The sequence below is a fragment of the Rhineura floridana genome, chromosome 11, assembly GCF_030035675.1.
Source record: "Rhineura floridana isolate rRhiFlo1 chromosome 11, rRhiFlo1.hap2, whole genome shotgun sequence".
Classification (NCBI taxonomy): domain Eukaryota; kingdom Metazoa; phylum Chordata; class Lepidosauria; order Squamata; family Rhineuridae; genus Rhineura; species Rhineura floridana.
Window position 1 is genome coordinate 49,316,279 of NC_084490.1, and position 124,418 is coordinate 49,440,696.

Genomic DNA, 124,418 nt, shown 5'->3' on the forward strand with positions numbered 1-124,418 from the left:
AATGGAGCTTAACTCTGAGTGGACATGTATTGGATTGCAGCCTTAGTCTACAAACTGCACATTATCAATTGTGAAGGATGTTGAAAAACAAAGTGGGCAATTCTGTGATAGGGATGGAGGAGAAATTCAATTCAGTTCACATTTATAGCAGAATTTATCAGTTTGTACATTCCGAAACAATATAAGCAAAGCACACATATCTGAATTTTGCAATGCACTTCTCCAACCAACCAATGTTTACAAAAATGCATATCTTAGATGAAAGTGTGCATAAAAATGAATATATTCATGAACAAAATACTTATTATGTTAGGAGAAATGGCCTACAAAAATGTTTAAGTTTGTCAAAACTGCATAAGAAAATGAGTTTATTCAGAGAAATTCACACTAAAACTGAAAACTTTTTATGAACTTTTTTTTTTAAAAAAATGCAAATTGCTGCTGATATGTGAAGAACCAAATTAAAGATTGGAAAAATGAGAAACTGAGAGAATCGAAATTGACAGGTCTTTCTATCCCTACTCCCGGAAAATAGATGGCACAATCATGGGCAGAGAGGAGGAGAGCTTTAAAATGACCTGTTATCTGGTCTGCAAAGCAATATACTGAGCTTGAGGATGCCACGTAAAATGTTTTCTCATGCAGTTGTCAGACCAGTGATAGAATATGATTTGTTGTTCACCAAAGCAATGGGTTGCATTAAACTATGTCATTGTGCGAGCAGGAAAACTTTTGCTCATGCAACAGAACTTCCTTCTCTTCCCCTCACATCCCCCACACCTTGCCCCCAAATCTTATCTGGGGATTCTCCCAACTCTCCAGAACAGATTTGGGGGTGGTGTGGGGTAAGGGAGAGAGGGAGCAAATGTTACATTGCACGAGCGGACTTAGTTGGATTCAAGCCAATACTATGGCACCGCCTTGACCCGTCTGCTCTGCCCAAGTGCTTTGCCAGATGGAAATAAACAGCCCAAATGCAGAAAACAAATAAGGATGTCTATGAATGCTTTAAAGTAAGCCAAGACTGGCAATTTGCAAAACACGTTTTGTGTGTTTTGTTTTTAAAACAGGGCTATTCTGTCAGAACTGGAGAGAATGGAAGAAGCAGAGAGAGGTATGAGTCTGAATTATTATCCTCCATCCCACTCTCTTGTTGAATGTTTCCAGTGAAAAAGTATTTCAGAGAGGCTTGGCCACTTTTTTTTCAGAAGTCCATTGCATTCTTGCCATTTTTGAGTTTTTGCATAGCTGCTTTAGCTAAATAGAAAGCTGCCTTATACTGCTTCAGACCCAGGGGTGGTAGGAGCTCTCCAGAGTTTCAGGCAGCGATCTCGCTCAGCCTTGCCTGGACTTACCAGGAATTGAACCTGGGACCTTTTGCGTGCAAAGCAGATGCACTACCACTGAGCTATAGTGCTTCCCCTTTACAGCTAACTGGCCTGAGTGGGAAAGCACTTTCAGACCTCTGCCAGCAGCAGCAGTCCATCTACCATTTCCCTGTAAGGCAGTAATGTAAAAAGTGTTTTAGACAGCACCTATATAATTTTATCAATGTTTTGCCATGCGACTGGGACCACTTTTTCACATTGTTTGGATATATTATTCTTTACATCGTTACATGAACACAACTGAACAAGTAACAGGCAAAGATGACCAACGTACCACGAAACCTCAGAAGCAGCTCTGGAATTCTGATGTTGGGCCTATGATAAACGAGCGCTCGGTTCTACACATATCTAATTCAAGTCTACTCACATGAGCACTGTAACAGCAGAGTGTCAAGTCCCACCGTGAACTGAATATGTAGGAGGGATGGGTGGCCCTCCCGGTGTTGATGGACTCCAGTCCCTATGAACCCTGACCATTGGCCATGCTGGCTGGGGATAATATCTGGAGTCCAACAACATCCGGAGGGCCATAGGTTCCCCATCCCTAATGTACAGCTTCCAGGAAGTTGATGGAGTACAAGGGAAAGAGGTGGGCGACCCAGCCCAACAACCTTCCCTTACCATGAAGCTCACTGGGTAGCCTTCCTATTGGCCTAACTTTCATCACAGAATTGTTTTGAGGATAATAGGTTGCACACCTATGCACACTTAACTGGGAGTAAGTCTCATTGAACACAGTGGGACTTACTTCCAAATAACTATCCATTGGATTTTGCTGCAGATGCTGCACTGTAGCCTGCTGACGTTGGCCTTTGGGCCCTATTGGTCTATCCCAAGCGCAATCTCTTTTAGCGGTAGTGGCTGGTGTGATGGGGCAGAGCCAGAGAGAGCCACTCTCCCATCACCAGCATTGTTGCAGCTTACCTGAAGGGTACCTGAGGTGGGACAGAGTGGTGGCAAGGTTGGGGCTGCGCAGATGCACAGGTGAAGCCCATACAGTGCTCTTGCTGGGGCATCCACACAACCCTGCCTTCACCGCTGCCTTGCCTGCCGCAGTGCCATCTACCTCTTGGTCCCTAAGCCATCCTGTCAAAATGGAATTCGTAGGGCCTTCCGAACAAGAAAGAAAATCTGCTACGTTTGCCTACCAGTGATGTCATATGATTGCCATTGCACCCAATAGATTATCACTGTGCATCTTTCTTTCCAGAAAAGAATAAAGTTCTGAGGATCAAGACTGTGGTCGAAGAGATGGTTGATGGGAAAGTGGTATCATCCAAAACTGACGAGAGAGAACAGAAGATATAGCCAGCTGTGGAATGACATGCATTTTATATTCTTCATGTTAATGGCAAAATTAACCTAATTTCCAATATTGCCTTTCTAAATCTATAGATTTAATGAGGGAATTCAATTATAAAGGAAACCATCATGCTATTCATAAAAGATGGACTATTTCTTTCTTCTAGTTTAAAAAGTCTGTATTCATTATGTTAAAAGGCCGCATTTGTATTTGCTTACCAGTTTGTTGTATAATTGCAGAAAGAGGACCCATTGAGTTAAAGCACTCTGGGTTGTATCCCACACTGTCCTTGTGCAAGAGAAACAGACTTCCTTCCATTCTTGCAACAGGTGTTCATCTTCCCCTCCTGTCCCCTGCAGTCCTCCGTAGGCTCTCATAATCTGCTCAGTTAAGACCCTCTGGAGCAGATTTTTGGCAAGTGCAAGGGGGCTGCAGGTGGCAGAAGAGGACAATGAAGTCCCATTGTGCAAGTGGACATCCACTCATGCAACAGTGGATTCTACTCCCTGAGATATGGTGTCTTTATCCTAAACACAGCTATGTGTGTAACTGAATAATTTCCTTAAGCTAGGAATGGGGAACCTGTGTCCCTCCAGATGTTGTTGGACTTCATCTTCCATCATGCTTGACCATTGGCCATGCTGGCCGAGACTGATGGGAGCTGAAGTCCAACAACAACTGGAGGGACACAGGTTCCCCATCCCTGCCCAAGGCAAATCAATTAATTGTATCCAGGCTTACTCATACTTAGACTGGACCCACTGAAATCAATGGAGCTTAACTTAATTATGGCTAACTTCAAACCCATTGTTTTCAATGGGCTACTCTAACTATGAGTAAGTCTGGATTCAACCTAATATCATTGATTGAATCTCAAAAAATACAGAAAAAAATAAATAAACCACCAACCCCAGATTCCAAAATCCCCAGACATAAATAAAGGCAGCTTCTTGCATGCCATTTGGGGCTTTCCCACCCATCTGTGTGACATTCCTCCAGCCTGCAGACAGATGCACATGCAAACAGGGCAAACTATTTTAAAACCTGGTTCTGCAAAACATGTCAGCAGAATGGTATTAACATGATACAGAGCGCACCACATTGAAAAGTGATTTTAAATTTAGCACGTAATCCCTTTTGCTTCTTTTCCTGTTAATTCCATAATTATGCAAACAGAATGCTTGGTGCAATATATGATCTGGAATCCTGCATTAAAGGAAGAAAAAAACTTTCTGGGTCACGATGTTTGTATTTCAGTTAAAATCAGTAAAACAGGAAAAAAATCATAAATTAACTGTATTTGCACATTCTGATTCTGATTGACTTGGGGGAAGGAAAGAGGGGATGGATGAGGAACTGGGGCCAATGGATATGTAGGAGTCAAACTCTTTGGGGGCAGAGGGAAATAACAAACTGCAAAAAGGTGCAGAAATCTTGAAACAAAAGAAACCCTGGGCATAATCATGAGGCCTAGAAACTTGCTTTATCTTTCAGTGTTGATTGTACAGACTTTTTTCTCCCCGTTAACCTCCAAGTAACACTTGCAGCATGCAAGAGTCTATAATGTTAGCTAGCCTTGAGGCTACGTGCTACTTGCGGTTGCCCTGACCCTTACCTTAAGTCCTCTGGCATGCACAGAAAAGTCTAGAAGGGGAAGGGGGAACCTCTCACTTCATGCTGGACTTTGGAAGCAGCAAGAAGCTTTCTGGCTACTTTCAAGTGCCTCCAAAGCACAGAGAAAAGTGAACGACTCCTTCCCCTGAGCTCCAGAGGGCTCAGAAGAGGTTCATTATCTCACTTGGTGAGCTTTGGCGGTGGGCAGAGGTCTACAAGGCTTGTACATTTTTTTTCCATTTTACTTCATACATGCACCAGCCTTTGTTTGTTACTTAGAGAGGAGTAACCAGCCATCCTTCTTTGCTCACCAATACATGCCAAACTGCCCTTAAGCACCACTTAGCAGTGTTGCAAAGGCACCGTTCAGGCCTCAAGAGCCCTATGAGAGTAGTACTTCATGGGCAGATAGTGGGCCAGTTCAAGCTAGCCTTGCCCTGACTTTGCATCTCTTCCTGGCTCTGGCTCCACACTATCCATACGTTGGAGGAAGGTTTGAAGGGGTGAAGCCTGCCAACCTTGTGTACAATGTCCCTGTGAGCAGGAGTGAGCTGGGAATTAGAGTCCACAGGACAAGCAAATAGTCAGGACCAAAAGAGCAAGTTAGGAAGGATGGACAAACCAGGAGGCAGGATCAAGGAGGATACCAGGACTGAAGAACAACCAAAGATTCAGGGAGTCCTTGTTGCTCAAGCAAGGTTCAGCTGGAATAAGGAGTCGTTTATATTCCTTCCTGCCCAGAAGGACCGTTGCATGCACATACCTGCCATCATCCAAGATGACGGGTGATGGCAGATGTCTGCCTGCAGCACGCTGACATGGCAATGCAGGAGGTTGTGTGGCTGGGCCTATTTAAGCCCACGCTAGCTGCATGGAGGAGGTGTGACATGGGAGGGTGGCACCAGCTCTGCACCACTGTCAGATCACAGGGCACAATTTGCAATCACGCCCCACGCCACGATGCTGGTGCAGATCACGGAGCGGGACCTCCACCATCCCAGCCACAGCCACAGGGCCCCCTCTTAGTCACAGGGGCCCTTGGCCAGTCCTCGACCTGACTGCCCACTGGCACTGGGCCTGCTGGGTGGGCAGAATCCATCCACGGCAGGAAGGGTCTTCAATGAGAAGGCTGCCACTTCCTGTTCCGTAGTTCACCATAGGGGTCAATCACACAGAGATCAGCTACTTCTGATAAATTGGGAGCATGTATTTTGTTCCTTTCTTGCAGACACCTTCATTGGCCTTCAATTTGGTTCCAAGTCCAATTCAAAATCCTGGTTTGACCTTTAAGTAGCACTGTGTTTAAAAAATTTTACATCCCCCCTTCTCCATCAGTTAATGAGAAAAAAATGCATTCAAAAGTTATCAAAAGGGAGACAAAAAACCCAGTGATATTCACGTGGGTGGGATGCGTATTGCACTTAGCTGATTTCCAAGGTAGCCAAGGGGTATTTATTAGTTTCTTTTCTTTAATTCCACAAATCACCTCTCCAGTGGTCTGCACTCTACGTCCTTCCTGGGTGCCCACACTTCCTGAAAAACCCATCGTGCCTTCAGCTGGAGTTTTCTTTAAGTTGCAAAGGTAGGGATGCTGCCTACCATGTGTCTGGTTGCTGTTGGTTGCTATTTCCAATCAAACGTTTGTTAGTGGATAGAGAAAAGCTTGGAAGATTCAGGACAGACAAAGGAAAGTACTTCTTTACACAGCGTATAGTTGAACTGTGGAATTTGTTCCCACAGGAGGCAGTGACGGCCATCAACTCAGATGGCTTTAAAATAAGATTAGACAAAAGGTTATCAATGGCTACTAGCCATGATGGCTATGCTCTGCCCCTACGGTCAGAGGCAGTATGCTTCTGAATACTAATTGCTTGAAACCACAGGAGGGGAGAATGCTGTTGTGCTTAGGTCCTGCTTGAGGGCTTCCCATGGGCATCTGGTTGACCACTGTGAGAATGCCAGACAACATAGGCCATTGGCCTGATCCAGCAGGGTTCTTTGTATGTCCTTTTAAACGTTTTTTTAATTTTTGTAGTATATTCTTCTTGCTGTTAAAGAAATCCGTGCTGGAGCAATGCTTAATAAGAAGAAAAATGTGCACACCACGCATTACCGCATAATGGTAAAGTAAGCTCAATTTAAAGAGAAATTCTTTAAAAGAAATTCTAAAATGGGAAAGGGCTATAACTCAGTGGTAGAGCATCTGCTTGGCATGCAGAAGGTCCCAGGTTCCCGGGCAGATCCAGTTCCTCACTCCTGACCTAGATTCTGCAACACCCTGCCAAAGGAGGCCCGCCTCACCCCCTCTCTGATGACCTTTGACCAAAGGCATTTGGCTTACCAACCTGTTCATATTAATCTTCCCTATTCGTTAACTGCATTGTTTTATCTGCTGTCCCTTATCATAAGAACATCAGAAGAGCCTGCTGGATCAGGCCAATGCCCCATTTAGCCTAGCATCCTGTTTTCACAGTAGCCAACCAGTGAATGCTTGAAAGCAGGACTTTAACACAACACTCACTTGTGATTCTCGGCAGCTGGCATTCAGAGGAAGGCTGCCTCTGACAGTGGAGGCAGAACATAGCCATCATGGCTAGTGGCCATCGATAGCTTTATTCTCCATCAGTTTGTCTAATCTTTTTTTATTATTGTTTATTATTTATTTTATTGTTGGTTCTAATGTGTTGATTTTAAGCTACCTTGAATATTTTCTTTCCATGAAAAGACAGGATAAAAACACTGCTAAAAAAGCAAACAGATCAACTGACAGAATTTTAATAGCTGCTAACCACACCACATTTGCTGGAATGTGATGCCCATTTTGCCCTGTCCAGACTGCACCCAGGGCTGGTGCCCCTATCACCCTGTGCTAACAATGCTGTTGCTGACTTATGTCCTCCCATCTCATTTTTATCTTTCTGATAAAAGAAGCAATTCTTCACCTGTCAGTTAACATATCCCCTGCAGCAAACATGCAGGCCTGCAACATAGGAAGCAGTTGTTTTGGTTTTCCAGGAAAGCAAACACACAATACAAAGTTGCCCTTTTGAAAGAAAAATAAAACTACCCTTCCAGCTTTGATAAACTCGATCCATGGCAAAGAAGCCAGAAGAAACACTCCTCAGTTTCGCAGCCATGGGTCACTATCAAATTCTATGAAAAAAGAGAATCATCTCATATTCTTCAGTTTCTTGACCCAATACCATTCATAGGGAATCTCTGTCAAAAACAACCACACCCATAACCCTCAGGGCTTGGATCCATTATAAAGTGATAAAATCCAGATGACATTTCCAACAAGAGCATCAAAACCCACGCACACATTTTAAATTTTTATCTATTTGCTGAACGTAACGCCTAGATTGAGCTCCAGGTAGGGATTGGTGAATCTGTCAGTTTTGGTCTCTTCGTTTCTTATTTTTCTAATCCTAATTCAGCTCTCCACATTTCTGCAGCAATTCTCAAGTTATATTAAAAATTCTCATTCTCATGAAAAGTCATCAGAATTTTAGTGCAAATTTTCTCCAAATAAACACTTTTGTATGCAATTTTCCCTATTATACATGTTTTTCCAAAGCAGTTTTTCCCTAATAATGCATTTTTGCATGTTATATATGCATTTTCTTTTTGCACATTTGAACCTAGTATGTGCATTTTTGTATGCATTCCTTGGCTGGAGAACTGCAGTGCAACATCTGGAGAAATGTGAATTTCGAAGGACGGCTGTGCTTCAGTTTGTGCATTATTTCAGAAAGTGTGAATTTACTGTGTTCAACATTAAATGTGAAAATAGAATTTCTCCCCATCCCAAGTTCCAGGTGCTACAGTACAATACAGGTCACTCTTATTTCCACTTTAAAAGATAGATAGACCAAACTGGATGGGACATTAAATGTCTGGATGTGTTTAAGATATATCAAGTTTCTTTCCTCCAAGTAATGGCTGTAGGGGGTGATTCAGATTGGGATCACAGCAAGCAGAGAAGGGTGTTAATCTTTCCTCCCATTGCAGTCCCAATGGAAATCTCCTCCAACACTCCCACTGATATTAGATAGCAGCTTGGAAGGGATTTTCAGTGGGACTGTTACGGAGGAGTTAAATCCCCTCCGTAACTCATGCTATGGTGCCATTCCTGATTCCTCCATGGCTATTATTTAGAGGATGGAAACTATGTTTATTTATGTATTAATGTTTACATCCCATCCTTCCTCTCAAAGGAGCCCAGGGCACCAAGTATTCCTGTGATAAAAAAAAAAGTAAATAAACACATTTTAAAAGCATTTAAAAACTGTTGGAAACATCTCAAAACAATAAAACATCTAAAACAAATTTAAGAACAGATGTAACCAAATCATGTGTCTGGATAGGCCCACCAACATATAAAAGTTTTCAGCAGGCATCTAAAAGATTACAGTGATGGTGCCTGTCTAAAATCAATTGGCAGGGAGTTCAAAAGTACCAGTACTGCCACACTAAAAGAATTACTCCTTACAAATGTGTAACGGTCATTGCGTGGCACTTGTAGAAGTGCAAGTTCCACAGACTGAAGCGATCGAACTAGACACATTAAATGCATTTGTGTCTAATTTAGGCTTCAGTAGGGAGGCCATGTGTCCTACTCCATAGAGAACATTCCTCTTGTAGGACTGTTTGTTCCAAGCCTGATTTAAAAATAAAGGAGACCTGCATGGCCCTTGAAGTTCCTCATCAACAGCCAGGACGTGGACAGCAGACTGAGTAGGCGCACAGGTCACTTGAGCAGTCTTCCCTATTGTGGTGAGAAGTATGTCTGTTTCAGCAGTGGGGAACCTTATCTCATCTGGGCAGCATTCAGTGGTTGGGGTCAGAGGCAAAAGCAGGTCAAGCAACAAGTGTAAATGTTACCTTTGTAGAGTAGGCTAGTTTACTCACACACCCCTCTCTATCCTCTATCCAGGCACGTAAGAGGCATTATGAGAGTTCAAGTCCCAGCTAGGGGGAAATGCTTAAGGATGTTATGAGAGGTGTAGCCTGGGGGAAGGGGCTGTTACTGAAGAGAGGGTGTGATGTGAAGAGAGTCCCAAAGGCTAGACAGAGAAGGTGAGAGGGCCTCATTTGGCCCCCACTCCTGGTCTATATGAATTATACTAATTATTCCTAAGTTTATATCTATACCTATAAATGAGCATATGAACATTTTTATGCGTATTGGTGTCCTCTTTTGTCTCCTCTTTTTTGTTTGCATATGTGGCCACCCTAGTCCTCATACCCAGAGTACAAGTGACAGAACGCTGAGCACTCGCTCTTACACCTTCAGACAATAAAGCCTAGGACAGTTTTGAGGCAACGGAGGATACCTATGTGGCAAAAAACACAGGGATCCAAAGCGTTACTAAGGGACGCATAACGACCTAGGCCTAGCTAGTGGGGATTTTGACTCCCCTTCACATCAACAAATAAACCTTTATGCTATATTAGAAAATGGCAAAGTTTCCAGTTTGCCATTTGGCAAGGGGGAATTTTTGAGGAATATAGATCAAAGCCTCCTTTGGACCCTAGCCATGGGGTTCCTTTGTTACATGTGGTCTTTTATCCACACCCAAATGGCCCCTCTGCATCCATAATACAACACAACCGCTGTACTTGTTGCACTTGAAAAGGGTATGTGAAAACCCACTTAAACAATCCCATTTACACACGGAAAGGAGGAGGGGAAAACAAAGGGAGAGTGCGTTGTCAGAACCAGCAAGTTATATGCTTTGGAGTGTTGGTTGGTGTCTTTAGTGTAAGCTCAGAATTTCATTCACATAATTCAATCATCATATTTATAATGTATATATTTAGTGATGTATGGACAATGCAAGCCAAACAAATTTAGATTTTTAAATATTTTAAGATGCTTTAATTGTGTTTAAATGTTGTTATTTTATTTTTAATAGTATTGTTTTAACATTTTGCTGTTTGCCTCCCTGGGTTCCTTTTGGAGGAAGGGCGAGATAGAATTATTGTTGTTGTTGTTAATGATCCAAAGCCATTAGGAGAATTGTGACTGAGAGCAAGGAGTATGTATATTTTTTCAGGTATGCAGAAGGAATTAATATAAATAATTTTATAAACTGGAGGGAGTTTTAATAAAGTAGGAGATATTTCCAGCCCCAGCTTCATCAGATGGATTGTTTCAAAGCTTATCTCCACTCCACCCAATCCACCACTGTTAGCAGAACAAACACCTGGAAGGCACTGAGTTCCCCCTCCAATAGACAATTTGGGTTTGCACACATCATCCAGCTTGGTCACGAGATAATTAAATGGGCCAAAAGATGAAAGCATGTTGCCTAAGGAGGTGTGGACTTCAGCAATCAAACACTCCCTATGTTTCATATATAAAGCCAAAACCTACATTAAGGCTATTCTGTTTTGCTCCATCAGGATTGCAGGTTCTCCAGAGCAAGGTCCTTTTCATATGCCATGGCTTTCTCAATCCGAGCATCCACAGGACCTCACCAGTTCTCTTCCAGGAGTGGGTATGGGGGAGGTTCTGTTAGGCTACCTAGTAGAGTAGCAAATTTTGCAGGAGGATTTGGTGGTGGGTCTCTGATTAACTTTAGTAGCAGTAGTGCTAGTGGATATGTTGGTGGACTTGGCAGTGGATTTGGCAGAAGCCTTGGTGGTGGGTTTGGTGGAGGGTTAGAAGTGGGCTATGTTGGAGGTTCAGGTGCAGGTTTAGGAGGTGGCTTTGGGGCTGGAGAAGGAGAAGGAAGTCTTTTAGCAGGCACTGAAAAGGAAACCATGCAGAATCTGAATGATCGTCTGGCTGCCTACCTGGACAAGGTGCGTTCACTAGAAGAAACCAATACTGAGCTGGAACGCAAGATCCATGAGTGGTATAAGAAAAATGGCCCAGAAGCTGGTGGCCCAGCGGCTGGCAGAGATTACAGTAAATACTACCCTATAATTGAAGATCTCAGGAACAAGGTGAGTGAATTCTTCCCAATGATGCCCAGAGAAAATATCACAAATTCCACTTGAAAGCTGGATGAGCTTGATAATAAATGATATTTTACAATACTGTAACTTAAAATAGTTACTCACTGTGTATGTTTGATTAGTTATGTACATAAGACCTCTTCAGCAGCCATAAACAAACTTCACAATGCTGCAACTTAAAATGATCACTCACTGTGTGTGTTTGAATACAGGTGTGTACATAAGACCTCTTCAGTAGCTATGAACAAACCTCCTCTTAATAGAAGGAAATTAGATTAGCTCTACCTCCACTGTTGGAGGCAGTATGAGTCTGAATGCCTGTTGCTGGGAATCACAAGTGGGGAGCGTACTATTGCACTCAGGTCCTGCTTTTCAGCTTCCCCTCGGCATAGGTAAGAACAGGATGCTGGACTAGATGGGCCGTTGGCCTGATGTAGCAGGCTTTTTTTATGTCTCATCCTGTTGGTCTGAAGGAAAGTCAGATAGGATGGAAAGTGCTGGACTTGAATCTGGGAGGACTGAATTGAGAGTACACCTGACCTAGTTAAGCCATTTTGGCCTTTGTTACAAAAAAAGGAAGGAGTTACGACAACTATATTTCAGCTAAAATGTAAGCATTGCAATGGTACTGGAACAAATATGACATTGCTTTGCAAGGCAAATTGTAGATGTGGGGCTCCCAATTGAGATTGGGATGGAGGGGCAAAGGGTTAGCCTCCTATCCTCATACTAGGGTTCCAATCTAGATCGGGGTCCTGTGCTAGCCATTGTGTGTGTGTAAACCTGCATACAAGGGTAGAACTACGCAGTTAAAATCACATGTGCTTTGTCACTACTCCTGCTTCAGAGTAGGATCAAACAAACAAAAGTGTATTTATCTCTGAGTAAACATGCATAAAGTCAGGCCATAACTTTGCTTTGCATTTCTAGAAAGGGCATGCTTGGAGTTTTTTTTTTCCTGCACACTTTGACAATATATTTGATGATAAAAACCAGCATGCATATGCTGGCATGACTTTGATTAATTCAATTAAACAGTTTTTCAACAACCCCATATGAGGATCAAGTCAAAATTAAAATCTGCTCTTTAGCCCCAAAACTGGTGTATTTACCAGTACACAGTTAGTATAGGTGAAGGACTATGGCAGGGGTGGCTACTCCGTGGCTCTCCAGATGCTGCTGGACTACAGCTCCCATCATCCCTGACCATGAGCTGTGTTGGCTGAGACTGATGGGAGCTGTAGTTCAGCAGCATCTGGAGAGCCACGGAGTGGCCACCCCTGGACTATGGTATAAGAGAGAGATGCAACCCAGCCTATATCTGATGCTCTAACACAGTGATCCCCCAACTGTGGTCCATGGACCACCAGTGGTCTGCAAGCTTCATTCAGGCGGTCTGCTTTGTGTCTGTGGATTTGTGGTTGAAGATAGAAGATAGCACATCCATCACACTGAATATTCATACTGATTTTTAATTGTATTTTTATTGCTTTTTGATATTTTATTACAAATGCTGTAACAGGCAGAAAAATCTTTAAGTGGTATGCCAGTCTTTCAGTTCTCTCTCAGCAATTTTCAAGTGGTCCAATTTTCAAGTGGTCCATGGAAGGGGGAAAAGGTTTGGGAACAACTGTTCTAACACACTATTATATCAGTATTGCCAATTGCCATTTACTTCTAGAGGGGCATCATTTCAAGTAAGAAGTGAGATTCAAAGTTACGATCTCCAGGATACTAAAAGCTGCTGAGTATGATTTCTGCAGGAGGGTGAGCGATCTTGGTTTTATTTGTATGTATGTATTTTAGAACTACTAGCGAAGCATTAACACTAATGAACAAACAATGTTCAGGGCAGAGCTTTATTCTCTAGAAATGTTCTCCTTGTTTCCCAGATCATCGATGCAACTATTGAAAATGCCCAGTTAGTTCTTCAAATTGACAATGCAAAGCTGGCAGCTGATGATTTCAGGTTGAAGTAAGTAGAACTGTTTGGTGGTGACTGGTAGCCCCCAGACACATTCATAGCTTCATCCCAATCTCTTTAAACATTACTGTTTAATTAATGGTAATGTGCTGGTTCTTCCACAGCAATCATCACTGAATATCTTCTCTCCATACTATGAGATTGTACATGCCACAAAATTGGAAATCAGCTTTGTAGTCTAAAAATAAATGTATTTTGCGGTATTTAAGTAGGATAGGCGCAAGCAGATCAATCAATCTCAATACTGTATCAGCAATTTCACTACATACCACAGAGTATGTTACTGCCTCACGGCCTCCAACATGACCCTCATTCCAAGGAGAGAGAAAAATGGAACACGCTGTGGGATATAGCCAATGGTGGCTTTGCCATAGCAGGAAACACTTCCACGCATGCAAGTCTGGACACCCAGTTTTCACCAACCACTCCTGCAGCCCTCCATGTCCCCATGTTCCCCAGGAAAGCTGTTCCTGAGAGCTCGGTGTCTTTCAGGAACAGGATAGAATATGGGTTAAAGGTAGGAAGGGTAGATGAGGCAAAATGAGGTGCCCCTCCTTGCACAAGTGGATGTACTTTCTGCTAGTCAAAGCCACCACTGGACACAACCCGAGAATCCACCACAGAAAAGTCCAGACAAGAAACTGAGGGGGGAAAGGCCTACATGAGATAACAGATGAGTGGTGGCATTGACAAGAAGCAAAGAATCTCTGAAAAGTTAAGATGGAAGGATCTGTCAATTTCAATTGTCTGTTTCTCATTTTTTCAATCTTAAATTCAGTTCACATTTCTGCAGCAATCTGTGATCTTTTTTAAAATGGATTTTTTTCAGCATTTTAGTGCAAATTTCTCCTAACACATTTTTGTATGCAGTTTTGACTAATATACACATTTTTGCAAGCAATTCTCCTAATTTCTCTCACATGTCAAATTTATTAAATTTGCACTTTCCAAAACAACATGAGAACGGAAACACAGCCATCCTTCAAAATTCACACTTATCTGAATTTCGTGATGCAGTTCTTCAACCAATGTTTACAAAAATGCATAGATCAAGAGAAAATGTGTATAACAATGAATATATTAGTGAAAATAACATACAAAATGAATTATATTAGAAGGAATTGCTTGAAAAAATTGGTACATTAGTAAAAAAAAGTGTTTATTATGAGAAATGCGCACTAAAATGTGAAGAATTTTGATGAGGATTTTTTTTTTTAAAAAAAGCAATTTGCTGAAGAAGCCTGGAAATTAAGATTAGAAAAATGAGAAACTGGAAGAACCAAAATGGACTGATCCTTCCATTCCTACCTAGAGTAAGTGTCATTGAATTCAACAGAACTTTCTTCTGAGAAGACATGTACAGGATTGAGCTCTGAAGATATTTAAAGCTGAAGATGACAAGATTTAGCTATAGTAGTAAAAAAAAAAAAAGAATCAGAGTCAAAGGCAATCCCCAAGTTACAAAGAATGAGAAATAGATATAGGCCCCAAAGAAAGAGAGAGAGAAGATAAAGGGACAGAAACAGAACTTGGAGCACAACTCAACAGGGTGCTTTCAGATAAATTCTATTTCAAAAATGTAAAGATGTTCATGAAGAGAGAGCCATGAGACTCACAGAGATGTTAGCTGCAGAAAATGCTAAATCAGGAGCAGAGAGATAAATGTACAGTAGGGCCCCGCTTTACAGCGCTTCGCTTTACAGTGTTCCGCTAATACAGCAGTTGTCAATTGCAGAAAGGCCCCACTCCTACCATGCTTGTACCACTTTTACGGAGTTTTTTGGCCGTCAGGCACCATTTTGGTCAATGTTAGTCAATGCATTCTGCTTTACAGCGGTTTTCACTTTACAGCGGGCGTCCGTAACGTAACCCACTGTATGAGTGGGGCCCTACTGTATGTAGTTCATATATGAGCATTAATTGAACAGGTTAACTCCTACAAGTACTTGGGGATTTGGTTCCATGAATCACTGAGCTGGAGACCCCAAGCCAAATATATCAGAACCAAAGCAGAGAAAAATCTAGGTGCATTAACCCAATTCTATTTCACCAAGGGTGGGAAATTTGTCCCAGCTGCAGTCTGTGTTGTAAGATCCAAAAATGCTATACGGGCCCCCAATTTGGACCCCTTATTTTAAGGGAATGCTTGAAGGAACTCTCCATTACTTTTTGAGATCCATCTTTGGTGTTCCAAGATGTGTCTCTGGAGCTACTCTCATGCTGGAGGCTGGCCTTAATTCCATAAACTGCCTTGCATGGACTCATACTATCCAATATTGGCTACGCTGTTGTTCCATGCTTCCTCAAGACTCATTTATGAGACAGGTCTTGAGTGACCCTATTAATTCCTCTTGGTCCAAATTGGTGTTGAAAAAAATCGCCTTGGTAGGCCTCTCCTCTGTTGACCTGCTTTCTACGGAACTCCATAGGGCCAAGGCAATGGTCAAACAGCGGCTAGCTGATATTGATAACCAAGAGCTTCTTGCAGCAGCCTCCGGCCTCTGCTCCCCTCGTGCACTGGGTTTAATAGGTCCCCCTCGTAAAGAGGGGATGTGATACTTAAGATGGCTAACTGTCCCTAAGTATAGAAGGGCCTTTACTTTGGCTCGCTTTGACGCTTTACCTTCTAAACTTTTAGAGGGCAGATATGACAAAATCCCAAGGAACAACAGATACTGCCCCCGTGAAAAGTCTGAGGTAGAGACGGTACTACACGTCCTATTTGACTGTAGATTCTATGACGGGGCCAGAAAAGATCTCTTGTACCCCATTTTGCAATCTCTCCCAGGTCGCTCTCCGGTTGATCTTCTACTAGCCCTCGTTGAGGGCACTGATAAAGCAACCACCATTCTAGTGGCCAAATTTCTGAACCAGGCCATGGAGGTTAGATCTCATATGACTGTGCACTGTCCCTAATTTATGTACTGATTGAAACTGTCTTTTTATATAACCCATTTTAAGGTTCATATTTTATTGTTCTTGTACCAAGTTCTGTCTTGCAATGGTCTGTTGACTAGGCAATAAAGATTGTTGTTGTTGTAGTAGTCCATATATGAGCATGAATGGCTATTCTTTGTAGACATAATGTTTTGTAAGACCAGAAACAGGTCTGGCACCATAGTAGCCACAGCTTCATTCTCCAAATGTTGTTTTACATGATGTAATTTATTTAATAGAAAGATCCTTGTTGTTCAGCAGAGGCAGAGGCCTTCTTAGAAGCTCTGTGTCTGATTTTTTCACAGATTCAAGAATGAAGTGGCTCTTCGCCAAAGTGTCGAGGCTGACATTAATGGCCTCTGCAGAGTCCTGGATGAGCTGACCTTGACCAGGGCTGACTTGGAGATGCAGATCGAAAGTCTGAACGAGGAACTGACATACCTCAAGAAGAACCATGAGGAAGTAGGACAAGTCTTATTTACACTATTCCAGTATTCCCATTTTTCGTGAGAATTTTTGGTGGGGGGTCAGGATCAGGCCTGTTGACTGAATCCTGTTTCTCACCTCTGTTTCAGAGGCACTCTTAGGGCTAAGTGGGTTAGGTTGGTTATCAGATATGTATTGTAGCAAACACAGCTGGTATATGTGGCTGCCACAAGGAATGTGAAATGCTTCTGCATATAAGAAAGCTCCTTCAATCCTAAACTATATATTATTGAAGAATGGGAGTCAAAAAAGTCAGCTCAACCATTTCTTTAAATATAATGCCAGGCTCTTTATTTTGCCTCTTCTTGAACATAAGGAGAGCCCTGCTGGATCAAGCCATAGGCTGATCTAGTCCAGTATCCTGTTCTCACAGTGGCCAACCAGATGCCTATGGAAAGACTGCAAGCAAGACCTGAGTGCAACAGTATTGTACCATTGCCTCCTTGTTCCTCTTTGGTCTTCGTAGGAACTCCAAGGACTCCAAAGCTGTGCCACTGGGCAAGTCAGTGTGGAGATGGATGCTGCTCCAGCAATTGATTTGACCAAACTTCTGAACAACATGAGAGCCCAGTATGAGGCGATTGCTGAACATCGGAAAGAGGCTGAAGCCTGGTTCAATGAAAAGGTGAGTATCTTGGAACAAAATCCCTCGCTCAGATGAAACTGTGTTAAAACTACTGCTTGAAGGTGGGTTGTGTTCTTTCTTTTTTCTTTCCTTTTCCTTTTCCACTCATTTGATATTTTACATTTCAGAGAGGGGAGCTGAAAAGAGAAATCTCTTCAAATACTGAGCAGCTTCAGTCAGGAAAGAGTGAAATCACAGACTTGAGACGTACTCTGCAAAGCCTGGAGATAGAACTGCAGTCGCAACTTGCTATGGTATGGGGACCCACCCACTGGGACCAAGGAATCTTGAACAACTTTGCCTGTGTATCATTTTTACATTTTGCTGACGTGGACTTTAAAATAGAACAATGGGGCAGAGGAAAGAAAGGTGACAAATACGTATGAATTCAGTAAACATGTGACAAGTTGACTCATTGGCAGTGACAGAAGCCTGGTCCAACAGGAAGACATCAGATAAGGTGTTGGCTAAAGGCTGACAGCTTGGGTGGATTAGTGTGATCCACCCAGGCACCAGTCTCAGCGGTGAGCTTAATTCTGTGGTTAAGCAGGGTGACAAGGGGTAGCTACACAAGCTGTCCATGATATTGAGTGGGGAAATTATAATACTGGTCTACCTTACAAGGCTATTGTTAGGATTACAGCAGCAATCCCTCCACTGTCCCTACTTTTGCAACCTGATGTCCTTTTGGTGCATGCTTTGGAGTACAGCTCCCATCAGCCCTTGCTAGCATGGCCATGATGGGAGTTGTAGTCCAACAGCATCTAGGGGTCACCAGGTGAGGGAAGGCTGATTTAGAATAACAATTCCTTGGGTTTGGACATCTATAAGCCACATGGGGGGCATTGTTTGAGCCAGAAGGTGGGCATAAATGAGAAAAATAAAATAAGGGGGAATAGAAAGTGAGGATCTGGGCAAAGTAGGTATAGAGAGGAACAAGACCTCCTCAGCCACAGGCAAAGTGACCACAACTGAGTATTTGTCTGTTTCCTGAGAGAAAATCAGTTTTTAAAGGTCTCCCAATTAATCAGAAGGCTATATGATCAGCCAGTGAAAACCTGGCAGATATTAAAATCAACTGTTAGAAGTCCTGCCATTTTCCAGGCTATGGGGAAGAAATTTGATTTTGTTTTAATTTTAATGTGAACCCACCTAATAAGCAAACCTTTAAAGTTTGTACTTCTCTGAATTTTGCAGTTCAGTTCTCCATTAAAAAAGCATTTATTGAACTGAGCAGAGCACCCATAAGGGGCTGTGTTGAAAGCAGCAGCAGCAGCTAGAGAAGAGAGCGTAAATGTGAAGGAGTTGAGTAATGTATATTTCATCTTATCTGATTACTTGCCCTTCCAGAACTGCTGCAGCAAAAACGCCTCACTTTCTCCCCTATGGGAAGGGGGGAATAAAAAAGGCAATATAATCTCGTTCATCATTCACGCCTACCATCCCCACAAGGAGCTGAGCAATTTATATTTCATTGCTCACCCTTACTAAGTGCTGCAGCTCAAACGCCATGCCATCCCTCCACAGGGGAAGGGAGAGAAGGCAGAAGACCGGCTGCAGCTCAAACGCCTCACTTTCTGAGACGCCAACTTACCGTGGATATTGCACCTATTAGTAACGGCTGGAGAAGAGAGAGGGAACGTGAAGGAATTGAGCAACATCTATTTCATCTAGTTGTTTGCCTTTCCAGAGTGCTGTAGTTTAAACGCCCCACCCTCCCTGAAGTACTGTTTGAATACTGTTTGCACCGATTAGACGCTGAGATGCCAACTCACTTTGGACTCAACATTTACAACAACGTTTGAAGAGAGTTAGTGTTCCGGTGAGCTCACACCTGAACTGAGAAATAAACAGACATATTTTTTCTTTATTTCTTTTTCTTAACATGTTAGCAACATTAACTAAACCTTAATTTTTCTCTTTTCCTGCTTTTTATTGCTCTTGACTTTGTCTTAGTACCCAATATTTTTTTTTGTATGATTACTGTTTTTGCAAGTGAGTGATGGAAATGAGAAAATTTAAAAGAACTTAATAATAATAAGAACATGAGCAGCAGAGATACTATAATATCAGTGTTTATTTATATATCTACTTATGAATTAAGTTGGTACTTAAACCAGATAAGTTTTATATCTTTGGGGGCTAAGTTTGATATATGCAAGCATTACGTGTAATATATTGTAATATATAATTAACTGGTTGTTACTGCATCTATTGTTAATAACCCTACTGGAACAGTATCTTTGAATAACCACTACTTTACTCTACTATAACCCTACTTTTAAAGAAGAAATAACAACAACAGAAAGGAGTAAAGATAGAACTGTGATATCTGAGCTTTCTCTTCTGATCACAATTAAGAAAATGGGAAAGACAACAGCTAAAACCAAGGACTTAAAACAAAGTTTATTAACAAAAGACTTAAAATTAAACCAAGAGGAAATGAACACAAATAAAGAACCTCCACAAGAAACAGAAATAGAAGAGCAAATTACAGAGGAAAACTTGTTAACAACAGAGCAAGGACTTGCAGGGAAAAACTTAGATCTGGTGTTATCTTTAAAATCTTTGCTAATAGAAGAAGAGAAAAACTCAGAAGCAAGAATTAATAAAATTCTGGAGCAAAGGGTTGAAAAATTCTTAGAATTATTACAACAAAGAGACTCTGAATTTAAGAAAAAGTGGGAAGAACGTGATAAAAAAACTAGAAGAACAACTGGATATAATAACAGACAAAATGAAGAACTTGGAACAAAAGCTGGGAAAACAGGATAAAATTATAGGCCTACAGAGAAAACAAGAATCAGAACAAAAAAAGCATTTATTAGTGGGAAATGTGCATAAAATGAATATATTTGTGAAAATAACATACAAAAATGTGATATAAGGAGAAATTGCTTGCAATTAGGCAGAACTGCATACAAAAATGTGTAAATTTAGAAAAATGCGCACTAAAACGCTAATGAATGTTCACGAGGACATGGGGGAATCTTCACCATATGCTCAGAGGCACATGGTACCAAATTCTTTCAATATACACAGAAAGTGCTTTGGACTGTGAAAGACCAACCCAAATTGTGATTGCATTTTTACAAATTTATAGGGCAGCACAATATCTCAGAGAGGAGGTCAGGTCTCCTCCCCTGGTGCATTCATTATAGCTGCTCAATTTCCTTGCTTTTTAAAGTTTGACAGAAATATCTGTTGGCTATGGGTACGTTCTTAAACTACAAGGGTTTTTTGCCTATACAGTTTCATGTATTTTGTAAAGTGCCTCTCTTTTTTTAAATACAGAAAAAATATCTTGAAGACACTCTAGCAGAAACAGAAGCCGGTTACGTTGCCCAGCTGTCCCAAATACAGCTTCAAATTCAAAACCTGGAATCCCAGCTTTTCCAGGTCCGAGCAGACATGGAGAGGCAAAATGGAGAGTACCAGCACCTCCTGGATATCAAGACCCGTCTGGAGATGGAAATTGAGACTTACCGCCGATTACTAGATGGCCAGATTGGGTAGGAGAACCACCTGAATGTTAAAACTGATTGTTAGATTTCTTTCTCATTGCGATGTCAATTCTCTGTTACACTGAAACCTTTCTTTACACCGCCCAATTCTGACACTGTTATGTGGCCTAACATCTAAATTCTCTCTGCAGGTCATTTGGAAGCACTTCTGTGGCAAGTACCAAGTCGGTGGAGTCTACTCATGGTAAGCAACCACTGGGATTGTACTTGTACAAGGGGGAACTCCAGGAATACATTGGCAGTCAGGATTCCACCTAGCCAAGCTATGCCCTTTTCTCTCATTTACTGTCCTTGATTCTCACTTAGGCCCCATCTGCGCTATACATTTAAAGCAGTAGCATACGATTTTAAATAGTGATGGTTTCCCCCAAAGGTATCCTGGGAAGTGTAGTTTGCTAAGCATGCTGAGAGTTATTAGAAGACCCCTATATCCTCCCAGAGCTACAATTCCCAGAGTGGTTTAACCATCCATCTCTCTTCCCAGGGAACTCTGAGAATTGTACCTCTAGCAGAGGAATAGGGGCTCTCCACAATTCTCAGCACCCTTAGCAAACTACAGTCCCCAGGATTCTTTGGGGGAAAACCATGCCTTTTTGAGGTGGTATAATACTGCTTTAAATGTATAGTGCAGATGAGGCCTTAGTGTTCATCATCTCATGACTATATATCATGTACAGGAACTAAAGGTGTGCTAAATATCTCCTCCCTCAACCTCCAAACTAGGATTGTCAGGTTCATGACCTGAGACTGATCCTGTATTGCCAGGCCTGGCCTCCAAGAGATCTTCTGCATCTTTAAAAGTTGTGCAGGGGGAAGGGAGAATTCCACCTTGTGGTTTTTCCCATTACAGAGTTGCAAGAACACCTGCACTTGGCTGACTTTCTCTTCTCCTAATGATACAGGATCAGGATCAGGCCATAGACCTGGCAACCCTACAGTCCACACACACTTTCACAGGACCATTCATCCCCTGTAAAAGTGGAGGAGAATACTTAAGAACTGGATGGGTGACTACAATTTAAAGGGTCTTACCCTTTAAATGCAAGGTAGCTGAGGGTCTTTTCTCCTTTCCTTGACCTTTTTTAAAAGCCTTGCTGCCCCTGGAAATGATGCTATGCTGTATAGTGTTGCTGCTAGGGGCGTGGGGGGAATGTGGTTGCCCCTCCCCCCACAAAAGATCTTAGATTTTTTCCCCCCCATCTCTTGAAGAGTGATTCAAGCTTCAGGGGACATTTTTGCCCCACCCTTTGAAAAGGCCATAAAATACTGGACTGAAGACTTCAACCCAGCACTGATAGCTCCCCATTCATTTCTCCATTTACTTTCTGTCACATGGAAGATTAAGTATCCTACACATATCCAAACTGAAGTCTGGTTTATAAGTGAAATATTTCATGGACCTTCAATTTTATGTTAATTTTATTTAGATCCAAACAGATCCAGGAAGATCAAGACCATCGTCGAAGAGGTAGTGGATGGCAAAGTAGTTTCATCCCAAGTTAAGGAAGTTGAAGAGAAAATATAAGAGCAAAAGTCAGTAATTCATTCTGCAAATTTGGGAAATTATTAGATTTACTTTTATTTCAATCTTTTCTCTCCGTAATGTATGAAATGTTACAGAACTAAAGATACATTTGGAATTCCTCTCTGGTCAAACGATCCAATAAACACTATTTCAGCTTACACAATTGATTATTTTACAACTCAATCCAACGGTGAGGCTCCATCCTACCTTTTAGCAAAGGGGCAAGTGGTCTTATTAAGTTGTGTCCTGGCATGGATAATTCTGTCCTAAGAGGGACATCAGGTATTCCCACAGGCCCTCCCATGCCAAGTAATGCCAGTCCCCATTCTTGGGATCCTGTTCTCCCATAATATCCTGTCTTTGAGTTTGGCCATGCAACAAGCCAGAAGATCAGGCCAGAGGATGCTTTGGGAAACTGAATGTAGAAGGGGCTCACTGGGCGGGGCGGAGCTGATACACTAGGCTCCTGGCAGGTGGAAGCCAGAGTGAGAGGGGTGAGATGACGAGGAGGTCGATGCAGTGCAAACACACCAGCAGAGCCAATCTGTCATTCCTACCAGTGCACTTGCACTGCACCAACTTCCCCACTGCATCTGTGCGCAGTAAATATCATATATTTAAACGTAATAGGAATAAACCAGTGATAGAGGACATGCTTTGCATGCACAAGGTCCCAGGTCAATCCTCAGCATTTCAGGACAGGGCTGGGAAGGTGTCCTACTTCAACCCCTGAGAAGCTGCTGCCTGTCAGTGCTGACGTTACAAGGTGAGGAGGATCGATGGTCAGATCATGTATTAAGCAGTTCCATATCCCTGTGTTCCTTACTAAGAACATAAGAAGAGCCTGCTGGATCAGGCCAGTGGCCCATCTAGTCCAGCATCCTGTTCTCACAGTAGCCAACCAGATGCCTGGGGGAATCCCGCAAGCAAGAGCTGAGCACAAGAGCACCCTCCCCTCCTGCGGCTTCCAGGAACTGGAATTCAGAAGCATGTTGTGGAGGCAGAGCATAGCCATCGTGGCTAGTAGACACTGATAGCCTTATCCTCCATGAATTTATCTAATCCTCTTTTAAAGCCCTCCAAGTTGATGGCCATCACTGCCTCCTCTGGGAGCAAGTTCCATAGTTTAACTATGCACTGCATGAAGAAGTCCTTTCTCTGTCCTGAACCTTCCAGCATTCAGCTTCATTGGATGGCCACGAGTTCTAGCGCTATGAGAGAGACGGACACCGTTTTCTCTACCCACTTTCTCCATGCCGTGCACAATTTTATCAACTTCTATCATATATGGTCTATCATACTTCTGTAAGCAATTTTTCTCAGCTTGCCCACAAAGACATAACGATAGACAGAAGATAATATTGTGATGACTTGTTTCCATTTGAAAAGACAAGAGAAACTAATTCCTGTGACAGAATGTTAGCAACAGAGGGAGAATAGTAATAAATGCAAATGTTTGTAAACATGCAAAAAGAATCTGTACAACAGTGTAACAAGACAGGACTACCTAAAGATTACTAATGCGGTGCCCTCCAGATGTTGCTGGAGTCCCTGCCAGGTATAATGGGAGTCCCTAGGACAGTCAAGGATGATGGGAGCTGTTGTCCTATGGCATCTGGAGGGCACCATGTTGGCTACCCCTGATTACACTTTAGGAGACTGGCCACACAAGGAATGGAAACAAAACTGAAAGGAGGAACTTGTTTGGAGAATAATATATTTTTTTAGAATGAATATAGAAACAAAAGGAACTAAACAAGAAACAAAAACAAATATAAAGACCACAAGTCTATTGGAGTCTGTTTCTAAGTACAGTAAGCAAACAACACATTTCAAGGTAGTTTTTAAGAATGCCAGAGTGCCATCTACCGGCAAACCAGAAAACAATCATGCAAAAACCTTCACTTTTTACTGAATATGTATGTTGCCCTTATTCAGTGGTTGTGGTGCCCAAGTTGGGAGGCCAGTTTCATTCATTCATTTTCTCTGCAAGCAGGTATTTATTAGGACAAAGAATGTGGTGGCCCTTTCTATTTCATTATGATTCAGATCCTGTCACTTCCCACACTGCACTGGTCTTCTGCAGTTTGCAAATCAAGCTAAGCCACACCAGAGCAAAGATGGCGACCTCTGTACTCCTCCCCCACTTCTGCTGCTGCTGGGCTACCCAGAGCTAGGGATGGGGTAGACATCCATTCCAATTCTCATTTAAAGGCAAACCTACCTAATTTGCACTGTCCCAAACTGCACTTGAACCGAAACACAGCCATTGAAATGGGCACTTCTATTAATTTTTGCAGTTCTCCAGCCAAGTAATTTGTACAAAAATGCATATACTAGGGCCAAATGAACAAACAAATGCATATAGTAGTGAGAACAGCACACAAAAATCCATTATATTAGGGGAAATTGCTTTGCAAAAATGAGTATATTAGGCACAACTTCACAGAAAAATGTGTACTTTGGTAGAAATCTACACTAATACCCTGATGAATTTTGATGAGGATTCTATTTAAAAGGCAAACTGATGTGAAGACCTGAACTGAAGGTTGGAAAACTGAACAGCTGAGAGAAAGCAAAATTGGCAGAATTGTCCATCCTTACCCAGGGCAAAGCTATGGTTTGGCTTCGCATTATGTCCAAATCTAGACTCACAGTTTGTCTCCCCCAGACAAACCACACACAGCAAACGAAGGACAACCCTTGGTTACAGCTTATGGTTTGTCTGGAGCGAGACCTTAGTAGCAGGCCAGAGAGCAGGACCTTTGATTCCAGGCTTGATTACATCACATGTCTGTAGGTATTCTGGGCTTTCCTTTGCATATAGGTGATACTGAAAGTCATAGAATTTGATAAGATCACCTAAAAAAGGGATACCGAGAAAATCAGGAGACCCAGAACAGGGGCTTCAACAGAGAGGGGGAAGCTTCTTCCAATTAAAACACTGAAAGGGTGATAAAAGGAGAGAACCAGCTAAGAACAGTGCTGTGATATGGAGGGTCAAGCCAGAAAATGTGATCAGAGTAGGGACGAATGAATCTGCCAATTCCAGTTTCTCATTTTTCCTGTCTTAAGTTCAGTTCACCCCATTTTCATCTCAGTATGCTAACTGTATTTTCTAAGTTTGCATAAAAAATCATATGCATTTTTGTTAGGGATGGAAAGTTTCAGTGTCGGTTCTGTTTCTCATTTTTCTGATCTTAAATTTAGTTCTTCACATTTCTGCAGCAATCTGCGGATTTCCCCCCCAAAAATCCTCTTGAAAATTCTCCAGCTTTTTAGTGAGAATTCCTCCTAATAAACATATTTTGGAGGCAGTTTTGACTATAATCACACATTTTTGCAAGCAATTTTTCATCATATAATGCATGTTTATGTTATTTTCACTCATATATTCATTTTGTCCACTTTCCTCTAACGTGCATTTTTGTAAACATTGGTTGGTGAAGTGCACTGAAAATTCAAAGAAGTGTGAATTTCAAAGGCTGGCTGAGTTTCAGTTCTCAAATTGTTTCGGAAAGTGAGAATTTGATTGATTCAGCTTCATCCATCCCTAATTTTTGTACACACTTTTGCCAAATATGTACATTTTCACAAGCCATATATTTCCCCCCTAATGTAATCCATTTTTATATATTATGCTCACTGATAGATGACTTTCTCCAAATATATGCTTTTTCCTAATGCACACGTGTTTGGATTGGAAAACTGCATTACAAAATTAGGTGGACTCGCATTAAAATGCAAATTATATTAATTTCTTTTCCATCCCTAGATGACAGCTAAAGATCAAGAAGGTCAGGGAGGGATAATAGTAGGGACCTTTGGCAATTAGAAGGTCTCCAGTAATTTCAGTGGAACCCAGAGGGTAGAAATCAGATTGCAGAGGGTCAAGACTAGAATTGGAAGAGAGAAACTTGAGATAAGAGAGTGAACAGCATGCTCTTTGGAGGCAAAAGAGGGGAAGCAAGATCAGCCAGTTGTTAGAGAGTGAGGACGGGTTAGTGAAGGGTTTTTTTTTTTAGAATGTGGGAGAACATGGAGAGAATGGGTGGAGGCCAAGCCTTAGTGCAGCATCAAAGGTAGGTTCCAGAGATTGTTGGAAGGGGTGTGGATCAGGGTGGTGTAGTAATGTTGCTTGGCCAGATAAATAGCAGAGGAGAAGGAAAAGAGCACAAATTGAAAGCAAGCAAAGTTATCTAGGTCTTTTGTCTTCTGCCAGAAACACTTGGCAGCCTGAAAGCACAAGTGGAGAACATGAACTGAGGGATGGGTAAGCCAGGTCTGGGGGTTAATAGGGCAAAACGTTTGGTGGGCCCAATGTGGCAAAGAAGTCAAGCACTGAGGATGGGGAGGAGTTAAAAGTGGAAACTACATAATCAATGTTGTTCTTCCCCAGACAGGCAGTTGGCATTCCATGCTAACTGAGCACACTCAATTCTCATTGGGCTGTTTGGGGTCTCCCTCCCCCAGGTTTTCTATAGATATTGCATACTTCTGCAAGCTTTTGGGTTCCCCCAACGCTCCCTCTTATGTATAGAAGATGCCATTTTGGCTATGTAGGGATTTGGCATTTAGAGAATGGTGTATACAGATGGGCCCCTGCAACAGATTCTATTCCATGCATGCACCATTTTTATTGGACTCTATTCTGAGCACGCACAGTTTTTATTGGACTGCTTGCATTGTTTCCTTCCATTTTGGATTGAGGGATGTGAAGCACCCACTCCTAGCTACATTAAAATCTTTCATTCCTCAGCTGATTTCAATGGGTCTCTCCCACATCCCTGGGGACATTTAAAAATAATTTCTCAGTGTGAAACAAATAGCGACCTATTCACACACTGAGATGGTTCTTTCTCCACTTTTCAACTCTATGTATTTCTGCCGTCTCCCACCTTCTCCAGCCGCTTCATTCCATTACCCCTCCCATGCGAATGTCAGGTTTTTTCCTCTGTCAACATTCCATAATACCATGTTATCACTGGGCTGATTTGGGGGTTATCTCTCTTTTGGAGGTTCTTCTGAGAATTTTTTTTTCTCCTGCAAACTTTGGGCTTATCTGAATCTGCTGCTTAATGTAACTGATGAACAGGTCAATAAGTCTGTCAAAAATCCAATCAGAAGATGAAGTTTCAGTTGACTTTGAAATATATACATACTTGGCAGTGAAGGTGAAGATCCGCTGCAACAGAAACACCTGGTACACAGGCCTTGGCCAAGGAATTTTGCTGCCTGAGGTGAAGAGCAAGATAATGTTCCCTGCATTCCTTATACAGAAGCCACATGGACCAACAGCTGAAATTTTACTTCAACACTGTGGACAGGATAGCATTCTCCATCCTGAAGGCTTGTACATATTGCAGAAATGAATAGTCTGGTAAGACTGGTGGTTGAAAGAATAAAGAAACTTAAGGTTTGTTACTACTGGAAAAGAAAGCCATTCTGAGTACAGGCATACATGTGGCCATTATAGAGCATCAGGTTAGCACTCACACATACTAGCTAGAAGAAAGAAGAAGGAAGTAAAGTCTGAGACAAGCAAACAAAAATGGCTACAAAAGAAGAAACTGGTGAGAAGGGAATAGAGATTACTTGTTACAAGTGTTGGTACTGCACCCAAGGTACTGCATCCACTGCACAGGTTTAAGGGGCACAGGTCAGGCTATGTGGCATACACAACTCTGCCCTCCAATAGAAAGGAAGAACCATGGAGCTCAGGAGAAATGGGTGTGGGGGGTGTAGCCTGAGTGAGAGTCGCCTTGCTCTGCCTAATGGCCTGGCTGGTAGACTTTAATCTGGGAGGAAGGGCAGGATATAAATAAACAAACAAACTGTTAACTACACTTGATCTTCATTTCTTGGTAGCCATCTACTTCACTTCACTTCACTTGGTGGGGACACCCAAAGCAGAGTCCCCAAAGAGAATCTTAAGGCTCGGGTATGCAGGAGGGGACAGTAGTTCAGGTAACCAGCACTCTGAAGATGCCAGTATGGGGATTTTAAACTGGGCCAGGTTACCTGAACTATTGTCTCCTCCTACAAACCCGAACCTTAAGATTCTCTTTGGGGACTCTGCTTTGGGTGTCCCCACCAAGTGAAGTGAAGTAGATGGCTACCAAGGATAGGGCCTTGTTGGTAGTGGCACCTCGGCTATATAACAACCTCCCTAGAGAGGCTTGCCTGGTGCCTTCCTTTTGGGTTTTATAGAACCAGGTGAAGTTCTTTTTATTTGCCCAGGCTTTTAAACTGCATTTTAAATCCAGGCTGTAAACTATTTTGTACTGCCTCTCTACAAGGAAGTGTTGGGGAGGGGCTGTGTTTCAGCAGGGGGGACTATATAATATATACTATATACGATATAGTATTATTTTCCTCATATATACATATATTGTTGTAAACCATCCATGGAATGTTTACTGAAGTCATTTTGATCACTATGTTATGCAGGTGCCCCATAACAAGTTAGTGAACAAACTATGGCTGTTCTACAGTAAATAGTGCTTCCACCCTACCTTGCAAAGGAAGGGTTTGTTCCCAAATGTGTCAGCCTTGGAATAAATCTTATTTCAAGAACTGGAATTTTTGCCTCTGTTATCATTAGTCGGGAAATTCCCCAGAGCCAATCAGCCTCTGTGGGCAGACCATGTTAATAGGTTCCGTCACCCCTGCGGAGGGGAAAAGCCACAAACAGTCTATAGCTCAACACTTCCCCCATACACATATACAGAGGAGTGTAGCAAGACAATTTTCATTGGATGCTGGATTAGATAGGCCACTGGCCTGATCCAGCAGGATCTTCTCATGTTCTTCTATTCACTTGTTTTGTTTTTTTGTTTTTTTTTGTTTTATGCCCTCTATAGATCTTCTACGATCAGATCGTCTGGATGGAAGAGAAATAAAGAAAGTGATACTTCAGAGAAGGGAAACTATTGCAGGCACTATAAACAAGCACAAACTGCAATCTATCTTGTTGGCTACAATACAATGCTTGTTTCAAGCCTAATTTCAGCAGGGAGGGAAGGGGGGAGGAGATCCTTGGACACCAGAGGATGCCTCTGGAGTCACATTGGCACCCCCTAATCAAACTGCTGTATCACACTGATACAGAGAGCTTAGCTTTCACTTCAAAAGCAGAGAGGAAGATGGTGGTGGTACCTTTCCTCCATGCTTCTAGGTGACAGAAGACTTTGGGAGGCTTCTCCCCCCTGACTCTCTCCTTTAAGGGAAAGATTAAGTCCATTGGACTCGATGACTCTGATGATGATGATGCTATAGGAAAAGTCAGAAGGAAACCAAAATGAATATCACTCCCCCTCCTTCAAACGGGATGCCTCCCAAGTCTCCTTGAATCAGAGACCTCCCTTCTTTTTACCCAATTTTAACTGGTCTCCTAATAATTACCTCTCAGCCCAGGACATTTCCTCACCTGAACTCCCGGATCCACTCGCATCCATCCCCTGGTCTTTGGGCCTCTCAAAGATGATGTTTCTTTGTTCTTCCTTTTTGGAGACCAGGGGATGGTTCCTGCATCACCTGCAACATTTCTGAAACATGTTTATTATCCTCTTGAACCTAGGACAGAATATAGAGAAAGTGAGAAACTGGGGCAGTCCTGTCCTCATCCACTGAATCTGAGGCACCTGATACCTCTGGACTTGACATTCATTTGCTGTCATGAGCCTCTTGCGGAGACTCCAGCAAAAAGTCAGACCCTCTGAGGACATCTTAGCAAAAGACCCTTCAAAACCTGGAGGCAGCCTTCTTGTAATCAAGCCAATTCACCTGAAGCATTTAAACTGGTTCTGAGCATCATCCTTTGAAAATAATGCATGTCCCACAGGGTACTAAGTCTTCATGGACAGGAAGAGAATCAGCACAATGAAACTACAGTAGGGTCCCGCTTTTCAGCAACCTGCTTTTCAGTGTTCTGCTAATACGGCGGCGGCAGTGGGGCAGTCAGCTGGAGCGTGGGGAGCTCCAGCCACTGTGCTTCACCTGACAGCGATCAGCTGGAGTGTGCGAGCTCCCCGCATTACAGTTGATTGCGCACTCCAGCTGATCAACTGGAGCGCACGATCAGCTGTAATGTGGGGAGCTCGCACACTCCAGCTGATCACTGTCAGCTGGAGCCCAGTGACTGGAATACAGTAGGGCCCCACTTTCTGGCAGTTTTCGCTTTTTGGCAGGGGCCTGGAACATAACCTGCCGTATGAGTAGGGCCCTACTGTACTAAGAAATCCTACTTACATTTTCAAAGATCCTCTTTCTCCTCTCTCCACCTCTCTCCCGATTGCCTTACTCCCCACAAAGAGTTGAACTTGCCAAAGTTTCCTGGCAAGTCATCCAGCTGGGGGAGTGTCACAATGGAGGTACTTTTTCAGCCTTGCTCAACAATGGGCATTGTTCCCCTTACTATTAGTTTTTATAACTTTCAATGGATTCAGCTGTTTTAATTTGAATTTTAAAAAAATCTAGACCACTCTCCATTCAGTGGATCCTACTGCACTGTCCATTCATAAGAGTGCAATATAAATCCTCTCCTCCTGCAACCATTCACTGCAGATGCTCCAAAAATCTAATACCTATAAACATCACTTTTCATAAGGAAATGCTTGACAGCATCACACGGGAACTATAGATCTCTCTGAACAACAGGTGCTAGAATTAACTGTGCAAGCACACACCTCTGTTCTATAGAAAGGCCCTGGGATAGCCAGCTAACACTGTTTCTGATGGCTCTACCAGCAAATGTTTCTAGGGTTGCCAGGTTCAGTGCCTGAGACTGATCCTGTATCTTTAGGAGAAGAGAAAGTCAGCCAAGTGCAGGTGTTCTTGCAATACTATTAATGGGAAAAAACACAACATGGAATTCTTCCTTCCCCCTGCACAACTTTTAAAGATACAGAAGACCTCTTGGTTGCCAGGCCCAGCCTCCAAGAGGTCTTCTGTACAGTATCTTTAAAAGTTGTGCAGGGGGAAGGGAGAATTTCACCTTGTGGTTTTTCCCATTACAATGTTGCATGAACACCTGCACTTGGCTGACTTTCTCTTCTCCTAAAGATACAGGATCAGTCTCAGGCCCTGAACCTGGCAACCCTAAATGTTTCACACCCTATTTTGGTAGCACATAGGTTCGCATGAGAAAAGTTAAACAAGATGAATTGTTCATAATGATTTGCACAATTGGGTGGAAGTGTAAACTGTTGCCACTAAGGCTCTAGCCAAATTATACTCTTCAAAACTATTTTGAAATGGAACCAGCTTGAAATGATTGAAAGGATATCTTTTTCAACTGTTTTTAACAAACTCGGGAAGAAATGTCCCCCGGACACGCACGCAGACACATTATTCCAGCTCCTGATTACCTGGGCTAAGTAGCTAGCTCATTCACCTCTCTGCTTCTTCTCAGGTCCTGCCCTGGACTAGTCTAGGCTGCTAGGCACACCCAACAGATACATTAATAGCGCTCACCACCTATAGAGGCTGTTTGAGCATTACAGGGGAAGGGGATATTGGTGTTGCCAACAAGAAAGAAAAATCTCACCACAGCCACACCCCAAATCCACCAAAATCTGACCTTGACCCACTACACACCGTGTTTGAAAACATTTTTGCATTATTGTGAAAGTGTTATGAGGAATTGAAGTATTTGTAAAAATTACCAAATCCTGACCATAAAATGCTTGACACCCACTAGATTTCCCACTAGCCACCAGACAGGAAAATTTGTCACCAGAAATGCACTTAAAATGCTAGATTTTAGTAGGAAAATCATTAAATTAGCAACCATGGGCGGAGATGCTCTCTAGTCCATCACAATACTGTCCTTCCCACCTTGCCTTCCTCCAACTGCAAACCCTTAGATTTGCCAACTCCCTCCCCCATCTATCAAGATTTGTGTTCACTTATTCACACTTTTAATTCTTATATTTGCTGTGTTTGGTATCTACCCCCTTTTATCCATGAGACAAAGATACTGTGGATTCTTGAGGAAAACTGTATTGATCACATGCAGTCACATTCTTGGCCAAATCCCTCCTGCTCCTTTTCCCTCTCCTCCTGGCTCCTTCCATCAACTACTGGGCCCTGTTCAAGACAAACTTCTTAAATTCAAATTTATTATTAACAGAATACAACACTGTATTTGTAATCCCTTGGTAACTTTGTCCTGCCCCTCTCTTTGGATGTCTAAATGTATTTCTAAAAGCTCAAGTGAAGTTTTAAGTTACTGCAATGCTAGAACTTTGGGGACTGATGGAAATTTTCATTTGGGGGCAGAATTATCATTTGGGGGTGCAATGCACTCATTTGTCCCCCCATCGCTACACCCCTCCGCATGCACACACCCCCCAATGCTCATTGTGGAAGCAGCCTGTGTCAAATAATCTGTGTCAAGTAATTCCACTTTTGACACCAGTGTTGCACATCACCCCAATCTCCAAGCTGTGAGAGATCTCCAGGAGTCCTGTGCTTGTCCAGGGTTTGGTTTCCTTGGAATCATGGTCAGGGGAGTCTATGGTATCTTTATGAAATATGGTTTTTTACACACATTCACAGCCTGAGCATAAGATGGAGGGGTTCAAAGCATCAGCAGTCCAGTAGATCTTGCTTTTCGATCAGGCTTATAGGAGGCATCCTGAAGCCATCATGCAGGGAGCAGGCCTCTCTGCATGTCTACAGTTCCCAGCCTTTTCTCAGATTCAACTAAAAACATAAGCCTCTCTTTGGCCCCAAAGGGGGGCTATCCTGAAGAGTTTCAATAACAATAGGATCTCCCTGGTCCATTCACCAGTTAATGGGCATTTGACAGACGCATTCACCCACCTGGCCACTCTATTAGATTAACAAAGGAGATTCATCTGACCAGTGGAGCAGGTTTCTCAGCTGCAGAGCCCACCTCCAGGTGCAGGGTTCCAAATCAGAAGCTGGAAGGGGACTCATAGAAACTATCTATCTCAAGCCCCAAACCCATAACAACACATTCAAAGCACGGCCTGGAGAAAGTGGACAGAGAAACATTTTCTCCCTGTCTCTCTCATAACACTAGACCTTGTGGGCATCCAATGAAGCTGAATATTAGAAGATTCAGGAGATACAAAAGAAATTACTTCTTCACATAGCACATAGTTAAACTATGAAATTAATTCCCACAAGAGGCAGTGCTGGCCACCAGCTTGGATGGCTTTAAAAGAGTATTAGACAAATTCATGGAGGGTACAGCTATCAATGGTTACTAGACATGATGGCTATGTTATTCCTTCAGGGCTGAAGGCAGTACACTTCTGAATACCAGTTGCTAGAAAGTGCAGGAGAGGAAAGTGCTCTTGCGCTCATGTCTTGTTTGTGGGCTTCCCATAGTCATCTAGTTGACTACTGTGAGACCAGGACGCTGCAGTAGATGGGCCATTAGCCTGTGCCAGCAGGCTCTTCTTATGTTCTTAAGCAAATTTAGAGCACGTTTCGCCCAAAGAACCTGGGAAGTGTAGTTTGTTAAGGGAGCTGGGAATTGCAGGTCTATGAGGCATAAACTACAATTCCCAGTATTCTTGGGAGGAGGAGGCTTTAAATGTATAGTGTGGATGCAGCCTGTATAATTGCTACCGATACCCAGAGCTTGGAAAAGTTACTTTTTTGAACTACAACTCCCATCAGCCCCAGCCAGCATGGCCACTGGATTGGGCTGATGGGAGTTGTAGTTCAAAAAAAGTAACTTTTGCAAGCTCTGCCAATACCTATTAAAAATCAGCTGGCATCTACACTGCTAACATTCAGGTGCCAGGTTAAAACTTGGCTGTTCACATTAGTGTCACTGCTTACTTGACACTGTGTTATATATTGCTGTTTATTGTCTTTTATGGTGACCAGCCTTGAATGTTGGGTGGCGTATAGAGAAACTAACTAAATAAAAATATATAACAAATATATAACCAAGACCACCAATACAGAAATGCAGAAAACATTAGAGCCTTTTCCAGATGTTATCATGTTCTGTGAATGAATACTGGGGAGGGCAAGGGCATAACCGCAGCTGGGTTTTATCCCAGCCTGTCCACATGCTCGAAGAGAACTACACAGACCTAGAGCTGTGGACACAAAAGGTTTTCTTCACGTGTCATAATGAAAGCACTTCAAATGGGGGAGGAACCACCTGCCGAATTGCTGCTCCCCCATCATGAATGCTCATAGAAGTCAGTAACTTCTGAAAGGTTTAAAGATAAATCAGAACCAATCAAACATGTAACAGTTGGTTGACCTGTTTTATCCAATATGTAATATTTAGCAAGGCAAAACTGGGTCACAAGACTCATTCACCACCATTTGGACACACACAGGACCAAATAATTAGTTCAGAACTAATACAATCATCCTGTTCTTAAGAATCTTGTATTTAGATAAACTCCGTGGCGCAGAGTGGTAAGCGGCAGTAACGCAGCCGAAGCTCTGCTCATGGCCGGAGTTCGATCCCAACGGAAGGAGGAAGTTGAATCTCCAGTAAAAGGGGTCGAGGTCCACTCAGCCTTCCATCCATCCGTGGTTGGTAAAATGAGTACCTGGCATACGCTGGGGGGTAAAGAAAGGCCGGGGAAGGAACTGGCAATCCCACCCCATATATACGGTCTGCCTAGTAAACGTCGCAAGATGTCACCCTAAGAGTCAGAAACAACTCGCACTGTAAGTGCGGGGACACCTTTACCTTTACTTTTACCACAAATAAACAATTTTTAAAATCTTCTGGGAAACACAAAAACACTAAAACAGCTGATATAATAAGCAATGGAATATTTCTCATATATATAAAAAATGACAACATATGAGCAAAATCTGGAAAGAATTCATAGAATGCCCTTCTAATATCAGTTATAGGAATTGTTCCAACAATTCTGAAGCTAAACGTAGAAAGAACAAGTGGAGACCTGCAACAAACTATTGAAGTTCATCTCCAGCACTCTATCCCGAACAAGAGTGCTGTATAGCACTATGGCTAGCATGACAGTGCTCCTGAATGGCTCCATTCTTAATACTGTAGTAATTCTATAGCACTAGTGCAACAACAGCCCTATCCAAGACTCATGACAGCCCTGAACAAGACTGCTGTAGCACTAGCCACTCAACAGCAGGCCACTTTCTTCCTAGAGCTTGGAAGTAATTCGTTACAAGTAAATAATTACTTCTTATACATTACTTTTTTGAGGAATGAGTGGGTAATTCCTTTACATTTTGATCGTAATAGAATGAGGAGTAATTTTATTACTGTTAAGGAGTAATTGTAATGTTTTCAGCATTATGTTTGGTCATTACATGGGGAGGAAAGCAGGGGAAGTCTTCTGCTCCTCTGATTTGTGGATGAAAATCATGTGCTTCAAACTGGGCTTCTGTGCAGCGTCGCTCTTCCCTCATCTGTGGGAGGGTAGGAGGCAACAAGGGAGGAGGTGGAGAATGAGACAGGGTAGAGTGGAGAAAACAATTGTTTAAAAAAATGGATGGTGGTGGTGAAGAAGAATGTGGAGGGGAGGGCAAGAACATGGATAAAAGAGAGGGAGGCAGCAGCAGAATGGAGATAAAGAATTGTGGAGATGAAAGATGACAGTGTGTGTGTGTGTGAATACTGTGTCTGCACTTGGCACACAAAATGGCCTCCACCACCCTCTCTGGCTACTGTGCTACATTTGCAGTATTTTAACTTTTTTGCTTCTCAGGGGAAAGTGTTTGCTTGGGTGAGTGTCCCTTGGTTGGAGGCAGGGCAGGGTCTGGGAGGTGGTTAAGTGAGAGAGATTATGCTTGCTGGCTGAGGGGGGGGGGTTGTACTTGCTTTGACGTGCAAAGATCTGAGTAGTGGCCTCTGCCTCCCTCCCCAACTCCCTTACTAGCGGAGAGACTACCATTGCTATCTTATGGATAAAAAGAATTATTCTATCTCTGTATGTGTGTGTTTATTTTTAATGTTGTTTTAGGCTACCTAGATGTGCAGCAGCCAAGGCCAGCACCTTGTAGGTGTTTTTTCCAAAAAAGTAACTGAAATGTAATTGTAATGATTACTTTTGAGAAAAAGTAAAGTAATCAGTTACTTTCAGAGCAATTGTAATTGTAACGGTAATTACTACTTTTTGGGCCATGTAATTGTAACTGCAATTTATTACTTTTTAAAAGTAATATTCTAAGCTCTGTTTCTTCTCTTCACCCTGATGGACACTAGGGGTGTGCAGTGAGCAACCACAAGATTTGCTTTGTATTTGTACCAATCTGTTTTGAATCTGCTCTCCGTCATTCCATTTCTATTAGTTATTCAGTCCAAATGTGATCTCTTTGGAAGCAGCCTGATCTCTTTCAGATCTGCTGTGTGTCATTCCTATACGATTCGTTATTTGGGTCTAAATCTGATCTGTAAAATCTTAAGCTCTGTTTTGCTCCCATTAACAGGGAATCTAAAAAACAGCTATAGTTTTTTTCCTTATTGCATAATTGGATGAAATTTACAGGCAGAGGAGCCCCTCGAGAGTGGATTAAGCCTGACATTTTTCAGGCAGATTTGTTCAGGCATTTTCATGCAGGGAACCTTTGAACGTTATTTTTAAAAATAAAATAAAAAGTGTCACAAGAGCACACTGAACTGTTCTAGGGGTGAGAAAACAGAAGTCACGTCCTCTTCTAATATGTTGTGGGACAATCAGTTTGAAATCTGGGGATATGAGGAAGGTGCCACTGGATAAAAAACCTTCCAAACTTCAGACAAATTGGTCTAAGGGCATCATGCTAGGTGATTTTACTTTCAGTATAAAAAACTGGAGGTCACAGGGTTTTTCCTCTTAACATCCCTTTCCAGGAGATGCACCCAGTAAAGAAAAAAAGAGAGAGCATTATGATTTTTAATTGTTATGAAAAAGAATGATTGGGAAAGAAGCAGGTCACCCCAATAGCTTTGTATGATTATGACATCATACAGAATGGACCTTGTGGTAGGATGGTATCTGCAGGAGGCCCTCTACTGCAGAATGCAATGATCCATTGGGTACAGAAGGGATGAGACAGTCTTTCAGATATCCTGGTCCCAATCAGTGGTAGGATACTTGTTTATTCTGTTTATTCCTCCCCCCAATCACTGTGATTGGAACGCACTAGGAAAACAATTCACTGTTTAGACCCACCCATCAAAACAAAATACCTCTCTTCTCCTCCTCCTCCCCTTCACTGCTCCCACCCTGCTCCCCTCAGGAACTGTGGGCGCTTCCCCAGTTAGCTTGAGGTTTCATTTCTCAGAACAGAAAAGGGGAGAAAGGATTGTACATTTAACTTTTGGGAAAAGCCAAGGCAACAGAACTACTTGGGAGACTGGGGACTCCCTGATGTGCCTCAACATGCCTTGTTAATGGTGCGATCCAACTTGGGAAGATGAGAGTCTGCTCTGAATCACCCCGAGTTGCTTTGTCATTCAGGGTACACACAGAGGTGATGCACACCCCTAATGGATGCCCTGCAAACTGATGGCTTTCATCTGTGTTCAGCCCTCTGTCCTCAGACTGCCGAAGTGACATGTCAGCATAAGGATCGTAAGGTTCAGGTGCCAATCTCTGTATGACTAATTGAGAATTGACCTGGTTTTTGGAGGTATTTCTCAGCAAACATATAGATTCCCCTGGATATACTGATACTCGTATTCTTTTACTGTCCTACTGGTCAGCACAGGCCCATCCATTTTACCACATGAGGGTATGGCGCATGTCCATCTTGCCTATTAAACACAATACAAGAGGCTGACCAGTTCTCCAGTCTTGCCATATAACCAGAAAATTCTTAAGCAACAATAGATAATCCTTACAGAAAGAAGCATAGGCTATTGTATCTCCACCTAAGGAAGCATAGGGACTAGTGAGAAAAAGAGGAAACAACAAGAATGATAATTTAAGCCAGAACACATTAAAGATCAGCCCTGGAACTTCAAAACAGGCCTCATTTTATAAAAATGTGATGTAATCATAATTAACACCATGAGTTTTAAGCAGAGCTTGGAAAAGTTACTTTTTTGAACTACAGCTCCCATCAGCCCCAGCCAGCATGGACGCTGGATTGGGCTGATGGGAGTTGTAGTTCAAAAAAGTAACTTTTCCAAGCTCTGGTTTTAAGTGAAAATCTGAGGTATTCTGTCTGCTCAATGTAGGAATGGGAGAGAAATTTGATTCAGCGTGCATTTAAAGGAGAAGCTACCTAATTTGTACTTACCAAAAGACTACATGAACCAAAATACAGCCATCCTTCTAAATTTGTACTTCTCTGAATTTTGCATCCTTCCAGGCAAGCGAAGTATACCACATCTCTATAGTAGGGTAAAGTGTGGATATATATGCATGAATTTGTGAAAATAACATACAAAAATGCATTATATTAGGGGAAATTGATTTGCAAAAAAAAGGTATATTAAGCAAGTTTGCATACAAAAATGTGTATATTAGGAAAAATTCACACTATAATGTTGATTAATTTTCATGAGGAATTGTAAAAAAAAATTGCAAAGTGATGCGGAATTGTGGAGAACTGACCTTACGACTGAAAAAATGAAAAACAGAAACCAGAAATTTGTTCATCCCTAGCTCCATTTCACCTAAGCGTGAGGCTTTTGAGTAGGATTGAACATTTGCTAGTGGCTTCTGGGTTCAGTTGCAAAGCCATCAGTATCAGAAAAAGGGAAAGATCTTATACATTCTGGTCAGATCCAGACTAAGTTAGCCGCACTTTAGTCACATTGAAATCAATGGGAGAAATTTGTGATTACTAACAATTCCCATTAATTTCAATGGCATTAAAGAATTACTAACTTCATCTGCATCCAGCCCTCTATGTCTATCCCTTTCATGACCAAAAAATGGCAGAAATGAGAGAGAAGGACATCTTCAAGCAGAGGCCGGGCAGCAATGTCAGGGATGGTCTAGTTCTGGATTTCCTGCATTAAGCAGAGGGGTGGATGGCCTGCAAGCCCCTCTATAACTATTTGATTCTATGCAAACCCTTAAACCAGGGATAGGGATGCTACAGCCCCCTAGGTGTTGATGGACTACAGCTCCCATCATCCATGATCATTAACCATGCTGGCTAGGGCTGATGAGAGTGGGAGTTCAGCAACATGCCACTCCTACCTTATGCCATGAGAAATGCTGACCCAGTAACACATGCTTCTGATGAATGCTAAGACGGATAACAAGTAAGGCTGACAGTTGTTCCAAGATTATGTAAGGTCTGGCCTTGACTCCAGAGTCATGTCTTGTCCTTGTGAACCCGTATTAGTCAGATGGAGTCAAACTTTCAATGGAATAGTCAGAAGCAATACCAAAAGATGCTCATTTCTTTCCTAAATGTGATGACCGTGGTTGGTGGAGATGAGTAACAGGTTAACAAAAGCTTGCCTTTGTGGTCTAAAAAGATTATTTATGTTTTAGGGCTTGGCAAAGGGTATGTGTTGCAATGTGTATAACATTATTTCAATTGAAAAGGAGATTTAACTAGTCAGCAGTCATGACAAGGTTTAAGTAATTAGTGGGATAAAAACAACTTTATCTGCCCTTTGAAAGCTGGGGGGGGAAACAGCCAGTATACATTAAGTGCACTATCATATAATCACCTGCCACTGTTCATTGACAGCATAATCATTTGCAATTCATAGACATGACACAGAATTAAGATGATTTTTTTTAAAAAAAATTCTTTCCAAGCAAGAACTTGAATTACATCCAAAATATATTTTGACCTTAAAACCAGGCAGAATACTTATCCATCATTTTTTAAGAAAAAGGGGCAATTCTACAGTCAAATGACTGATGGTCTCCAAAAACCCACAAATCCCTTTACTGATCTTTCAAGCAAAATAAAAATACTTCCACCTTCCAAATGACCTTTGTTGGACCAAACTGTTGAATTTTTAAACTGCTACATCTGGCAGTCCACAGTAAATAAATAAATGAACAAGAACGGATACTCTCCCAATGCATCCCATAGTATTATACTTTATTAAAACTGGCAAAGTTTTGAGCAGTACAGAGCAAGGTGACAAGCAATTGCCTATTTGATCAGATATCCCAGCTAAATACAAGCAGAATTACTAGTTAGAAATCCTGAAGGCACCTATCAGATCCCACAACAAAGCTGTCAGAAACGTGTGATCAAACAAAGTTATCAAAAGTAGCTGAAAAATCCAACAGAACTATCAGGATGCAATCACCCCTATCAGTTCAGAAGATAGGTGTCCTGTTCAGAGCAGGATTCACGAGGCTGAGACGCTGGTGCAATTAAATCTTGTTTTATTAAAGTAATGGATACATCAAAGGCGGTGCGCTTCATAGAAACCTCTAAACTAGCTCACTAGAATTCCCTAACTGCACTCTAGACATGCTCTGCAATGTGTGAAGAAAGTTCACTCAGCAGCTCAAGCCAGAGAGCTGCAGCCTTAAGTAGGGAAAGTTTTAGATCGTAATCTCTGACTCCTTCACAAGTCCTGCCTCTGTCCCGTCTGCTTCTCGCGGCGTCGAGAGAGGGGTGACGGGGGCACTCTTCCAACGGCTTGTCCGAAAGAACCATCTCCTTAGCAACCAGCTCGAGGTCATGGGGCGGTGACGCGCTTGAAGCATCCCGAGAGCCGCTTGGTAAAGAGGGAGTCAACGCGTGCTCCAAAATATCTTCCAACGGCTCATCCGACCTGCCTGGGGGCGGCACGCTCTCCTCTTCGGAGACCGCGCCATCCGTGGGAACTGGCCCGGACTCAACCTCACTCCCCCTCCCAAGGTCTTGCTGAGACTCAACAACTCCTGGGTCTTCCACACCTTCTGACAGCTGGGAAACCTGAAACTCATGTCTTCCCCCTCCCTGGCCCTCGTGGGGGAGCGGAGGCTCAACAATAGGGAACCTGTGGCCCTCCCAATATTGAACTGGCGGTGACCGACCAGGAGAGAGACCTCGGGGTTGTAGTGGACAGCACGATGAAAATGTCAACCCAGTGTGCGGCAACTGTGAAAAAGGCAAATTCCATGCTAGCGATAATTAGGAAAGGTATTGAAAATAAAACAGCCAATATCATAATGCCGTTGTATAAATCTATGGTGCGGCTGCATTTGGAATACTGTGTACAGTTCTGGTCGCCTCATCTCAAAAAGGATATTATAGAGTTGGAAAAGGTTCAGAAGAGGGCAACCAGAATGATCAAGGGGATGGAGCGACTCCCTTACGAGGAAAGGTTGCAGTATTTGGGGCTTTTTAGTTTAGAGAAAAGGTGGGTCAGAGGAGACATGATAGAAGTGTATAAAATTATGCATGGCATTGAGAAAGTGGATAGAGAAAAGTTCTTCTCTCTCTCTCATAATACTAGAACTCGTGGGCATTCAAAGAAGCTGAATGTTGGAAGATTCAGGACAGACAAAAGGAAGTACTTCTTTACTCAGCGCATAGTTGAACTATGGAATTTGCTCCCACAAGACGCAGTAATGGCCACCAACTTGGATGGCTTTAAAAGAAGATTAGACAAATTCATGGAGGACAGGGCTATCAATGGCTACTAGCCATGATGGCTGTGCTCTGCCACCCTAGTCAGAGTCAGCATGCTTCTGAAAACCAGTTGCCGGAAGCTTCAGGAGGGGACAATGTTCTTGCACTCGGGTCCTGCTTGCGGGCTTCCCCCAGGCACCTGGTTGGCCACTGTGAGAACAGGATGCTGGACTAGAGGGGCCACTGGCCTGATCCAGCAGGCTCTTCTTATGTTCTTATGTTCGACTCCAACTCCCATCAGCCCCAGCCAGCATGGCCAAGTGGTCAGGGATGATGGGAATTGTAGTTCAACAACGCTTGGAAGACCATCCCTGCTGTAAGGCTTGACCAAGAGTAAAGCTGCATACTTCATAATACTGGGATACACCCAAAGTGGAAGAATGACTACCCACATATAGCATCATCCTATACATGTCTATTTAGACGTAAGATCTATTGGATTCAGTGGGGCTTAATGGTAAGTGGGTATAGGAGTGCAGCTTCTGTCACCTTCCTCAAAAAAGGTTGGAAACAGGATGATAGATATCTGGGAAGTCTGCTTTCAGGGGTGTGTACACACATGTTTTAAAGCAAGAGTTAAACTATTGTGGCTTGAAGGCCATGCACTGATAACCCTATTCAATGAAGGACAGTAGTTTGCAGACATAATGGCAATGGGGGGGAAATATTCACTGCCGCTGCTACGACTGTGTAACTGTTTCCAATTTACCAGTGGTACTCTGGAGATTAGATCATTATGTGACAACCTAGAACTACCACTGTTGTACTGTGATTTGACACATAAAACATACCAGAATTAGCTTTAACCCAGAAGGCAGAGTGTTCTGACAAGTTTTGTAAAAAGCAATACAGAATGAAAGCTTGCAAGGTAACACAGGGATAAACAAAGCTAAAAATGGGAATGCATGGAACACAAAGAGATAACATGCAATGTACTAGGAAATAGCAAAGCTATAAAAAGGAAAGTAATTGCTCAGTTTTGTTCCGAAGACACAAGGCTATAATGAAAGGTTTGACCCACTCTGCCCCACCTATTCTCCATGTTGACATGCTGAATAACCAGAAGGAAGAGCCCAAATGTACATATTGGGATTAGCTATTAATTATTATAATTAGTTAATGATGGGCTAAGCTAGCAACTTGGCAAAAATACCATCCACTCACAAGTATGACGCAATTTTAAATTTGGATATAAAAAGGTAAAAATTCCCTTCCACTGACACCTTTAGCTTACACTTCATTTCTGCACAGGGAAGGTCCTCTATACACTGTACTGCAAAATGAGTTTCTTTAACCAGTCATCGAAGCAAGTCTCTTCTTCCCGCAGCAGCAGCAGAACGGCAAGGGTATCTGGCAGTGGCACATGCAGCTTCGGTGGTGGGTCTAGCGGCAGGGCTATTGGTGGAAGGTCCGGCTTCAGTGGTGGATCTAGTGGCAGGGCCTTTGGTGGAAGCTCCGGCTGTGGTGGTGGCGCCTGGGGCTCTGGTGGGGGCATGTGCAATTTCAGTGGGGTGACTGAGAATAGAATGAGATGGAGCTCTGGTGGCATGGCATGCAATGCCAATGGGTCCTGGGGCTCAAGTGCTGGATGGGGTGCCACTGGAGGTGGCTCTGCTGGAGGCTTTAACAGCCTTGGGGGTGGCGAGGGTGGACTCCTTTCTGGTGGCGAGAAGCAAACAATGCAAAACCTCAATGACCGCTTAGCAGTCTATCTGAGCAATGTGCAAGCTCTAGAGGAAGCCAACAGTGAACTGGAAAAGAAGATTGCAGAATGGTATGAGAGGCTTGGAGCAGAGACCAGACTGGGTGGAAATCGACATGATTACAGTAAATATTATGCCATCATTGATGACCTTAGGACGCAGGTAAGAAAAGAAACAAGCCATGTGGGTATGTTGTAGTACTTTGTTTTATTTATTCTATTAATTGTATCATACAATGCTTATATTTATGTTGTGAATTTGGGGGTGGGAGTGGAGAGCAGAGTTAATGGGTCCAGAGTGACTGCTATGGTTCTTTAATGGTCAGCAAGCCAAGTTGCCAGGCACATCTCTTGTAAGGGAAATTACAGATAAATGGCTCTCAATTACTAGAAAATAGCTGGAGACACATTTTTTACAAAGGGCATACTATTATTTCTTTGCCCCTTACATCACAACATGATGTAAGCAAGATCTGTGTCGGTGAGAGAAATGACGACTAACATTTCTGCGTGGCACAGAGAAAGAGGCAGAAGTCCAACACTGAGCTCTAAAAAGCCATTTTTAGGGGGTGCCCCTCTCCAGCAATTTGTTGTGGGGCAGTGAAATTTGTTCCTGGCATGTTAAAATCATCTGCCTCCACCTGTGCTCAACCTGTATAACTGTAAACAAGCTCAACTATTGCAGAACACCATAAGCTTCCAGTGATCCCGCCTCCCAAAGGAAACCAAAACCAGGGAAGTGCTGCATGCTTGAGAATTTCTTATTATTCGGGGAAGTAGGATGCAACTATGTATGAATGAGCATTTGGGTTAAAAAAAGAAATGAAACAGTTTTTAGAAGTCTCACAGCTTCCTCTTATATTATGCTTTTGATCAAATATTCAAAATTATTGAACTATAAAATCTAGCTAAATGACAGCTGTTAATTTACATTGTTGTTGCTGGAATCCTATCTGATCAGAGACTAATACATCCTATTTCTAAAAACATAAGAAAAGCCCCCTGGATCAGGCCAAAGACCCATCTAGTGCAGCATCCTGTTCTCACAGTGGCCAGCCACATGCCTCTAGGAAGCCCACAAGCAGGACCTGAGCGCAAGAGCATTATCCCCACCTGTGATGCAGCAACTATTATTCAGAGTCATAAGGCATCCAACAGTGGAGACAGAATATAGCCATTGTGGCTAGTAGCCATAGGTAGCCTCATCCGCCATGAATCTGTCTAACCCTCTTTTAAAGTCTTCCAAGTTGGTGGCCGTCACTACATTTTGTGGAAGCAAATTCCATCGTTTAACTATGCGCTGTGTGAAGAAGTACTTTATTTTGTCTGTCCTGAATCTTCCAATATTCAACTTCATTGAATGGCCCTGAATTCTACCATTCTGAGAGAGGGAGAAAAAACGCTCCCTGCCCATTTTCTCCACACCATAGATAATCATACATCTCTTTCATGTCCCCCTTACTTGCCTTTTCTCTAACCCAGGCTCGAGCTTGCTTTCCAGTTGTTTCTGGCATGGCACAGATATACTTAACGGAAAACCACCAAATAAAATAAAATTGGGGAGGGGGGGTTCAGGGAAAGAAGGTTTGCCAAATAAAGGAGATTTTAATCGGTTTGGATCACCAAGTGCAATATTGACAATGAGTTTTCTAGCACACGAGAAGACTAGCAACATGATCCTAACCATGTCTATTCAGATGTAAGTCCTAATGAATTCGGTTGAGCTTACTCCCAGGTAAGTGGGGTTAGGATTGCCTACCCTCATTACTCGAGAGGAAGCCCTATTGAACTCAGTGAGCCTTACTTCTGAGTAGTCATGCACAGGGTTCTTATGCTTTCACACTGACTTGGAAGTAAGGTGACAGCCGCATGAAGATGATTTCTAGGAGGGGGGATGAACGCTTCACAAATTGGAGTTGGAGGGTTGGTGAAGGGGCAGGCAAACCAACCAGGCAATTTGCATTAGGTGAAGATATCTCTGTCCCCTTCTGCCTACTGGTGTAGTCAGACATCAGGTGATGTGGAAACAGATCAAAGCGTAGTGATCTGTACAACAATGTGCAAATTCAGGCTGAAATTAAGTGTCTGTGTGGGGAACTGTTCTAGTTATGTTTTAAGATGCCATCATTTGCATTTAAAGGCTAACCTACCTAATTTGCACACAAATCGAAACACAGCCATCTTTCAAAATTCATACTGCTCCAAATTTTGCAATGCAGTTCTCCAATGTGAACAAAATGCATATTCTAGGGTAAAGCATGCAAAAATAATAAAAAATAAAAAAATAAAAAATATATCTTAGTGAAAATAACATACAAAAATGCATGTATTAGGGGAAACTGGTTTGCAAAAATGCCTATGTTGGGCAAGATTGCTGAGAAAAATGTGTATATTCGTAGAAATTTACACTAAAATGCTAGTGAATTTTCATGAGGACTTAATCGCAGACTGGAGCTGGGAGTTGAACCTCATCCATGTTCAAAGCCAACATTACATATCATAAATATTTATTCTTTCTTTTGTAGGTAATTGCTGGAATTACAGACAATGGAAGACTCATTTTGCAGGTCGACAATGCGAGGCTGGCTGCTGCTGACTTCAAGCTGAAGTAAGCGAAGCAAAATGGGCATCTCCTACTCCACATCTTGTGCTTAGTACATCCATCCAGCAGCATATGCCTCACACCGCCAAGAGCTTTGCCATATCAGTAGCTAAAGCCAAAATAAATAATAGATCCCAAACTAATAGATATGACCAAGTGCTAGATTCAGGCAAAAGTAAATACTACTACTATGATTTAATGATGCTTGCCCTGGTAATACTAGAAACACGCTTATTATGATAGCCAAATCATTCATATATAACAGAAAAACTAGCCTGTTGTGAGGTGTCTGGGGAGCATATCCCACGAGGTGTAACTACATTAAACCTGGATCTACAGTGTGCTTGGATGAAACAAATTGATGTCCCTCAGCCAATAGCACTGCTATGCTACAGCATGATCCTAAACATGTCTACTCAGAAGTAAGTCCCATTGCAAGAGTGGGACTTACCCCCAGGTAAGTGGATATAGGAGTTCAGCCCTAGTTACATATCATAAAATTAGCTCAACGCTTAACTAACAGTTCATGTTATGTGACCAAAAAAAATAGCCTGATACTAATCTTTAAGGGAAATGTTAGGTAAAACCTGGTATAGAAGCTGAGAGACCCAACAGAAACTGATGAAGGCATCCACAAAAACAGCCACAAAAAAGGAACCTTCTCTGTGGGAACAGATGTGTTCCACATGATCTGCTGACAACCTTTTAAATTCTTTTTGTTTTAGGTGTGACAATGAAGTGGCCCTCCGCCAGAGTGTTGAAGCTGACACCAATGGCCTCCGTAAGGTCCTGGATGAGATTACCATGACCAAGGCTGATCTTGAAATGCAGATTGAAAGCCTGATTGAGGAGCTGGAGTATATGAAGAAGAATCATGAGGAGGTAACCTAGGTCTCTGTTATGCATAAAGCCAGGAGATATATGCCATAAAGGCAATGGGTGCAATTCACTCACGTCAATGGCAAAACTCTCATTGGGTTTAGTGTGGTGTAGTGGTTAAGAAGTTGGACTACGAACTAGGTGACCAGGGTTCGAATCCCCATATAGCCATGAAGCTAACTGGGTGACCTTGGGCCAGTCACTGCCTCTCAGCCTCATGAAAACCCTATTCATAGGGTCACCATAAGTCGAAATCGACTTGAAGGCAGTATACAAACGTCCCCAAACTGGAGAGCAAACCAAGAGAGAAAATTAACAGTGGTAAAAGTTGTCCTAAGATTGCCATCCTTGCTCCCTAACTGCATCAGCTCCAACCTCTTGCAGTGGCATGGGAAAGCATATCCAATATGTCTACATAAATCAAAATTGAAATTACCACTGGTTATTTCAACCACCAACTTTATATGAATGTAAAATTGCCAAAAATGACCTGTAATCTATATGAAAATAGAGTTTCTGATTGTCTGAAAGTTTAAGATTTTCAAGTCATTGTGATACCTGAAGCTGTGTGCTAAAGAGAAATCTGAACTTCTTGAAAACACTCAACATAACCTAGAAACCATCAAAATTGCTCTGAGACAGTGCCAGTGTAAAAATTATGTCTTATTTTCTTGCCCTTGCGACAAGTTTTAAAAGAACTTATTTATTTATGCAGGATATGAACTCTGTGACTGATGCTACTACTGCGGGAGGCATTGATGTCCGAATGAACGCAGCACCTGGAGTTGACCTGACTGCCCTTCTCAATAAGATGAGAGCAGAATACGAGGCCCTTGCTGAGGAGAACAGACAAGACATTGAGGCCTGGTTCAATGAACAGGTGACAGAAATGCTCACCATTGACTTCACACAGGACTCTTCTGTAAGGAAAATTATTTCTTTGATTAACAACTTTGGGACAAATTTCTCTCTCTTTTAATTGCATTTTCAGAGTCAAGAACTGAATCAGCAGATCAGCAGCAATGTAGAAGAGACCAGCACCAACAAGAGTGAGATCACTGAACTACGACGCACCTTGCAAAGCCTAGAAATAGAGCTACAATCCCAATTGTCTATGGTATAAGAATTCTTTCTTTCTTTCACTTAACACCTTCTTAAAAAGATGTTTCTTGCTTGTTGCATTTGTAAATAAATGGCAGCACGCATGGCCCTGTGCTTTGGTGGCTCGGCCCTAACATTAGGCAGAGTGAGGCAGTCACCTCAAGTATAATAATAATCAACATCAAAATTCAGAGGAGGATTTTAACAGAAATTTGAAGGCCAAAGTTGTTTTGGTTTTAACAGAGCATGTCTATTCAAAAGTAAGTCCCACCGTGTTGAATGGGACTTATTCCAAGGTTAAGTGTACACAGGATTGCAGTTTAAGTTCCCAGCAATCTTTGCACTCCTATTTACCTTCCTGTGTTCCATTTTCATTTCTCAACAGAAACAATCTTTTGAGGCCACCCTAGCAGATGTAGAAGGCCGATACTGTGGCCAACTTTCTCAAATACAAGGAGTGATAAGCAACGTGGAGGACCAGCTACAGCAGATCAGAGATGATACGGAGAACCAAAACAGAAAATATGAACAGCTCCTGAGTATCAAGATCCGCCTGGAGAATGAGATTGAGACTTACCGCAGCCTACTGGATGGGGGAGAGAGGTGAAAAAGGAGGAACGTGGTGGAATTTCCCCATTCCTAAATATCTTTGATCAGTGGCGGCTGGTGGCTTTATATCAGTGGGGCAGTGGAATCTGCTCTGGGATTTATTCTGAACTTTCAAGGAGCTGTCCAAGGTGCTTCTGCACCATGGACAGCTCCTTGGAAGTTTAGACTAAAACTCAGAGCAGATTTTACTGCCCCACTGACATGGAGCCACCTGCCACCATTGTCTTTGATTCTCCTTTATCTAATGGTTTGCACATCACGATTTCTCATCATGTTATTATTCCTCATTTGATGATGCACAACTGACTTGAAATCTTGTTGCACTGTGTTCTGCCAGACAGGGACCAGGTTAATGCTAGTCTTTTGAAGTCTGTCCAGGGCTGAATGCTTTGTTACAGGGGGTGGGGGAGAAATTGAATTCAGTTTGCATTTAAAGGCAAATCTACCTAATTTGTGCTTTCTGAAACAATAAGCAAACTGAAAAATAACCATCCTTCAAAATTTGCACTTCTCTGAATTTTGGAAGAAATGTGAACAAAAATGCACACCCTAAATTAGTTTGCAAATACATGCATAGGCAAAATTGCATAGAAAAATGTGCATATTAGGAGAAATTCATACCAAAATGCTGATTCATTTTCATGAAGACTTAAAATAAATTTGCAAATTGATATGGAAATGTGGAGAACTGAACTTAACCCTGGAAAAATGAGAGACTGAGAGAAATTGACAGATTTGTCCATCCCTAGTTTGTCTTGCACACAAATTAATGATGTTAGCACACTGAATTTGGGCACCCCTGAATGTACTTATTCAATACATTTTCACTTTTATAGATAATCCAAACTTCATTTTGGTTCGGTTTTAAGCAACCAACTAGATGTTGCCTTTTCCTGTCACATTTTTATCTCAGTCCCAAATAACGGCTACTATAAAGGCTTTACTAAAGTTGCTACTACCAAATTTATATTCAAAAATGTTCTCTTTTCTACTCCAAGTCTAAAGTTTTTCTTTACTGCTTTTATAGCGATTTTGAATCTGGTTCCAGAACTTCAGGAATCTCTTCAGAAACTAGATCTAGAGGATCAGCAGGTTCAAGATCTAAAGACCAAACATTTTCCAGCTCTGGATCTAGATGTATGGGGTCAGCTTCTACAGATTCCAGATCTAGAGGGTTGGGATCCTCCAGTTCTCCATCCGGAAATCCGGGATTTAGGGGCCAAGAATCTTCCAGCTTTCAGTCTCAGTCCAGAGGCTCTGTATTGACAGACTCAAGATACAGAAGCTCAGGATCTACAGACATCGGGCTTAGTGGTGAAGGTTCCCATGACTCAGGATCAAGATATGGAAGCACCACCAAAGGTAATAAATTTTGTTCTTATTTTTCTGCACATTTGTTTAAATTCCACATTTCTAAAAACAATGTTATTTTGCTACTAATTTGTAAAGCAAACTAGTTGCCTCTTAACTACCCAAATGTTATTGAAAAAATTGTTACATGGCAGGGTTGTGTTGTTAGGGTATGATTAATGAAATAACAAGTTGACCTCACCTTTAAAGTGCTTTGCGGATGGTCATCCACCAAAGGAATTACCATATAGAAGGGTAGACTGGGATTGCAGCTGCTCACTTTGGCCCTGCTGTTCCTCCTTCAAAGTTTTTCATGGGGTATGACTCATGGGTAGGCCTTGTGCAAATGAGATATAGAAGGCACAGAGGTCAGGGCCAGCAGGTATAATCCCAATTTCTATCCCCCCCCCGGAAACCTGGATTCATTTCTACACTGCATTATAGTCTACATTGGGATTAAGAGTGACAGAGTAGGAAGGAATACCAGGTTGTAATGTACATTAGTATATAGTCTTGTAAGAATCATTTCAGGATGAAACAATGCTAAGTTACTGGATGGTATTACCATGTACGATAGTACATTCAGGGCTTTTTTTGTGTGATGGTAGTCACTGGTACAGAGCACCATAGCTCCTTTCTTGATGGCCCGTGGCAGCCATTTTGTGCTGGCACCCACAGGAATTTTATCAAAGTGTGAGTATTGGCACCTCATTTTTACACCCCCCCTGCCAAAAATGCACTGAGTACATTTATTAGTTATTCCATTAATCACATGAAAACATTAAAAATCCAGTGTTTTGAGACCATGCTATTGATACTACTGTACTATAATATATTCGTCATTTCAGAGAAGAATCAACATGTTCTATTGGACTTTGTTTCTTCAGTGAATCATATCCAGCAGCTGGTCCATATAAGCAATTTCAAGTACTTTAATAGTATTTATTATCTCTATTATTTATGTATTAGATTTATATTCTGCCCTTTCCCCCAGTAGGAGCCCAGGGTGGCATAGTAGATGCAGGGGCTGCCTTGTAGGTCCAGAGCGTATCCCAGGTTCAATCCGAGGCATCTCTGGGGAGAACAGAGAAACAGAACTCCTGCCTGAAACCTTGGGGATGTGCTGCCAGTCAGTGTAGACAATACTGAACTATATGGATTAACAGTCTAACCTGGGAGAAGGCCATTTCCTATGTCTCTCTAAGTAATCTATTTTACCAGTTTCATTCAGCATAATTTTGATGCAACAATAAGATTGATAATAAACAATTGACATGAAAAATGAGAATCCTCTTCCAAAAAAATGTTAAAAAATTATCAGTGCCAAATGTCAGTCCCCCATCTGCTCTTTGATGAAGAACCTGAACTAAAATGGTAGGAAAAGACTACCAAACATGATACAGATCGGCATTATTGGCCATAATTTCCAGCATTTAAACATGTTAACCTGTAATATTTTATTTAATCTCTGAAAAGTATTTGGGGGCAAGTGGTAGTGCAATGATCGAGCACATGCTCAATCTCCAGCAATACATCTCCAGAAGACTCTCTGTTTGAAAATCTGGAAAGCCACCACAGAGACAGTTATGAGCTAGATGGATTAATGGTCTGATTCAGCACAAGGCTTTCTATGTCTCTAAGTCATACATTTTTTTCTGTAATCTTTACCACAGTGTGGTGTTTAGATAAGAGCTCTGTGATCTGCATATTTAAAAGAAAAACTGCTTTCCTAAATTTCCTCTGTTACACAGATCTACAGAAGACAAGAGTGATCAAGACAATAGTGGAAGACAGAATTGGGGATCAAGTTGTTTCAACCCATGTCCAGTCAGTCGAAGAAAAGCCAATTAAATGAGCAACCTCAAATTCCTACAGGAAATCTTTTTAAGCATGACATATTAGCAAACACATGTAATGAAAAAAGCTATGCCAAGATGTCAGTAGTTTAAAGATTTCTGCATTAGACCCACAGATCTCTATTAGAATTGTCTGTTTTATTTCTGCTTCTGTCCTTGCTGCTAATTTGAGCATCTTCCTTTCATGCAAGCCAAGAGAGAAAATGCTGCCCTCGTTGGCTGGCATTCTACAATAAAGATTTTCCTTCTGTAGCAACTGAAATGATAGCATTTTGGTCATACTTTTTTATTTTAAACTGTCACCCATATAATGCCTATGCAACCTGGTGCCCTCCAGAAGTTTCAAACTATAGCTCCCATCAGCCCAAGCAGATGCTCAGTGGTAGAGCCTCTGCTTTGGAGGCAGAAGGTCCCAGATTCAATCACTAGCAGCTTCAGGTAGGGCTGGGAATGTCCCTCTTCTGAGAGCCTGAAGAGCCACTGCCAGTGTTGATAATATAAGCAAGATGGAGCACTGAACTAACTCATTGTATGAGAGCTTCCTATGTTCTTAAGCACATCTGCTTTCAAATTTTGAGACATCATTTAATTACCCTATTTCCATGCAACATCACCTCACTCACATGCCATGGAACTCCTGGTAAAATTTAATACAAACAGGGAAAATATATATTTTCAAAAACCTTTCCATAGGCTATTCTACAGCATGGGTGGAGAACCTGTGGTCATCCAGATTTTGCTGGAATCCAGTTCCTATCCGTCCCAGCTGACATGGCCAATGGTCAGGGATGATGAGAGTTGTAGCCCAGCAACATCTGGAGGGCCACACTTTAGCCATATCTCTTCTACTGCTCTCCTTTTTTCTGGTTCTTTATGTTTAAACCAGACTTGGACTGGACAGCCCCTGAATAGAGGACATGGTCCTCTGACAGCCCTTCAAAATAGAGGACTCTTCCCTGTAAAGTAAGGCACATGACACATACCCCCCTCTATGGAGCTGCAATCACAGCAGCCCTCTTTCAACCTACTGTGACTGCACAGATCATATTGTCCAATCACATGAAGATCCCCTACACAGAATCACCAATGATCACAAATGGTGCCTCTATGCAAGTGTTGCCCCGTGGACTCCTGAGGTGCTCACGTGGAAGCAGCCATTACACCAGCACCAGCAATTATGTTCTAGTCCAGGGATGGGAAACCTGAGGCCCAGGGGTGGAATGTGACCCTCCAGGTCTCTCTCTCTGGCCTTCAGGACTCTCTCCAGGCCACACCTCCTCTCTAGGCTATGCCGCTCATCTGCTCTGCTTTGCTCCCTCCATGAGTGTGTTTGCCTTGAACTCTGAAAATGCCTCTTGGCTGCCTGGATGGAGGATAGAGAGGGGTGTGCAATTGTGTGTAGAAACTAGCCTACTGTAGAAAGGTAAAATTTACCTTTGTTGCTCCACCCACTTTTGCCTCTGGCCCCACCTACAACTTATAAGCGGCCTCCAGAAGGTTGCCAGAAGGTAATGTGGCCCTCAGACTGAAAAAGGCTCCCTAGTTCTGTTTTAGTGTATCTTGGAACCAGGAGTTTTGGACAGCAACTCTCCAGTTCAGCCACAGACTACAGCAAAATTGGAATGCGGAAACATGAGGAACTGAACTTTGTTGTTGTTGTTATGTGCCTCCAAGTCGACTACGACTTATGGCGACCCTATGAATCCTTAAGCATGGGAAAATGAAAAGCTAGGAGAAATGGGAACTGACAGATTTGTCAGTGGGTAGCCTTCAACCAGTAAAATGGAAATGAGAGAGATGAGACTCACTGGGTTGTTGGGAGGCCAAACAACATGAAAATCACATAGCACTTTGCACATGAAAATCACTCAATTGTGTTGTTGTTATGTGCCTTCAAGTCGATCATGACTTATGCCGACCCTATGAATCAGCGACCTCCAATAGCATCTGTAGTGAATCGCTAAATCAGTAATTCATAATCATAAATACCAACCTCACTGAAACTGTCATCAACTTCAGCAGCCAAAGACTACACCCTTTGGCAACCAGCTGTCATCCATAAATTTTGCTGCTGTAAGATGGGCATATTTTCTGTCACCTGCTGTCCCTGTGCAGTGCTGATATGATTAATAAATAGGATTGCTATTCTGCAGAATGATTAAAACATAATGAATTAAACAACTGCGTTCAAAAGTCTGCCAAAATTTGTCAATTTTGCCTGTTTTACTTACACACATAGCTAAATGGCTGCAGGTTACTGATTTCTTAGGGTCAGCTCCTTCTAATTAAAAAAGACAAGGGAAACTGTGACTCTTAACTTGGCTTGTACACAGGCACCTTAATGTATAGCAATGTAATGTAACACAAAATATCTGTTTTGTAAATAGCTTTGAAACCAACCTCATCCTGATTGCTTAGTTGCATACATATATATTCACTAAGTTTCTCAAGTAGCAAAAGAGCATAAAAGCTGGGTTTATGTAGGAGGAGTTTCTTCTGTTCCCAAGTTACAAATGAATTAGTCAAAGCACACAGAAGGCCATCACGGGAGTGATGGAAATGGAAATAGTTCACTCTGGACATTCAACGATAAGAGGCTTAACTTGCAGTCTTCTTGTTGTTGCTGTTATGTGACTTCAAGTCGATTACGACTTATGGCAACCCTATGAATCAGTGACCGTCAAGAGCAGCTGTCGTGAACTACCTTGTTCAGATCTTGTAAGTTCATGTCTGTGGCTTCCTTTGTGGAATCAATTCATGTCCCTCCAAGGAGCACACAGCACTATGCATGTGCCCCCCTTCAGAGCTTGGAAAAGTTACTTTTTTGAACTACAACTCCCATCAGCCCCAGCCAGCATGGCCTCTGGATTGGGCTGATGGGAGCTGTAGTTCAAAAAAGTAACTTTTCCAAGCTCTGCCCCCCTTTTATCCTCACAACAACCCTATGAGGTAGATTAAATTGAGAGAGTGTGGTTGGCCCACGGTCACTCAGTGAGCTTTGTGGCCTGAACTGAGAGTTGAACCTGGGTTTCCCTGATTCTAGTCCAACAATCTAACCACTGTATCACACTGATTCTGTTGCCTGCTTTGAAGCTAGTCTCACAAGTGAATGTGCATAAGACTGCAACCTTAATTCATACCTGTTGGGGATTTTCTTCCTTGTCAGGCGTAATGCTTTCATAGACTTTTCCTAGAAGAAGACATAATGTGTCAGAGTAAGAGGGACTGTGTGTCCTACTTCACAGAGGACAGTACCCTGTTTGATGAAGTCCTCTGGTCCAAGTCTGGTTTAAAGGTAAAGAAGCCTAAGAAGGGAGAGCAAGCAAGGAAGGGCCTTGAGGTTGCCTATGAATAGTTAGCACTTGGGCAGTTAGCACCTGGCAGCAGGCATAATACAGGTCACCTGGTCACCAAAAAAGAAAGGAAAGAAGGAACCACCACCACTCCAAAAAAGAGGACACAGATTTGCATAATATTTGAATCTGCTAATTTATATGTATAGATACAAATTTAGAAGTAATTACTGTATTGTAAGTAGAATTACATCTCATCATAGTGGAGAAGACTGGGACAAGGTGTGTGCCTGCCTCTGCAATCTGCTGTCCAGATGCTAATTCTTGTTAGGCAACTTCAAGGTCCCTACATTCTTTATATTTAAACAGGGCTTGGACCAGACCAGGGGGCCCTTCAAACTGAGGACCCCTCCAAATAGAGAACTATTCCTCTGATAGCTCTTCAAATTAAGGCCTCTTCTGTGTAAAGCAGAATACAGGACCATCCCAAATCTAACTCTCTTCCAACGCTGCCTCGCACCCCAACCATTATCGGAGACCAGGATCCACTCAGGTGGCCTCGTCTTTCGTGACTTTGTATAATTCATTTTGATCCAGTCACTCCAAAAATTTCAGTTTGCTTTAACAACAATAACATTCGTGAATATTTATATAGCACTTTAGAATGTTCACATACATTATCTCGGTAATCCTTATAACACCTTGTAAGATATGTCAAGAACTATTATTCCTCATGTTGCAAAGAAAGGGGTGGGGCTGATGCAAAGAGGTAGTGAACTACATAGTTTGTCACCTAAGATTACATAAGACTCCCTGACGAGATCCTGGCAAAAGCAAAGTTTAAACCAGGGGCTTCCTGGTTCACAGGTCAATGTCTTTTAGGCACCAGGTTAACTTGCTCCACCTCAAGGGTGGACAAAAGACAGATCAGGATCTACTCATACTAGACTAGGACCTGGCAACCAAGAGGTCTTTTGTATCTTTAAAAGTTGTGCAGGGGGAAGGGAGGATTCCACCTTGTGGTTTTTCCAATTACAGGGTTGCAAGAACACCTGCACTTGGCTGACTTTCTTTTCTCCTAAAGATACAGGATCAGTCTCAGGCCCTGAACCTGGCAACCCTATTCTAGACCTTTGGGTGGGTTGCAGTAGAATGGCAAGCTCCCAGCTGTTTAGCAACAACAATTCAAAGGGAAAGAAGGGGGGTACTCCTAAGGCAGTTGCCATGAAAAATGGTTGGAGGCACCCTGTTCTTTACCTCTGAGCACATTCTGTCTGGCCCCTTCTCCGCTGTCCACCCAAAGCAACTATTTTGCACCTGGCTCCAGTTAGTGGGCTTCAGATCTCACAAGCCTAAAGTCCACCCTCCCCTTTCTAGATCACACACAGAAAGACTTCAGGAGTTCTAGCTCCTGTGTAGAGCAGGAATCGAAAATCAACCTGCTACAATATGTCTAGTGCAACCACATTTGTGTACAATTCTGGTCAACAGCCCTCAAAAAATATTGTAGATATCAGAAAACGGCAGTGCAAATGATCAAGGGGCTAGAGCAGGGCTGGTGCCTGGAATGACTGGGTCCTTGGACACCATCCTGCCCCATGCCCATGCTGCTGTAGCTCAACACCCCTCCAATACAGGCAATATGGGGCTAGCCCACGTGCCCCACCTATCTCTCATATCATGTGAATAATGTGCACATGTAGCACGCATGTCTGCCATCAACCAATGGCAGCAGGGGCGTCAACCCCTTAGCGAAGCCCTGGGAACCATCTTGGGTAATGGCAAGCATGCGCACACAGTGCACGCAGCATTCACACTGATGGGAGAGGTAGGTGGGGCGGAAGGGCTTATAGAAGCCTGCGCTGTCTGTATTGGGGGGGTGCCTGGGAGCTCCCTCTCTGTGTTTCCACCCTGAGGAGGGGCCCCTCAGGGCCGTAGGGGCCTCTGGCCAGGGCACAACCTGGCTGCCCTCTCCTGGCGACCGTGGGCTGGGGCAACATCCTACTGAGGAAAGTTTGCCACACTTGGGGCTTTTTAGTTTAGAAAAATGGCAAGCAAAAGGGGGACACAATAGAGGTGTATAAAATTATGTGTGTAGAGAGAATTTTTGCCTCATAACAGTAAAACCTGAGGCCATCTCATGAAGCTGAAGGGTGGGAGACTGAGGACAGACCACACGGAAGTACTTCCTCACACAGAGCATAGTTAAGCTGTAGTTAAGCATCCTTTCCTCACAGAGGCCAACCAGAAGCCAATGAGAAGCCCGCAAGCAGGACCTGAGAGCAACAGCTCTCTCCCCACCTGCGATTCCCAGAAACATGGGCATATTGTCAGGCATATTGTCTCTATCATACTGCATCATTCTGGGCATATCTTTTCTTTTTCTTATGAACGCCTGGCTTGATTCAACAAAAGTGATCTCTTCAACTGCCCTACACTTCTTCACTTCTAAATCATTGTTTAAACTTCCCAAGTGTTCCACATTTGATTAATCTGGTTGTTGAAATCTATTTTGTTTGCTGGATCCTTGACAATTGGAGGGCAGCAACAACAACAAAACCTTCAGGAAATTAAAGTAGCATCTTGTTAGTTTAAAGTTTGGTATAATAGCACAGTGCTTAAAGAAATAATAAGAAAACTAAGCTCCCACGTAAGAAAAGTAGACAGCTGAAACAATGCAAGGATGCTTTTGCAGAGATAATACAACAAACGCATAGTTCTCTGCACCACCCAGAGTGAGGAAATATTAATGACATAAGGGAACTGCTCTCAAAAACAGTTTGCACACCCATCTGTCACAAAAGAGTCGGTGTTGCAAGTGCGAGTGTGAAAATGTGGGTAGGAACGCAAAAAAAAGTATGTTTATAATGATGGGCTTAAAAACACACACACACACACAAATGGTGGTGGGATGGGGAAGGGAGGAATTACTCAACCTTGCTGAAAATGAATGTTTTGAATGTTTTAGCCAGGTCATACCCACCCATTCTCCATCTTTGGGGAGGGGGGGGAAAGAATCACAAATGGCCCAAGGGGAAATGAACAAGGTGGAATACCAGGCCTAGTTATTAATATCCATCAGTCATGCAGACTTGAAATGATAAATTGGCCAAACAAACAATGCCGCTATGAAAATACGTTCCAACGAAAGAGCACACCCTTACAAAGTCGGTGTATAAAAGCTTGAGACAATTCTTACCGTTCAAAGAAACTCTCCTTGGGTGACATTTCTGATTTTTCAGGCTTGCTTAAAGCTTCCTTGAGATCATGTCTTACTTTGGCCATTGTTCTAGGCAGGTTTCCTCTTCTCGCTGCAGCGGGACATCTCTTAAGCTTTCTAGCTGTGGAGCGCATGGCTTGGGTGGCGGGTCCTCCAGCACAGGGAGCTTTGGTAGTGGGACAGCCTGGGGTGCTGGATCAGGATGGGGTGGCATCGGAGGTGGTGCCGGGGGCTGCTTTCAGATCTACGGTCCTGGCACTGCCGGCAGCGATGCTGGACTTCTCTCTGGCAGGGAAAAAGAAACCATGCAGAATCTGAATGACCGCTTGGCCTCCTACCTAGCTAAAGTCCGGGCTTTGGAGGAGGCAAACAGTGACCTGGAGCTAAAAATTAAAACCTGGTATGAGAAATCAGCGTCGCAGACCGATGGAGGACTCCGTGACTACAGCAAGTACTATGCCACTATTGAGGACCTTCGAAATAAGGTGAGCGAGATTTGGGAGATTAAGGAAGATTTGGGAGGAATAAGGACAACTAAAGATAAAACAGAGGTAGAGGCGCCTGAATGTGACCATTTTGGTTTCTCTCACTTTCTCATTTTTCAGTTCAGTTCTCCAAATTTCCACATCAGTTTTATTTTTTTTTTAAGGTTCTCATGAAAATTCATTGGCAAATTTCTCCTAATATGCACATTTTTGTATGTAATTTTGCCTAATGTACATAGATTTCCAAAGCAATTTCCCCTACTTATACTGCATATTCATATGATATTTCCAGTGATACATGCATTCTATGCACACTTTATGCTAGTATATGCATTTTTGTACTCAATACTTGGCCATAGAACTGCACTGCAAAACTTGAAGACGTGCAAATTTCCAAAGATGGCAGTGCTTTGGTTCTCATGTTGTTTCAGGAAGTGAAAATTTGGTAGGTCCACTTTTAAATGCAAACTGGATCAAAGTCCTCCCTCGTCTCTAAACAGAAGGTAAAATTTCATTAGATCCTATTAAAATTTTATTAGAATTCTTAGAAGGAAATAAATTAGAATCAGAAAGGCAACTAAGGCTGCAGTCCTAAACCCACTTACCTGGAAGTAGGGATGGGGCAGAGACTCAATTCAGTTCGCACTTAAAGCCAAATTTATGAAATTTGCACCTTCTGAAACAATATGAGAACTGAAACACAACCATGCTTCAAAATTCGCAGATCTACAATGCAGTTCTCCAACCAAAGAATGTTTACAGAAATTTATTTATTTATTATTTGATTTATATCCCGCCCTTCCTCCCAGCAGGAGCCCAGGGCAGCAATGCATGTATTAGGGGAAACTGTGCATAAAATGCATAAATTTGTGAAAATAACATACAAAGATGGAATATTTCTGGAGAAATTGCTTGCAAAATGTGTACATTGGTCAAAAACGACAGACAAAAATGTGTTTATTAGGAGAAATTTGCACTACAATGCTGAAGAATTTGCATGAGGATTTTTTTTTAATTGCAAATTGCTGCAGAAATCTAGAGGACTGAATTTAAGATTGGAAAAATGAAAAACTGAGGGAATCAAAGCTGGCAGATTCTTCCATTCCTTCCTGGGAGAAAGCTCCACTGATTTCATTACGTCTGAGAAGATGTGTACACAATTGTGCTGTACTTTATTATTTATTAAGAGCTCCTAAAATTTTACATCTATGACCATACTACCCTGAACACGCCCAATCTCGTCTGATCTTGGAACCTAAGCAGGGTCAGGCCTGGTTAGTACTTGGATAGGAGACCACCTGGCAATACTGGGTGCCGTAGGCGTAGAGGAAGGCAATGGTAAACCACCTTGGAATACCTCTTACCATGAAAACCCTCTGAATATATCCAAAAAAGATGCATAGAGTTGCCATAAGTCGTAATCAACTTGAAGGCATATAACAACAAAATTTTACAGCACAATTCTAACCATGTCTATTCAAAACAGGAGTCTTATTTAATTCAATGGGGCTTACTCCCAGACAAGTGGGGATAGTATTGCAGCCTTAATTGCTCAGAACTGGAAAAAGGAAGAAGACACAACAATAATGAAAGGGGAAATCAAATGTTAGAAAATGATTAGATCAGCAAAGTTAATTAATTGGTAATTATTATTTTTAAAAACTATATAAAATAGTCCAGTTTTTAGGGAAGCTTAATTGGATCAATAAAGGGAGGATTACAAATCAGGTGCATATTAACTGACAAAAGTACTGCTGTCTTTAAACTAATTACTAAATTATAAGTTTAGATACTAGGTCGCTTTGCCAAGAAATTGTATTGTTTAATATTTGTGAATATTGTGATTACATCATTTGGTGTAATTGAATTTAGAACAAAAAAGGGGGACAGAAGAAATAAGGCAGGCAAATTAAGAATTAAGGCAGGCAAATTTGGAAAAAAAAACACTTTTTTATCCATTTTTAAAACATGAATCACCAGTGCAATGCTTCTGTTACAGAATAAATACAGAATATAACCTGACATAAACAGCTAACAGTAAGCAGTTGTTTTTGGCATCCAAGGCAGAAAATCACACAAGCATTGTTTCCCATTCCCTGGCAATATAAAAAAATACAATCACAATTAAATAAATAAATTCTTGGCTGCCCTTTCATGACATTCCAAATCAACTGCCTGTCTAATGCAGCCGTGGCCAACCTGGTCCCCTCCAGATGTTTTTGAATGGGGTTTGTAGTCCAAAACATCTGGCATCAGGTAGGTCATGGCTGCTCTAATGCTAGGACCAGGTCTGCCAGAACCTTAAAATTGAGAAGATCTTTTTCACAACAGTTGGCCTTTGTTTTTGTTGTATTTTTAATGTTTTTATTCTATGGTGGTGGTGGTTTTTGAATGTTGTAAACCGCTTTGATGTTTTTAATGAAATAGCGGTATATAAATATTTTTTAAAAATAAATAAATAAAAACTAGAGAGCGAGAAGAGTGGGACGGCTAGAATGAAAACACTGATCTATTCTAAAACATACCGTAGATCTTTCCAAAGCCGTGTTTCATATCCTGTGGAATAAGAGTGTCAAATAACTTAATAACATATATGAGGCCAAAGGTCCATTTAGTCCAGCATTCTGTTTCCTATTGTGGCCTTTCAAGCAGGGCATCAAGGTACCTACAGCCATATCTTATAAGTAGCATCACATTTCAGAGGTATACTGCTTCTAAACATGGAGGTTCTGACCCCATGCAGACACTGATAGCCCTATCCCTCCGGGATTCATGGATCCACTGCTTTTAAAATAAGTTTGACTGTTTCTTGATCTGAGACCTTGTGCTGAAGGGCAGGGTATTAAATAAATAAATAAGCATTATCTATGATTTGTTTGAAACAAGCCAACATCAAACCATAGATTAGGAAACTGGCTTGTTGCATTTAACTATAGTTAGTATTAACCACAGAAAGCCATGGTTAGCTGAGACCAGAAGTGAAAGTGAAAGCTCCTGAACTCATCCTCTGGGAGGCAGAGAAAGAGGAGGGGGGAGCATGCAATCCCAGGAGGGAGCTAGGCTTGTTTATGTAGTGCTAAACCTGCTTTCCCAAACCTGGTGCCCTCCAGATCTTTTGGACTACAACTCCCATCAGCCCCAGCCAGTGCTAGCGTTGTAGCCCAAAACATCTGGAAGGAACCAGGTTGGTGAAAGCTGCACTAAACCATCTAACTGTTAGACACTCAATATCTAATCTGAATCTTGCGCTACTCTGAATAATTTATTCAACAAAATTTGTATTTATGCAAATGCAGCTATAAGTAAAAGAGGCTTCTGAAATATGTTCCTTTCCCCCCACCCGAGCCACTTTAATTACTAATTAATTACTTGTAAAGTGTGCAAGTTGCTAATGAATCTACTAATATTAAGCCTTGGATAATTTGTTTTAATGATGTTAAAGTCCACAGTTGGCAATACTTTCCTTTGGACCAACCAAAATGTCACAAAATAGTAAGCAAGATGTTACACAAAGCAGGGGAGGGAGGGGAGGAAAGACAAAACGTACAAATGAATACAAATATATTTTTCCTCATTCTGACAATCAGGGCCGGTACCACAGGGCGGCCAGGTCGGGCCCTGGCTGAGGGCCCCTGCAGCCCAGAGGAGCCCCTGAAGGGCCCCCTCTTAGGGTGGAAGGGTAGCACTCCTGTTCTGCGATCCATGGCAGTGTTGGATCTTGATCCTGCTGCAGATCGTGGAGGAGCTGTCAGGCATCTTCTCCAAAACAGTCAGTGCAGACTTCAATAAGCCCACACATATGCATGCCCCACCTACCTCTCCCATCCCTGTGAACGACATGCAAGCTGTGCGTTCATGCCTGCCATCAACCAAGATGGCAGCAGGAGCTTCCCTAAGGGGCTGACAACCCCACCACCTTCTTGGTTGATGGTAGGCATGCACGCACAGAGATAGGTAGGTGAGGCACGCAGCCAGGCTTATTAGCCCTGCGCCCACCTGTATGGGAGGGGTTAGGCTACAGCGCCAGGGGCCTGGTGCCCAGGAGCCCAGTCATGCTTGATGCCAGCCCTGCTGACAATCCCCTTCTTTTGTGGCGGATCTGGTCTGCTAAAGAGTTCTGGAGTTCCATTTTGTTCCTGACACAATTTCATTATTATGTTAGTTGGTCCTACTAAAATATTCCCCAGCTTTGGATTTTAGAGGGTTTTTCGCTCTAATGGACCACCCTTGCTTTTTATTTGTTTAATTGATGGGCTTACTGTTATTTTTATCCTTATAATTGTTTTCAAATGTTGTTAGCCGCTTTAAACAATTCTGCTAAAGAGGGAAAGAGGTATCAATAATGTAAACATTTTTTTTTACTTCAGTCCCCCCTCCTTTTCCTGTTTTTCCTTCCTCATGCAGATCATTGCTGCGACTGTTAACAATGCCAGCATTATCCTGCAGATAGATAATGCCAGGCTGGCTGCAGATGACTTCAAAATGAAGTAAGTTTCAACCCAAGCAGAGTAAAACTAATTTAACTTGAAAATATATGACCAAAACAAACGGAACAACAAAGAGAGTCTTAGGTTTCTCAAAACAATGACAATCAAAGAACAGGGCTGGGTAACATGATAACTAAAGCTAAGCTAAGTGCTTTTTTAAAAAACAACACCCTTTCTCTCCTCAAAGGTATGAAAATGAGCTGTTCCTCCGCCAGAGCGTTGACGCAGACATCAATGGTCTGCGCAAAGTCTTTGATGAACTGACTCTGTCCAGGAGTGACTTAGAAATGCAGATTGAGAGCCTGACTGAAGAGCTGACTTACCTTAAAAAGAACCATGAAGAGGTAAGGTAGCCATTTTTGCTAAGACAAATGATAGCGCAATTCCAGAGTGGTGTTACAAGGTGGCCCAAAAGTAGCTCCGGAACTCATGCCTCCTTCTCTCCCTGTTTTGTGAACTTAAAAAAAAAAACTTGCTTAGAGGACAGCTGGGCACACTCAAAATCACAATGCTGGTGAGATTCCAGCTGTCCACTGTCTTAATTTGCACAGAGGCATCTGGACAAATAACGTTTGCATATGCTAAGTTACGCAAATTTGTGTCCTGCCCCAGAGCCCCACATCCTTTGTGTACCTAGCAATACCCCCTGGTATAGCTAGATCAGACAACCCTAAGTATGTATGAACTGCATCATTTCAGGACAGTTGCATTTGGGGAATGTTCAGTGCTGACAGCAATTATTATACTCGCAGGTGCTTCACTGAGTGCAGACTACTTCAGCGGTTGCAGGTTTAGCTCTACATTGTGCAGGGTGAGGCGGCCCCCTCAAGCAGCAAAGGTTGAGGGGGGGTCCCAAGGACACAACCACAACTGACAGGCGAAGGGCTTCCCCCCCCCCTTTTTTTAGCATGGGTTTCATTTTTTAAACTTGCAAATGTGGTTAGTCCAATATGTAACTGTGGGAAAGAACCATTCCAATGACAATCCCAAGACATTTGACTATTCAGTTTTGATGGTCCTGTAGGTGTGCCTTTCCTGTGCCTGAAGGGAGCATTAGCTGCCAGGATTCATTTTTGCAACAGAGCGGAAGTGGGGCACCGCATGCCCAGGGGCTAAATGCCTCCCTCCAGGTCTCCTTGGGTACATTACGTATGCCACTCTGTTTCCTTGTTTGAGAAAGGGCTGCAGGGGGAAGGAAGAATTGGTGCCCCTCCCACATTTCTGCCAATGGATTCTTCCCCTGGATCTCATTGTCACCAGTGAACAGAAGGAGGCCTTCCATGTGATTGGCAGATAGCTATTTAGGATCCAAGCCAATGAGCATTCATATTTCTATAGATGCAGAAATGTTAACACTTGAAAAAGCAAGTCAATGTGATGTCATTGTGCATATGCAGAAAATCAGTAGTCATTATGGATATATGTTAGCACCAGGATCAGAGATTGTGTCTCTGATTACCAGCTGCTGAGGAACACAAATGGGAGATGGCAACTGTGAGAACAGGATGCTGGACCAGATGGGCCTTAGGCCTGATCCAGCATTGCTCTTCTTATGTTCTTAACTGCAAACTGATTTTCATTTTTTTATTTATTTATTACATTTATATACTGCCCCATAGCCGAAGCTCTCTGGGCGGTTTACAGCAATTAAAAACATTAAAAACAAATATACAAATTTTAAAACACAAAAACAATTTAAAAACACAATTTTAAAAAATTTTAAAAAGCAATTTAAAAACACATGCTAAAATGCCTGGGAGAAGAGGAAAGTCTTGATCTGGCCCCGAAAGGATAACAGTGTTGGCGCTAGGTGCACCTTGTCAAAGAGATCATTCCATAATTTGGGGGCCAAATATGTCTCTTGTGAAAAATCCTGAGGTTCTCTCTCTCTCTTTTCCTTCTTCATGTAGGAAATGAAAAGTTTGCAAGGCACAACCTCTGGGAATGTCAATGTGGAAATGAACGCTGCCCCAGGGACTGATCTGACCACCCTTTTGAACAAGATGAGAGCAGAGTATGAGACTCTGGCAGAGCAAAATCGCAAAGATGCTGAAATCTGGTTCAATGAAAAGGTAAGAATGCAGTGATGTGTCTAGAACTCTGCACAGCAATGTACCATGCCTAACACCAAATCTGTATGTGTGTGTGCTTTTAAAAAAACCTAATGATTTTTGTAAATTCAATAATCTCATTTCCTTGTTTGTAAAATGGCATAAAAGTACAAATTAAAATAGGCCAACAGATAGGGCTGAGCAGTGGTTCCAGGGATAAGTGGGTGGGACTTTTGTAAATCCACATACCTTCTGGGTTCCCTCCCCTCCCCCCCCTCACATTGCCCCTGAAATGCATCATTTGTCCTTCCCTCAAAATGTTTAAATTCTGCAGAAGACATCCCTCTGCCTGATCCAAACACAAAGAAACTAAATTTTATTTGTGGCACCCTATAGAATGCCAGAGCACAGTGACCTGAAGATGGACCTTTCCCCCCATTGCCCCTGCACTGTGGAATGCCCTTCCCTCTGCCATAGGTGAACCATCTTCCATCTGCAAAGACATATATTTTTGCCTACCCTTCCCTGACCCATGAGATTGGACCCTGTTTTTTTCCCCTGAATTTCTGTTTTTATCTATTTTTATAATACTGTTTTACTGTTTGTATGCTGTACCTGTTTTTATGATAAAGTTTTGTTGTTTTTGTGTTGTATTTATGCATACCTCTTACTTTTAAATATTAAGCAGTTTTAAATAAATAAATAAATTCCACAATCAAAATGAACACAATATAGAGGTCAAAGTCTGAAGATAATTTCTTCAGATGCTGGAACTACACTTTTTCTGATTTCTGGATTTAGTTTTTCTTCTTGCAGAACCTGTGCCTTTTTAATTAAAGAAATCTAGAACTTCTTGGTTAATTTGAGATAGGGCTCAAGTCCTGGAATCGGTTCTCAATGTCTGTGATAGTAACTCTTTCCTGCTAAGGAGTAAGCAGCTCTCACTACTTACAGAACCTCTACTAGAGCCTACTGTTTTTATTCTACAAGGAAATGCAGAAACAGAGCTCATGTTTTGGTCCTCATCAATGCCAAGTCTGAAAGTGAGGGCTCTACCATGAGTCACAGTAAGGCAGTCATTTCAGGTGGGAGAGTGAGATGCAATGTAAGAGGCAGCAAATTCAGATAGCTATCCATAATTTGCCAGCCGATAAAGCGTTCAGCCACATGCAGCACATATTGATCTGATTCTCCAACGGCAGAGGGCAACGACTTCTACCAAGATGCTGTCCTTGAAAGGTGTGAGACCAGGTTACTTGAAGGGCTGCCTACACCCATGTAGATGTCCATCAGATTGGTGGGTTCCTTTCCAGTAGTGGGCCCACATCTTTGGAAGTCCCTCCCCTAGGAAATATGTGTTGTATGGAAAATAACCTGGCGCCAAAAAGACTGTAATGTCTGTGCCAGATGTGCCTTTTTGAGGAGGGCATTCCAGGGTCAGGGCACCACTGCAGAAAAGGCCCTCTCTGTTGTGAATATGTGATGTACTCAGTAGCAGCCAGTGGCTCCATGTCTGTGGGGCAGTGGAATTCACTCCAGGTTTTAGTCTGAACTTTGAAAGTAGCTTGGCTGAATATGGTGCCTGGAGAAGCAGGAGGGTGTTATTAGCAAAACTATAAGAAGTCTTGAACATATGCAGAGTGCCCTTTTCTTACTCTTTCTGTTACTAGTGTCCATTATACCTGGAGCTCTCACTTTAGAAACAGGGTAGAGCTGATAAGTTCCTGAAAAACAAAATCAAGTGCTCAAAGCATCCTTCTGTCATTTGAATACTGTATGCTCAAACTCTTGTTATTCAATTACTGCAGAGTAAAGAATTAAATGCAGTGATCAACGTGAGTGCGAAGGAGACCAGCACCAACAAGAATGAGATCACAGACTTGAGACGCACACTTCAGGCTTTGGAAATAGACCTGACATCTCAACTTGCTTTGGTATTATGGACAGAGATCTCTGCCGGATAAAATATTTGTCTGAATGATTAATGCAAACATCTCCCTCTAACACACACCTCCTTCTTACAAGGCAGGAAGCTGTTCAGACATAAAACAAAGCCATACTTAAACATTAAGCTTCCCCCCCCCCCAAACTCATGACCTTCCCTTCTGCCATGGCCGTGAGTTGTTTTGAAGCATTCACTTCTGCTTTTGATTACTTGCAGCTTGCGGTGTCATCCAAAACTAGGCAAACTGTGTTTGATCTTCACTATCATTAATTTTTTTAAAAGCCAAATTCAAACCATAGTTTATTAAGTTGGCTTGTTTTCACTAAACATAGTTAGGATTCACCACAGTTTAGGATTCAGATGACAAACTAAATTGTGGTTAATCTAAAACAGAAGGAGCTGGAATGGAGAAGGAGAGGCTAGAGTGCTCATGATAATGTTAAACCACTGTTTAGTGTTATTTTCAAACTTAGCATGGCATAAAGAGTATTTAAAATCAGATGCTAAAGATTACTTTATCCCGTATCCTACATGATGCCCCTTGCTAAAGCCCTTCAGTGTTGGTCAGATATCCTAGGAGAACAATCCTTGAATCCTTGTCATAATTTGTTTACATATTCAAGGGGTGGAAATGGTTGTATGTGGAAGAATCAGTAGTCCCTGGAAATATTAGTTAGTATTGATTTGACTCTCTTTTTATTACAAGCTGCCAGCTCTGAGAATAAGCATTTGGATGGACCACTGGGCTGTCTTGTTACACAACAGCTTCCTTTCTCTGAATGGCAAATCATCTTACGAACCCACTCATGCGGTCTCTTAAAGTTTCCCATTTCAGTCATGATGCGCCAAGAATTTCAAAAACAGAACGTCATCTGTCTGGTTATAGAAACACCTATTAGTGCTGTGCTGAAAATTTCTCCTGTGTTTTTCCCCAACTACTTCTGACCATGAGAAAAGAAACTGCATCCAAAAATGCAGGGAAGAGAAAATTTCGGTGAAATTCTGATGAGTGAGGTTAGATTTTTTTTATGTTCTTACCTTACTGTTGAGGTGGCTGGAAGACGCTTGTGAATTATTCCACAATTCATCTCATCGGTGGTCTGCAGCTTCCCTGGCAGCAGCAGTCGGTTCCTTCTGGGCAAAGTTGGACCGGGGTTACACAGCTGGCTTCCAGATGGCAAGTGTTGCTGCGTGCCAAGAGGGAGGGGGCAAGGCGCAGGGAGCCCAGCACAGTGCAAGCATGGTGGCAGAGCCAATTCAATGCTGCTGCCACTGTGCCACGGCCACGCCCACTTTGTGCTGTGCTCCCCATACCTTGCCCCTCCCCCTCTTGGTAAGCAGTTGTGACGGTTGCCTTCTAGAAAGCAGCTGTGCAACCCCACCCCACCTTCGCTGCCCCTCTGACCACTGCTGCTCCCCAACTGCCCAGACTTCAATTAAAGTTTGAGGGAAGACATCATGAAGTAACTCCTCCCATGGGGATTTTTTCAAATCAGGAAGTGTGGGTACCCAGGGAGGCTGCTAGAGCAATATTTGCATGGGGGAGGGAACCACATTCACCAGCCTTGGTCACCTCACAATGAGAAGGTAAGCTCAAAGGCCCACCCCGACCCAAATTCTAAAGAAATTCGCAAGGGTCCTGAGAACAAAGCAGAAAAAAGCAGAAGCCACTTTCGCAGAAGAAGAAAACGTTTGGAGGACAGATTTCAGCACAGCACTAACTCGTATAGAGAATGTATTTAATGTATTTGATTTGGAGCCTTCTCCATTCCAAGGATCCAGGACAGGTGGCAACAGGTTAGAAACAAAAGGCTTACCAAGACAGTGGCCAAGATACAAAAACCACACAGGTTGTTTTGTGCGCTCCAGCAGGTTTGGGCTTGAGTTACTCACAAAAGGGCCAAACTGCACATTAAATTATTTTTATTCTGAAGAAGCAACAGGGTCACCATCCAAAACTTGTTCCCATGCTAAAAAAAACCCACACATTTCTGCTCCTATTTGCCCCGAAGGTGCTGTTTACAGCAGGGGGGGGGTCAGTGGCCCCCAATCTAGACTGGGAGTACCTTCCAGATTGAGGGGCCACATCTATGTTTTCTTAGTAATGTAATGTGTAGTTTGGCTTTCAGCAGGCCACTATGCCATAAATCAAAGCACTTTTGGAACTGAGATTTTAAAAGCCAGGTTCCTCTTATGAGACAGGAATCTGGTACACAAAGGAAACAGGTCAAAACATCCAGTAGATATACCCAGATGAGGCAAATGTAGCACTAGGGATCCTAGCCAAAATCTAGATACTCATACTACTCAAGTGTCTCCTTTTTTTAAAAAAAAATCAATGCTTGTAAATCAACGTAAATGTAATATAAATGTTGCAGCTTAGTGGAATTGGTACATCTGGTGAATAGATTTCATAACTACACAGGACACGAATGTATTGTAAACATGGGGGGCAGTCCAGGGCCGGCACCAGCCTGCCCTGGGCTCACGGCATACACAAGCATGCCCCACCTACCTCTGCATTGGTCCTTAGGAAGGTTGCCCTGTGCGGTGTGTGCTCATGGCTGCCATCGACCAAAACGGCAGGCGTGCCACATGTGCGCATATGCCTGCCATCAACCAAGATGCCAGTAGGGGCATTAGCCCCTTAGAGAAGCTTCCACCACCATCTTGGTTGATGGCACAGCACACACAGCATTCACAGCAAGGGAGAGGTAAGTGGGACATTTTTTATTTATTTTATTTAGCATGTGGATAGGAGTTGTGGGCCCCCGCAGTCTGGGGGGGGACTGGGAGCTCCCTCTCTGCAATCTGTGGCAGGGTCGGGAGTTGATCTTGGAAGGGGAGCGCTACCCTCTCACCCAAAGGGGGAGCCCTTCAGGGGCCCCTCTGGGCTGGCCAACCTGGCCACCTTCTGGCACCAGTCCTGTGTGTGTCTGAAACAGCCTAGCATTCCTTATTCATGTAGTAGCAGTTGTTCTCCCAGTACACTCTGGGAAAGCAGCCTTTTGAAATGCTGATAGTGTCAAACATGCCCTGTGTTAAGTTTGCATCGCTGCACCCTTTTCTATTTCAGAGGCAATCACTTGAAGCCACTCTGGCAGAAACAGAAGGCCGCTACTGTGCCCAGCTCTCACAAATGCAAGGGCTGATTAGCAACGTGGAGACCCAAGTGCAACAAATCAGGGAGGACATGGAGTGCCAAAATGCAGACTACAGGCAACTCCTGGACATCAAGATCCGCCTTGAGAATGAAATTGAGACTTACCGGCATCTGATTGATGGAGAAGCAAGGTAGGAAACAAAAAGAACCTTAAGGCAAAAAAACCCTATACTTTGTGATCCAGATTTGCCTTAAACTGGTCACAGTGTGGGACGTTTTATCCCAAGAGGTTTAAAACTATCTGCTGTTATGCAATTCATAGAATGGCTGCCATTCAGAAACCAGTATAAATGTGCAAAGCACATTAGTGTAATTGCTCTACAGCAAGTGCAGAGAGAACCTTTGGCCCTCCAGATGTTGCTGAACTACAACACCCATCATTGGCCATGCTTGCTGGGGCTGATGGGAAATATAGTTCAGCAACATCTGGAGGGCCAAAAGTTCCCCACACCTGCTCTACAACAAGGATGGGAAACCTGTGGCCCTCCAGATATTGTTGGACTTCAGTCCCTATCAGCCCCAGCCAGCATGGACAATGGTCAGGGATGCTGGGAGTTGTAGTCCAACATTGCTCTACACCAGCGTTTCCCAACTAGTGGGCCACCAGATGTTGTTGGACCACAATTCCCATTTTTCCTGACCATTGGCAATGCTGGCTGAGGCTGATGGGAGTTGTGGTCCAACAACATCTGGTGGCCCACTAGTTGGAAAAGACTGCTCTACACTGTGCAAGGACACAATGCCACATTATATTTCAAGAACATACAAGAACCTGTGGTAGTTTGTGTGACTTGCTGGTAGTGACTGGGAATCTGAAAGCCAACAACAGGAAAAAAGAATCACAATCTCTTCAAAAATTCTGAATGCAGACCAAAAGGTTTATGACCCGGAGTGACTTTCCAAGTCATGAAGAAAAAACATGTTTCCTACCTCTCAACTCAAAAGCCCCTCCCATTCCATACATGTCCTGTTTGTGAGTTAGATCTCATCTACACAGTGTTTTACTATGTGTTTGGTGCTACTCACATGTCCTTTAAACTTGCATGGCTCACGTGACATTACCAGCAAACAGAAGCTATCACAGTTTCCCCCCTAATAAATCTGTACTAACCCAATCCACTGATAATACATAAAAGGGGGGGGGAGTCTTCACTCCCTTTCTCTAGTTCTTGCAAATGCTTTGCTCCGATGCTTAATGTGGGTGTATCAATCGTTACTCTCTCCATGCCACTCCCTCCTCCTCCCTTTGTTCATTTTATTTCCTGTAGGCTTACAAGCAATATCCAGTTGCTCTTCTCCATTCTGCTGACCTTTGTTATGTTGCTGCAGATGGTGCCTTTGTTTTCTTTTCCCCCTAGTTTGTGCGCAAAAGCATAAAACTGCTCAAACAAATATTTGTATTTCAGCTGTGCCCTACCAAGGAAAACGCAGAATTTTGCACTTCCAGGTGTTTTTTTAAAGGAAACTACCGCTGCTGGTTGAACAGACTGTGCATGCTTGGTCACCTAGCAACCAGAGGGAGTGGAAATGTAAAATTAGAGTGCAGGGCCATAAGGAAAAAGTGAGACTAATCCTCCCCAGAGGAATGCCTGTTTGTGTGAATGGTAAAAAGTGATTGGCAGCTAACTTTTGAGCAGGAACAGCAGATGATGCAAATGCAAAGCAAAAGTAAAAGAAATGTATTTCCTATGAAGAAATGCTCCCGTGTAGATGAGCCCTTGGTCTTCTTATGAAATAATGTAGAATGCAGATTGATGATGGTGAGCATATACATCTGAGGTCCCAGGTTTGATGCATTGTGTCTTCTTAGCAGAGAGACCTTTGCTCAAGAACCTGGACACCTCTGTTAAAAAATAATCCATTGCCAGTGACAATGGACTACTGGTCTGATTCATCACTTGGCTCTGGGTCTCCTGCCTCTGAATGTGTATGTCTGAATGTATAACTTTGTAATGGCCTATGTGCTATATACAAATAAATGTTGTTGCCTATTATTAATAACAATACAGGGAATGCAACTAAGCAAGAGTAATATGAACAAATAAGTTGCCTTTTGCAGTGAACCTGGAGGCAGAAGCAGCAGAAATCTAGGATCAAGGAATTTGGGGTCTGCAACAGGTGCAGGATTAAGAGGTTCAGGATCTGGTACTAGAGGTGCTGGGTCTGGCACAGAATCCAGTGCTAGAGGAGATAATTCCGCATCCAAAGAAAAAGGTAAATGTCATTCATGGGGTTTCTTTTTTATGTTATCAGTAGGCTTATGTGATACCAGCTTAACCTCCAAGCATTCAGACTAATTTTTTTCTTCCATTCCATCAATGCAAAGAAGACTTATTTATGTACTTTTTCCATGAACTGAATTCTAGGGCACTGAGGCATGGAGGCTCATTCTATTTTCACCCAAGCTACATTGCCCACAGACAACTTATCTGATTCATTGGCCTCTCTGCAAATAAGGCTAGATGGAGCAGTCTGTTTCTGGTCCATGTCCGTTTCACATGTATTCATTCATAAGTCCATTCCTTCCTGTGTCTGCATTGATATGCAATTTTATTTTATCTGCAGAAAAAATTATTTAAATATAGTTTGAACATACCTTCTTACAAAATTTGTATTTCTAAAACTCAAAATACACGTTTCTAAATATACTGTGTTAAAATACACATTTTAACGTATTTTTTATACATTTTTATGGAGCCAAGAACTGTAGCACAAAATTTAGAGAAATGCCAAATTCGCAAGATAGCTACATTCTGATCCACATGTTTGTCCAGAGGATTCAAATCAGGTCAGTTCATATTGGAATTTGTAAAATCTGTGGATGTGCCGGATCTCATGGTGCACAGAGTTGCAATCCAGAAATGGGATGTTACTCTTGCAGGGAAAACATCTTTATCTCTTCTTCATGTACTTCTTGTTGTGCATTAAAACTGAGCTAGAAGCATTAGCAGACAGCAGAATGGGATGGCAGAGCTTTACTGACCTCCCATCACCAGCATTGCTGTGGCTTACCAGGAAGAGGAGGGTCAAGGTCAGTGCAGCGCAAACGCACTGGCAGGAGCACCAGATTGGCTCCACTAGTGTGTTCACCATCACCCTGTCGGTAAGCCATGCTGGTGACAGCAGGTCAGCACTGGTGCTGCTGCCACTTGCAACTGGTTGCAAAAGGCTCCTGCAGGGTTTGCTGGCTCCTAAAAGACTCCTGCAGGGTTTGATTTATCATTTCATATATGTTTAATATTTTAATATCTTTAAATGAGGGGCTTTGACCCAGGGCGCTTTACACTCTAACACACAGATGCACAGACTCCAAAACACACACACAGCCAGGCGCTCCCACACATACACCAGGCACTCCCAAACACACACACACAACTCCAAAATGCTCCCCTTACCCCCAGGCAACTCCCACAAGGCCCACCACCATCCCAGGCAACTCCCCAAATGGCCCCCAGGCACTCGCTGCCACCCGTTTAGGAAGTTTGCTAGCCTCCTGCCTACCCAGGCTACCACTGCCACCCTGCTTTGACTGCTTACGTGCCTCCCACATTGTCACTGCTACCTGCCCGCCCCAATGCTCACTCGCTTGCTCACCTGCCTACCTGACACTCGCCCACTTGCCCACTCAAGTGCTTACCCACCCACCATCCTTGCTTCCCTCACTCCCACGCCTCACCTGCCTGCCATCCTGCTGCTGCACCCCACGCCCTTGCATGATGGCTTACAAAACTATTATATTTTTAAGTATTTTTAATGTGATTCCACCTGAATTGCACTTTCCAAACTCGCATGTGAACCCAAATGCAGCTATCTTTCAACATTTGCATTTCTGCCATTTTCGCAATGCAATTTGCCAACCAAAACATGTGTACAAGAATGTGTATATCAGGGGAAAGATACATTTCAATATAACACTTTCATTTGTACTCACTGAAGAAATCGTCCAAAAAGCCATTGAATAAGCACTAAATGTTACACCAGCAAGATGCTCAGATGACAGTTTTAGAGGAAGAGTCTTATGCAAAGAATATTTGACATGTACATTTTCAACTGCGTGCTCTTTGTTCTGTTTGCTTCATCTTCAGACTCAAAGAAAACGAGAGTGATTAAAACAATCATTGAGGTATTAGATGAGAATGGGCGAGTAACTTCCTCCAAGGTCCAGTCTGTTGAAGAAAATCCAATTATATAAAGATCAAGATTTTATCAGGAAAGACTTGTCTGCTTCTGGTGATGCTGCAGTGCAAGGCGAATAAACATACAGTATCTTTTACAGTAATCTGCCAACATACTGAGAAGAAGCCAATGAAAATATTTTCTTTCCTTAAATAAGAAATCTGTTTAGACATTCTCATGTCGCCCCATAATTGTCTTACATTGAAAATGCATTCTTTCATCTACAGTTTATTACAGTTTCTACTCCTGCAGTTACCATTACTTGATTATTCTTACATAAAGCTGTTTCAAACCTTGATTTTGTGGGTGGGAAGCATTTTTTTTTATTGCTGGGGAGCCTTTCCTCCATCCCTTATTCCTACCATAAACTAAAATAGGATTGCACTGATATCAACAGCTCTGTTGAGGCCCAAAGGAACCTTCTCCTTCTCAAACTAGGCGGAAGTAACGAGTGGGGTACCACAGGGCTCGGTCCTGGGCCCAGTGCTCTTTAACATTTTTATTAACGACTTGGATGAGGAGGTACAAAGCATGCTTATCAAATTTGCAGATGATACAAAGTTGGGGGACATAGCTAATACCCTGCAAGACAAAACAAAATTCAAAGGGACCTTGATAGGCTGGAGCATTGGGCTGAAAATAACAGAATGAAATTGAACAGGGATAAATGCAAAGTTCTACACTTAGGAAAAAGAAACCAAATGCACAGTTATAAGATGGGGGATACTTGGCTCAGCAGTACGACATGTAAGAAGGATCTTGGAATTGTTGTTGATCACAAGCTGAATATGAGCCAACAGTGTGATGTGGCTGCAAAAAAGGCAAATGCTATATTAGGCTGCATTAACAGAAGTATAGTTTCCAAATCGCGGGAAGTACTAGTTCCCCTCTATTCAGCACTGGTTATGCCTCATCTTGAATACTGTGTCCAGTTCTGGTCTCCGCACTTCAAGAAGGATGTAGACAAACTAGAACAGGTTCAGAGGAGGACAACAAGAATGATCAGGGGACTGGAAACACAGCCCTGTGAGGAGTGACTGAAAGAACTGGGCATGTTTAGCCTGGAGAAGAGAAGCCTGGAGAAGAGAAGACTGAGGGGAGATATGATAGCACTCTTCAAGTACATGAAAGGTTGTCACACAGAGGAGGGCCGGGATCTCTTCTCGATCGTCCCAGAGTGCAGGACACGGAATAATGGGCTCAAGTTGCAGGAAGCCAGATTTCGACTGGACATCAGGAAAAACTTCCTAACTGTTAGAGCCAGACAACAATGGAACCAATTACCTAGAGAGGTAGTGGGCTCTCCGACACTGGAGGCATCCAAGAGGCAGCTGGATAGCCATCTGTCAGGAATGCTTTGATTTGGATTCCTGCATTGAGCAGGGGGTTGGACTTGATGGCCTTATAGGCCCCTTCCAACTCTACTATTCTGTGATTCTATGATAACATCCTACCTTATTACTCCTGCATCAGTAAAGCATAAAACATTTTGTTTTATAAACAGATGTAGGTATAATGATCATTATACAATGATCATCACCGGGATGTTTATAGCAAAAAGAAAAAAGGAAAAGAAGCTTCTTCTCAGTGACTAGATGTGTTTGAACTTGCTAGCCTTCCTCAGCTGCAGAGCTTGAGAAGTGTACATATGAGCAAACTATCCATCTTCCAGGCTCACAAGTGTTCTATTTGAGCTCTGACAGATCAGTGCTTACGGCAAACCAGATGTTAAAAGCCTTCTTCGCAAGCACAGATGACAATGCAACATGCCACAGCTCATCTGTGCACTTGTGACAAATGTTGTGAGCCACAGGCTTGCCACAGTGTTCAGAAAAAAGGTTGCTAGGCAGTTTCACTGTGGTGGCCTGAACACTGGCCCTTGGTCTTCACCTGCAGCTGAGGGGGAGGACCGGGCCAGAGCGAGAGAGTCAGTAGATTGCTGTGGCTGCTACTCTCCCCGCTGCTATTGCCAGGTGCTCAACAGCAAGTAGGAATGAGTGTATCTGTCAGTTTCATTTGCTGTGTGTCTCCTTTTTCCAATCTTAAATCCAGTTCACATTCCCACATCAGTTTGTGATATAAAAAGGGGGGGAAAGTCCTCATGAAAATGCATATTATCTCCTAATATACACATCTTTGTATTCAATTCTACCTAATATACACATTTTTGCAAAGCAATTTCTTCTAATATCATGCATTTTTGTATGTTACATTTGCTAATATATGCATCAAAATGCATACTTTTACCCTAGTTATATGCATGTTTGTACACATTAGTGGACTGGAGAACTGCATTGCAAAATTCAGAGAAGTGCAAATTTGATAGCAGTAAGCAGGTGAGCCAACTGGAGAGGCAGCCTAATGAGGGTGTCTTGCCCAAGGGACCTCTAAAACCTGGAGGTGATACTGGCCTCGATGGTCTGTGGACAAAATGAATGGCTATAACTTGGAATAGGAGAGAAATGCAGTTCACATTTGAATATGAACCTACCTAATTCGCACTTTGCATGTGCAAATCGAAACATAGCTATCCTTTGAAATTTATACTTCTTCTAATACAATGCAGTTGTCCACATCAAAACTGTGCACAAAAATGTGCATATTAAGTGGAAATGTACATAAAAATGCATGTATTCATGACAATAGCAAACAAAATGTATTATATATGGGGAAGTTGCTTGCAATGATGTGTACATTAGGCAAAATTGCATACAAAAATGTGTATGTTGTAAACCGCTTTGATGTTTTTAAAAATGAAATGGTATGCAAATATATTTATAAATTAAAAATATAACAAAGAAATGCGCACTAAGAACTCAAGAATTTTCCTGAGGATCTTTTTTTAAAAAAAGAAACTGATACAGAAAAGTGGCAAACTGAACTTAAAACTAGAAAAATGAAAAATAGAAAGAAACCAAAACTGACAACTTAGTCCATTCACAGCTAAAGAGAAGCTGAATAATACATCACTTTGGAGGAAGGTGGGGAAAACTAGGAACCAGACAGGATGTTGACCAGCCATTACATATCTCTTACTTTTATTATACATAAACACCATATGGGAGCACAAGACTTTGCTGTGTAGAAATGGCCTATATCAGCATCTGATCAGTAGCATCCATTGGTGCATCCTTCCATGTCTGACTGGGTACATCATTACAAATAATCCCAGGCACAGCTGACAATCCAGCTGTGGGTTGATTGGGACTTTTCCAGCTGTAAAGTAGACATGCTATAGAACATTTGATCCAGGATCCGAAGAATTAAAAAAAAAATCCCCAGCCTGGCGAAGAATGGATGGCTATTCATGTAAAGGTAAACACTGTGTTTTCAAATTGTATCAGGTCAGTGTAGAGCCAAGTTCCCTATTTGCCCCCAGTGCAGAAAGATGTGAGGGTGGAAAACCAGTAATCAACCATCATGAGCATCCTTTTCCACTCCTTATTTAATTAAAAAGAGAGGGAATGGGGCTTGCCCTTTTATTTAATTACTATACTTGCCGTCTTTCTTTGAGTTGAGGGGAGGGGCAACAGTGCCATTGCTAGCTCTCAGATTCAGCCCAAGGAAAAAAATGAGAACAGAAAACATCTCAGTCCAATAGATGTCCAAACTCCCACAAAACCACTGAATTATTGTTCAGCTAGAGAAGGGCCAACTGAACCATCATGATCATTATTTATCAATGCACAATAGCACACATTTTGCAGTATCATATGGTTGGAAAAACATGAAAATGAGCAAAACCGCATTAAAGGTAACGTTTTGCAAAATGTAGACAAGACAGGAGGCTCAGCTCAGTTTCAAGTGCACAGTTAGCCATAGGATCCAACAGTGAACCAAAAAGGGGGACGTGAACGTTAACATGGTGTATATGTGGCACGTATTGTGGACTGGACATTGTAAAAGCCAAGAGCATGGAGAAGCAAAAGAGGGAATTAAGTGTTCGGCTCTTTTATAGGAATGGTGTTTGCAGAGAAATTCTGCTAAATTGTTATCAGTGGAAGTCTGGTGATCTATATGTGAATTAACTTGCCCTCTTCAGCATTACTGGTTAAAGATAAATTCTTGAGTCTGCGAATCCCAATTTCCACTTCCTACCACCTCCTGGGACTTGCAAAGACAGGCACATCAAATTAAGATTTCAGATCAAAGATCTTTTTTAATAATAATCCAAGAAGCAATTAATAAATCGGGCAAATGGTCATTTTGAGCCAGAGCGTTAAAAAGGAATTTGAGATTGTTTTTTCTGCTAGATTACAAAATAAATACAAAATTCCTCCCAAATTTAATAGTATTTGTGTTGTTCATACATGTCACTTGAAGCTTTCTTTGGCTTCCTCGTTCAGTTGGAAGGGTTATGCCTGGAGGCTTGAAATGTTGAAGAGAACGCAATATAAAAACTAAAGTTAAAAGAAAGAGGAGGTGGAGAAAGAGAAAAAGGGTTGCTCATCACAATTTCAAAGATGAAAAGCAAAATGCATTTGGCTCCATCCCATCAGGAATTTTGGCATAACAAATAACCCAAGGATACATATTTCTGCAAAGCTGGACTCCTAACATCAGTTTTTTTAATTAGATAAAATAATTATGAAGACATTGACTTGGCAAAGGATCCACTATGATGCCGTGATGGGGCGGAAACGGTACACCCCGTCAACACTGCATATAAGCCTTAAAAGCCCACCAGCTCGATGCACTCTTTCTAATCAGCTTGCCTTGCTGGGACGGGACCAGACGTACTTCTTGCTCAGACACCATGGCTCTCTCTTTCCAAACTGGCTCTTCCCGACAGCTGTCCTCATACAGTATTGGAGGTAGTGGTGGTGGTGGATCTGTCAGATTATCTAGCGGTGGAGGATTTAGTGGTGGTTCCAAATTTGCTGGAGGTTACGCAGGAGGAAGCTATGGAGGAGGAAGCCTTGGTGGAGGATTTGGAGAGGGCTTGGGTGGAGGTCTGGGGGCTGGCTTCGGTGGTGGCTTTGCCAGTGGCAGCTTTGCTAGTGGCTTGGGTGGTGGCTTTGGAGGGGGAGAAGGTGGTCTCCTGGCTGGAGATGAGAAGCAAACCATGCAGAATCTCAATGACCGCCTTGCTAACTACCTAAGCAACGTGCATGCTCTGGAAGAGGCCAACACAGAGCTGGAACGCAAAATCAAGGAATGGTATGCAAAATTTAGCACTCCAGACACCAACAGAGATTACAGCAAATATTTTAACATCATTGAAGACCTTCGGAATCAAGTAAGTGATCTGAATGCTTATGCAAGACTTTCTGACATTAGTTAACTATGCAGATAGCCATCTTCACTATGCCTGCTCCTCCCATAGAGAACTGTGTTGCAATAATCCATAATTAAATTATAGTTTCTTCTGCTTTATAATACTGAACTGCTAGTCTGTAAATGTTGCAACATCCCCCAGGCGTTAGGATCATTGGAACATAGAAAGCTGTGTTACATTGAGCCAGACCATTGATCTGTCTAGATAGGTAATCTCTACACTGACTGGCAGTGGCTTTCCAAGGTTTTAGCCATGGAACCTTCCCAGCCCTACCTGGAGATGCCAGGGATTGAACCAAGGACCTTCTCCCTGCAAAGCAGATGCTCTGCCACTGAGCTATGGCTCCTCTCCATTAACTCTCAGAGGGAACAGGAGTAACCTTCCAGACAGTCTGCAATAGTTCATTGACATACTGTCCCCCTTGGGCACCCGAGCATTAAGCTTGTGTTACTGACAAGATCTGAATACCCCTTTCGGGAAAGTCTTAATCTCTAGATACACTTCACTGTTAACGCCCCTCCCATTCCATAATAAAATTTACACAGCAATTAATGGAGAAGTAACTGATGATCATGTGTCTTTGTTAAACAGAGGCAGCAAACCTGAGTCAATGTTATCTTTAGCAAAAGTTCTCCACTCCGCATGTGAAGGTTTATTTATTATTTATTTGTTTGTTACGTTTATATCCCACCTTTCCTCCAAGGAGCTCAAGGTGGCTTACCTATCCATTATACCATACTGGCTCTCTGTGAAACAAAGTCTTCAGCAACAAATTGAGACACTTTTCTTTTTGTCTGCAAAATGGCAAAAACAAATCCCTAAAAAAGGATCTACTTTATTTACACTCTGCAGATAAACTCATCTTAGATATTAAGCATAAAGGGTTGTGCCCAACTGTGGCTGTGTACACACTCCTGTTTACGCTGCACCCAGCGGGCTCCCACTACAGGTTTGGGAAGTGGTGTACACACAACATTAGCCATAATCCACATTTATCCTGTTGTTCCTCATGAAAGTGTGTTTTGATGCATTTTTTCTCCAAACCAGCTTTGATCTGAATTGAGTCAAAGAACAACCTAACTATGTTTTAAGCTGGCAATGTGTACACAGCCTAAGTTTTACTCCAATCCATTGAAATGGACCTAAGTTAGACATGTCCATTAATTGCAGTGGGTCTATTCTGAGTAAAACGTAGCTGGATACAACCCAAATGCGTCTCTCTCTCTCTCTCTCAAGCTCTTGCTCTCTCCCATTTTGCAATGGGATTGGACAGTCTGGACCCCAGCTACATTCAAGAACCTTTCCTAGAATCTCACCCTTAGAGGCTCTTTGTGCTCTTTGCTGTGGCACGTCCCCTGCAGATAGCCATCTTCATCACTATGCCCAACCCATCATGAAAAACCAACTATAGACTAAAGAGTACCCAGGCACATTTAAGCACATTAAATTAGCAAGGTACTGTTGGTTGTACAAATGCAGAAAAGGGCAACCAAAATGATCAAGGGGGTTGGCACAATTTCCTTAGGAGGAAATGTTACATTTGGGGCTTTTTAGCTTATGGAATAAGAGGGGCCATGATAGAGTGTATCAAATTATGCAGAGAAAGTGGATAGGGAGACTTCCGCACACAAGCAGACTTTCATAATACCCTGAAGCTGAATGGTGGCTGATCCAGAACAGTTAAGAGAAAGAACTTCACAGAGCACATACTTAAACAATGGTGATGGCTGCCAACCTGGATGATATTAAAAAGTGATTAGACAAATTCATGCAGAATAAGGCTATTGATGGCAAATATTCATTCAGGCTATATGTTGCCTTCATATACCTCTAAATACTAGCAGCTGAAGAATCACAAACAAAGAATGCTGTTTTGCTCAGGTCCTGCTTACGGGCTTCCCACAGGCATCTGGTTGGCCACTGTGAAAACGGGATGCTGGACTAGATGGGCCATTGGATTGTTCCAGCAGGGGTTTTCTTACGTTCTTATGGTTGCCTCATGTGTATCCTCTCCCTTCTCTTCTCAATTTTCCTCTCTAAAAATAGCTTTAAAAAGAAATGTCAATGTAATTACACTATTATTTTGGTGTATACTGTCCAAGAAGAGGTCTCGGGGATGATGGCGATTTTTTTTCCATCTAAAAAGTGCTGCAGCTATCTTTTATATGTTTGGTCATAGATCCTTAAATTCACTACTGAAAACGCTGGGGTCATTCTGCAAATCGACAATGCTCGGCTGGCTGCTGATGATTTCAAACTTAAGTAAGTAACAAATCCTAGGCAAGGGAAAGGAAATCAAACATGACCCCCACCCCTAATGTACACCTTCCTTCCCCGTCACCTAGCTTTCTAAAGATGGCAGAAAGCAAAACACAAATACACACACACAGTTGCCCTTGCTTTCAGAATTCATTTGAGGGGGGGGGGTTTAGAGTCAATACATTCTGCAAATGTTCTCACATTATCTTTAAAGGTTTGAGAATGAACTGTTCCTACATCAGAGTGTAGTGAGCGACATCAACGGCCTGCGGAAAGTCTTGGATGACTTAACCATGGCTAAATCTGACCTAGAGTCGCAGATCGAAAGCCTGAAAGAGGAACTTGCCTACCTCAAGAAGAACCATGAAGAGGTAGGAGAAGCGTGTTTCTAAAGCTATTATGCCACATCTGAGCAAACTGTTTTAGTCTCCCCAAGCTGAGGAGACAGAGGAGACAAGTTAGCTCCCATTACATATCTCACTTGTCCCAGGCATGGTGTGATCAGTGTGGAAAGGAAAACAGAGCCAGACTAAGAAGTTATTCATCTGTAAGAGGAAGGACAGCTTCACTTTGAAAATCCTGCTTTTAGAGAAACTGCACCATATTATTAGCATTACAGTGAAGTTGGCAAAATAACATTTAAGGGCCTATCCACATATTGCAAAAATCCTGAGAACTGTAATTGACCCCTCACGGAACTACAATTCCCAGCACTCTTAACGAACTTTAATTCCCAGAATTCTTTGGGGGGGAAGTCATGTGCTTAAATGTGTGTTAAATGTGTTTTAAATGTATGGTGTGGATGTCACCTAAATAAATGCATCAGTTGCTTTGAAGCCGTACAATACACAGTACCTGAAGCTGACAATGGATTTACAAAAAGGAGCTGGCGAAAGGCTCTTAGTCAAAGAAATTCTCCTTCTAAAGGCAATGAAAATTCCATAACCTCAGGTGCGTCTGCCACCTAGTGGTCGAATGAGAGCACTCTGAGGCAGAGACAATTCAGAATGCATTCAGGTGGCCTCAAGCAGCTAATTTGTGGGAAGGTATATGAACATTCAGGGCCAGCTCTTCCATCAGCCAGAGCAAGACAAATGCCTTAGGCAGCAGCAGGGGGGGGGGAATGGGACAGCAGCAACCTCCAACTGTTCCTCTGAGCCATTCAACTCTGTCAGATGACGGAGCTATGCATGCACACTCTTGGCCCACTCAAGTAGCCTGTTGCCTCAGGTGCAGTGGACAACATAATCCCATCACCAGACCTCTGTACATGGAATTGAGGGAGACACCATCTTATCCCCCTCAAAATCAGTTTGGCCAGCCCTGGTACATTCCTGTCCAGTGTCTCTTGGTAAATCCTATATTTGCTTTGCTTTTCCCAAAAAAACTGACCTGCTTTTATTTTGCTTTTTCACAATCCACATACTCCTTTATATCTTACCCACTTAGGGAGAAGGTGTGGTGGGTTTTTTAAGAAGAAGAAAGAAAAGAAAGCAAATACATTCCCTCGGGTATTAGTGGGCGTAGTCCACACATTAATTAACCACGGAAAAGAATAAAATATTAAACGAAAAACCTGCAGCAGTAAAATAAAATTTCCAGTGCAGCAAATGAGTTAAACATGGACTAGAATAAAAATGTTTTGAAAGAACTGTGGCTTGTGCATGAATAGCCTCTTCTAAAATGCCAGAAAACATAAAACATTGATTTTACAACAGAGGGGAGCAACCAGTAGTTCAGGGACCATGGGCATCTCCCAGGTTAACAATGTGCAATCCTACACATGTCTACTCAGACGTAAGTCCCATTGAGTACCTGGGGCTTGTTCCAAGGTAAGTAGGTATAGGTTTACACCCTAAAATGCCTACTTGAAATTGTGCTTACAGTTCCCAGATGGCTTTCAAAAGAAGTAACAGGATAATAGAATTGCAAAACCTCTGCACGGATCTCATTCATTTCAATGGCACTTGCACAACTACTCCCCTATTCTCTGTGGATTGTCAGAGATGCAGCTAGGGCTGGACTTTGGAGTGTCTTAAAAATGTTGCTGCCCAACAACTCTCATCATCACTGACCACTGGCCAGGTTAGTGAAGGCCAATGATGTCTGGATGGCCACAGGTTTCCCAGCCCAGGTCTAACATTACCTAGATATACCACTGTGGATTGTTGTCATTTAATGGACTGGTTCGTTCTACATGCTGTTAAAAATCCACTGGGCGTCTCCTGTTGCAGGAAATGAGGAGCTTACATGGGGCCGCCAGTGGGGATGTCAGTGTGGAAATGGATGCTGCCCCAGGAATTGACCTGACTAAGCTACTGAATGACATGAGAGCCCAATACGAAGAGCTTGCAGACAGGAATCGGAGAGATGCAGAAGAACAGTTCAACAAGCAGGCAAGAATGATCTTAAACCCCAAACCCTGGGAAATGTCCCAATTATCTAGACCGTCCACTAAATGCTTTTCTTCCTGGTTATCCTGTCTCAGGTTGGAGCTCTGAGGCAAGAGATATCTGCCAACGTGGATCAACTGAGCACAGGCAAGACCGAAATTACGGATCTGAGGCGCACTCTGCAGGGCCTGGAACTGGAGCTTCAGGCCCAACTTGCCATGGTAAGTATACTGTCGTTGCATCAGCAGAAATTCTTTCAAAAGGTAGTGCTAGCGCTAGTGCTGGGCAAACTAGGCTGCTCTAAAGATCGACCCAGTAGTACATACTGAAGTGCAGGAGCTCATCATTTGGGTACTTGAGACGTATATTTTTAGGACCCACCCTATTATGTGATTCTGGTTGTTTTTAATTATTTTAACGCTGTCTTTTAAGGTTGTTGTAACCCACCCTGGGACCTCTGGGACAATAAACGGACAATAAATGCTAATCATCATCATCATCATGAAGGCTCCCATAGTCATGCCCCCAAGGAGAGTTCAAAAATGCAGGCAGCTGTGCTGATCCCTATGTACACATACATCCCCAACAGAGCAGCGGTACATAGCCTACTGCCCAGTTTATCAGAATCAACTGATAGTTATAGAATAGGTGCTTACAAAATAAATTCAGCTCAAGCTGTAACAAAAGATCTTCACTGAGCCAACTTGCAACCTTTAGCTTCCCATTAGAAATGCAAACAATCATGTAAAGAAGTGTTACCATTTAAACTGCTAGCATGAATTAGGAAACCCATCCAAGGAAAGAAGTATCCAGGCTCTGCTTATTTTCCTCATTCTCTGGCTTCAGCAGTGCTAATCTGACACAAATATGAAAGTCTCATTATCACTTCATTCATTTGCCAGAGCAAAGGGGTGCAGCCTATTAATTACCCTGGCATTCTGGCAGATTACATCAACACTCCTGCTCTGAAAAAAAGTCCCAGAGCTTCAGTCCCCTGCTGCCCCCCTCTACTACACCACTGAATTTTGCAATGAATTCTTTAGAAAAGGCAGCTGATTCCCATGTAATGAGTGACTCCACTATTTGGCACAGGAGCTTATTTTGCAAGCCTTCCAGCAAATATTGAAATGGCATTTCAGCACTCCTGAGTGGAAGCAGCCATCACTTTAACATGTGTAGGAGAGACACAGTGGAGCATTCATCAGAGGAGTCACCAGGTTCATTATGTCAATTCCTTGTAATTACGATGTAAAAGCAATCAGAGCCCAATGAGAATGGGAAGGGGGTGAGAGAGGAAACCAAAACGTTAAGGAAACAGAGCTGCAGAGGCACCACAAACCACACATTTTATGATTTCTACACATGCAGTGGTAAGTATCTTAAGGGTGCCTTTGGGCCAAGCTTAACATGACACCATCCAAGCAATTAGTAACTGCTGCAATGATAGTGGGAGCAGGGCCCCAAGATCTAAATGGGGAAGGGGACAGGTTCTAATACTGTAGTAGTAGCTACAGCCCCAATCCAAATGTGGGGGACATATCTGCAATTCGCATTGGGAGAAAATCTTCCATTGATACAAATGGGAGCTTTCCTTTTAGTGCAAACAGAGGCTGCAGGGCCCTGATCTGGATCAGGGCACCCTGTGAATTAAAACCCACATGTCTCTCCCTGTCAGATCAGTGCTCCCACATCTGCTATTTATATGTGGAAAGTGCCATGTTCACTTTGGCCCTTTGGGGTAGTTTGCACACTTTGGCCCTCTGAGGTAGTTTACCCCCAGGGGATGCAAACAAAACCCCACCCCACATAATTTTGGTTGTGTGTGCAGGGGTGGGTGGATGGGTTACTTACACTTCAATCCTATACCAATTTATGTGAGAGTAATCCCCATTGTAATCCCCATTTCAACAAGCCTTTTAAATTGAGACCTATCCCAGTCTGTGTTGGAATTGCTTTTTAATATGTCCGTAAACCTTTTAAAAATGTTTTTAACCTTAGATGTTTTGAAAGCTTTTTTTAAGTCACATTTCTGAAGATGTTTTGTTTTAATGTGTTTTAAAGTTTGTTTTTATGATATTTAAATGTTTTTGGTTCTTTTGTTTGCCGCCCTGGGCTCCTACTGGGAGGAAGGGTGGGATATAATAATAATAATAATAATAATAATAATAATAATAATAATAGATCGTATTAGGATTTACTTCTGAGCAAATGTGCCTAGGATTGCAGTCAGTGTTATTCTTATAAATCTATTTACAGATGATGAAAGATACAGAAGCACCAAGAAGGCACTCCTGATTTCTCATAGGGCTGTATCTAATAAAGGCCACTGCATGAGCGGAAGGACTTCTGCTTGCACAGTGGAACTTCCTCTCACTTTCCTCTGCCTGTGTGCTGCACCACACCCCCTCTCAGATCTGCTCTGGAGGTTTCCCCAACCCTCCACAGCAGATTTGGGGAAGTGTGGGAGGCACACAAGGGGAGAAGTTTTGTTGCATGAGTGGAAGTCGTTCAACTTGCACAGTGCCTTTCTTGGATACAACCCTATGAGAGTCATTGGCTTCACAGATGTATTTAAAACAATCGTTTTATTTGCGGAAGTTTCCCCGGCTCCTTTCATTTTGCTGTATTTTTCCTCTTTCCTTCTCCTCCTGCATCTTTCTGACAGAAACAATCCCTTGAAGGGACTTTGGCAGAAACAGAACTAAATTACTGTAACCAACTCACCCAAATACAAGCTCAGATCAGCAGCTTAGAGGAACAGCTTCTGCAGCTCCGGTCTGATATGGAGAACCAGAATGCAGAGTATCAGCAACTTTTAGGCATCAAGACACGTCTGGAGATGGAGATAGAGACTTACCGCCGCCTCCTGGATGGAGAAGGAGGGTAAGGATTCGACATGGCACATGCAACTAAAGAAAGTACATTCTCACAGCAGAAAAAAAAAAGGAGTCTTGTAGCACCTTAAAGATGAGCAAAATGATTATGGCATTAGCTTTCGTGGACTAGAATCCATTAACACTTATAATAAAAGTGCTTGTTTGTAAGGTGCTACAAGAGTCCGTGTTTTTTGCTGCAAAACAGACTGACATGGCTATCCCTCTGGAAGTTGTTGCAGCAGAAACAACCAGTTTGGTTGAGACATTCTATTCACCCATAACAAAGAGATATTCTTTTTTGTCCCACGGGATCAGTGTTCCATGGAACAATGGCACAGTTTCTGTCCTTGTTTAATCAGAGATTAACTGGGGCAGGGGTACAATACCACGCCCACACCACTTGTTGCCAGTTGCCTGGCATTTTTAGGAACATGGGAAGCTGCCTTATATCAAAGTCGTTGGACCATCTAGCTCAGCGGCTCTCCAGGATTTCCAGGAGGAGTCTAACTGGAAACATCAGGATTTGAACCTGGGGCCTTTTGCATGCAACGCATGTGTTCTACCGTTGAGCTATTACCTCTCCCCCTTCTACCATGCCCAACCCCCAGTATAGTGTAAACAAGGGTGTGGCAGGGCCCCAATAAAAATAGAGGAGCCTAACCACCAATGTAGAAATAGTCAAAGAAAAGTAAGATATAATTTAAATGTTTATTCTCCCATATTGTAAATGCTTGGAGCAGAGAGAGGTATTTTCAAAGACTAGAATTAAGTCTTACTTTTAGTAGGTAAGGTAGGTAGGTGGAAATCACAGGACAGGACCTTCTGTATGGTTGTTTGGGGAAGGGCCGTAGCTCAATGGTAGAGCATCTGCTTTGCATGTGTCAGCTCTACACTGCGTCAGCAGTGCTGGTGGGGGGCTGGAAATTCCTGGGTGGTTGGCAGGGAAGCAAAGTCCTTAGCCGGCAGTCTGGCCATAAATCTGCCAGGTCTAGGAGGAGGGGAGCTGATAAGGGCCAGGCTTGTCCGAAGCGTACTTGCCGAGTCAGGAGTCCGGAAGCGAGGTCAGTAGAGGTCCGGGATCAAGTGCCAAGGGGTCAGTCTGAAAGAGGGTGCCAGGAAACTAGGAACACACAAGCCACGCCTGACGTTGCAGTCAGCAACAAGCTGCAGCCAAGGTGTGCCTTATAAAGAGCAAGGTTGACAGCAGGTGTGAGTCCTCAGCCTTTGGGCCTTAAGGAGACAGGCCTGCCTCTCTTCTGCCTGACCTTCTGCTGTCTACGTTCTGCAGGTGAGGGGGGAGTATCCTGTGCACTGTCTGTGTCTGGCTGCAGGGCCTCTGCTGTATCTGGGGTGCTCTGCAGCTGAGGGGGAGAAGGAGCTGGGTTCTCAGGAGGCTCCTCCGTGTCTCCTTCTGAGTCTGCTGCTCCTGGGTCTGCTGCTGTTACTCCCGAGTCGTCCTCATCTGAGGAGTCCTCTGACGGGGCCAGGACAGCATGCAGGAAGTCTCAGGTTCAGTCTCCCATATCCCTAGGAAGAGCTGGGAGAGAATCCTGCCTGAAACCCTGGAGAGCTGCTGCCAGACAGTGTAGACAATACTGAGCTAGATGGACCATTGGTCTGACTCAACAGAAGGCAGCTTCCTTTGTGGCATTAGTGAGACTGTGGACCTCCCTGCCCCTCCTCAAGCTCTGCATTACCCCATCTCTTAAGACTTTTCTATTTAGGAATTTGGCATGCTTTCTCTTTGATGGTGATAATCTCCTGGTTGAACAGGCTTTCCACTCTGCTTTGTTTTTAGCCTTTTTAAGGTATGATTATAATGTATCTTTCTATATATTTCTTTATACACGTTAGGTCCCATCCAAATGATCAGTCGCAATTTGGTCCCATTTAAATAAGCGGGCCTTTAGATAGTCATGGTTATCTTTTCACATTGATTTAAAATGGAATTCATGTGTGACTAACTTAGTATGGATGAAGCCCATTGTGCAACCCATCTTGACTACTGTATGCGGAGAGCAAAGGCAGCAGGTAGGTCTTGTAATAAAGGAAACAACACACTTATTAGGCTCACAAACCTGCTAAAATGGTAACGTACAAGTTAATGCCATAGCAATCTTGCCCCACAGGCAGATCTGTCTCAAAACAAATTCTGGGGCTCTGTAGATCTGACCACATGGCAAGATCTTCATGACAATGATACGCGATCACTTCCAATGAACTGAATGGGAAACTTTCCATTCATTCAAACAGGACTATGCAGAGTTGGGAATGATTCTAAATATCTGCATGTATAAAATCTGTAGTAAAATATATGTTGGTCAATATCTGCATGCTGGCTTTCTAAATTTGGGGAAACCAATGGGGGTGGGGATTCAGATCACACCTGCTGGCCCCACCCTTCAGTCTCCATGTGTTGACTCAAAGGTCTGCACATATTTTAATAGACAAAGGGTCAGCCAATTCCAATCCTCCATCTGTGTACTGATTCTTCCAGAATTTAGAAAATCTACATATGGCTGTGAGAAGATCTCCATTAATCCACTTTGAAACAGTCAAAAGCAAGTCTGAGCTGATTATCAACAATGTCCTGTAATACCTGACCGTAATAAGTTTGTGATCATTCTTAATTGCTCTCGGAAAAGCCAAGCACAATATATCTCTAAAAAAAATGTTTCTTCTTGACAGTGGTTTTGACTCTTCTGGATCTACAAGCTTTGTCAAAGGTAATTACATATATATTTCTATACAGTTGAAATGCACAGCCAAAGATTTGGCTGAATACTTCTCTATGTATTAAAAGTGTCTTTCTTTTCCTCACTCTTCACCCCTTACTTCCAGAACTACCTTCCCTGCCCATTACCCTCGTATAAACAACACATTGCCTCTCCTAGTCCCAAATACAATGTAACTTTTTTCCACTTCCCCCTTTCTTGTGGATCCATCCTTTCCTCAACTCTCGACACAGAGCCCTAGCCAAGATCCCCCTCACATGGAGGATCTCTATGTACACACACCAGTAACCATAGAGCACACTGGCCAAATGTGTGGCTGTCAAGGCAGGGCATGGACAGTGTGTTTGTGGGGGAGGTGGCCACAGGCACAACCCCACTTTCCCATCAATGTGTGAGGGGTGTCCATCATTAGCAGGCCATGTGACAGGGCAGAGCCACGGAGCTCCTCTCCTGATACCACCAGCATCGCTGTAGCTTTCCTGGATGGGATTGGGGCAGGGCATTGCAGTGGTTAGGACAGGGCAGGGCAGGTGCACCAGTGGAGCATTGTGCCTGCGCAGTCCCAATCTCGTGCTATCCGGAACCATCCCATCCAGGCGACCTGCAGTGATACCGGTGTCAGGAGGGTGACTCTGTGACTCCACCCCACCACATGAGCCACTACTGGTATCCGTATGAAAACTCTAGGTGTAGAACCCAAGCATTACAGGATTCTATGATGTTCCCTGTGGAGAATGAGTGCTTATTAACCTCACCTGAATTAATAGAGATGTCTTATGCCTCCTCCAACCATCCTTACCTCAGGTGGATTCAAGCTTCTCCATTTGCTACCTGTACGCTATATGCCCGTACTATCTGCTCAAGTTAAAAATCACTGGGGGAATACAACTTTTACCAACATTACAGTATCTGGTTGTAAGAAGTGACTAAACATGTCAGCTATTCATCCTCAACACTCCATTTATGTAAAACCAAAACACATTTTCCTTTCGTTAGCCTAACTTAGGCTCAAACAAAACACAACAGCAGCAGGACTCAGGCCAGGTCCTTCCAATTCTGTATAAACTGTGGGAGGGGGTTTAAAGTGCAGCATCACTTGGTGGAAGAGGAAGCTGAATCCTCCCATGGAATGGACAGTTTCAACAGGGTGAGAAAATGAATCACGTCTTTTTTACTTTAGGTTGCATACTATCCATTTCTAGGATCAAGGCAAATGGAAACCCGCATGTGTATTTCACCCCAGCTTCTCTGAGTAAATCAGTAGCTGGTTTGAATTATTATTATTATTGCTTAAAGTGTCAGCACTTAGGCCTTGTAAAAACATTATCTATTTTTCTTCATATATTATTTGTTCCTTGATCCTCACTGCCTTCATTATTTCCTCTTTTTTGGCACAGTTAGAAAAGCTATTATTATGTCCCTAGATGGGGCATTTTCTTTTGGTTTTAGTCCCAGACTGCGGTGGGCTCTATTTATATCTGTATGTGTAACTTGTAGATCAGTAAAGAATTCCTTCTACCAGTCAATTAGGAAACAAATGAAATCTCCCCTCCCAAAAAAATTCTTTCAAGCCGCTGAACCAAATATTCTGATGTCTCATTCTATTTTCCTGATGACCAAGCCTTAGTTGTAACTCTTTTTTAACTTTTATAATATTCTAAATTCTATCAGAGTGGCATAAGCCCAAGTCCAGTACTTCAGTAGCTTCCCTGTCAGCTCAGTAATTTTTATTTTCTAAGGCTTCAAAGGCTTTTTAACAAGGTTAATGTGCAAGTTATTTATGAGAGGAGATAACTTCCAGTGGGTCTTGGGAAGTTTGTCCAGGGTCTTTTTCTTTTTTCCCACTTGAGTCACCGGGCTTATCCACACAGGAGCATACCTTCGTACTAAAGACACTGCTTTTACCATTGTGATAGATTCGCAAGGTGCACACTTCATTCTCAATGGTAGCTTCAAACCCGCTGTTTTCCATTCACACTAGTAGGTGTTCCTTTGGGAAAGATTAGTGTCGCTGTTTCCTTGTGGACCTGCCCTCTAATTTTACATGTTTACTCCCTCCAGTTCAAGGCTGAAGCCAGGAGAGCGCCTAGGTGTGCAATTGACAAGAAAAATGAAACTGACTAGAGCCCCCTCCCCTTCATCATTGTCCAAGCCTGAGTGAAAGGTGGATGGGGGGAGTGAGTGAAAGGCAAAGTAGGCAGCGGCTGCGGCTGCTTTTGTGGCTGGCAGAAAGAGAGGGAGCGGGCAATGGGGCATAAGAGAGCCCACCCACTAAAAATACATCAAAGCAAAGCACCTACAAGGAGGAGTGCAACTGAGACAGTTTTTCCTTTCCTTTTTGCATTATCAGTGGATTGGGTTAATACAGATTTAAAGAGGGAAACTGCGCGATAGCTTCTGCTTGCCTGCAATGTCATGTGAACCATGCAAATTACAAGGGGATGCAAGTAGCACCAGATACACGCTAAATCGCCGTGTGGATGAGCCCACCACTTTACTTTGAATTTTTTTTTCTGTGCTGCTGCCCTCACTCCTGCTTATTAGCTGAAAACAGTTTTTTAGTCCTTTTTCTTTACCTGATCTGGTGCCAGAGGTCCTTTGTTACTTTCTCCTTGAAGCCATCCTGCCCCCAGTTCGGGTGTTTGATGATGATTTGCTTGTATAAATCAAGAGTATAATATGCAATAAAGCAAGGGATGTCAACAATCTGTTTTGTGCACTTATTTTGACTTTATTTTAATTTTGCTTTTGCTTACATTTCCAGAGCCAACGAAAACCAGAATGGTTAAGACAATTGTGGAAGAATTGGTTGATGGCAGAGTCGTTTCATCCCAGGTCAAATCAGTAGAAGAGAAACCAACCAAATAAACATCAAGAATCCATTCCACGTCCTGGCAGAGGAGCAAGAAAGTACACCTTCAAGAGTTATGCACAGAATAATTTTAGCTTAAAAAAGCATTTTTTCTAGAAGTTCCTCACTTTTTTCACTTTTCTTTAAGCAAATCTCAAAAGTGCATTCTGAAATCTTGATTTCTTTTAGCTGCAATAGTTCAATAAACCTTTTTACTATTTGCATAATACACTCAGTTGCAAAATTATCTTACTGTAGTAATGAAGACCAAAAAGCTGGGTTTTAACAGTGTGTATTAATTTCATCTATAAACAAGCATATGCAAGTAAAAAGACTCTGTACAGCCATCATGTCAGAGGCAACCCTTCACCCCTGCCCCCGTTATGTCTGAAGGCCAAACTAATGCTAATCACATGGTATGCCTTTAAGCACAGATTTTTTTTCTTCACATGACTACAGGATCAGGATTGCAATGACAGAGCAAATGATTAAAGCCCTCTTAAATCCATGCCAGGGGCCCAATCTAGATTAGAATCCCACATCTAGTATTTAGTGAATGGAAAATCTTGCACTTAAGGGCAAACCACAGGATTCATGTAACATAAGATGCCAACAGATACTTACTAATTACTAATTCCTTAAAATCTATGATTACATTTAGCCTAAAAGAGGGGATCTGTGGGGTATTTAAGTGCAGGGAGTACTGTACAGGGAACAAATATTCTGAGAAGTGGCACGCTCACAGCCCGATTTGTGTAGTCATGTATTTTTAGTATTGGTGCCATGTGGACAGAGAGTTTTAGTAAAAGGTAGAAGCAGTCAGCTAGAACATTCTGCAACAGGATCAACCCATACCAATGAAGCCAATATGATATACCTGGTCATAAACACTTTCCAACTCAAGAATGAGTTTTGCACAGTATGAATCTGAATGAATGAATCTTTATTTTTACCCCGCCCTTTTTCCAAAACTGGAACTCGGCGGCTTACAAATAAAAACTACTCATAGGTAAAAAACATACAAAAATATACAATTAAAATAGAATTAAAATATTCGTAACATTAAAATCATGAAACATACACTTAAGATACTAAAACAATTTAAAACATTAAGAATAGGACCATAGAACAATACAATACAGTAAATGTGATTACTGCTTGGGCACCATATAATCACTACAAAGTGTGAAGGGTACATCCCTCTCCTCAAACATACAGAGACATACAGTCGACATGCATCAGGGAACCACAACTGGCACTTCACACTGTATGGTGTTCATAGTGACAAATGCCAGCATACACATGCCAATCCCATCCACCATGTCAGTCATGAAATAACCCTAACACAACATACTAGTGTGCATACAAGGAACCGCTGTTGTGCAAATTCGCAGACCACTAGTTTTACAAAATGGCACTAATGTAGCTGCTTAGCTTAGTAATGTGCACAGTACACCTACATATATTATTTATTAATAAAGTCTCATCTGTGTATGCGGCACTTTGCAAAGAACAGTTACGACATGGGGCTTAGAATCTAGAATCCAGTGGAAAAAAAGGAGGAAGGGAAGGGAAATGGAGGCAGGGAGAGAATATGCAAGAATTTCAATTACATCTACTTTGATTTAGTTGCAGTCAGGTATCTTCCACATAAGCAATCGCCAAAGCAACTCCTCTGTCATCAGTAAAAATTCTAGGCTTTTGATTGGAACCATTGCAATACAAGCCACACACAACTGCAGCATAGCATGATGAAAAGAAAGAAGGGAAAGCATCAAAAAGATGCATACTCCTAAAATGGCCCACTGAAGGAACTCCTAGGGCATGTCTTTGGGGCATGAGGAAACAACAAACATGGAGCAATATCACAGCTTGCTCTTCTTCACCAAAAAAAAATGAAAAATGATGATGAGCTGAACTGACATGCCTGTCCAGGGGGTGCAGTTAATATGTATTTATTGGCTCTGATCCAGAGGAGCAACAAAAGGCTGTAATTATAATTAACATCTTCTGAAGGAGCAATCCTAAACTCCTGGGAAAGGTAGCCGAGGGAATGTTGGAGCCTGCAGATTTCTTTCTCCACAGGCAGAAAGGGAGGGCCATGTGTGGAGGAGGTCCAAGGTCAGAGACCTCTACAGCGCAGCTAGCAAAATGCTTTGTGGACAGTACCAACCAACCAGTGGTGCTCCAAACACAGAGGAGCCAGGAAAAAGGTGTTCCGGGGCTGTCTCAGAGGAGATCGTGGAGCCGCAGGCCCTATCAGTCCCTGGATATCTTGCCAGCCAGCTTCTAGAAACATGCTGGCCCTTGGCTTATTTAATTCCCTCGCATTACGGTCAATGGGAGGGAAATTTTTAAGAAGAAAGAAACAGAGGGACAAATGGGGGAAAAGCTGTGTGCACTGGGGAAGGGGCCATAGCTCAGTGGCAAAGCATCTGCCTTGCACACAGAAGGTCCCAGGTTCAGTCTCCAGCATCTCCGGCTATGGCTGGGAGAGACTCCTGCCTGAAACCCTGGAGAGCCACTGCACAATCTTCCACCACCTTCTGCCCTGGCCACACCAAGCTGGCAGGGCTCTGGATGCAGCAGTGGCTCCACCACACACCTCCCCCACCAAGGAAGAGAGGATTGTTCAGCACATGCCACACTTCTGAGGACAAGACCGCTGCCAAACCATTGTTAGAGGACGAGTTGTACTTATTCTACCATAGCATGCTTAATCAGAAATATTTGCTGTCAAGAAAGCAAAAAACAAGCAATGCTCGATCTGCTTCTTGGAAACAATACTGAATGTGCAGCCTGACAAACTGGAAGATGGGAAGAAGAACAAGTCTGAGTCTGCTCTTGTTTCCTGATTTCTCGTTTTTGGCATCCTGGTTTTTTTTACACCCCATGAGAGCTAGCTTTCCCACACAAATAAATGCAGAGGCCTCTCAGGATTCTTACAAGCACACACAAACAGTACAGAAGTGACTTTGGGGTCCATACGCCAGCTAGCAATATCTGCTTAGCAAACACCATGGCCAGGCCAGCATTCATAACAGTGTCTTCAGCCACATGTTACCAAGGGTTGATCAACTAAGCAATAAGGCACTGAAACAGGTACAAATGTCCCTTAAACCAGGCATGTACGCACTTGATGTGTGGTATGTTACTGCTGCAGAAATAATAGGGGAAATGCTCACTCCGGGGTAGTGTGGTCATCTGCAAAGGCTCACCACTTTCTTGTTCTGCAGATTGCAGCCGTGCTCATGCATCAGCATGTGTAAGCCTCCAACTAGGGAAGAGTTCTGCACACACACCCCAGTCCTTTTGCTTTAAAAAGTGGAGCACCACCCCACTTTGTACATGATGGAGCAGACAGAGGTTTATATTCTGTATTTTAATTTTTGTAGTATTTATTTTTGTTTTTGCTGTGCTTTTTGTTGTTTGTTTGTATATGTTTTTGTATTTTTATTATGATATATTGTATTTTATTTTGTTTGTTCACCGCCCTGAGAGCTATTTCGCTAAGGGCGGTATATAAATTGAAATAATAAATAAATAAATAAATAAATAAATATACACATGGGTCTGCTGCTTCGAGGTGTAGGTTGAGTTACAACAGCTCTGGCCTGTCTCAGAGCAAAACCAGTGACGGCAGTGTATAGGATGTTGAATAGGACCGTCTTGTATATGCAAGAAAGAAAGACACATCAGAAGTCACCTACTCCACCCCCAAAAAACTAGTTTGCAAGCTGAAGAAAATAAGGATGATCTGGTATGTATCAAATAGATTAGATTAGATTAGACTAGATTAGACTAGATAGATTAGATTAGACTAGATTAGACTAGATAGATTAGACTAGATAGATTAGACTAGATAGATTAGACTAGATAGATTAGATAGATAGATAGATAGATAGATAGACAGACAGACAGACAGACAGACAGACAGACAGACAGAAACCTGAAAAATAAGCAAATGTTGGCTTTGCATAGTTTATTGTGATCACCTAATTCAAACTACCTTGGTGCCAAATTATAAGCACAAATTTGTCACATCACAGAACCTAAGGAAATGTTCACAGTTTCGGTAAAGGATCTGCTTTAATGCATCAATACTGTGCCCTAGTGAACCTATGGAGATGCTGTTGCTAAAATTCTCTCCCTCCCTTGCTCTAGGCTTTTTCTCACAGTACAGGCAACCACTTTAAAGAGTTCGGCACTGGCAAGATGCCGACCATTCGGTTTAATCTCTGGTGAAAACAAAAATGATTATAATAACATCAGCAATTGAGTCAGAACACATCTTATCATGCAACTTTGCAATCAAGTTACCTTTGATGGGTGTTACTCTTGAAAAATACTAATCAGAGGGAAATGACAGCAAGAAATTGCAAGAAGGCAATTAGTAGATTCAAAATACCAACAGTTAAGGGTTACATTAAGCACACACTTAAAAACATATACCATTGAATTTTGAAAAATAGCTTTATTTCAGTTTGCATACTGTTTAAGAAAGTCAAAATTAAGTAGGTTCACATTAAAATGTGAACCAATCTGAATTTATCCCCCATCCGTACTCTGCATATCAATCCCCTAAAGCAGGCGTGTGGAACCTTTAGCCCTAAAGATGTTGCTGAACTACAGCTCCCACCATCTATGAGTTCAGTCACATCTGAAGGGCCAAAGGTTCCCTACACCTGAGCTAAAGCATTACTCTGAGAATTCTGAGCTAGATAGAAGTTTGGCATCACCAATGCTGCCATCAGTACAGGATTTGGGGACACTCAGTGACAAAGTCCAAGGCCGCAAATAGCAGGAGGGCTGCCACACACACAACAGCTATCTTACCACGTTTAAGTAACTGAAGAAATAAGCCTTGCCATATAAAGATTTCCCATCCCCACCCCATTCCCCATAAGACCACTAAGCACTGAGTCTAAAATTATGTAACTAAACCACTGGGAGTAACTCAGTCTGCCATAGCTCTTCAAACCTTCATTGTGCAGCTTTAAAAAGTCATTTTAAAGAGGTTTTCTTCCACAACTAATGTGGAGAACAGATAGAACAGGGTGCAGGACTGACTCATGCTTACATTTAAATGCACTTACCTAACAATTCTAAGTAGCCAGTGGAAGTTATCCCTATTCCAAACTTCATTCAGGAGCCTTTGGGACAGACTACTGGAGCCGAGCTAGCAGGTGAGTGGGCCTCAGGTTTGAGGGTTGGGCCCTACATCACATGACTGAACTGAATGCAGCTTGGAATAGGTGTCTCTCCTTAGCTCATCCTGCCCCACCATGTCCCCAGAACGCCCCTTTTTGTGGCCTTACACCAGCATCAATGACTCCAGCTTAAATTATGCTGGTTGAGCCCTGCCTGAGCTATGGTGAGGGACTTACTCTGACATATCTGTGGCTTAGCCAAAGTGAGGTACTTAGACCGGCATAGACCTGGCTCAGGTGGAAAAGCCCAAGATCCTCCAAATCCAGACTCTCTGATCCTGGTGGATCTTGGGTTTGGACTGGACTGTTAGTGCTTAAAGGGGAAGCTTTCTGAAGTAGCCGACAAACACCAACTAGACTCACTGAGAAATCGGCCAATAAATTCAAAAAATGCAAAACAACATTTCTCTGGTACTGCTGCTACTTAAGAATGGGTGCTGTACATGCAGAAAAAGAAACCCCCAACCTTTTATTTAGGCTATAAATAATCCTTGGGTTTAATTATCTGCTACAATAAGCAATTTTCACAGTCACATTGTTAATATTAGTAGTAGTAGTAATAGTAGTAGTAGTAGTAATAATAATAATAATAAAACAACTAAGCACGGTTAATAAAGCACGGGGGCCTACCCAACTGATGTGCCATATTTTAGCAAATATTGTTTGATTTAAAAAGGATACTCTACATGGTATTATGAAGACAGGACAGACATACCTCAAGATGCCATACTAAAGTCATAAATGTGTGATTGTACTGTAAAGAGTTTTTTTTCCCCCCTTCTCACACCCTTCCAGCTGCCTTCTCAGGCTGTGGCAGAAGATGATGTACGTCGCTCCTTGCCTTAACCTCCATTAAAAAAAAAACAACTCCACCCACTATGTATTTATTTACTCGCCAAATTTCTATATCACCTTTAACAAGGCTTCCTTGGTGGTCTATAAAAATACATATAATACAATAAAAGAGAAAAAAGTTCAATGATAAAACAATGGTTGAAACTGCATTGGGAGAGCAATCCAAAACCCCAATTTGCCATGTCGGAGGGGGGTTGTTGGATGGAGAGATGTCCCTATGCCCAACCCTGCCTGGTTCTGCCAACCTTGGCTGCTGGGGAGCTCTGCTGGTGGTACGGAGCACTCCAATGCACCCATCTGAAAGGCAGGTGGGCCAAACCTACTGCCGGCAGCATCTCTACTGGCAATGGCCAGTAGAAACCCGTGAAACAAGGCATTTCATCATGGGTGGGTAGGAGGCTGGGCTAGCCAGCATAGGATACTTTTGATCCTGTGTGGATCCTGTTGCTGTCATGTAATGACAGTAGGCCTGATCTTGGGCATCTTCACAACACCATTCTGGAAGCTTGCACAACAATGGGGTGTTTTTTTCTGCCCCCTACCTTCTGCCCTCACTAGGGTTAGGACTGTACCCTAAAACAGCAGTCTAAAAAAAACAGTTTAAAAGACCTGGAAAAAGAAAAAGATCTTTACCTAATTGCTGAAAATATAACAGTGCTGGCACTAGGAGAGCCACAAAAAGGGAGCCACAAACAGTGGCTCTACCCAATTGCCATTCACTTTACTTCAGATGGTGGGGACACTTGGAGAAAGGCTGTGAAGAGACTTCTAGACTGAAACACGTGGATTAATTACTTTTCATTAAATATTCACTACAGCACAAGGACAGAGACATGGCCCTCCATATGTTGCTGGACTCCAAATCTCATCAGCCTCAGCCAGCATGGTGAATGATGAGGGATTATGGGAGTTGCAGTCCAGCAATATGTGGAGGGCCACAGGTTTGCCACCCCTGCTATAGCATCTTTGGCATTAGTCCTCTTTGCCTCCTACACACCAAATGTACTACACAAGCAAAGTGGCTTTATGCTGCAGCGAATTCTCCTGTGCTCAGAAGTCTGGCTTTCCAGCTGTGGGAAGTGTACAGCCTGCACTGTTCCCAAAGATCCCTGTGGGTCACAGTGGAAATGAACCACCACTGGAATATCCCTTACACACCATTCCATGTAGTTTGGGGGCATTTGCACGTGAGTTTGGTACTCTATTCTCATTTATTTATTTAAGCAATTGTTTATCTCACTTCCCCACTTCAGAAGATGCCCAAGGCAACTAGCAATTGAAATGTAAAATAAAATAAAAAGGCAAAACAACAACAGCCACTTAAAAATACTCTTACTTGCCTTATTCTCTATCAATCGGGCATTCCACTGAGGATTTTCCTACTCCTGATTTCACCTAGTTAGTTCCTAGTGGGCAATCTGGGTTGAGAAAAATTTGGGGCTATCCCATACTTGCTTGTAACACGTGAGGAATGTAAGCAGAATGTTGAGATTGATAAGGGACACACTGCCCAGTTATTCCATTTGGAATCACTATAAGTAATTAATCTGAGTCTGCACTATCCTTCTAATGCTGCTAGTGCACTTGCTATGCTGAATCTTCAATCAATTACAAAACATGACTTAATTCTGAATCATAGAAGTGTAGAGCTGGAAGGGGCCCATAAGGCCATCGAGTCCCTCAATGCAGGAATCCAAATTGCAGAATACCCAACAGGTGGCTGTCCAGCTGCCTCTTGAAGGTCTCCAGTGGTGGAGAGCCCACTACCTCCCTAGGTAACCTTAATGTTAATTTGCCAATGGCCCATCTAGCTGAGCGTCCTGTTCTCACAGTGGCTGCCCAGATACCTATGGGAGCCCCACAAGCAGCAACAAAGCACAAGAGAACTCTCCCCACTTGTGATTCCCAGGAGCCGGTATTCAGAGGCACACTGCCTGCGACTGTAGAAAGAGGAACATAACTGTTTCATACCACTCCACTGTAAAGGACTTCCTTGATTTGAGCCTTATTTGTTTGGGCTGCCTCTCTATTACCTTTTGTCCTTGTGTTGCTGTTCATCATGCACCCCTCTATCCATGGAGGTATCCACAAAACACTGAAAAAACCCCATCAGACACCGCAACGTTTCCTGTCATATCTAGGGAGAATAGCTCTTGGATGCCTTCAGAACATTCCTGTTCGACAGAAGAGACATCCCAAACTCCTCAAGGACCCAAGCAGGAAACCTAGAGTGGGGGAGATCAACTAAGGCTGCAATCCTATGTACATACACTTGGGAGTAAGTCCCAATGAGACTTATTTCCAAGTAAACATGTGCAGAACTGTGCTGTAAGCAGGGATGGAGGAGAAATTTGATTCAGTTCACATTTCAAGGTGAATCTACCAAATTTGCACTTTCCAAAACATCATTTGAACACAACCATCCTTCAAAATTCACACATCCAAATTTTACAAGGAAGTCACCTAACCAATGTCTACTCCAAATTTTACAAGGCAGTTATGCAGCCAAGTGATGTGTTCAAAAATGCATATACTAGGGGAAAGTGTGCATAAAAATTAATATATTCTCTGTTCATGAAAATAACATACAAAAATGCATCATACTGGGGAAAACTGTTTTGCAAAAATGTGTATATGGGGAAATCACATACAAACCCTCTCACTGGATCATCACCTTGTAGTGGTGAGTGGGCTTGTGTGTTCCAATCGACCCTGTGAGCAATGCCGTCGGGAGTCATGCACTCCCAAGCAGGGTCACCCATGGCGGTAAGGTCAAGGGAGAGGAACCAGAAAAAAACCATCCAAGAAACTCAACGGCAGAACAGGTGGAGGATAACAATGTGTACTTTACATGGCTGTGAAGGCAGATGAAGGCTGCAGCAGATAAAGGACTTCCAATTGTTGTGGTATCCCATGCCATTGGATCAAAGCCTTTTTCTGTCAAGATTGTGTGTTGATCGTGGTGCACCAATCTCCCCACATAAAACAAATTCACACACAGGCGTCTTCCATAACAAAAGTGCCATGGCAAATGTCGATGGGGGCAGGACTGTAAAATCCAGAAGCCCCTAGTCATGGCCTGGTACCTCGGTGGTGGATACAGATTCGGATGGATCCATTGTTAAAGACTATATTTTGGAAGACAATCTTACTCGGTCACGAGTGATTGCCAAGCACCAAGCACATACAAACGTGCATGTTAGGAGAAATTTGAACTAAAATGCTGATGAACTTTTATGAGGACTTTAAAAAAAATCACACACTGATGTGGAAAGGTGGAGAACTGAACTTGAAACTAGAAAAACGAGAAACCAAGAGAAACTGAAATAGTCAGATTCGCCCACTCCTAGCTGTAACACTTTTTCTTGGGAGTAGGTCCGATTGAACCCAGTGGGACTTACTTCTCAGTAAACATTTGCAGGACAGAGCTGCACATCCTTTTAAAACCCAGAGGACATAGCACTTACTGTGAACTATAGTCACAATTATTTCCACCTTGGGCATATGAGTGCCTAGCTTTCCCTGGATTGCAACCTGCAACACAAACATCTGTTTTGTCACTTTTCATAACTGTACTTTGAACATCATAGCTGTGTTGACCAGAGTTTACATTCCAGTTAAAAAGTGACTCTCTTCCACTTTCTATCCCGTATAACTTTCACAGGCATGCACAAGTTAAGCTCAAAGGCTCTTTTTGGGCCATGTGTGGAAAAAAAACCTTTTCTTAATTCCCAGCTCTATCACAGAAGCCCCTCATCTTTCCCAAACTCCCCATAAAAATGGCAATGTTTAATAATCATGTTCATGCCAGCACATTGTGTCTCTTAGTTCACTATATCATAGACCTTTGGAAAGGCTTCTGCCCTCTGTATTAAAAGTCCAGAGGTAGAACAGTCTTCTCAATGAGAGATGGCTGGGATCTTTCCAAGTCCATATTCTGCCAGCAGCAGGGGCAACTATTTGTAAGAGTGGATAAAGTAACAAAGAACATGATCCTATCAGAGCAAACACTCCAGAAAGGAAAGGAAAGGATAGGAAAGACTGTGGCTGTAAAATAAATACTGAGGTCCGCCACTGTTTTGTTATGTGAATAAACGGACGGCGAGTATAGGGTGAACACAGCAACTATATGTCACCTGGAGATTTGCTCTGGGAACAAGAAGTGTTATGCCTGGGGTCCAAGAGATGAAGTAGAAAAGAATTACTCATCTACAATTAGAATATTGTAATGAATTTTTAACTTTGTTCCACCCTACTCCACCCCCGGCATAACAAACACCCTCAAGGCACCAAACTGCAAATGGACACCGTGTTGAATTAAATGCTAACTACCGGAGGGGAGGGGGAAAGAAAACCAGTCACAGCTTAGATCCGCTGAGTAGACAAAAAAAAATTACCACATGTAAGAGGCATTACTGAAGCAACACCCTAACGATTCTATATAAGAGGCAGAGAAAACTACCCGTTACCACACTGTCTGTCTGTCCGCTGCCTCTGCCTCTCCATTGACTCTGCCTTGCTGCATTTTACCAAGCCACATCATCGCTCAGCTACCATGTCTCTCCGGATTTCTACCGCATCGAGGAACATTTCTTCCTTTGCTGGGGGTGACGGAGGTGTCAAAATGGCAAGCATGGGAGGAGGCAGTTTATATGGCTTTGGTGGGGGATCTATGGCAGGGCTAGGCAGTGGCTATGGAGGGGGTGCATGCAGTGGCTTCAATGGAGCAGTTTTTGGTGGTGGAAGTGGCTTTGGTGGTGGAAGTGGCTTTGGTAGTGGAAGTGGCTTTGTTGGTGGACCTGTCTTTGTTGGTGGACCTGTCTTTGGTGGTGCCTCTGTTGCAGGTGGTGGTTATGGAGCCAGCTATCGCTCCAGCTCATCTGTGGCCTTGGGAGGTGGCTTTGCAGGGGGTGATAGTGTCTTTTTGGCTGGTGCTGAAAAGGAAACCATGCAGAACCTTAATAGCCGCCTGGCAAACTACCTGGAAAAGGTGCGCTCTTTGGAGGAGGCCAATGCTGAGCTCGAGCGTAAAATTCGTCTCTGGTATGAGAAAAATGGACCTGGAGCTCCTGGAGTTACCCGCGATTACAGCAAATATTACCAGATAATTGAAGATCTTCGGAACCAGGTGAGAAAGTAAATGCTGTGTAGACTCTAGATAGAAGCATCTCTTAAAGTCCCATGTAAATTAATGGAATCTACACAAGAGATGTGCTTTTGTGCATCTCCCATTCAGTTCTGCAGGGCTTGTGCAAGTGACATTTCTGGGGGTCTGTAGTTAAACAAGTAAAAGAGATACGAAATGACATAACGCTTCTGGTCTTGACCATACTACAATTAGCGGACAAAAAAGCCCAATCATAGAAATTGCTTTACCTGTTTTATCACTAATATATCAAGTGTGCAATGCCATCAGGTTAAAAAGTCCAACATGGGAGAATTTCTCTTAGTTAGCACTAGCAGCCCAAATTCACAAATGATGTACCAAGTTATAAAGGAATGAAACTGACATAGACACAGGAAGCTGCCTGATACTGAGTCAGATCATTGGTCCAGCCAGCTCAGTATCGTCTACACTGTTTTTGGCTCCCCAGGGCTTCAGAGAAGAGTCTTTCCAGCCCCCCTTGGACATGCAAGAGATTGAACCTGGGACCTTTTAAATGTGAAGCATGTGTCCTACCACAAAAATACGCTAGGTTCAAGTCATTCTGCCTGACTGGGCTGCGACACCCAATCATTTAAAACTCTAATGAACAATATTTCTCCCAACTGACAACATTCTGAATTGTTGGTGTTTATTTCTGTTAGCAATAAAAGTCTTGTCCACATATTAATTCAACAGAAATGCTTGAATTTAAGCTGAATTGGTCCTGTTTTCATCAAGTTTACGTAACAAGAGAAATTAAGCTGAAATTCAAGTACTGTAAAATGCTGTAAAAACCAAATTTAATTATCTATCCGTATTCTTCATATTCAGCACAGTTGCATGGTGTGTTTTTGTTAATGATACTATTTTTCTCTGTGACACGCTACAAGCAATCCTTGATTATGTACAACTGCATTTGTTGTTAATCTGGAAATGGACATTTTACAATGAAACAAAGTCTTGCTTTATTCTTTTTTATATTTCATTCCAGATAGTCAATGTGACAATTGGCAATGCCAATGTAGTCTTACAGATTGACAATGCCAGGCTTGCTGCTGATGACTTCCGTCTGAAGTAAGCTAAACTCAAAACTTTTTTCCTTTAAAAAATTCTTGCAAAATAGGGTTCTTAAGTCTTCTTCCCATTCAGCAACATCAGGTCTACTTACTTAACAAAGAACATAATGCGAGGTGGAAATCTAACTCCCAACTATAAAACTATACCATAAGCAGCTGTTAAACTGGACAAAATATGGATAAATGAATAGAGATCCATATGCTACCTCTTCTGCTAGAAACAATAAGACTATAATAACTCATCTGGCATTAAGATCATCTGTTATCAACAGAAATGTGTATTTGCTTTTGTCAAGATTCAGTGAAATCAAATAGTTTTAGCAAATACACCAAGGATGATCTGGGCTTTGAAGCTATGTCTCCCAGGTCCATATCTAATAACTTACCTATTGGCTGTTAGCGTGTATCTTTTGTAATTATCTTAGAGTCCAAAGGGATCCCAGCAGGGCATCTATCTAGCCCAGTCCCATGAAAGGAATGCACCCCCTCCAGCTCCCAATAAACCTCCATGCCCCACTCCACATTGTTCAGGAGGGCTCCCAAACTTCCAGCGAGGCTTTTCAGGGGGTGAGGAGGGTTGGTGACTTCAGAAGGTGAGCAAAATGCAAAACATTCCTTCTGTAAGCTTCCTTAAGTTATCCTGTTTACCCTGGCCTTTGAAAATTGAAGAATTGATTTTGTTCTCCCTGTAATGTGTGGTATGGTTTGTTGACTTTGGGGCTATGGGTGGGCTTAGTTTGGGTTTTGTTTGTTTAACTGCTATAATTGTGTTTTTATATGCTGTAACCTGCCTTGAGACCTTCTGATAAAGGGTGGGTAAGAAACACAATAATCAAAAACAACCATGCACCAAGGCCTTTGAATTCTCCTAATGACCTTTCATTTTCTGCCTTTACTAACAGCTAGCATGAGCCATCTTGATATACATTTCATAGCTTTGTACGTCCCCTTTCCCCTTTCAGATTTGAAAACGAGCTCTTCCTTCGCCAGAGTGTCGAAGGGGACATCAATGGTCTGCGCAAGGTACTTGATGACTTGACCATGAACAGATCTGACTTGGAGGCGCAGCTTGAAAGTCTCACAGAGGAACTGGCATACCTTAAGAAGAATCATGAGGAGGTAACAAACAATAGGGTCCCCCCTCTCTTTGCAATAATTAGCTTTCCATCCTAATCCAGTCAAAAAGGCAAGAGTGTGTGTGAGCCTTTAGGATGCAGGACAGGTGTTTGGCACAGTGCAATGGATAAAATGTTGGTTTGGATTAGGGCTGGAGGAGAAATTCAATTCAGTTCGCATTTAAAGCCAAATTTATCAAATTCGCACTTTCCAAAACAATATGAGAACTGAAACACAGCCATCCTTCAAAATTCACAATTATCCAAATTTTGCAATGCAGTTCTCCAACAAAGCAACTTGTACAAAAATGCATATATTAGGGAAAAGTGTGTCCAAAATGAATATAGTAAAAATAACATTTAAATTGCATTATATTAGGATAAAATGCTTGCCAAAATGTGTACATTAGTCAAAATGCATATACAAATGTATTTATACAGAGAAATATGAACTAAAATGCTGAAGAACTTCCATGAGGATTTTTTTTTAAAAAATCACAAAATACTGCAGAAATGTGGAGAACAAAATTTAAGATTTAAAAAATGAGAAACTGAAAGAACCAAAATTGACAGATCCTTTCATTCCTAGTTTGGACAAGGATAAACTCAAGTTCAAGCTGTGGCGTTTACTGGGTAACCTTGGGCAAGTCAACCTCAGTCTTTCTTACCCCACAGAGTTAATTAAATTTTAATAAACCATCTAAACCAAGACTCAGAATGGGTCACCAATATTTAAACTTCTTACATGAAATTAATACGAGGAGTGTTTTTTAAAAGCCTTAAACCAGCTCAGTCAACCAATCTTACAGCACTTCTGAAAGATACATGGCCCAGATTTGAGCTTTCAAAAGCCTACAGGAGAAAGGAAAGGTTATTTCAAAGATAAGGAGGTAACACTTGTGAAGCAATTCAATAGAAATAGTTAGGAAAGTGGGCAGGGACTAGCATAGCTTACTGCCAAAATTTCTTCATCAATTAAGGTAGATTCTATTAGGTATGGGGACATAAAACCCAGTTGCATCACTGTATAGAAAGCAGAATAATATTCGGTTCCATCGCTAACCTTCAGTCTCTGATCGTATTTGTTATTCCACTGTTCTTGAACACGACAAGAAATCATACTCTTATTAAAGACTCCATATGAACTGTCAGAAGATTACTATCTAAACTGTGCCATAAACTGATTTAATGAATAGTGTACACTCTTCTAATGTCTGCCTAGTGCTGTTTGTGTGGTCCAATGTTACTATACAAAGTTACAACATATGGGGCCCAATGGTCAGTGAAGCTTAGGCTGGGGCTCCCCCTCCCACCCAAGAATCTATAGGCAGAACATCATTTTATACTTTAGCCGTGTAAGATAAAGCCGGCATATCTAGAGTAAAATGCAGATAGGTGCTACTAGAATTAATGCTCTATTGTTTGGAACCCTCTGCCCTTGCTTAGATTCCTGTATGCCTAGTAGGTGCTCCACAGCCAGGCAGGGCAAATTGATCCATTCCAGAGCTTCCTAGGCCTGAAGGCTACTTTTGGTTAAAGGGATGCAGATAATTGTCTCTGTTGTATTTGTCCTGGGAACACTTCCAACAAAAATAAAAATTAAGAATAATGGTTTACCAGAATCTGAAAATGCTGGTTTCTTGCTTAGACATTCATGATGAAAAGCTTAAGGTGATAGTTTTATTGGCTTTGCTTAGGATGGCAGTTAGAGTATGCAAGCTTCACAGTTACAGAGGAACCTTCATTTTGCCTAACAGAAGTATCTTGTGCAACTCACAAACTGCCAAACGCCTCCTCCCACCTATACTGATCCAGCAAACAACATTGCCTTGCCTATTATGCAACTCTTTTCTGGGATCAACACGTCAACTATTAGGAAAGCGAGTCTTCACACATGAAGAATGTCCTCTCTCTCTCTCTCTCTATATATATATATATACACACACACACATACATATACAGAGTGCTGCTGCATTTCAGATCTACCTTGAAAACCTCGCCCTAACAGCAGACATGCACAGGCAAGCTGTGATTTCTCAGTGGTGAGATGGACTCTGTATACGCTCAGAGAGATGGTTTCACTATTATTCTCTGTTATTACTTCATAGTACCTGGACAGAATCCAAAGAACTGAAATCAGGTTCTTGAATTGAGTCCTGGCTCAGATGACAGTAAGGGCAGTTTGGCAATGGAACCGACTGCCTAGGGAGGTGGTGGGATCCCCTTCGCTGGATGTCCTCAAGTAGAGGCTGGACAGCTATCTGCGGGAGATGCTCTAGCTGTGGATTTCCTGCTGTGAGCAGGCGGTTGGACTCGATGGCCTGCAGGGCCCCTTCCAACTCTATGATTCTATTCTATGAAGGACCTGCAGAGTCCTTCTCTGAATGCTTTGTAACCTGGTGCCCTCCAGATGTTTTGCACAGCAACTCCCATCAATCCCAGCAAGAATGGCCAATGGTTAGCAATGCTGGTTATCGTTCAAAACATCTGCAGGGCACCAGCTTGGAGAGGGCTATCTTAGACCATCATGGTAACAATTTCTGGTTTAACTGTCTACTGAGAAATATAAATGGTTATTATGATAATTCAAGATGAGATTTCCAAGAAGCATTTTGAGCACTTACAGAAAATGCTATCTAAAAACTGTTGTCATTTCATGTGTAATAAAGACATGTCCACACACTGACTGCAGAGAAACTATGGGATACGGAACTCCACACTATTATTATTATTATTAAATGTCTATCCAAAGGAGCCCAAGGCAGCAAACAAGGGACAAAACACTAAAAACATCTTAAAAATAACTTTTTTTAAAAAAATTAAAACATTAAAAGCTATGAGATGTGCTATAAGAAGAAACAGAAAGAATTTTAAAATGAAGGTTAAGGGATGATGATCTTCTAGATAAGTAGTTTATGGGTCACTGATTATAGACTTTAGGCTGATTCTTCATCTCAGATAACATGCTTCTAATATTCTTGCCCAGGAACTTACCCTGATGAGGAGTGGCTGTACAGGTGACGTCACTGTGGAAATGAACGCTGCTCCGGGAATAGACTTGACTAAGCTACTGAATGAAATGAGAGCGCAATATGAAGACCTCGCAGAACAGAATCGCAGAGACGCTGAAGAACAGTTTAACAAAATGGTAAGGCGAATGGCTGCTAAAAGTAAATTATTTGCTATGCATTTCGCTGATAATGTCTGCAACTACCACACACAATTGAATATATTTCAGTTGTGAACCACCAGAAGACATGGCTGATGGATGTGAATGAATGAATAAGACAAGAAATAAATCTCAATGACAATTTTAATCTCAACCTCAACCTCAAAAAAGTGAGGGGAGTCATACTGGGACAAGTGCTCCACGTAGTAAACTGACTACAGGTTACATAGAGTCAGCTTATTTGATCTTATCAATTGCAAACTTCTCTTCTTTTATATAGCACACTTTTACATTATAGGGTTTTAAAGTAATTGTTGCTGCCACCCACCAGTTATAATGAACAAATTAAGTCTGTATCAGTCTCCTACATGACAGAAGCACAGTTTTGGCCAGTTGTGCTTCGCCCAAAAAGGGACAAAAGGGAATAGATATTTGATTTAAAATTGCATGGGGTAATTCATATGCAAATTTAGAAATAATGACTATAATTTAAAAACAATACAACAACACATCTCATCATAGTGGGGAAGGCTGCGACCAGGTGATCTGCTGTGTGCCTGCTCAGTCCACTAGCTGTTCATGAGCCGCTTCAAGGCCCCTGCAGGTCTCCCTTCTCAGGATTTTTATCTTTAAACCAGACTTGGAGTGGACAGCCCTTCAAACAGAGGATCCTTCAAATGGAGGGCTGTCCTCTGTAGCAGAGAACAATACTTTGTGTCAAGTTACATTTTCTTGATTTTTCTCCCCACAGAGCCAACCACTGCAGCAGCAAATCTACGATGACAGCGGTGCTGCAAACTCAGCCAGGAATGAGTTAATAGAGCTGAAACGCTCCTTTCAGTCATTGGAGATTGAGCTGCAATCCCTTCTGGCTAAGGTTTGTGTTTTGTTCCTCCTACCTTTGCCTGCAGGAAATTGAAAGTAGCCTCAGCAGGATGAGTTTCCTTTGAAGAGCACAGGATTTGAGACAAACTTCGTTTTTTTTAAAAAAATCTTAATAGTTTATATAAGTTCATAGTTTAAAGAGGCTTGTAGCTGCAAGCACAGAAAATAGTAACCTGGAGACAAAATCAATGGGGGCCCCAGAATTTAAGAACCACAAAGCGCACAAGGATGCTTCTCTCAGTATTACATTTCCAGCATCCAACGCAATGCATTCAGGAACAGAAATACTCATTTCTGTTCTACAGCCCCACACCTGCAGGGCATGTCGGCAATTTCTAGGAAACGCCAGGCTAAGGGTAACTAACATGGTGCTATCCAGATGTTGCTGGACAGGACTACAACGCCTATCACCCCTGACCACTGGCCATGCTGGCTCAGCCTGATGGGGGAGTTACAATCCCAACAATATCTAGAGGTCACCATGATGGCTACCCTTGCTATAACCATTCCAACATAGCTAGCTAGCTTAGGCTGCAATCCTATGCATGCACTTACATGGGAATAAGCCCCATTACATGCAGTGAGACTTACTTCTGAGTAAACATACGTAGGACTGCACATTAAATTGTTTTGAAGGGCTGCTTGCTTCAGTCGAATAGCCACTTCAACTGAACTGCTCCATTAATGGCTGAGTGGCCCTCTCTCTAAGTAAATGGAGCTCCAGGGAGAACCTCACACCCTATTCACTATCTATAGTTCTAGTATGGCCATTACATTTGAAATAGGAATCATACAGATTGCCTTTTTGTTTGATATAGGATTGCTGAGATGTCAAAACGCAGGAGAAACAAAAACTCACGTGTACAGCAATTTCCAGGGATATATGGGCCCACAATTTGGGAGGGGGGGAACCCAGCATTCAATTTAATGCTGAGCAAATATAAATCAAACATATAATCTTCATCGGCGTTTAAACAATTGTTGCATTTTGTTTATTTCTCCCACTACAGAAAGCTTCTCTGGAAGGCACTTTGCAAGAAACTGAAGGGAACTACAGCAGTCAGCTGGCACAGTTACAGCTTCAAGTTAGCAGCATCGAGGAACAGCTACAGCAGATCAGGTCTGACACAGAGTGCCAAAATTCAGAGTATCAACAACTACTTGGCATTAAGACCCGGCTGGAAATGGAAATTGAAACATATAGGCGCCTGCTAGATGGGGAAAGGTAAGTAAGTTTAGACTTTCAGTAACCTCTTCCCTCTGCAAGGGTGGGGGACTTATTAAAATGGTCCGCCCCCGGAGACTAATGGATCCTGAAGGTTTTCAAAGGGCTCTGGGGGATTTTCCGGCTGATAGGACTGGCGCTCCTGCTGAAGCCCTGGTCGCTCTGTGGAATACGGAGATGACCTGGGCTGTAAACACGATCGCTCCTGCACGCCCTCTCCTGTGTAGAGCTCATACAGCTCCATGGTATACTCCGGAGCTGAGAGCGATGAAGCAAGATAGGAGGAGGCTTGAGCGGAAATGGAGACGAACTCCCGACGGATACAATTATGCGCTGGTTAGTGCTTCGACTAAGCTCTATGTAGGAGCAGTGAAGGCAGCTAAAAAACATCATTTTGCTGCCACTATGAAATCATCTCTTTGCCGCCCAGCGGAGCTCTTTCGAGTTGTCCGGGGGCTTCTCCATTCAAATCCTCCGGACAGGGTGGAATCATCGGAGGCCCGCTGTAATCAGTTTGCCGATCACTTCCAGAATAAGATCTCATGTATCCGCCGGGACCTAGACTCTCAAGTTATAGCAGTAGATCCTAGTGAGGTGTCCGGAGCACAGTCTTGTCCTGTTTTGTTGGATGAGCTTCAGTTGGTTCAACTCGAGGACGTGGACAAGGTGCTTGGACAGGTACGTGCAACCACTTCGGTACTGGATCCTTGCCCCTCCTGGCTGATAAAAACTAGCAGGAATGGAACAGGTAGCTGGGCCAAGGAAGTGATAAATGCCTCTTTACGAGAGGGAGTGGTCCCGGGCTGTCTGAAAGAGGCAGTGGTGAGACCACTCCTGAAAAAGCCTTCCTTGGACCCAGACAATTTTAACAGCTACAGGCCAGTGGCGAATGTTCCATTCCTGGGCAAGGTCTTGGAACGGGTGGTTGCTGGCCAGCTCCAGGCGCTATTGGATGAAACTGATTATCTAGATCCATTTCAATCGGGTTTTAGGCCCGGTTTTGGCACTGAGACAGCCTTGGTCGCCCTGTACGATGACCTATGTCGGGAAAGAGACAGAGGGAGTGTAACTCTGTTGATTCTCCTTGATCTCTCAGCGGCTTTTGATACCATCGACCATGGTATCCTTCTGGAGAGGCTCGCGGAGTTGGGAGTTGGAGGTACTGCTTGGCAGTGGTTCCGCTCCTACTTGGCGGGTCGTCTCCAGAAGGTAGTGCTTGGGGAACATTGCTCGACACCGCGGGCTCTCCAATATGGGGTCCCGCAGGGGTCAGTTTTGTCCCCCCTGCTTTTTAATATCTACATGAAGCCGTTGGGAGAGGTCATCAGGAGTTTTGGAGTGCGTTGTCATCAGTATGCTGATGACACGCAGCTCTACTTCTCCTTTTCATCCTCTTCAGGTGAGGCTGTCGATTTGCTGAACCGTTGCCTGGCCTCGACAATGGACTGGATGAGAGTTAACAAACTGAAGCTCAATCCAGACAAGACTGAGATGCTGTTGGTGGACGGGTTCTCTGATCGGATGGTGGATATATACCCTGTCCTGGACGGGGTTACACTCCCCCTAAAGGACCGGGTTCGTAGTCTGGGAGTCTTTTTAGACTCTTCCCTCTCACTTGAGGCTCAAGTAGCCTCGGTGGTTAGGAATGCGTTTTACCAACTTCGGTTGGTAGCCCAGCTACGTCCCTATTTGAGTAAAGAGGACCTTACATCAGTGGTACATGCTCTGGTAACCTCACGTTTGGATTACTGTAATGCGCTTTACGTAGGGCTACCTTTGAAGACAGTTCGGAAGCTACAACTAGTGCAAAATGCGGCGGCCAGATTGCTGACAAGGACCAAGCGGTCCGAGCATATAACACCTTGCACTGGTTGCCAATATGTTTCCGGGCTAGATTCAAAGTGTTGGTATTAACCTATAAAGCCTTATACGGTGCGGGACCACGATACCTTGCGGAACGCCTCTTCCGATATGAACCGGCCCGTGCACTACGTTCTGCTATGAAGGCCCTCCTCCGGGTTCCAACTCACAGGGAGGCCCGGAGGGTGATGACAAGATCTAGGGCCTTCTCAGTGGTGGCCCCCGAACTATGGAACAGTCTCCCTGAGGAAGTACGCCTGGCGCCGACTCTGCTTTCCTTCCGGCGCCAGGTCAAAACCTTCCTATTCTCTGAAGCATTTTAAGTTACATTGATCTAATTTTAATAATGTTTATTGTATTGTTGATTGTATTTTAAAATTATTTTGTTATTCATTGTATTTTTATACTATTTTATGTTCACCGCCCAGAGAGCTATCGCTAGTCGGGCGGTATATAAATTTAATAAATAATAAATAATAATAATAATAATAAATTGTTTAGAAATAAAGGATGGTGACAGTGGTGGAAATCAAATTGGGTGTCGCGTGGGGTTGGATTCAAAGGTTACTGGCCTCCTGCAGAAGGATTCCTTCTGTTAGAGGAAGCTTTTTCCACTGGAAGAAGGGAATGTGTGGATCCACCTCGTGAATTATACTGCCTCCTTCGACACTTCATTCCAGCAGCTGGTGGTGTGATGCCAAACCCAAGTCTGCTCTGCAGCCCTAATCTGTTAGGGCTTTATTTTGGCAACTAAGTGAAGCTATTTTTATGGACTTGACAGAACCCACCTTGACAATAAATATCTAGATATGTCTAGATAAATAGAAAGTTTAAGGGTGCAATCCAAAACATAATACTTGCTAGTGGAACATGGTCGGACTTACTTATTCAGACTGACTTCTGAGAAAACAGATGTATGAATATGTTGTTTGTACTGTTTTAATTTTTTTTTACAATTTTAATCTTACAATTTCTTTGTATTCTTTTTAGTACACTAACAGACATTTTAAGCTATTGCATGTACAGTGCCTAGTTGTGGATTAAGCTCTTAATGAATTATTTTACTGTCACTATTGCTTATAGAGCAATAACGGTCTGAGACAGTTAAAACAAGCCAGACTGGGGGAGGGAGGCTGTGGCTCTCCAGGTGTTGCTGGACTACAACTCCCACCATCCCTGAGCATCGGCTGTGCTGGCTGAGACTGAAGGGAGTTGTTCCAACAACATCTGAAAGATCACAGGTTAGACACCCTTGGGGTAAATAGTGGTTTACTTTTATTGTGTAGTCAGAAATATACATAAAAGGGTCAATTCATACCTTTTATTTTAAGCCAAACTGGTTTTAAAAGATAGAAACAAATTTTAAGGATTAATTGTGCCTTTTTCTGTTTTTAAAACTTAAAAACTTGCTCCTAGTGTTTAAAAACTCAAATTAACTCAAATAAAGGTGTCACTTCCTTGGCCTACGCATTACCTGATCACCGTAGAACCAAGACAAGTAATAAGGATATTGTTGCATGCCTCCCTCAATCTCCGAGCAGTGAGATTTTGGGGGTCCCTGCACTCATCCAGGGTTTGGTTTCCTTTGGGAAGAAGGTCAGCGGAGACTGCGGTGTCTTTATGAAATATGTTTTATTTATTTACACACATCCCAACCTAAGCTTCAGAATGGAGGGGTTCAATGCATCAGCAGTCCAATATCCAGCTTTTCCATCTGGGTGCAGGGGCATCCTATAGCCATGATGCAGAGGGATAGCCTCTCTGCGTGCCTGCAGCCCCAGCCATTCCCTAGACACACCAAAACTACAAGCACACACCTTCTGCTAGCTGCCAGGAGCGGGGGAGAGCCTCTCCAGGAGAGTTTCAATCACAAAAGGGGTCTTTCTAGCCCATTCTCCGTTGCTAGGCAACTGATCGGCCCATTATCTTACCTGGCCAATCTATTTGGTTAACAAAAGACTCATTTGACCAGCAGAGAGTTCCTCATTCCAAGGCACAGGATTCCAGATCAGAGGCTGGAAAGGTGACCCATAGAAATAATCCATTCCAACCCTCATGCTCATAACAATATTTTCAGAATGACCAGTTAAAAAGTCAAAATTCCCATTTGAATGTAAAATTCTCTCTGGTTGCCTCTATCACATCAACTACAAATGATGGATTACAAACCAAAAAAGCACTCCAACTGTAATTTTTGAGAACGCTCAAAGACTCTGGTTTGCTGAATGTCATCATTCGGTTCATTTCAAACACTGTAGGGTGACAGCAACAAAGAATCCTTCAGAAATATGTGTCACACACAATGGGACTATCTCCCTGTACTAAGACCTTTTACTGCTCTCATAACCATTTTCTTTTTCTTAAAAAAAAAATCCATCAGCATTATAAGAGAATTAACAAGTATTGCTGTATTTCTTTTTAACAGTTGCCGCCCTGCATACGAAACAAAAGTTCATATCAGAGGTAATTACAATTTATTTTTTTCAGAAATTAGCATAGTGTCAGCAAACTGTTTTGTACTAAAAAATGCAATGTATGTATCTAAAAATCATGTATGTGTGAATAATACCATTTCCATGTCAGTGAAGGACATGATTTGAGGTCCTAAGTCTAACTACAGGGAGCCTACGGGCCACCACCAGACTGTGGGCTGTAGCTCAAAGGTAAAGCATGTGCTTTGCAGGCAGAAGGTCCCAGGTTCAATGCCCGACTTCTCTAGGTAGGATTGGAAAGATCCCACATCGGAAACCCTGGAGTTCTGCTGCAAGTCACTGTAGACAGTACTGAGCTAGATGGACCAATGGTTTGACTCACTGTAAGGCAGCTTCCTTACACTCGAAAGCGTGCACTGAGCTTTCGAAGCTTTTGTTCTTCCACTGCCATTGTCCAGTACCTTTCCCTGCTGCTTGTAGGGGCTGCCAATGCCACAATTTCAGTCACCATCCTTCAACAGTGCTGAAAACTGTGGTAAACACCCACAAGTAGAAGAGGCACACAACAAGTGCCAGACCCCCCGGGCATCAAGTGAGTCAAGGGGTGAGCTGGCCTCTATCACAATGCAACTGAATGGCTGTAGCTCAGGGGTACAGCATCTGCTCTACATGCAGAAAAGCCCAGGTACAATCCCCGGCATCTCCATGTAGGGCTGGGAGGGACTCTTGCCTGAAACCCTGGAGAGCCACTGCCAGTCAGTGTAGACAATACTGAGCTAGATGGACGAACAGTCTGACTCAACGTACAGCAGCGTCCTGTGTTCCTATGTTGACATAAGATTTTTTATACTAGCCCTTATTATCCATACTGGCACAAAGTATTTACATTACATCAGCTTCCACCCCAGAAGCATTCTGAAGATTAACATGCAGGAAGCCAGATTTCGAGTGAACATCAGGAAAAACTTCCTAACTGTTAGAGCCGTATGACAATGGAACCAATTACCTAGAGAGGTCGTGGGCCCTCCGACACTGGAGGCATTCAAGAGGCGGCTGGACAGCCATCTGTCGGGAATGCTTTGATTTGGATTCCTGCATTGCGCAGGGGGTTGGACTCGATGGCCTTGTAGGCCCCTTCCAACTCTACTATTCTATGATTCTATGATTCTATGTTACCAGAAAGGTTTTCAAAACCTAAAAGCCTTCTTGGGCATAAAACTAATAGTCACTCACCACAAACACATTTTTCAGCAGGATCTTTTTTTTTTAAAGGCTTATTTTGATAAAACGTACACTATTGCAGAATGGCTTGAGGTTAAAAAAAGAAAAAAGATGCAAAATTTGGGAGGAAATGCTTGATTAGATTGTATTTCTTTGGTAATCTCCATTTATGCTGTTCTACTGAATTTACAGAGAATCAAGTGCATGAATCCAAACAAGGAGTTAATAGGAGAAAAGAATAACCATTGCACTTTGCATAGAATTCTCAAATAGACAGACATTAGTGAAAGAGAAACTTTGACAGGAAAAAATTGCCCTAAAGATCCCAATTTCTAGCAGTAAAAAGTTTGTGTACCAAACATGTTTTGTTGTTATGTGCCTTCAAGTCGACTACGACTTACGGCGACCCTATGAATCAGCGACCTTCAATAGCATCTGTTATAAACCACACTGTTCAGATCTTGTAAGTTCAGGTCTGTGGCTTCCTTGATGGAATCAATCCATCTCTTGTTTGGCCTTCCTCTTTTTCTACTCCCTTCTCTTTTTCCCAACATTATTGTCTTTTCCAGTGAATCATGTCTTCTCATTATGTGTCCAAAGTATGATAACCTCCATTTCATCATTTTAGCTTCTAGTGACAGTTCTGGTTTAATTTGCCCTGATGCATCTTCTGTTATTTCATGACCTCAGGTCAACATAATTACAGTATGGTGTCAGTACCATGCAGCATGCTGACATATTTATTCATTTGCAAGAGACCAGTGGCATATTTACATGACTATTGCAATGTCACAAGATTTCTTTTTGCAGTCACTTTTTGGATGGTGTTATAAGATTTAATTGGCTGGAGAAAAGTGACTAAAAAGCTTTGCATGCACAAGCTGACAGGAATCTAGAGAAATGTCATTTTATTTTTAAACTTGCCAGATTTGTGTTGCCCTGCAATCCCAGTGCGTTACTGATTAGTTAAATTGCTGGGGGATTTATTAAGTACTGTGCTTCTAAATCTCAGCTGCTTACTTGAGACAATATGTGTCTGGGCAGGAGCCAGGGATGCTGTTTTTCAGGAGGATGTAGACCTTTTATACTGGCCAGGCATTTGTATAATGTGATAGACTATTTTCAGAAATGGTTTTACTGACATTATTCACTGCCAAAATTGTTGCTGTTATGCCTTTGTGATTTAAATGACCACACTGAAATGGCCCAGAGCTCCAGATAGGAGGAAGGCCAGAATATAAGAATCTTGAAGCAATAAATCATGTTTGGCCCTTCTCCTCCAGCTCAACTCTGGAAGTTTCCCACAGAGTAGGAACACCAAGCATGTAAATCCATTTTGTCTCACTGATTTAAGTGGGTTTTTTAAAATTGATATTAAGAATGTATAACTCTTGTCATTTTATTCACTTCTCAGAACCCACCAAAACCAGGGTGGTAAAAACCATTGTGGAAGAAATGGTGGACGGCAGAGTAGTCTCTTCTCAAGTGAAATCAGTTGAAGAAAGGCCAACTAATTAAGCAGCCTGAAAAACAGAATAGGGGATCCTTCAACGCGTAACAGCAAGGGAAGACCCAAGTAGAAGAAAACCTCCTGAAACCAGATGCAACTGTAGCTTAGTAGCTTCTTGCAAATAAGGGATCTGGGGGGGAGGAACTATACAATATGCTTTATTCTAACTTTATGGAGCTATATGCTTTTACAAGTGCTGAAAAATGCATTCTGTTTACTGCTGCAATGCAATAAACTTTCTTACTGTTGCAAGTTACACCAGACTTTTGACTATTCTATTTTCAACTCTAAGTATGTTCTCTTAATCCTTTACGAGAGGCATGGAGCACCTAATGGTCCCCTAGGTGTTGTTCGACCACAGTTCCCATCACTCTTACCATGGGCTATGGTTGATGGGAGTTGGAGTCCAGCAACATTTGGAGGACACCGCGTTGGCTACATATACTTTATGGCTTGCTGATTAAAAACAGACTGATGTTATAACCGCATGATCATATTAGAATTGCTGATATGCTACACATGAATATTAGTCACAATTCTGATTGCTATTTATATCTACTACTTTTTATCTATCTGTCTGGATGTTTAGCTCACGCAGTTCCCAAAGATTTAAAGGCAGTTAAAGGTGTGGAAGGACTGGGAATAAAAATCTAGATGACATGCGCCACAAAGAATTGAACAGGCTTGTCAATGTGAGATTGTTTACACAGGTAGCAAGGATCCAAAGGATAATTTGAAAGTAAGGTTGAAATTGAAGATATTCCTGATAGGCTCAGTTTATTGGTCCTCATCCAGCCCACCACCAAATCCAAGCAGCGGTCAAGGGCTTGCATGGCTTCTCCCGATTCAGATGTTATGGAGAAATAGAGCTGGGTATCGTCAGCATACTGCTGACACCTTGCCCCAAATCTCCTGATGACCACTCCCAAGGGCTTCATATAGATGTTAAACAGCATGGGGGACAAGATGGTACCCTGCGGCACCCCACAGCACTGCCAGGGGGCTGAAACACAGTCACCCAATGCTATTCTCTGAGAACGACCATGGAGATAGGATTGGAACCACTGTAAAACAGTGCCTCCAATACCCACCTCACCAAGTCAGCCCAGAAGGATACCATGGTCAATGGTATCAAAAGCCACCGAGAGATCAAGTAAGAATAACAGGGTCACACTCCCCCTGTCCTTCTCCCGATAAAGGTCATCCATCAGGGTGACCAAGGCCGATTCAGTCCCATAACCAGGCCTGAACCCAGACTGGAATGGGTCGAGGTAATCTGTTTCATCCAAGAGTACTTGCAATTGCGCCTCAACCCTCTCAATCACTTTCTCTAAAAAGGGGGTATTTACGACCAGTCGGTAATTGTCACAAACCAATGGGTACAGGGTGGGCTTTTTCAGGAACGGTTGGATCACCCCCCTCTTTCAAGCTGGCTAGAACCACTCCCTCCCACAATTATGCATTAACCACACCCTGGATCCACTCGGCCAAACCCCCTCAGCAAGCTTTAATAAGCAAAGAAGGGCAAGGGTCGAGAGGACACGTTGATGGCCGCATCAATGCAAGCCCTTGTCTACGTCATCAGGCCACATCAACTGAAACCGTTCCCAAGAAGTTGCAGAAGACATTGCGCTGGACACCTCACTGGGGACTACAGTAGATGTGGATGGGGCATCAAGACTGCTACGGAGGCGAGTAACTTTATCCTCAAAGTGCCTTGCAAACAATTCAGTGGGCCTCCAAAGGTTCTAAAACTCCATTTCCTGGATTTGATGTCAACAGACCCCTGACAATACAGAAAAGCTCCATTGGACGGCTACTTGAGGATGCAAAGAAGGCAGAGAAGTGGACCTTCTTCGCCACCCTCACAGCCACACAGTAGACACAATTATGATGTTTTACTCTTGCCCGATCAGGCTCACAGCATATCTTTCACCACTCGTGCTCCAGTCGTCATCCAGTGTGTTTCACTGCCCTTAGCTCACTGGTGTACCAAGGTGCAAGCCGGGCTCCACAATGCCGGAGAGGGCGCTCAGGGGCAACCATGTCAAGAGCCCAACGTGCCTCGCTGTTCCACAGCATGACAAGGGCTTCAACAGGGTCACCTGCTCTATCTACTGGAAACTCCCCCAGGGCATTCAGGAATCCTGTAGATTCCATTGGTCTCTGGAAGCAGACCATCTTAATCTGTCCACCACTCCTGCAGGGAAGGATCGGAGCCATGTCTAAACTTCACCAGGAAGCAGTCTGACCATGACAATGGGGTGACATCCAGCACCACCCTATCTCCAGACCACCCCTTCCTCCATCTGGAGCAAAAACCAAGTTGAGGGGGTGCCCTGCCCTATGTGCTGGGCCAGTGACAACGTGAGTCCTATGTGTCGGCCAGTGATAACCATGGTCATCATGGAGGCCATGAAGTCCTGAGCCAGAACACGAGAAGCGGCCACAGCATGGACATTGAAATCACCCAGCACTATCATTTTGGGCTCCTCCAACACCACAGCCAAGATGGCCTCCGCCAGCTCAGCCAGAGAAGCTGCCTGGCAGCAGGGTGGATGGTACACCAGCAGCAACCCTAGTTTACTGTCTCCTAGGCCTGACACCAGGTGCAGACCCTCACAGCCAGCTCCAAGACAGAGTGGTTTCCTGGTGACAGAAATGGAAGTTCTGTACACCACAGCAACTCCCCCCCCATCCCTGCAGCCTGTGCTGGTATTGCACTGAGTATCCAGGTGGGCAAAGCTGGGTCAGATCAACTCCTCCCAGCTTACCCACCCAAGTCTCGGTAATGCACACCAAATCAGCACCTTCATCCACAATCAAGTCATGGATGAGATTTGGCGTTAAACAACAACACACACGGGCCAGTGGGCACAGCAGCTGAGCAACAAGGAACCCATCAATGAGAGGAGAGGCAGCAAAGAAAAAGGCGCAGATAGCCTTGCCCTTGTCTTCTATGGTAATTCACCACCTCCCCATGGCTATATTTCCCTCTACCCATGATCACTGAAATTGGGGTGGCATCACCCATGTTCCTCCATACTAAGACTCCTCCTAAGCACCTGATATGGACCCAAAACGAGCCCACCAACAAAACCTGCCAGAGCCAATTATCCCAGTAGGCCTCTGTGAGAATTGGGAACAGTCATACCCATTCAAACTTTTTCACACTGGGCCCATCTATTCCCCCTCCTGTCTCACACCCACAGAGGGCCAGCCTTCTGCCAGTTACAGACTCTCACTCTGAAGACATCTGGCAACTTTCTCCTATCATTCAGTTCACTGCACAGGCTCTTACCCTGTGCAGGAACTACACATGCACCACATGCCCTCCCCCCCACCAATCTCCTCTACATTGGTTTAACAGAAAAATAATAAAACAATTTTTTTAAAAGGTAATAGAAGGGGGGTAGCGCCCTCACCCTCGGGACTCCCTAAGGGGCAATCCCCTTTAGTGTCACCCCTTCAGTGGCAACCCCATCTGCGGCAGCCCCACAGCCCAAGGGCAGCTGTGCTTTTATGCCTCCTGACCCAGCCAGCAGCTGATGCAAGAGGCTGCAAGATTAACTGCAGCCTCTCTCTGGAGCAAGGGCCAGGCAGGGGGTCCCAGTCCTTGCAGCACTTACCAAGGACTTCAGCTGTCTCGAGGGACAGCAACCCAAAGGGGCGAGCAGCAAGCACCCAGATGCTCAGATACTCCCTGTACCTGGGTAGAAGCCCCCTGTACCAGGGTTCAGCTGCTCTTGAGAAAAAAGTCTGCATGTGGTGATATGAAAAAAGAGGACTTTTGCTCACGTGTTGACTCTCTCTGCATGCTGTCCACATGGAGTTGATTGTAAGCAATTAGTTTTCCTCCCCAGGGAGAGCCTGAGGCTTGGTACTACCAGCAGCAGCTGCTCCCAATCAGAAATGGAAACATCAGTTGCTGGAGCCACTGAGCAGGGAATAAAGCTAAAATGGAGGCAAGGGCAAGAAAGAAGGAAAGAAGACCAGCCTGAAACAGAGCTCCTGTGTGCTGGTAATGAATGAGCTTCTGATGAGCTGAATTCAGATGAGAAGAAATAGGCTCATTTAGAATGAAAACATTAAAAGTAACACTCTAATCCTATTACATTATGTACATATGTTGCTCAATTTCCAAAGAAAAGTTAGTGAGATGTCTAAGCTTGCATTTAGTATTCTTTGTCAGGCCCTAAAGGCACAATATGTTAATTAGGCCATTTAGCTGTAGGAGAGCCAAAGCAATTATAAAACGATTCACAACGTAATAATCCGTAATACTGGATACAACCCAAAGGCTCTTGGGGGACCTTAGACTTACAGAGCAATTCAATTCAAAGGAAGCCGGTGTAAGTGTGCTGGAGCAAGAGAAACCAGAGCAAAGTTCTGCCGCATCCAATTGCTATTCAGGAGCCTCTGAGTTGGCTGAATGTCCGCTCATCTAGGAAATGCGCACAGGGACCAGAAAGTAAAAGCCCATTATTCCATGTCCTGCACTCTAAGACTATCGAGAAGAGATCCCGGCCCTCCTCTGTGTGACAACCTTTCATGTACTTGAAGAGTGCTATCATATCTCCCCTCAGTCTTCTCTTCTCTGGGCTAAACATGCAGAGTTCTTTCAGTCTCTCCTCATAGGGCTTTGTTTCCAGTCCCCTGATCATTCTTGTTGTCCTCCTCTGAACCTGTCCGTTTGTCTGCATCCTTCTTGAACTGCGAAGACCAGAACTGGACGCAGTACTCAAGATGAGGCCTAACCAGTGCTGAATAGAGGGGAACTAATACTTCACACAATTTGGAAACTATACTTCTGTTAATGGAGCCTAATATAGCATTTTGCCAGAGCTTGGAAAAGTTACTTTTTTGAACTACAACTCCCATCAGCCACAACCAACATGGCCACTGGATTGGGCTGATGGGAGTTGTAGTTCAAAAAAGTAACTTTTCCAAGCTCTGCTTTTGCAGCCACATCGCACTGTTGGCTCATATTCAGCTTGTGATCAACGACAATTCCAAGATCCCTCTCACATGTCGTACTGCTGAGCCAAGTATCCCCCATCTTATAACTGTGGATTTGGTTTCTTTTTCCTAAGTGTAGAACTTTGCATTTATCCCTGTTGAATTTCATTCTATTGTTTTCAACCCAATGCTCCAGCCTATCAAGGTCCCTTTGAATTTTGTTTCTGTCTTTCACGGTATTAGCTGTGCCCCGCAATTTTGTATCATCTGCAAATTTGATATTATTGCTCCAACACCCATCAGCCCCAGCCAGCATAGCCAATAACCAGGAATGATTTGCATTATAGTCAAAGAACATTGGGAGGGCCACAGGCTCCCTTTCCCTGCTTTATGTGCTACAAAGCATGCTTTCTTCAACCACGAGATTAATTTCTATGTTGGAAAAAGTAACACTGAAGTGGCTCTTAGCTGATCCATCCATCATTAGGAATGTAAAGAGGCAGTGATTTCTCTCCCGTCCTGTGTTGGTTGCAATCAGCATGGTTTCTGTTCTGCTACAGTTCAGCTT

General features: G+C 42.8%; 5 protein-coding genes, 1 long non-coding RNA gene and 2 pseudogenes across 6 annotated transcripts in view; 7 read left to right on the forward strand and 1 right to left on the reverse strand.

The window, feature by feature from the left end:
* The window catches only part of LOC133366034 (keratin, type I cytoskeletal 19-like), a 13,669-nt gene extending 10,969 nt beyond the window's left edge, over positions 1-2,700 (forward strand). Inside the window, exons 7-8 of the mRNA XM_061588673.1 lie at positions 1,071-1,114; positions 2,599-2,700. Of these exons, the coding sequence (XP_061444657.1) occupies positions 1,071-1,114; positions 2,599-2,696 (142 nt within the window). The 3' untranslated portion in view covers positions 2,697-2,700. The remainder of the gene's footprint in view (positions 1-1,070; positions 1,115-2,598) is intronic.
* An 8,052-nt stretch (positions 2,701-10,752) lies between these two features.
* LOC133365869 (keratin, type I cytoskeletal 12-like) lies at positions 10,753-22,482 on the forward strand. The gene is made up of 8 exons (XM_061588239.1): positions 10,753-11,259; positions 13,164-13,246; positions 16,498-16,654; positions 17,145-17,303; positions 17,432-17,557; positions 20,598-20,815; positions 20,959-21,011; positions 22,255-22,482. The coding sequence occupies exons 1-8, from the start codon at positions 10,753-10,755 to the stop codon at positions 22,350-22,352; spliced, it is 1,401 nt and encodes a 466-aa protein (XP_061444223.1). The 3' UTR covers positions 22,353-22,482.
* A 20,926-nt stretch (positions 22,483-43,408) lies between these two features.
* LOC133366031 (keratin, type I cytoskeletal 10-like) lies at positions 43,409-51,974 on the forward strand. The gene is made up of 8 exons (XM_061588661.1): positions 43,409-43,741; positions 46,104-46,186; positions 46,906-47,062; positions 47,775-47,939; positions 48,051-48,176; positions 48,546-48,763; positions 50,022-50,135; positions 51,869-51,974. Exons 1-8 carry the CDS (start codon positions 43,424-43,426, stop codon positions 51,972-51,974), a joined length of 1,287 nt encoding a protein of 428 aa, XP_061444645.1. The 5' UTR covers positions 43,409-43,423.
* Positions 51,975-58,388: 6,414 nt separating this feature from the next.
* On the forward strand, positions 58,389-75,019 carry LOC133367216 (keratin, type I cytoskeletal 47 kDa-like; annotated as a pseudogene).
* On the forward strand, positions 60,178-60,296 carry LOC133368172 (5S ribosomal RNA; annotated as a pseudogene).
* Positions 74,041-85,599, reverse strand: LOC133367221 (uncharacterized). Its single transcript, XR_009758549.1, has 3 exons — positions 85,485-85,599; positions 81,902-82,119; positions 74,041-74,785 (listed from the first exon to the last, which is right to left on the reverse strand). It is a non-coding gene; the product is annotated as an uncharacterized LOC133367221 (long non-coding RNA).
* Positions 79,474-93,416, forward strand: LOC133367217 (keratin, type I cytoskeletal 24-like). Its single transcript, XM_061591173.1, has 8 exons — positions 79,474-80,034; positions 82,253-82,335; positions 82,547-82,703; positions 84,567-84,728; positions 84,821-84,946; positions 87,391-87,608; positions 90,290-90,327; positions 93,101-93,416. Exons 1-8 carry the CDS (start codon positions 79,552-79,554, stop codon positions 93,202-93,204), a joined length of 1,371 nt encoding a protein of 456 aa, XP_061447157.1. The 5' UTR covers positions 79,474-79,551; the 3' UTR covers positions 93,205-93,416.
* A 10,294-nt stretch (positions 93,417-103,710) lies between these two features.
* LOC133367183 (keratin, type I cytoskeletal 24-like) lies at positions 103,711-119,147 on the forward strand. The gene is made up of 8 exons (XM_061591093.1): positions 103,711-104,380; positions 105,390-105,472; positions 106,437-106,593; positions 109,576-109,737; positions 110,510-110,635; positions 111,654-111,868; positions 116,154-116,191; positions 118,796-119,147. The coding sequence occupies exons 1-8, from the start codon at positions 103,808-103,810 to the stop codon at positions 118,897-118,899; spliced, it is 1,458 nt and encodes a 485-aa protein (XP_061447077.1). The 5' UTR covers positions 103,711-103,807; the 3' UTR covers positions 118,900-119,147.
* The last annotated feature ends 5,271 nt before the right edge of the window (positions 119,148-124,418 follow it).

Excerpts from the sequence above, each read along its gene's own strand:
- LOC133367183 (XM_061591093.1), top strand. The coding sequence starts at position 103,808 with ATGTCTCTCCGGATTTCTACCGCATCGAGGAACATTTCTTCCTTTGCT. Across the intron at positions 106,594-109,575 it reads TTAAGAAGAATCATGAGGAG|GAACTTACCCTGATGAGGAG; the intron begins GTAACAAACAAT and ends ATTCTTGCCCAG. Across the intron at positions 116,192-118,795 it reads AACAAAAGTTCATATCAGAG|AACCCACCAAAACCAGGGTG; the intron begins GTAATTACAATT and ends TTCACTTCTCAG.
- LOC133366031 (XM_061588661.1), top strand. The coding sequence starts at position 43,424 with ATGGCATGCAATGCCAATGGGTCCTGGGGCTCAAGTGCTGGATGGGGT. Across the intron at positions 47,940-48,050 it reads AGGCCTGGTTCAATGAACAG|AGTCAAGAACTGAATCAGCA; the intron begins GTGACAGAAATG and ends TTGCATTTTCAG. Across the intron at positions 48,764-50,021 it reads CTACTGGATGGGGGAGAGAG|AGGCTCTGTATTGACAGACT; the intron begins GTGAAAAAGGAG and ends GTCTCAGTCCAG.
- LOC133367217 (XM_061591173.1), top strand. The coding sequence starts at position 79,552 with ATGGCTCTCTCTTTCCAAACTGGCTCTTCCCGACAGCTGTCCTCATAC. Across the intron at positions 80,035-82,252 it reads TTGAAGACCTTCGGAATCAA|ATCCTTAAATTCACTACTGA; the intron begins GTAAGTGATCTG and ends GTTTGGTCATAG. Across the intron at positions 84,729-84,820 it reads AAGAACAGTTCAACAAGCAG|GTTGGAGCTCTGAGGCAAGA; the intron begins GCAAGAATGATC and ends ATCCTGTCTCAG.
- LOC133365869 (XM_061588239.1), top strand. The coding sequence starts at position 10,753 with ATGGCTTTCTCAATCCGAGCATCCACAGGACCTCACCAGTTCTCTTCC. Across the intron at positions 17,304-17,431 it reads AAGCCTGGTTCAATGAAAAG|AGAGGGGAGCTGAAAAGAGA; the intron begins GTGAGTATCTTG and ends TTTACATTTCAG. Across the intron at positions 20,816-20,958 it reads TTACTAGATGGCCAGATTGG|GTCATTTGGAAGCACTTCTG; the intron begins GTAGGAGAACCA and ends TTCTCTCTGCAG.